A 132,138-nucleotide genomic window follows, 5' to 3' on the forward strand; every position below is an offset into this window, starting at 1 on the left:
TTCTTGAATATGTATTTGTAGCATTCGATAGATTAGTATCATCCCACGACCAAACCCGAGCAAAGCGATGGTTTGGGAGATTTATGATAAGTGCATATGTGCACACAACTCACGAAAATTATTCATCAACGGCCGTCGCAAACCCTTGTACCGAAATCTCATCAACAAATTTAACCATTTTTCAATGGAGTCATTTAAAGGTTGACTTGCAACAAAATTCAGATTACAGTTATTTGATATGAAAAGATTCATCACGTCTTACTCTGTTGTGTGGTAGGTGCAAAATATGTGAAAATGTGATTACAAGCTATCAAAAGCTCAAAAACGAACAGCTAATCGCAGCCACACGAAACCGCCGTAGTTTGGATTCTCTTTCCAAAATGGCTCAAATGTGACGTAGTTGTGGTGGATGGTTTCTGTTTACACTTTCATGCAACCTTATTCGTCGAGATATTTTCACAAATATACTTCATGGTTCAATAAAACCATGTCTATTGTTCTTACATGTCTGTTTTATCGTCATTGTTAGGCTGTCACTTTTAGCACTGATATCTTATAACTTACCATAAAAATTCGTTTAATTTTTTAGCCTTAACTTGAAGGAGTACATATCATTGTCTGATAATCATGACGAGCCTGTTGGTCACTTGTGATAATCGAAAAGTGATGCAGAAATTATTTGCGAAATATTGGGTCACATGATCAGATTACGACTTGCCGATTAGACCAAACCGAAACAAAACTGTAAAGTAGCGAGCATCTATATTTGATACGGGGTCTTCGGTAAAACCCGAAGTATTTGTCATAAACTAGTGCTACAATAAGTTTTATATTGAGTTTTTTATTGGCCTTTCAATTCATGTGAGAACATCACCTGACAAGACAATAACCAAATTTCATGACTACGTCAGAGAAATAAAGAGATTCCAATCTACGGCGGCTTTTCGTTTTTGAGCTTTTAAGAGCTTGTAATCACATTTCCACATATTTGGCACCTACAACACAACAGAGTAAGACATGGTGAATCTTTTGATACCAAATAACTGTAATGTGAATTTTGTTGCAAGTCATCCTTTAAGTATAATAACGATACAAAACACATACAAACCTATTTAAATATGTTACCAAGTCTTTATTATTTGTAGAAAAATTCCTAAACCTTACCCAACTGATCAGATTATACATAAATAGACAGATTAATTCGGCTTAAAATCGTTATTAAAACTTGACAATCCTTATTTTTATTAAAATTATGACCGGCAAACGAATAGCGACAGAGAATAGAACCATTAAGTCGTCTGTATTTGAAGAAAAAAAATGTGCACATTTCACCAGTCTATGGTATTGTCCAATTGCCGAAGGTTTCGGTAATTAGCGTAGAAGTATTAAAAAGTAATCCTTTTCTTTTTTTCCCGATTTCAAAGTAACTGACATTTTGGACACTTAGGAGTACTTTGGTATTCCAACTGATGTCCAAAGCAGTGAAAGTAAAGGAAATGACGATGATATTTTTTCTAACGATTCTTATGAGATTATTACAATATTTAATTATAAGAATAATTATTCGATTTTATAATTATAAGAATAGTTATTCGATTTTATAAGATTTAATTATAAGAATAAGCATTCGAAATTACAAGATCGAAGTATATAGTGACTGATGTTGGGCAATATGTTACTGTTATTATTTTTTCTAAATAATTTTGTTAAATAGATTTTCTAAAAATCTATATAAATATCACAACTTCTTGATATTGTTAGCTATGACGTGTTGAAATGTAAACAAAATTGTGCATTGGTTTTTTATTATTACAGTATTATTATATTAATAATATTGGTTATTCTAATAACATCAGTGCATTTTACTTCTAATATTGCATTTCTCCTATTGCAGGGAAGAGATATAAACATGTAATCTTTTCCTTTCATTATTGCTGTTTGTTGTACATAATAACACCCAGTACATTACAGCTACCATTGCAGTTATCCTATTGCACTGCAGTGCCATTTGACTGCTAATATTGCATTTCTCAACCATCGGTACCCTTTCTTTTTTCCAATATCACTTTGGTTGTGGACTGTATGACAGTGGAATTTGTAGTGTTAACTTATAAATTTGCAAGTATATAGCATATTGTTTGATAGCATTGTAGCGGCTATCTAAACTCTGCTTACAAGAATCGAAGCTTGCGCCTCCTTTTCTATTGCAAATAAGAAGTCAGGCTGCAAACTTTAGCAAACATATCAATGTGTGCAATGAGCTTTATTACTACATATACCTAATTATAAAATAAAACTAGGCTTCAAATTTAGAATGAAATAAAAAATCGAAAGCTCCAACAAATTTAGATGCAGGCTATAAGATGATCGTAAATTAATTGCAAGCAATAGATATCAACTGGTAGAGATCGTTCTCGGCTTCCCAATACATGTTTATTTCAAAATTTTCAACAAGTTGGATGTAAGTTATATATTATTTATTGCATCTAGATGCTTTAATGTCGCTCTGGTCAAAGGAGAGTGCAAATTACAGGCGACATTCGCTTCGCCCATAAATGGGTTAAATTTGGCTTCCCAAAAGTTTGACGAGCTGTTTGAAAACACAAAGACACCTATTTGAACGTTACCTCGGGTAAAGCATGGGGAAAGGGTTTGCAAAATAGAGCACTATGGCGCTCAAACAGAGGTTTTATGGTATATAAATCTTAATGCTTGTGTGTCTGTCTGTCATCTGTGTATCAAACTATAGCCCTTAAAATCTAAAAACGAAAAGCCTGTTTCGCACTGGAATCGAATTCGAAAACACCTGTTCTGCAGACAGTCGTGATATCCAATATGCTATGCTGTCCTTGCCATACTATTGTATAATTGTTCACATACTTGTTAAAACTGCCAGTCTTTGATGCCAATTGGTTGAATTGCATGCTTCAGTAAGCACGCTTGAAGATCATGATAGCGTGAGAGATCATGATGCAGCCTTTTTTCCTAACACTAGCTTAAGTAACAGTTCTTATTATTATAAAGATTAAGACTACTATTATATTATTATATTATCAGCTTTAGTTCCTCAAATTCATTGGATAAAGAATCTTAGTCAATGACAACTACACTATCTGCCACTGTTTATAAGCTGTTTTAAATCTTCAACAAATGTGTAATAAAAGAAGCAAGAAATGTTGTTTAACAATCTGTTTTAGCTATGCCTATGGTTTTGAATATTTATGCATTGGCTTATAAATACTATATGCATTGGCTTATAAATACTATGCATTGGCTTATAAATACTATGCATTGGCTTATAAATACTATGCATTGGCTTATAAATACTATGCATTGGCTTATAAATACTATGCATTGGCTTATAAACATTATGCATTGGCTTATAAATACTATGCATTGGCTTATAAATACTATGAATTGGCTGAACACACACAGAAATACACAAACACCTTTATTTAAAATTTAGAATGGCAAATGTTGTATGTTGATAAAAAATACATTTTTTGAGAAAAAATCTTTTTTTACCATTTTTCTTATTTAAAAAAATTAATATGTACACGCTACCCGAATAATGCCGTCTATGCTCATTAAATAATTGTGTGGAGGTTGTAATTAAAGTTCGTGAACCTACGCACTCGCTCAACTTCCAACTTTAAGTGGTTGATCATTACACTGGCTACATAAAATACGGTGAAATTAGTAAGCACTATGTCAGATATAACTATCAATCAACTCAAAAACATGTTTGCTAATGATGGTGTACACACTGAACTGGAGAGTGATAATACTCTGTACAATATGTGGCGGCAGTTATGAGTTTTTAGTGATACATGTTTCTGACGTACTTACAGTTCCCGTTACCCACTTCTAACATACTTACAGTTCCCATTACCCACAGGCACGCTGCACGACTGAGAATGTAGAGAAGACTCTTATGGGGCTACAGACTGTGCTTTAGGATCCATACTTTGCATTCCATTACTATCGCGTCACCGGCTAAGCTTACACTGGGGCCCGAACACAATGCCCTACTTCCAACTCATCTAGAGATTATAAAACAGCAACAAAAAGAGCGTTTTGATCGATCAGCAAAAAGTTTGAGGCTGCGGCACATTGATCAGTTGGTCTGATTGTTTGAGGTAAATATCTTATGCAGTGTGTGGCAAATCTGGTAAGATGGATAGGCGAGTGCAGTTATCAAGTTGTTAATGGTCGGAGAAAAATATTTCAATAATATAAAACGATCTTCGCTCAAATTGCATTGCTGAGCATGACAATCGTTCATTGGCCAATGCACTTCCTTCTGTTTTGCAATCTGCCGATGTTATTATGACAGCCCTTTGAACGAACCAGCGGGTATTTGAGCTTGAATATATCATACAAGTTCCATTTTAATTTTAAGAAAAAGAGATGCGTTGCTTGAATAGTATTGTGTGCCTTTACATATCTCACGAATAATATTATACTCAACTGTAAGTGTATACTTTAAAGTAGACAGCTTTTGACCCTTGTTTGCCTGATTGTCTCTACTGTAGATCTACGATTTCATGTCTAGTAGCATGACAGCAAAAAATTTGATAATAACAAATTATACCTAATTTGACAAAATTCACGGCAGATAAAAAGAGATTTGCATCATAGCAGAGTGATTGGCCTTTAGGCACCCACATGGAATGTGGATTCCTGATATCAATTAGATTGCAAAGCTGGAAAAGAATGGAGTGAGATGATGGTCTTGTGATGTGTGCATTGAGAGAAGTCACACCCCTCAAGATATGCTTCAAACCACAGATCAATCATCATGACACAAAATTGCAATGAACAAGCTTTATGATATGAAGAGGGAAAAAGAGAATCAGCTCACTTATTCAAAAACACCAAATAAAAATTGGGGAGAACGAAACATGTCTGGATGAGCAATACTCGGAGATGATGCTCTAAAACAACTAGAACAAGCAATGGAGATAAACATGAATGCCGAAAAGTTGATAAGTAAAAGTACAATGATTAGCGAAGCAGAGGCTAGAAAATATAATGCAATACTCAAATGGTATCGTGGAAAAAGATGATGAGACCACAGATATGGAGCAAGAAGAGCAGTTTATGAAAAACAAACTTCACAAAATTTTTGATAAACCTCATGCTGCTATCAGATTTGAAAATACTGCACGGAAGCAACAAATACGACCGATGATGAAAACCTTTGAAGCCAGCAGGTTCAAATGCAGCAACCTTTGCTGGAATGGAAAAACTTGACTCCTGCCCGGAACAAATTTACAACCTTCTAAGCATGTTTATAGCTCCATGAGATCCCTGAAAGAGAAAACTACTGAGATCTAGTCTCTAACAATTGACCATGACCTAATATACTAAGTAAAAACACGAAAGAAGAATGTCAATCAAGTAGGACTTGCAACATCTGCGGAAATGGGCGTATTGTTAACAATGGTTGAATACATAAATGCCCCAGAAGGATATAATCCCACGACCACACGAGCGGAGTGGAAGTGTGGGAGTTTTATGATAAATGCATGTGCACACAACTTACGAAAATTATTCATCAACAATGAGACGGACCCTCGTCAAGAAATTTCATCAAAAAATTTAAGCATCGGAATTTAAAGTCGTTAAAGTATAAAAACGATACAAAACACATTTAAACCTATTTAAATATGTTACCAAGTCTCTGTAAACCTACGATAATATCTTAAAACTTACCCATTTGGTCGGATTATACACAAATAGACAGATTAATTTGAACAAAAATTGCCACAAAAAGCTTGAAAAGCTTGGTTTAATAAAAGTTAAGACCGAAAATTGAAACGCCAATAAAGCCGTGCGACCGATTGTAGAACTATTTAGCAGTGCGCATTTCACGAGAAAACCGTGCTCATTTCATCAGTCTATGGCATTTTTTACTTGTAATCGAATTTGTTCGAAAGTTTCTGTAATAAACGTAGTCCGTTTGAGGCGTAGATCGATTTACAGGTACGAAATTGTGGTACACAGTTTATCAGCCTGTGTTTTTTGTCAAATCACCGAAGGTTTCATTATTTGAAACATTAGCCGAAATTCTTTACAACTTATGTACAAGCTAGGGCCGAACTACAACGCCCCTTCATGACGAGAACATTTTTTATTTTGCTACAGTTTAATACGCGTGAATGCTCTTACTCGCTTTCTGTTAAAGATCGCTTATCAAAACCATTCTACATTCAACGCAACCAATTTTCAAACTGTGTATAGTACACAGTAGCTTGCCATTTTACTTCCAATTTTGCATTTCAGAGTTATAATAAACATATTTCTTTATTGTTGTTGAATTACATACATTACAGTAAATTAGGCCTACAGCTTTATAACACTTTTATAACAGCTTTTATTTTGCTGCAGTTTGCAGAAATCTTCGAGACGCATGAACGCTCATAGATTTTCTATTATTGCTGTACTACTATATTAACAATATTGGTTATTTTAATAATATCAGTGCATTTTACTTATAATATTGGCCAACATTGCATTTCTCCTATTGCAAGGGAGATATATAAACGTGTAAAATTTTCCTTTCATTGTTGTTGTTTGTCATGACCAAACACTTTTTAAATAAATTTTCTAAAAACCTATATAAATACCACAACTTCTCGATATTGCTACCTATGACGTTTTGAAATGTAAACAAAATTGTGTATTGTTTTTCTATTATTACTATATTAATAAAATTGATTATTCTAAGAATATCAGTGCATTTTACTTCTAATATTGGCCAATATTGCATTTCTCCTATTGCAGGGGGAAAATATAAACATCTTTTCCATTCATTATTGCTTATTGTTGTATATAATAACACCCACACCCAGTACATTACAGCTACCATTGCAGTTATCCTATTGCACTGCAGAGCCATTTGATTGCTAATATTGCATTTCTCAACCATCAGTACCCTTTATTTTTTTGCCAATATCTCTGTCCATCTCTTTGGTCGTGGGCTGTATGACAGTGGAATTTCTAGTATTATTCCCTATACTTGATTATGCCTAGAGTTAATTCAAAAGAATCAATGTTGAATGGGACACCATTTGAATGTTCTGGTGCTGCGCCGCTCTTTTGATGCTCAGAACTAGTTAGATATATTTCATTAATATATAACTAAGCAGTTAGATATTAATGAAGACATATTTTTTCAAGGGTTGCAGCATTTGAAAACTATGCAAAATGTTTGAAAGAACATCCAGTCTTGCTGCTGTTGGATAACCATTCCAGCCATATTTCCCTTCCTGCTATTGACTATGCCAAAGAATATGGAATTAAACTACTAGAATTCCCCCACATAATAGCTACAAACTTCAACCACTAGACAGCGCAAAACATGAGCCACAAATGAAATATTATGGACGCATGCATAAGGGGGATACTAAACAATCCCGGTAGAGCAATATCTATTCATGAGATTGCACCACTACTTGGAAAAAGCTTTTACACCCACTAACGTACTGTAAGGCTTTTGGATATTAGGAGTTGCGCCATACCATCCAAATATTTTTGGTGATAACGAGTTGTCACCATGTGCTGTCACTGACTGAGCTGCTCCTGCATTAATGATGCCACTTTCTCAGTCAATAAAAATTTGGAGCCAATTCCTCCAACTTTATTTTCAACACCATCTGCTAGATCAGGTCTAGAAGACACAACCTCCAAGCAGAGTAACACCAAATATCATTCCTTTACAAATTCAATTATTTCTGAGAAAAACAATAACAACAAATCGAAAAACAAACACACCATGAAAAGACTAACTGGCAAAAGAGATGACAAAGAAAAAGAATTCAAAGAGAACGCGGACAGCGAGACAGGCCAGACTTGACAAGTGATGACGATGGAAAAGATGAGAAAGAATTGGCCAAGCAGTTAGAAAGGGAAGATATCTCAGATAAAGAACATGATAGTAAGATGTTATTGATCCATGAAAATATTACTGATAACCAACGCACAACTATAGGTGATTATGCACTAGTGAAAACCACTTGCAAGAAAAAACTGGTAAAGCATAATGTACGAGTTGTGGTGAAGGATGGAGTTGGTTTACTCTACATGGTTTCATTCTTTAGAACTGTCTAATAAACACTCGAGATTTGTTAAGTGTGAAGCAGAAGATATATGAGAAGTAGCTGAAAGTAACATTGTGCTTAGTTTACCACCTCTGCGTCAAACTTAAGGGACTAGTCGATTAGCTGAAAAAATAACATTTCCTGTAGACATGTCAGAAAACTTGCGATGAGCGACGCTAGAAGTTTGTTGCAAATAATATGTTGTAATGTATTTTAACATATGTGTAGCAAACTTATTTATGCCATGGCGTTATAATTGTGCTATATACTACAATTTCCAAGAGACCTTTTGGTTGTAAGTTCGCTGTTGTTTATTGATGTGACGCTAAACACAGTGAAATCTGAAATGCATGCATATACAACAATAATAGCGTGCAATTGTAAGTCTATGTACGTATCACATAGTGAGCTATAATATGGTGTTTGATAAACGACAACAAATAGCAAAATGAGCAGCAAATGTGATAACAGCAAATGTGATAGCAGCATAAACAACTGTTGTAGGTAATAATATAATGTAATTTATCTTTGCTTACTTTTTGGATAAATTGCAGTAGTGAAAATAGTAAGTATTTATTACTGACTGGAAAGAGACAGACATATGACCCTTTTTATTATGAACTCTAAAAACCTACCGTGTAATGCCGAGAGAACACATGAGACCGGCCAAAAAGAGGAAATCAGTCAAATCCATTGGTCAACAAATGGTGGCAGCATTCTCGCGTCCAACCATCCATAGACGGCGCAACAACCGCTAGCAAGCAAGCCCCCGAATGCAGCTAAAACACTTGTTTCATACCCATAAACAGTCTGCCACTGCCTCTCCATGGCAGTGGCAGATCAGTCATTTTATTATAGTGAAATACATATGGTATATACGGTATATATGGTATAAGTTTATGGATGAAGTGACAGAATTTCGCTATATAGAAGCTTCATAATTCTTACAATATATAATAAGTTCCTTTTATCTGTAGAAGCTGGTGTTGTCTAATAAACATTCTGAAACTATATGGGCGTGTTCATAAACAATGATGGGACATTTAAAGCTATTTGATGCCATCTACACATGCACATCTGTTCTCTCTATAAAATTCTTTGAACTAATTGGTGCAGTATTTTTTTGGCTTTCAGATAATATAAAATCAACTGCTTTCAAAATAGTAGTTCCGGAGCTATGAAGTGCAACATGCGTAAATGATGGGGCATCACAAATGTCCTAATACATTAGAGGACCAGCAATAAAGACAATCATCATATACTCATCTACAACCAGCTTAGAAATCTCCTGTGGAAGTAGCCCATGAAGAAAGAGACATCAATTAATGTGCCAGAAAAGCATTAAAAAGCAATTAGAACTCTACTAGACAAGACAAAAAAAATTGGAGTTCGTCATTTCCAATCATTAACCTCCCATGACTTACTTAAGACAAGTCCAATCATGTGTTTTCGGTAAAAGCCGAAGTGTTTGTCATAAACTAGTGCTACGAGAAGTTTTATATTGAGCTTTTTATTGGCCTTTTAATTCACATGAGGACATCACGTGACAAAACAATAACCAAATGTAATGACTACGTCAGAGAAATAAACTGATTTCAATCCACGGCTTTTCGTTTTTGAGCTTTTAAGAGCTTGTAATCACATTTCCACATATTTGGCACCTCCAACACAGCAGAGTAAGACATGGTGAATCTTTTGATACCAAATAACTGTAATGTGAATTTTGTTGCAAGTCAACCTTCAAAACAAGTCCACTCATTGCTAACCCTCTACCACATGAAGGATAGAACCTGAGTGCCTAAACACCTCACAGATTAACAGAGACATCTATAACCAACGACTCAAGAAACTTATCTATCTCTCTTTCTGAAAGAACCTGCTGAGGTTCCCTCTGTCTGCTAAGGTGCATTTCTGTGTCTCTTAAGCCTTCCTCTCTCTTTGCTCTGCCTGCGAAGCCTCTATCTTTCCCCTACCTATAGAGCCTCCTCCTCCATCATCAGCTGATTCTCTTCTACTTCACTATCTCAACTACCGAGCCTCTATATATAAGGACTGCCATGGCTATTGTTTAAATGTAGAAACTCACAGCCATACGAGATGGAGCAATCAAACATGGACAACCATTCTAGAAAGGGGGGGGGGTGGTGAGGGTGGGAACTTTAATTGGCTGTTTCAACCTTTCGTCATAAATTTGTTTAGAAATTTATTAGTTATGTATTTTAATTGTTTGACTTTATAGAATACAAACGTAAAATTTACTGGTAGATATCAGTATTGCTTACAATAGCTTAACACCTTCACTAGTGCCTGAACCAGTAATAATCAAATTAATTTCCACAAGTTAGGCAAAGTGCACAAACTGAACATAGTCAATGTAGAATAAAATGACAAAACAATTTCAACACTGATGTTGTCTGTAAATTCGTATTAGTTACGCATAACATACTTTCTCCGTAACCAGTCATAACATGTCCAAATTGACTTCCGATATGAGGCACTGTAAGACAGCGAACAAAGCTATAAAATATACCTATAAAATTTTAGTATCGCTTGTTCAACAAATGTTTGCCTTAGATATAAATTGGCAAAATATATCAGTATGAGTCAATCATAAGTTTTACACAATAAATCTAAAAACATGCCAAGGAGAGATACCAGAATGAACTTTGTCCAAGCTAACCTTCATCTTCCCCTTCATTTTTTAAACCCTAAATTTTTTTACCCTAAATTTAATAAAATAAAACGTACATTTATCATAAGGTGTAAACTAGTTCTAGTGACATCAACAGGGCACCTGTTAGATGTCAAAGGTTACCTATGAGGTTATTGAGGTATAACACAGTTGCCGTATATGTACCTGGTAGTAAGATGTATTTGCCTGATGCACTGTTTAGGGGGCCTAGTGATACTGCTACAGCAAATGAAATAGATATTTTCTGAAGAGATTGAACTTCATGCTAGTTCTAAAGTTGGCCATCTTCCAGCTTCTGTGAGTAGGCTAGATAAGATGAGGATTGCATCTAAGATTGATAATGTAATTGCTAGAGCTCTGCAGTATGCTATATATGGCTGGCCAAAGCATATCGAAAATGTAGAACCTGACCTGCACAAGCTGTTTTCGGTGAGGGGATCACCTTCAGCAGCTGAGGGATTGTTGCTTTACGATACTCGCATCGTAGTACATGTAGCTATGAGACAAGATATACTGTCGTCTGTCCATAAAGGGCACTGGGGTATTGGTAAGTGTAGAGAAAGAGCTGGTCAATTGATTTGGTGGCCAGGCATGTCAAAAGATATAGACACTTTCTCTAAACTATGCGATCATTGCAATAAACATGCTAGTGCTAACCAACGAGAGCCAATGATCATAAGTGACCCTCCAACTTCTAAATGGTATCACGCATCTACTGATTTGTGTTATCATGAAGCTAAAAACTATCTGGCTGTGCAAGATCAGCATAGCAAGTATATGTACATTGAGATAGCTAGCTTGCCTAGCATACAGACACATATAGTAATCTAGAAGCTGATGAGCATGTTTACTCGCTGGGGGGCTCAACCAGTTGAGCTAGTTTTTGACAATGGGCCACAGTATGCTAGTGACAAATTTGAAAACTTTCTGAGGATGAAATTGCCCATATCATGAGCAGCCCATACTATCCACAAACCAATGGCTCTACAGAGAAGGCAGTGCAGACTGCTAAGAAAATATTTTGGTCTGAAAATCCAATGCTGGCTTTAATAGTGTACAGGTCATTGAAAACTAATACTGCATACAGCCCTAATGAAATCATGCTAGGTCGTCAAGTGCGAACCAATCTTCCATGCCGTGATTCTGCGCTGAGCGATGTTTTGGTAGACAACAAAGATGTACAAATAGCTAGCAACAAACGAAAGATAACAAATGAGATGAAGCAAATAGCTAAACAAGCTTATGATCGCACTGCTTTATCAAAACCTCTGAATAGATTAGCTCTGAGTGTGTTAGTTCGGATTCGTAGAGATGCCGAATGGTCTGACCAGAAATATGTGGTGATCGATAAAGCCAACACACTGAGATCTTATATAGTGAGAGATCCAGGAACAGGCCAAAGCTTTTGCAGAAATCATAGACAGCTACTCGAATATAATCATTGTGACTCGTCGGGTAGCAATATCATGAGTCCCAATGATAGTGAGTCATGTGTTCTACAGCAATCAGGTCAACATAGTTCATATCTCAACACTAGTTTTATGGACTGTGAAGACCCTGAGTCATCAGTACATGATAATGGCCCAGAATGGCGGCCCAGAATGGTGGTTGAATGAAACCTCAACTTGGACGTAACATACAGCCACCTAAACGGTTTGCTGATTTCGACATGAGCCGTAGATAGGTATTTTCAGTGAATAATGTTACATGCTAGCAATAGAATGATACATAGGCTGGTGTGTTGATTGTAGCAGACCTGAAATACTTTCATGTTGCATGTTACTATTGTCAGGGTTAGACTCAGTGCTCATATGGCAATCGCTCCAAAGGTCATGATTTGACCTACTGCCTCTGTGACAATCGATGTAGAATCTGATATTACATTGCATTTAAGTGTGATTATATTGTATTATACTATGCATACTATATCAAGTATTATATTCTTGTTTGTGTTTTGTCTTGCATAGTTGAGTGTTTCTTACTAGTCACAATTTTAGAATATTTATAAAGTTGCTCATTTTTTTTAAAACAGGGATATGTTGCCTGTGCCTATGCAATTATACTCATTGTGTTGTATTGGAGTTGTCAAGCCATTATATGCATCTACGTTTTGATTAAAATAAAAGATTGCATGGCAACACACTAGCATACATATTAACATAGCTATGTGGAAGCATGAAATGGATTTTGCCCTGGTTAGGGGGGGGGACAATTCACACTTCGGTAATTGTTGTAGTTCTAATTAGACTCCTTAAGCCTGGTTCCCATATACGTCGCAAAGCACCGGCGGTAATATCGCGCAGCAAAACACTTGTGGTGCTCGGCGCAGTTTAATGTTCACATAAAAGCCACATCGTTAATAATATCGTAAACAGAATTGCGTAATCAAATAAACTGTTCGCTCGCCATGCCGTTCCTATAATGGTGACCTTTACCCGTACAATGCATTTCGGGAAGGTTTTGCCTGCGGTCGTTTGCGAAATTTGAACAGCACTAAACTATTGCGATGCCGCCGGCAACTATCGGCGGTCCTCGGCGATCCTTGGCGCATACGTTCCCATTTCATCGCTAATAGCCTGCGGTGTGTCGCCAGGGCTTTGCGAGGTATATGGGAACCGGGCTTTAGCTATTAGCTGGGATGAGGGATAAGGAGCTTAGTCGTGAGCTTCAAATAAATGCTAATATAACTTTGGACCAAATCAAGCAGCAGTTGAGGATGAAGGAAGTCATTGCTCAAAACCAGAAAGCCGAACTAGATGGTGAGAAACAAGTGTTTGCAGTCCAACAATCTAGGCAACTGGCAAACCGCAGCCAACGAGGTTCAGACAGAAAATCACAACCTGCATCATTAATCAAAAACTGTAACTTCTGTGGTATGGATCATGTAAAGGGACGATGCCCTGCTTACAACAAGCCGTGCAACAAATATAAAATGACAGGCCCTTTTGCTAGAGTTTGCATAAAGACTGTAGACACCAAGCAGGTGAATCAAGTTGAGATTCCCCACATGCCTAATGACAGTTCGGATGAAGGCGAACAATTTCATGTTAATGTAGTGAAGGGGGGTAATAGTAATAGCAATAGAGTAGGGGTAATTAATGATAATAAATGGTTGTTAGATATTGTCATTGAAGGAGAGACACTTCAGGCCAAGGTAGACACTGGGGCGGAGGTTAGCACTATGAGTAAGGAACAGTACAAAAGGTTGGGTTTGAGTGTGCTCAAAAATACAAAAGTCAAGCTCTCAGGCTATGGTAATAGGCCGATCCCTGTTTTAAGCTATGTACAGCTCACAGTTGTAGTTTCTATTGGTCAAACAGACATGGTTAAGTTTTATGTAACCAACAACAACAATCAAACTTTATTAGGAATGCCTGCAATAGTTGGGCTAGAACTGTTGCGAAAGAAAATAAACCAAGTTACGGGGTCAGCAGAATTACATGACTCAAATCAGAACTTTCTTGACAAATATCCAGATGTGTTTCAGGGTTTGGGTAGGTTTGGTTCTCCTGTCACCTTGGAATTGAAGTCAGGAGCAGAGCCTAGGTCTCTGCCACCCAGACTTGTTCCACACAAAAAGCGTAATAGGCTTAAGAATGAACTAGACAACTTGGTCAATTCTGGGGTGATCATAAAAGACACCACCCCAGCTCAGTGGCTTTCGCCACTGGTGCTTGTAAACAAGCCTAATGGGGGTCTTAGACTCTGTCTAGATCCGCAACACCTGAATAGTCAGCTCGTTCGAGCTTAATGTGCCATTTCCACTACACCCGAGATATTCTCACGTATTTCAGGATCCTCATTCTACACTACGCTAGATGCTAATATGGGTTTCCACCAGATCCCACTTGATGAGAAATCTTCTAGGCTAACAAGCTATATGACACCTTTCGGCAAATACAGATATCTGAGAATGCCTATGGGTATTTGTTATGCCCCTGAGATTTATCATCAAAGGATGTTGGATGCCATGGTAGGTCTGGATGGAGTAGAGGTGTATATAGACGATCTCTTGGTTCATGCCCCTACAAGACAAGAGCATGACAGGAGGTTAGAGAAAGTACTTGATAGATGCAAGCAGTGGGTTCTCACGCTAAACCCTAACAAGGTTGTAATGGCTAAAGAGACTGCCTCCTACTTAGGCCCTGAACTTACTGAAGAAGGAGTTCGAGCTAGTCATACAAAAGTTGAAGCTGTCCAACTCATGACTGTCCCAGAGGATAAGAAAGCTGTACAGCGCTTCCTTGGGTTTGTCAACTACGTGGCTAAGTTTATTCCCAATCTATCAGAGCACACGTATCCGTTACGGATGGCTAGCAAAAAGAACACACAGTTTATGTGGGGTTCTGAGCAACAGCTAGCTTTTGATAAGATCAAGGAACCGATGTCAGTAGCACCCACACTGGCATATTATGACTCACTGGTTGAGGTAACATTGTCCGCTGATAGCTCGTCCCACAGAATTGGCGCTGTATGTTTGCAGGACGGCAAGCCGATAGAGTTTGTAGCCAAATCACTCACTCCTTGTCAGCAAACATACAGCCAGATTGAGAAGGAGCTGTTAGCCATTTTATTTGCATTCAAAAGGTTCAAGTACTACTGTTTTGGCCAGGCTCAGATCAAGGTGGAAACTGACCACCTTCCACTTTTAGGCCTCATGAAGAAATATATAAATGATCTTTCTCCCAGAATAGCTGCCATGAGACTGGAGTTGCTCACATATCCAGTAGAGCTGGAATTTAAGCTTGGCACCCAAATGGTGCTGGCTGACACTTAGTCACGGGCTTGCCTTGAAGGCACTAATATGGTGGAGGACTTGGAGATTGATCCTTTGATATCTGTATGTTCTGTTGTGATTAGAAGTGATAGGGTAATGGACAAATATCAGAGGGCCACCTCTGCTGATGAGGAGCTATTTGTGGTATTGAAATATATCCAGGATGGATGGCCAACTCATAAGAAAAGCTGTGCATGTCGAGCCAGGGCTTAATGGAATCTGAGAAATTCTCTGAGTGTCATCGATGGTGTGGTATTCTATGGCACTCGTCTAGTTATACCAGTATCATTAAGACAGGAGGTGATGAAGTCACTTCACAGTGCATATTAAGGTGTGACTAAGACTATGCAGCAAGCCACTGTATCGGTCTATTGGTCAGGTCTCAAATGTAGATTAGAGGAACACTGTCTCTCTTGTGAGTATTGTGCCAAAGAGGAGGGGAATCAGGCGAAAGAGCCACTGATTCCTTTTCCTATTTCAGACTACCCTTTTCAGGTGATAGGCACAGACTTATTTCACTTGGAAAGTGTGGACTATCTGTTGGTTGTGGACTATTTTTTGAAATGGCCAATAATAAAACCTCTTCTTACAAGTACCACAAGCAAAACTGTCACTCAATCTATGAAAGAAATTATGACTGATTATGGGCAGCCTGACACCATCGTGACGGACAATGGGCCGCAGTTTTCAGGAAAGGACTTCAGGATTTTTTGTCAAAACTACAATATAAATTACAGTACCAGCTCTCCCTACATCCATCAGGCAATGGACAGGTGGAGAGTACGGTGGGTATAGTGAAAAACATGATGAGGAAACGCATTCAGGAGTTTGGTGACTGGCTGCAGGGACTTTTGACTCTGAGAAACACGCCTTTGGGAATGGGTTTGGCCTCACCAAGGGAGCTGTTGCAAGGGCGTCTCTTGCTAGATAGTCACCCATTGCCCATACAACGATACCAGATTGCTGGTTATGACACAGCTAAGGTTCGTCAGGTGCTTGGAGACCAAAAGAGTACCGATCCCTGGGAAAGGGAGATGTTGTAGTTTTAATTAGCCTGGTTATATGCGCACATGCGCAGCAGGGCTTCTTGTTCATGCCTGTTTGAAGATAACTAGTAAATATATGTTATCTTGCAACTAATTCAATGTACCAACTTATTAATGACTTGTTAAGTCATGACAGTAATTAAGTCCTTTTCTCAGTGATTATATAATCTTATTGTCTTATGAGTCTAATTTGAAGATTCCCTAGAAATAACCAAATAATAAGACCAATTAGCATCAAGACAACTTTAATTATAATTAAACACCACATGGAAATAAAGGTGATCTTATCACCGTTGTCGTAATTACCAAATATCATAAAAAAAATTTGTTAATGCAAATAAAAAATACCCAGGGCACCAAGTTACAGTATAAAGTGAATGCGCATGTCTTGTTGACAAGAAAACGGTTACTCGACTACTAAGCTCTTCACAAATATAATCCAACCCTAATAACAACAGATCGGTATTAGTTTTTGCTAGACTTCAAGGAAGCTAGCCTTAGTGCAAAAGATGACTACTGCGGAGACAGAGTAGCCAACTGGTGGGTGTGGGTTCACGGCAAGCAAGCTACAAAACCAAATTTCAATGAGTCGCTAAATCCGGAAATGTTAAAAGCAAAGCGATTCATTAACCGGCACTGCCACCCATAGAGGTAGACATTTCTCTATGCTGCAACGAGCTAGTTGGTATCGCTTTTAAAACTTCGTTTGTTCTATTCAGAAACACCAGCTATCTAATCGGTATCGCGAAACTGCGGGGATTTCCACGATCACCCAACAAACGAATTATTATATCGAACCTGAATATCTGAATTTTGAAGAAAGAATCGAGCGAACAACAACAAAAATAACTGTTTTAATTATGTTTGCGAAAATATCAACTTGTGTATGATCATGAGAGCATTTTAAGAACACTGAAACTCAAAATACAGCAGTAAAATATTTTGATTTGCTCAAAATGCTTCAGGTTGATGAGAAATTCATTAACTCCTGCAGTACATTATTTCATCGTAGACTTGATCATGTGATTTTATTTAGTACATTGACATTGTTTAAAACAAATTGCATTATTCAGATCTAAGACACAACAGATGAGATTTGTCTTTTTGCGACTGAATACCTTTTTTCCTATTTGTGCGATATTTTCAACATCGATCGTGTTGTTATGGGTGGAAATGGAGAAATTATGTTATGCATAACTAATCCTAATTCACGCACAACATCAGTGGTAAATTTATTTTGTCATTTTATTCTGACTATGTTCAGTTTATGTACGTTTGCTTTGTATGTGTGGGAACTAATTTGATTATTACTGGTTCAGGTACAAGCGAAGGTGTTAAGCTATTGTAGGCAATACTGATATTTACCAGTAAAAGGTGTTGTGCCAGTTACTAATTACTTTTATTAGAGACTATAAATAGAACGGCGTGCAAGTACCGTTTTAGAAGAGGAGCAATTAATTAGCAAGCTTATCCTTTAGGCCTGGCCAGGCAAACACTTTACAACGATATTCCGAAGCTACAACTAGTATTAAACTATGTACCTATAAAACCAACATCGCACAGGTGAGCTACCAAATCAAAAGGTACCTCTTTGTCCTATAAGTCCAATAATTAAAATACACAACTAACAAAATTTTAAACAATAATCTCAATGACAAAAAAGTTATAATAGCCATTAAAAGTTACACCCTTTTTCGAATAGTCGTCCATGTCTGTTTGCTCGGTCTCGTACGGCTGCGAGTTTTGACAGTCAAACGTGAGTCATGGCAGTCCTTATATATTGAGGCTTGGTAGTTGAGATAGTGAAGTAGAAGAAGATCAGTTGATGATGGAGAAGGAGGCGCCATAGTTAGGGAAAAGATAGAAGCTTGAGAGGCAGAGGGAGGAGAGAGGCTTCCGAGGCAGAGTAACGCGCCTCAGCAGGCAGAGGGAACCTCAGCGGATCCTTGAGAAAAGGAGATATAGATAGATTGAGATCGTTGGAGCTGTTCTCTTTTATAGATGTCTTTTTTATAGCCTGTGAGAAAATGTTTAGGCCCTCAGGTTCTGTTCTTTATGTTGCAGAGGATTAGCAATTGACTGAACTTGTCCTAAGTACGTCATGGGACTGTAATGATTGGAAACGATGACGAACTCCAATTGTCTTGGTCGTGTCTGGCACATGTCTAATATCTTTTAATGATTTTCTGGCATGTCAATTGATGTCTCTTTCCTAATGAGTTACTTCCACAGGAGGTTTCTAAACTAGTTGTGGAAGAGTATATGATGACTGTCTTTATTGCTGGTCCTCTAATGTATTGTGTGTCATACTCATTGTTATATTGCGTATGTCTCCGGTGTTTAGGCGTTTCTCCATTATGCTATCTGTTTTTGCTAATACCAGGAAGATGACCAGCAAATATTTCTCTTTCTGGTGACGTAAGTCTTTTATCAGTACTTTGAATCTTACATGAAATAACAAAAAAGCAGCACCATTAGAATATCAATTACAAAATTTAGTTTAGATGTTCGCACTTGAAGTAAGAGTCGCAATATGCTAAGGATTACTAAGCCAAAACGTAATTATTACTAAAACAAAGAACTTTACACAAATGTTTGCAATATGTATTCAAACAAAACGGAAAAGTACATATTTATGATCTTAGCTCATAGCATACATGTGTAAGATGATTTGATATTAGTTAGATGTTCACACTGCAGTGAGGTACGACCAAAGCCGTCCTTTGTGTGCTGGTAGCTGTTGTGTGGCTTGCATTTGAATTTTAGTCAAAATTGCTGCTCAGGAGGTCTGCATACTTGGCAGTTTCTGTGGTCTTCAGATTAGATGATGAGGTGCTGCCGACTTAATCGCTTAATTAACTTAAGCGTTCATCGACTGGGTTCAGAAGTGGCCTTCCACATGTCATTCTTGGCTTGTTGGGTTCACAACTAGTGACGTCTTCTGAGCAAAGTTTGTCTATCAGAATACATCAGAACTTTAAAAGTTGCATCTTTTCTGGGTGGCTCAGCACATACTTGATGTGTGCACTAACTTGTACAACTTTCAAAATTTACGGAAACACCCTCTTTCACCATTTCACAGTCTTTCATGAAAACTGATAATATTAACTGATGGGTTGATAATGAATTTTATTCACTAATTAATTGATTAATAAGTGGTCACATCCATTCATTGGTTTGTGATATGAATTACGTGAAATATTACTAAAATACTAAAAAGACTGGCTTCAAGCTTTTCAGAGATGTTACTTGGCCTTCCTTTGTCAACCATTTTGTATTTCAATGATAGCTGGGATCATGTTCATAAATAATACTTCAGCTAATGCTTAAAAACATAATTTACAATCAGATTTACATTAACGCCAGCTAAAGTAATCTCCTCACTATGCATTGGTGCACAAAATCTGAATCCATTCAAAGAGGCTACAACAAAGAGAACACACCCACACAATATAAAAAGCCCTTATAAGGGGCTTCCTAGATACAGCATATGCGTTAGTGCATATGTGCTACGCGTTTTTAGTTCTTTTTTGCTCTTATAAATGGTGAGTAGCTTTTGTGCAATTTGAAAACGCCCAAAGTTTTTTCTTATTGTTGTTCGTCGTAACAAAAAAATTAATATTTTTATTAAATAATATTTAATAAAAATTTTAATAATAATTAAAATACATAATAAATAAATCCTAACTTTCTAGTTAGGATTGCACAACAGGAACGCAAACTCCTGAACTGCAAATCCTTTCATTAGTATTAAGTTAAAATGCATGCATTTTGGACTCCCATGACTGAATTGTCTTTTAAATCCATTTTAGGTTACAGGAATCCTTATTGTGAAAGGTAGCTCAACGCTTCTGCAAGTTTTGATGTGCTAGTGTTGTAGTGTTGTGCTAGTGTTGTAGTGTTGTGCTAGTGTTGTAGTGTTGTAGTGTTGTGCTAGTGTTTGTGCTGGTGTGGTGCTAGTGTTGTAGAATTCCATCTATATGTCCAAGTTTGTTGCATTAATTATAGCCAAATATCCATCATGAATGTAGTTGAAATCTTTAGCTGAATAACTCTTTCAATCCATTAGAGGTGTATGTTAGTGTCCTTTAACCTTAGGTTACATGGAGTTTATTACTGAATTAGTTTGATTACAAAAAATAAAATGAGCCTTATCCGCTCTGAGAATAACAAATAAAAAAGAGTATTAACGTCTTAAAACAACAAGGACAATGCTAAGGAAACAAAATAGCATGATTAAGAAGTAAAGTATATATACAATATATGACAAAGTAGGCAAATATGGTCACAAAAACCCTACTACTGATGGTGTTATTTAGTATATACTATGATCAGAGGCAGACGATGTCCTTTATCTATTCGGTTATTTTGGTCAGCGAGTCTAACTTGATATACTGTTAGAATATGTCTTGCTATAGTTCCATAACACTAGCATCAACCAGTAAATAGTAGCAATAATTTTGTTGCTTTTTAAACCTGCATAATTATTAGTAGTAAAAATTTTGTTTGAATAGAGAACACCACTTTGCTATGATGACAGCTGTAGGCAGAGTAAAACGGCAGGTTACCATTGCAGGTTACTCACAACTAGCAATGACAAAGTCGTATGACATGTTGAAAGCTATACTTCATGAATAGATGCAGATTGTTTTATCCAATTGGTATCAGAAAGAGATCGCTATGTCCTCATGCAATGAATGCCTTGCTTAATTCTTTAAACGCATTTTGCTTAACCCTTTCATGGGCGAATTTTCAAAACTAAATCAGACTCCCATGGGCGAATTAATTTTCCAAAAAATCAATTTTTTCCAAAAGGTTCATACACTTTTCTGTGTGTTATTATGTGCATATCTCTATGTTTAAAGGTGCATATGTATACATGTATATGTCCATAGGCATATATATATATTATAAACAAATAAAAATGTATAACATAAAATATATGCTTTTCATAATAATTGTCTATTTACGAATGATATTTTCGAAAGCATTCTCTTTTACAAAGGCCCACATCACAGTCTTTGCACCATGAACTTATTCGTGTAACAAAGAGCTACCACAAAAATGTACTTCCTGGATTGACAGGCTCAAAAAACTTTTCAAAATACTCTACTGGTTGAGCATCTACTGGAGTAAATACTGGGCCTGTCACTGCTATAAACTGCTGAATTGTAGGAGATTTATCTCTGTTTATGTTGGTTATATTCTTCCAGGCACTGGCATCACTCCTACTCACATCCTCATCATTACTGCTACCAGCCTTTTCATCACTGTCACTTCCAGATGTAAAGTCATTACAATCACAATTCAAACCTGATTCACTGTCATCTCTTGCTACTAAATCTAAAAAGTCACTGTCATCTCTGAATCTCTTAGTAATTTCGGTACTAGTATTTGCTTTATGAAAATAATCTCGGGAGGTTCTTTTAGAAGTCGCCATGACGGTAAACTAAAGTCAAACTCTCAAAAAATTCGGTAAATAAAAGCTAAAACCGAAGCAAGAAAAATAAAAGTTGATAAATTATTTAGAACAATTTTCTAATTTTTTTCGAAAGTTTATTTATTAATCACTGCTAAAAACGATCGTTTTTTTTCAACCTTGAAGTCAATTTTTGAGGCTAACTGAAACTACTATATCGTAGCTTGCTATTGGTAAAAAAAGTAAACAAAAAACGGCATTTAGCTAACCAGAAACGGCAATAATAAAATACGATACCGAAACGACAAAAACGTCGCACTGCCCATTAGCAGCCGTATCGCAAAGCGACAAAAACGTCGCACTGCCCACGAAAGGGTTAAGGCTAGAAACTTCACCACAAAACTACGTGCAATGTTCAATAAATTGTGATCTTGTGTCCCAGGATAACAATCATCTTTTTTTGTCTCAATAAGGATGGCCTTCTCCTTTAATTATTAAATGAATTTTAATGTTCAGAGTGCGTATTTTGAACCTGATTAGTCTTATTTTGATTAGCTTATTTGAGACCAATCAGCAGACAGAGTTCAACTCCCACAAAAGGTGGTTGGGGATTTTTTAAGAGTATCTGTACCTGTTGTCAAATGTTTTTTGCTTCACTAAAAAGTAGGCTCTTATGATGCCAGTTTCGTGGGTGGTACTTTTCCACTTTTGCTGAGCTTGTTGATAAAAAGGGATTCTGAAATGGATGGTACGAGTGAATGTTTACTAAAATACATGCAATTATTCCAATATTGTAAAATAAATATCTGTTGGTTTAATATTTTGATGTTTTCTAGAGCTTTATTACCATTCAGTCCAAATCTGGTGCATCAACAGTTATTTTAGATTTATGATCGAAATAAAGTTTTGTCCATACCAGCTAAATGTGACAATGAAAATTAAAGTACCATTACTGGTTGTAGAGCTCAACAAGATTGGCCATTACTGTTAATATCTCTCGGGGTACCACAATTGTAATTGAATCCTGAAATTTGCTAATAAAGTTTTGATTGTTATGGTTTATGATTTGTGTGTTTGGAAAGTATTGTTATGGCAGATATATGACTTTGTTGATTAATCTCACCTCGTTCTTCCCTGAGAGGGTTTTGTTGACTATATTTCAGATTTCAAGTGCCTTCCCATCACCTACCTTGCCAAAGCCTAGCATAGTGTTTACATCACTCATGTCTGTCTTAATTTGCAAAGCACAAACTGACAGAATAAAATGTAGAAATAACTGTAAAATGACTTACTTGAAATATAATATGGTGTTGAAATAAGAGAACATCCGTGACTCATATTTGTCAGTGTTGATCCCATCTATCATTACATGTCATCTTCTCATTCTTCTAGCCTTTTCTTATAACGTTGAAGGTGTGTGTCAGCATTCATTTTGCAACCATTCGTTTTCAGGTGACAACAAGTGGTGGGATTTAAAAACTGACAACTTGTAGCCAGAACATGAGTGATCAGAATTCTAATGAAGAGGTAGTTGGCCATAGCAGCCCAGGAGTTTCACCTCCACCAGCTGATGTTGAGACAGGTGGATTTACTCAACACTCAACTTCATCTCTTCCTCCTTCGGAACAGAGTTTCTCTCCTTCATCCGAGGTTGCTCAACCAGCCTCACTACTGTCAGATGATGCCGTCACATTAGAAAAATCATTTGACGATACTGAAATAGTTGTTCAAAGCAAAGCATCTGGCCGTGACGAGGAAACACTTGCTAAACTTGGGAAGCAAGATATTCAACCTGAGTTGGAACAGCAAAGAGGTACATGGAATGTGTTGCAATAGTTTATAGCTATTGTGTCTGCATTTATTGATTGCGACCAGATATTCTTTGACTTGAGGCAATATTCAATGCCCTAATAATGCCTTTGTCTGGGTAATAAAAAAGGTCTTTGCACAAGAATTTATTTTTTGCTGCATCTACAACATCTACCATTCTAACTTTTAAACTTCATATCTTGAAAAAAGTGTTTTTGTTCAGTTCAAATAAGTGAAGAGAAAAAATGAAACAACTGTAAAGGGTTTCAAACTTTTTCAAACATCTGTAACTCTTAAATTTCAAATCATGAAAAAGTGCTTTGTTGAAATAAATTAAGAGAAAAATAAAATAACTGTAAAGATTAAATGTAAATGTGAAATAATTAGCAAGTAATGGTTAAATAATGTCTGTTTTGCTATGGTTACAAGGACAAATTATTTGATATACAATTATATGATTTTAATCCGTTTCAGTTTTGGCATCGTAAGGCTCAAATGTTGTATAGAGTGGCATAGAATCCCATAGTAATTATCTAATGCAAACACCTCCTGGTAAAAATCACTAAAATTGGATATACGTATTGTCCAAATTAAAAATCTGTAACAAAATATTATGTTAATCTTAGTAACTATAGCTACTTATAGTAACTTTAGTGCATGTAGTGGTTATGATCTGCAAGAAAATATAACATTCGAATTCACTATGTGCAGTACATACCGTACAGAGTTCTTACCTTTGAGATGGTTGTATAACATAAATGTTGAATTTAAGTTAAATGAATTCAGCTCACTGATCACGTACTTACTGACCGCGTACTTACTGATCGCGTACTTACTGATCGCGTACTTACTGATCGCGTACTTACTGATCGCGTACTTACTGACCGCGTACTTACTGACCGCGTACTTACTGACCGCGTACTTACTGACCGCGTACTTACTGACCGCGTACTTACTGACCGCGTACTTACTGACCGCGTACTTACTGACCGCGTACTTACTGACCGCGTACTTACTGACCGCGTACTTACTGACCGCGTACTTACTGACCGCGTACTTACTGACCGCGTACTTACTGACCGCGTACTTACTGACCGCGTACTTACTGACCGCGTACTTACTGACCGCGTACTTACTGATCGCGTACTTACTGACCGCGTACTTACTGACCGCGTACTTACTGACCGCGTACTTACTGACCGCGTACTTACTGACCGCGTACTTACTGACCGCGTACTTACTGACCGCGTACTTACTGATCGCGTACTTACTGACCGCGTACTTACTGACCGCGTACTTACTGACCGCGTACTTACTGACCGCGTACTTACTGACCGCGTACTTACTGACCGCGTACTTACTGACCGCGTACTTACTGACCGCGTACTTACTGACCACGTACTTAAAGCTAAGTTTTACTATGCATTTTACTAAACTTAAATTTTGTCATATGCCAAAGTTTTATCACTTATCTGTTTTCGATTTCGTTTTCACTATAACTTGTAACAAATAGCGCTGAACTGAGATAGCAAGCATCGTATCTTTTTCAGGCTTTGTGGGAGGGATGTCACCGAATAGCATATTGGGATTCATCAGTTCACCGACTGCCCATTTTTAATATTGAGAAAATTTTTGTTGATATCATAAGGAGGAAAAAATTACATACTCACTTGGCAAGAACGGAAAAACATCGTATTCTGTATACTTGAGCGAAAAAAATTTATAACAGGGGCATCGTAATCTGCGAACACACTGTATTAATTGATAATTTATAGTGTGCAATCACGAAAGGACATTCAGTATATGGTAAGAGCAATGGGTGTGACAAGAACTGCTTAGCCTTGCGGTTATGTGCTTTTGTTGGTAGGCTTGCGATTTGAATTGAATTACGAATGAAGGGGATTTTTCATTGCTAAAACTTTATCACTATAACAACAGACGAATGACAGATGACAGACGGACAATCTTAGAGATTTATATACATGTATATAGATATGTCTGTGTCAGTCTGTCCAGTCCAAATCCAGTTTACTTTGCACTCTGGATTTAAATTCAGCGTCCAGTTCTTCAGACAGGCATTTATTCAATTCAATATGCTGTCCAACTAGCTATACCATGGAATAAATTGTGCACATGCTTATTACATGTGTCAAACTTTCATGTCTTAACGCTTACCGCTTCTGCTGGCAGAACGCGTGAAACCTTAACAGAAAAAAATGTACCCATACATGAAAAAAATGCTGAGACCCACATGACCAACAAGACTATTGCAATCAATATAGAGCTATAGCAGGCACTCCAGCCAGTACAGTATGAATTACGCAGAAATTAAGGCAGTCCACAAAAATAAACAAATACCTTAATTTAAAAGTTCTATTCGGAAATGTTGCATATTTTGATCAGAAGTAAATTTCTTTTGCAAAAACTTTTTTATTACTCGTGCAACTTTGGGCATTCACCTAGTAGATACATAAATCTGTGGAAATACCATCATAACGATTTTTATAGCGGTGCATTCTTTTGATGATATATTGCTAAACCTAATCAGAAGAAATCCAATTTATTAAAACCTAACACTTGCATTGATAAATGCTGCAGAGCAAGATATGGTCATTAGATGTCAATCATAGCCTGCACTTCATTTCTGGGGTGTCAACTGAGTTTGGAGGAATGGAATTCAGTTGATTTTTATAACCACGAAGTCGTGCTTTCCAGTGTTGATGTCTAGGCAAATGCTTTTGCTACCTCTAGTTGCTGTCCTTCCGGAACAATCCGAGACCAGTGTTCCCTTTCAATCATCTGCGTTTACTCCATCACTCTCAGGACCTCAACCCGAGTTGTCTTTAGATGATGAGCAACTTGTCCAACCAGAGTCTTCTGCTCACACTGAAATGGCTGTTTCAACAGAGCCGGGTTCTCGCAACACCAAAACTTCTGTACAGCACATTGAAACAGACAGTCGACCCCAGTGGGAAGTCCAAAAAGGTATTAATGGGTTAGTGGGGAATGCCACTAACCAATTAGTTATTTACCCATTGCACATTTTCATTGGTTCATGTTAATTTGGTATTTATTCAATGGTTTTATCTAAAGAGCTATACATATAATGTATTCATTGAATATATTATTCATTGAATACATATTTTACAAGTATTTATTTTAAATCGACTTGTTTAGGAAAATTAAATTTAAGCTAGGTTAACCAAAATTCTCCTAGATGTGTTTTTTCCTGAGCATAAACTTTCGTTTATCAGAAACTGCTGGAGGTCTTCTCAATGCAAGATTATTAATGGTTTGGTTTGTGGGAAAAAACCAGTGAAGACTGAACTATACATGCAGACTTTATATTTACCCATGCGAGTCCAATTATAAAAATACATTTTTGCCCAAGTTTGGCTATACACATAAAATACATGGTGTAAGGCTTTGCAGTTAATGTAATTGTATTTTAAAGATAAAATGAGAAAATCTATGATCCTATTTCAGCCTTTTTATCTTGTGGAGATTATATATGAATCCTGCATTACGCTTTTGTTCATTTATTTAAACCATATCTTTGGTTGTAGAGAGATTCATGAAAATGCCATTGGATAAGAAGAGGGAGCAGTACGCGTGTGGGAAGAATTACATCGCGTATAATGAATACAACTTCCCTAAGCCTAATCATATTGGTAATTTGATACATATGGAGACAAAGAAGTTTACTACCACTCGTTTGTCTTCCCTTCATACATAGTCAGAAATAGTTAAGGTTATGTTATAGGCATTCCACTATCTTCTGCACTAATACTTGTATTATTTACAAATTCTCATCAATGATTGACTGACTATCACTCCTGCTAGAGGTACTGCTAGAGGTACTGCTAGAGGCACTGCTAGAGGTACTGCTAGAGGTACTGCTAGAGGTACTGCTAGAGGTACTGCTAGAGGTACTGCTAGAGGTACTGCTAGAGGTACTGCTAGAGGTACTGCTAGAGGTACTGCTAGAGGTACTGCTAGAGGCACTGCTAGAGGTACTGCTAGAGGTACTGCTAGAGGTACTGCTAGAGGTACTGCTAGAGGTACTGCTAGAGGTACTGCTAGAGGTACTGCTAGAGGTACTGCTAGAGGTACTGCAGTATAACTCTCTGAATATGGTAGGATTTCTTTGTTGTTCATTTTGAAGCTGCTTTTACTGTACAATTTTTACTAGAAGAGATATTAGCCAGTGAACTTCTTTTTTTGATTTAGAGCGGCCCAATCTTAACAAGGTATGTGTCTGGAGAGGTGATATCACAACCCTTGAATTTGATGCCATAGTCAATGCTGCCAATGAACGCATGAGAGGTGGGGGAGGAGGTTAGTGAAAAATCGAATCTTTAAAACTCACATGTTTTCTCAGTTCGTCAGACTAGGAACTTTCCTGTAACGGATGATGTCAGCCATACTCTGGTTTGCAACAAACCTTCAACATGTGATCACCTCAACATTCAAATATTTCGGTGGTTTACCTAAAATCTATTCATCTTGACATCCAGTGCTTTTTGGCTCAGGACTTTTTAGCTGTACTGTTTTGCACCGAACAAATTATTTACGTCGAATACAGTAAATAAATAACACTTTGATAATACCAAGAAAATACAGTGAAAAAAAAAATTCATTCACAAAACCTCACACAAGAATATACATGCACATAAGAGAAAATAAACTGAAATTTTTCACCAGTGTTCTGCTTGTCGTTTTATTGCACATTTAGCGTGAGCAGCTTCAATTGATGCAGCTGATGATCCGGGGCCATTCTGATGTTATTACCGTTTTTGCTTTTGATCACTATTTCTTAATTACATGAATGCGTACATTCACATTACCAAATCTAATTAAAGGGTTTTGTGAACTAAATTTGTCAAATACGTAATTGTATCCGTTATGTAATTTTTTTCTTTTTCCCTTTGCTAAAAATTTGCTGAGTCGTAATAACTCACACCGAAAGATGGATATAATTCAGAACTCTCACTCAACCTGCATCCAAATGTCAACATAAAAATGTTCTGCACCAGAAATCGTCACGCCAAGAAGTCCTTTCCGACCTGTGTTGTTTTTGAAACCTTACAGTTGTGTAAGTACAAATATCCTAGCTTATAATTGATACATGATTGACAGGCAGCAGTCTGTTTTAACGTATGAAGCCTAACCTTGCATACACAAGCGAGTCTCCTCATCCCGGTTCATATAAACAACTTTCAGTCTGCTGTGAAAGTACTTAGGATGGCTCAATTCATTTTGAACTGAGTATTATTTTATAGCTGCAAGCTTGCTGAACTCACTGAAACAAAACAGAAGTCATATATAGTAAATGGACTTTTTACACTCTTTCAAAAATATGATGTTTTAGAGATAACTAAAGAAACATAATGGTTGATGTAAACCGAGTCTGAAAAACAAAGCAAATTTGCGATGCCTGGATGATCAGGGGAAAGTATTTTCCCATATTTTTTTTGGGTCCAAGCTTCAAGTGTTTATTTCATGATTTAGCCTCAGAACCAGATTTCAGTTTAACTTCTCAATCTGCAGGCATGAGCTCCCTTTTTGAGCAATGCAGCAAATATAAACAATAACTATAATCCTATTATTTGTTCAGTTGGAATATTTGTATTCACACTAAGAAGTTGAACTGCTTCAATGAATACTTGTTGAGGCAGAACTGTATTTAAATCTCTCCACATCATGTGACAGACAACAATTTCATTTATGAGTGACTAGATGTTACATATTTCTAGTGTTATAAAGTAAAACAACTGAAGTTTGGATTTTATGTAGTTGATGGCGCAATACACAAAGCGGCTGGACTTAGTCTCCTACAAGAAAGTATTGACCTTTACAAGGACGGCTGCAAGACTGGCGAGGCTAAGATAACGGGTGGCTACAAACTACCTGCTAAATGTAAGGAAATCAGCTACAACTGTTTTAAGTTACTCTGCTGCCGCTGTTCTTCAGTATCTTATGATTTGTGTCAGTTTGGAACTTCAGCTAGTAGGTAATAAGTTGATTACATTTACATGAACCCTTTTGGGTGTTTTAAAATATAGGTGACATATTTGCCACAAATATATCTTCCAAAACAAGTAATTTAAACAAACCATAATTATAATACATGCAGAAACAAAAATTGACAATTTTGAAACAAAAATATGTGCATCCTTTGCTCGGCAGGTCAGGTTCTGATTGTTGCTTTTGTATGGAATTAAATAATCTCCTTTTGGCTGCTCAATAACTTCCACCGGTTCTGCTGACCTCAACTTTTCTTCTGCACTGCTGAACTAGTCGATATTAGCCTCCAAACAAAAATTTTTAGCAGAGTAAAACTTTTGCTTGTTGCTATTTGAAAAACCTTTCGCGAAAATAATGATAAACTTTTAGCTGCATGCGCGCTAGGCATGAGCTATAGTCTGAAAATAGTAGTACAGCTTCCATCGTAATTGTAAGCTGTTTTTACATATTTCGACTGCGCTTATCTGATCTCGTATGGCGGAAAACAAATTTGCCCTAGTATGGCAAGGATGATAAAGCGTCGTGTTTCATAGAGTAAGGTGAAAAAATTTTATAACAGGACATCGTAACCCGTGGGCTCACAGTAATAATTATTAATATGGCGTGTGCAATTGCAAAAAAGGTATACAGTACTTATATGGTAAGAGCAATGGAAATAGTAAGAATGGCCTAGTCTTGTGGTTAGCCGCTTTTATATGCAAACTTGTGACTGCAATCTTCGTGAGTTCAAATCTAGTATGAAGCGGATTTTTCATTCCTAGATTTTGATCGCTATAGCTGGACAGGTGTTGAACAACGTCGACAGAAAACTTTGACACATATATTATATTTGCTGAATGCCCTGCGTTGCCCGGGTAATAAATCTTTGCGCTGTAATTTTATTTTTATTTACCATCTACAACATTTACCATTCTACGTTCAAACTTCATATAATGAGAAAAGTGTTTTGTGCAGTTTAAATAAATTAGGAGAAAAAATAAAACAACCGTAAAGATTTTCAAACAGTGTCAAACAACTCTAACATTTAAAGTTCATAGAATGAAAGAAGTGTTTTGTTAAAATAAATTAAGAAAAAAAAACTGTAATGGTGTTCAAATGTAAACGTGAAATGAGTAGCAAATAATGGCTGAATATAGTCTGTTTTTCTACGATTATAATAAAAAATTATTTGGTATACAATTATATGATTTTAGTTCTTTCTAGTGTTGGTATCATAAGGCGAAAATATCGTAGAGAGTGGTATAGAAATCCATAGTAATTATCTAATGCAAACACCGAGTAAAACTTATCAAAATCATCATCATTAAAAAATAGTAACAAAACAATATGTCAGCCTTAGTAACTATAGTTACCTACAATAACTTTAGTACATTTTGTGGTTACAATCTGCAAGAAAATGTAACATTACAATGTACTACGCGCAGAACGTACTGTAGAGAGTTTTTACCTTCGAGACGATTGTGTAACATAAACGCTGAATCTAACTTAAATGAATTTAGCTTACTAAACACATACATGAAGGATGTTTTAGTATCCATTTTAGTAAACTTCAAAATGTTTAATTAAAATTTTATCACTTATCTGTTTGTGAATCCGTTTTTACCATAACAGATAACGCTGAACTCATCATGGCGAGCAATGTATATCTCTTAATAGCGTATATAATCACTACACAAATCGTCAAATTTTAATTTCGAGAGAAATTTTTGTTGATATCGTATGACGGTAAAACAAATTGGCTCTAGCATGGCGAGTACGAATAAGCATTGTGTTTTATAGTCGGGCAAAAAATATTTTATAACCACCATCGTAAACCATAGGCGCATAATGCGCCTATGGTGATACAATCATTGTATCAATTAATACTTCATTTAGCTCGTGAAATCGGGAAGAGGTATATAGTAAGAGCGATAGAACAGCAAAAATCTTTGTAGACTTGTGATTAGATATTTGGTTTACAAACATGCGGGTACAATCTTCATTAGTTCAAATCCAGTATGATGCGAGCTTTTCATTCCAAGACTTTAATAGCTATAGCTGGACACACCGAAGTACAGAATAAAAGACACATGAACACTGAGACTTATAGATATAGATATAAGTAGTAACGGTGGTGAAAAAAGGCAATGCTTTTTCTAGAATTAGGGCAAGAAACTATTGGTGAACATGAGCAGACAACTTTGAAAATCCTATGAAGCTGTTTAGTTGATTTTAAGAAGAAAATAAAGGTAAATTGAATGAAAGAAGGAAGAAAAGAAGGACGAATGAAATTGAATGAAAGAAGGAGAGATGCTGTAGTTGATAATTCAAAATAAGATGGCAAAAGTTTAAAATATAAAAATGAACTAATTTGAATAAACTACCTGTATGTTATTTTAAAGCTCTCATAGTCTGAGTTACACTTACTCTTTATCTCTATCAATGCTTCAACCTGTGCGCTGTTCATCTCTTGTATCACCAAGGCTATATCTCTATTCATCTGTTTCTAATATAAAGTGAAATAACCATAGACACTTTTTTAATGTTTATTACTTCATTAATTGACTTCCTTGCATATGATTTAGTTGTTTATATTAAGTTTTTTTACATAGTTTTATATATTGTATTTGCTTTATTTCTATACATAATCATCTGAAGTATTTATTACTCAGTTTTGGAAATGTGCTGAAAAAAATACCTCGATCTACGCCCTTGATCTATGCTCAATTTTAACTCTCACTATCTGCTACTTTTGGATCAACTTTAGACATCATCCACACTGTTGGTCCTCGTGACAGATCAGAGGCAAAGCTAAGAAGCTGTTATGAGTCGGTCCTCCGCCTTGTAGAGGATTATGACCTGCAGACTGTAGCATTTCCCTGTATTGCTACCGGAGTATTTGGTAAGTGAATAACTTACAATTTTTTTAATTTTGACGGCGGTGTGCGAATATGATTTCAGGGCAAATTTCTTGTAATCTGGGATAGTTTACTAGTAGAATAATTGATATAGCGCTATCTTTGTAATTGCATTTATAATGGTTATTTATTGCATAACTGGAGAGCTTCATGCTATGGGCTATGCATTGTGGTGACTACATCATTTTCTTCTATTCAAGGCTTTTAAAACACTTTGTTTAAAATATTCCAATACATTAAATAAAGTCTACTTGGTTATTGTGTGTTTGTGTGTGCATGCATGTGTGCGTGGGTGTGGTGTAGTGGGTGTGGTGTGTCTGGTGTGTGTGTATGTTTATTAGTCTGCGTAAACCTTATGCATTTTCACACTTTCTGGCCAATTTCACAAGCATATACTCCGTGCCTTTCATTGGGTTGCTAAAAATATTTGGTCTCTAAGCTTTGTCTGAATCCTGAGAAACAGCTTTTTAAACACCCACCCGGGGGAGTTTAAACTCCTACTCGTGGGCTGGTTAAAAATGAAAGAATTCCCTGGCATCACCAGGCTTGATGCTGTAAAAGCAAATTCTGTTGCTAATATAGCTATAGACACTTCATTATCAAACTATTATTTCATGTAATAATTGCTAATGAGTTTAACGTGTCTACCGTCTGAAATCATAGTTTTTCAAATTGAGTTGTACTAAAGAGATTTGAGTACTCACCATACTATGATTCTTTGCTGATCTTCCAAGCAAGCCTTTGTGTTTGAGCTTTGCTGCCCTTCTCACACCTGCCAATTTCTTTTTAGACTGGACCAATTGTTTATAGTCATTATTAGTATTATTAGTATTATTATTGACATGGTACTACTGTCTTATATGGGTTGCAGGCTATCCAAATGAGGCAGCAGCAAATGTGGCCCTCACGACTGTTTTGAATTGGCTCGGCGCCCACCCACAGTTTGTAAGTTTCATTAGAGAGAGTCCTTAGTGAATCTACCTTCTAGTATTACATGTTTACTAATAAGACTAGTCGCTGTGTGTTGGAAATTATCTCATTCTCATTCTTGCTCTATAATATAAACTTGTCTCTCAGTTCTCATAGGAAACATCAAGTAGTGTATTAAGGAGACTGGTTAGTGATAGTAGACAGCTAGATAGGACCTAAGTCTAAGAATGTTGCTATACTGTAGCATCGTGACAAGCCGTTATAATTCAACTCATGCGCGTGTCTGTCGATAACTGGTAATATCTAATAAGCATTGCACCGATACGTGTAAACTTGGTCTAATCATCTACACGGTGCTTTCAATGGCCAGAAGTTGGTTTGACTTTTGGTTTCTGGAGGTAGAAATAGACGAGTAGATGAGACCAATAATAACATTGAAATTTATTGAATGAGTTCAAATCCCACACGATGTAATTTTTTTCTCCAACCTCTAACTGTGGAGGACAATGTACAAATAGGCAGATGGACAAATGAACAGATGGACATGCCTCTTATTATAGAAAAATTATAACTCAACGTTAATTTTCAGTATCATCAACTTAATATAATTCAGTCTGTTTTTAGTATGAGCCGTCTGTTTCCATCTCAGTTTCTTATTCTTGATATCAGGTAAAGGTATCTGAAACACTCTAAAATTTGAAAATTACCTTGCTTCATTATGAAAAAATACTAAAGTCCTAAATTGAATGGTTGGTGCGTATGGCTGAATTATTATGATAAATACCTGTGACCTTTTTTCATTGTCCTTGCAATGTTCCAGTAATAAGAATAATAATCTGACAGCATTGATGCTGTTCTAAAATTTAATTTTGAAGCATTACTTTGTACTTTTTTGACTCACAGTGTAGTTATTTATCAAATTAGAATGTTGATGGACATATTTGTTAACTGGCATCAGCATGCTCTTTGTTAGTAATGCCATAACTGTGTTGGTCGCCATTTGGCTCTTTCTGACGAAGAACACTAAAACTAATCAGCAGTGACAACTGGCTGGTTGTTTATTACAGACAGGGAGAATTGTCTTCTGCGTGTTTTTGCCTCAAGATGAGAACATCTACCATCAACTCATTCAAAAGAGACTTCCATCTCAATCTTCTGAACTTCTATGTGAACAACCACTTACAGACGGAGGGAGCACTGAACATCTTCTCGGTTAGTGATACAAATGTTAAGGTTTTAAAAAAATAACTCGGTTCTCATCAAGAAATTCACAATTCTCATGCATCATAGATTGTGTAGGAATTGATTCAATTCAGTATTTATGCATGAAACACCACAACTCAATTCAGTATTTATGCATGAAACACCACAACTCAATTCAGTATTTATGCATGAAACACCACAACTCAATTCAGTATTTATGCATGAAACACCACAACTCAATTCAGTATTTATGCATGAAACACCACAACTCAATTCAGTATTTATGCATGAAACACCACAACTCAATTCAGTATTTATGCATGAAACACCACAACTCAATTCAGTATTTATGCATGAAACACCACAACTCAATTCAGTATTTATGCATGAAACACCACAACTTAATTCAGTATTTATGCATGAAACACCACAACTCAATTCAGTATTTATGCATGAAACACCACAACTTAATTCAGTATTTATGCATGAAACACCACAACTCAATTCAGTATTTATGCATGAAACACCACAACTCAATTCAGTATTTATGCATGAAACACCACAACTCAATTCAGTATTTATGCATGAAACACCACAACTCAATTCAGTATTTATGCATGAAACACCACAACTCAATTCAGTATTTATGCATGAAACACCACAACTCAATTCAGTATTTATGCATGAAACACCACAACTCAATTCAGTATTTATGCATGAAACACCACAACTCAATTCAGTATTTATGCATGAAACACCACAACCCAATTCAGTATTTATGCATGAAACACCACAACTCAATTCAGTATTTATGCATGAAACACCACAACTCAATTCAGTATTTATGCATAAAACACCACAACTCAATTCAGTATTTAATTGTGAAACATCACAACTCAATTCTCAATTCTTTAACCATCCTAACTTCAATGAACTGGTTCAATTCAATTTACACTAATAGGCAAAATCAATTCTTTAGCAATTTTTACTAAAAATCTTTTTTATGGCAGTTTATCAAAATAACAACAGACCAAAAGCACTGACTTAGCTAGACACATCAGCTCAGCCCCTTTACTGATTCTTTAGCAAATATTAACCCATTCACCATGGACTTTTTTGTTCGCTCAGAATTAAGTCATGCCAAAAATTAACTTGAAGCTTTTTTGAAATTAACAGAAAATTTTGCACCAGAATCAATTCATTTGGCAAAAAAAGCTGTTTAATATTTTTTTTAGTTTAGTGAAACGAAAAAGCAAAAGAAAAATGTTATTATTTTTACAGTTTGACCAAAACATGAACCTAAATTCTCTAATATAAAAATATAGTCATCAGAAATGTCTCGGGCTACAATATATTCATCAGAAATGTCTCGGGCCCACAATATATTCATCAGAAATGTCTCGGGCCTACAATATATTCATCAGAAATGTCTCGGGCCTAATGTTGAAAAATTTCACTAGCAGATTTTTAACTACAATTTTTATTTTTATTCATCCTGAACCAGAAATAAGCAAATTTGGAAACTGATTTTATGCTGTGATTTCTGAGTAAAGAAAAACTAACTCGTTCATTTTTGGGCTTTTGGCAAAATGATAGCCTGATATTCCAAATTTATTGTGGTGAAGTTTCGGGCGTATCTGTATCTGAAGCCTAACCTTGTATATAAAACCGGGCCCACAAGTCCTAGAGAGTATTAACAACTTTCAATTGAATGTAAAACCACTTAACATAGCACAATTATGTTGAACTGAATTTCATTTTGAAGCTCGAAGCCTGTAGAACTTAAAATAACAACATAAATAGAATATAACAAATATTTTTTTACACTCTTTCGAAGATGTGATGTTTTTGAGGTGAATGAAGAAACATAATAGTTGATGTAAAAACTGAACCTAATAGAGTGTGTATATTTGTTATAAATAGAAAAACAAATAGTGTAGTTTAAAGCTCTTGTTGCTAAGGAGACAAAGCTTTTTAGTTTGCTTTTTTAGTTAGCTCGCCTGTTTGTTATCTTCATTACTAAAAACTCCAATCAGTATATCATTAGAAACTACTGTTCTGACAGCAGCAATTCATCTGAAAATTTACACTGAAAACATATCCTGCCATTAAAGTTTCGTAATTCTATGTAAACCAGAAGTCTTAAATCGCAAACGAAGTTTGTGTTCTGTCGGCAGCAATTTTTAATTTATTGCTCAGATAAAAGTGTCATCAGTACTTCTGCTATATCTGAGAAACTAAAAATCCAAACACACTAGGCGATTTTATCGTGAGCGTCATGCGGAGGGCAGAGATATCGCTGGTGTGTGCATAAACACACTTGAGCGATTCACTAGCAAACGATATAATGGGCACGCCCACAAACTGCCAATAAAATTCCGTATCATTAGTTTCTTCGGAGTTGTTAATAAACTTAAGTCAATATGGCGCCGTCTAGGCGACAACGTAAACAACTTACGCATTTGTTATTAAACCTATCTCACTTTCACGGATTGTACACTGCCTACACTACAAATTAGACGTAAGAAAAAACGATTAGTGTATTTTTAACTGTAATATTTTTTACTATTTTTATACATATTTTATTTTGTAGTTGTTTTTATACTTAATATATTAAATATTTACCGTTCTCAAGATGGTCAACCTGTGCAACGATTGACTCCAAATGTTGGTTTTCAACTCGGACTTTTTGTAATTTTTGTTTGTTATGGTACACAGGACTAGGAATGCTATTATTAAATTTATGAACAATTCAGTGTTCGTTCTGAAGATGTTTCCATTGTAACAAAATAGCCAATTGTCGCTGCTGTACGTTGGTGAACATCGATAAGAAATAATTACCTGCCATAAAATTGCATTCTGGTAAAAACCAACTAATCGAAATGCATCTCGCTAGCAATAAAGTTGTGTAGAGAAAGTCTAGCGTTATCGCTCTGCATGAGCATGCTGAGTGAATTCTAGCGTAGATTAGCGTCACGCAGCGCGATATCGCTCTAAATATCGCCTAGTGTGTTTTCACCTTTTTAGTTCAATTGATCTTAAAGTACATTGAACTTTAGAGTTATGCTAAAGTCCTATACCACACAAAGCCACCAGATTTTCATAATCTCTTGTAAACTGAAAGTATGTAAAAACAAAGCGAAACTACAAATCAGAGTTTACTCCTGCGTAGGATCTGGTGGAAAACACATTTCCAAGTTATCTCGGGTAAAGGCTTCAAAGGGTTAAATTTGTGATCCGCAATCAACGCTTTGTATAGATGCTCAGTCGAGTCGTTATGAAGGCTTTTTGTAGCGAAGAAGTCAAGGCTAGTATTCATAAAATATAAAACAATAAATATAAGCCTGATAATAACAACATAAAACATACATACCTTTTCTGTATGACTGGCACGTATATGGGTAAAATAATTACATTTGTACCGCAATAAAACGCCATAACTAAGTTTATTGCCGACGTGCATGCAAACCATAGAACTAAGAGTACATATTATTGACCAATAAAATATTCACAGTGATATCGAGGTCTTGCGGAAACATTTCCCGGCTGGCAACATTGGACTGCACTGGCAGCTTCGCTTTGGCCCACATGAAATAACTATCGAAGACCGGTGCGCCATTTGCGATTTGCCAATGGCAGGGGAGATGATGAGGAATAGAAGAGTATAGTTCGTATTGGAAAAATCTCATTTCGTGTTACAACGGTTTCTTAGTTGACTCACTGGTCATCTTAGTTGTTATAGATACCTGTAAACGCTATCACTGCATTAACGCGAACTGAATTGAAATTCACTGTTACTAATATTGTCTTATGGTGTTAATTGCTTGTTGTTTTTCTTATAGCGGACACTATTTTTGTTATGACTTCTAATTTAAAAAAAAGTTGTTTGAAAATTAAACCAAAAATGTTTGCCTGGCTCCATGTACTGGGCTAAACAATAAGTTTAACAGGTTTCTGAAAGTAAAGGAGCTCCCTTTATTTTGTAACACAAAACTACTATGTATGTTGTACTTACTGCAGTAGTTGGTAACTTATTACTAAACAGTAGTAGGTGCCAAAACAATACAAAGTATGTAATAACTATTCACAATTTTGTTTCAACACACAAAAGCAACATTTTGTAACGCAAAAAGACCGTGATACTCATTAATAACAGTAAGCGTACAACAACACAGAGTATGTGATATATGTTCATTGTCCGTATACAATGCAAAGTAACACTGTATGTGTAACGCAAAATAATACTTGTAGTAATTGACAGTATGTCTACAACACAGAGTATCTGATAACTGTTCACAATAGGTGTGCATGCACAACACAGAGTATGTCATCACCATTTACAGTCGACATTGCACACAATGGAAACTTATTATCAGTGGGTTTATAAGACTGAGTATATGAAATCTGTTTCAACAAGAAGACAGGCATAAATGTATAGATTAGAAATAACGACAAGAAATCTGACAAATGAAATGAAAACAACTACTGCAAGCACTTGTCCTTGTCAATATGGGGCTACCGAAATAATCATCAGTTAATTTGTTATTGAAAAGGTGATGATATCTGTTGGCTTGAGAGTTATACATCTCCTGCGGTATCACTTATCGCAAGTACTGAACTGAACCATAGATATGCTATTCTATGATAGTCATTCTCAAGCTGATGCTTGTTGTATGGCCAGTGATACACAGTAAATCTACAACAAACCAGGCATAAAATCTATGAACCACAATCAATAATCTCGTCATCCAGGTGTTTTCAAATGGGTGTCATTGTGAGCTATACGACATGCACACAATGGAAAAAAACTGAGCAAAGGCAAACTTGTTAACAGAAATCTAGCCTTTTACATTAAAGAAGTAGTAATGAAAAATCTTGCAAAATAGATTGTCTTTTCAGTCTCCAGTTGTGTTTTATGAAATGTGTCACCTTGACCGAGGGCTGTGCTTATGTCATCAAAAGCATGCTGTGATTATTTACTATGATTTATACAATTACATCTTACCTTGTCACTGATAGTGTGGGCTCTAATCTGTCCGACCTTTAGTCTATGAACTCCTGAAAGCAAATTCAAAGCGGATAACTATAAATTATATCCTCAAGAGAAGGCTGAATTTTCTTTTACCTCACAACAAACTACTCTCTCAAACTGTTTGAGAATGTCTCTGAACATTTACAAATGTGCTCAAATAGTATAATAGGAAAGAATGACTTTACTTAGTTTATAAACAATACTGTTCAGGAATTAAATGCCACCCCTTTTGACCTTCAAAGACACTTCCTCTCCAGCTAAGTGAACTGCTTATTTGGTATTTGCTTGCCTGTAATGGATACGCGTCAGAAGTATGGTACCCTGATCTAAAATACTTTGTTAATTAGATTTTTAGAGAAAATTAATAAGGCTTTTATATGAACATATATGGCTTTAGTAGACTTGATTATATTTCCTTTAAAACGATAAGTAGCAACTGGCAATCCCTTGAACACAGACAAAAGCTAAAAGAATTGCACACCTTCAGTAAAATCCAATTTCAAGATCTTAAAGTTACTATTCATCGGCTCACACAAACCAACTCGCAATATGCTAGACGCAACAACATATGACATACTATAAATACTAACACAATAAAAAATTTATCTTTAATCGAAGCATTTAAGTTTCAAAATTTATTTAACTTTTTTCCTTTCTTTTTCTAAAATTAAACCATTTTATCTACAAAAGCTAACCACGCCACCGTAGATGCCCTACAGAGCTAAACAAACTTTTAGTATCTACAACACTATTTGCTCACCATCCCTTCTTATCGCGTTCTCCTTTGCCTGCCAGACTTTCTTCATCATCACTCATTTTGATTCTGTTGAAAGATTACACCAGGTTCTTATTGTATAGTTTCCAGATACTCCAACGGTAACTTACATGTAGGTATACTACTCAGGCGAATATCTTATATTTCGTGGCAATCAGCGAGTCAACTAAGGATCCGTTGTAGCAGGAAACGAGTTTTTTTAATATGAACTATACTCTTCTATTCCTCATTATCTCCCCTGCCATTGGCAAATCGCAAATGGCAAATAGTGCACCGGTCTTCGATAAACAACAGATTGGTTTACTTAAGATATCTCTGTCCGTGATGGATTTTCCGTCAACACAGTAATAATCATAGAGGTAGTAATAATCATAGAGGTAGTAATAATCATAGAGGTAGTAATAATAAAGGGAAGCAAGCATTAGTGCATTTTGACTCGAGTCATTTTGCTTATTGAAACTAGAGAATTGAGTTAACTCGTCTATGGTAACAGTAAAGAGTCGATTTATTTCAGTATTTACCTGTAGGATGTGTCAATTCATTTCTACAGTAAGTAGATGATACCAGAGAATCAGTTCAATTCACCACTAAATTAACACTTGTGAGTTGAACCTTGATGGTGAACTTACACAGTATTTTAGTAGAGTATCAGAAAGTGTCAGTAATTTTCTATTATTTGCAATTTATTGTTTGTGGTGATCTGACTTCCAGGATGTTCCAAGATTAAAATCAACCAAACTTGATTGCAGTTGAGATGTTCAGAAAAAAGCTTCCTTCACAATGACATCACTAGTTTCTATCGTCACTAGTTTCTATCGTTGCTATAATTGACATCAGCTATTATGTTCGAGTTGCAGTGTTACGCGTCTCCATTCTGTTGGTCTATTTGCAACTGTAGACATCATAATCACAATTTCGCTTGATCTGAGGATTTTAACCGCAAACAGGTTTTTTTCGATTTTAGTCTATAAAATTAGTCAGATCACTTCAAACATCAAAAACAGTCGCAAATGATGAAATAATTCAGACAATTTCTGATAAAATCAACTAAGACTCTGTGCAAGTTCAACTTTACGGCATGCTCGAGCATAGTGAATACTTTTAATGGGCTGTGATTGGTTAGTGAATACTTGTAATGGGCTGTGATTGGTTAGTGAATACTTGTAATGGGCTGTGATTGGTTAGTGAATACTTGTAATGGGCTGTGATTGGTTAGTGAATACTTGTAATGGGCTGTGATTGGTTAGTGAATACTTGTAATGGGCTGTGATTGGTTAGTGAATACTTGTAATGGGCTGTGATTGGTTAGTGAATACTTGTAATGGGCTGTGATTGGTTAATGAGTACTTGTAATAGGCTGTGATTGATTAGTGAATACTTGTAATGGGCTGTGATTGGTTAATGAGTACTTGTAATGGGCTGTGATTGATTAGTGAATACTTGTAATGGGCTGTGATTGGTTAATGAGTACTTGTAATAGGCTGTGATTGATTAGTGAATACTTGTAATGGGCTGTGATTGGTTAGTGAATACTTGTAATGGGCTGTGATTGGTTAGTGAATACTTGTAATGGGCTGTGATTGGTTAGTGAATACTTGTAATGGGCTGTGATTGGTTAGTGAATACTTGTAATGGGCTGTGATTGGTTAATGAGTACTTGTAATAGGCTGTGATTGATTAGTGAATACTTGTAATGGGCTGTGATTGGTTAATGAGTACTTGTAATAGGCTGTGATTGATTAGTGAATACTTGTAATGGGCTGTGATTGGTTAATGAGTACTTGTAATAGGCTGTGATTGATTAGTGAATACTTGTAATGGGCTGTGATTGGTTAATGAGTACTTGTAATAGGCTGTGATTGATTAGTGAATACTTGTAATGGGCTGTGATTGGTTAATGAGTACTTGTAATAGGCTGTGATTGATTAGTGAATACTTGTAATAAGCACTGGCTGGCTTTTGAATGCTAATAATGCGCTCTGATTGGTTAGTGATAGTTTGCTGCAAGCTTGTTCACTTGTCTGTCACACCATCCCTTTTAATGCTTGTTTGGCACATGGCTGCTTTTCATCTTGCAATCTTTATCTTATTTTAGGAAGGGTTGATATTGTGTTTTATCAGGGTATACTATAGCAAAAGTCTATTTTTGATACTTGACAGTATTTACAGAGCTAATGTCGTAACTTCCTGTTCTAATATTTACACCTTGGTTAGTGATTTTATTAGTGAATTTGCAACTGTATGATATTTTCAAGCATTAATTTCTCGGGACCAGGTGTCTGCTGTTCTTGTCTTTGATGATAATTTGTGGTATTGCGAACCAAGACTGAGCCACATTGTTGCATTTCAAAGCTTGTGGAACGACACAATCATCTAGTGTTTTATCATGGTAGTTTCTACTAAGGGTGTAGTCCTTCAGTAACAGTGGTAATTTCTTTAACCAGCAAAAAGGAGCGCCATATTTAAATATCTTGTCGCCAGATGTGGGCATAAGTTATTCAGGTCGAGAACTCACTCTGCCACAGTATGCAACCACACATCACATTGACTTTCCAACTTTTGGTTTTCACCACGTTGAACTGAGTGTTGATAAAATATCTCTCTAAACATGGGTACCCTGTTACCCCACTAGTCTAAGATTAGTCATTCAAATGTTAAGCTAGCATTTTGCTTGAAACAACCCTAGAACCTTATCAAGCGAGCTTGATGAAGTTTTGGACGTATCTATATGATGAGATCCTTTAGCTCAATCATATTTTATCACCCATAAATGTGTAGAAAACTGAAGCTTTGACTCTGATGTCTATTACTTGGGTTAGTATAAACATCAAGCCTGGAAACAGCTGGAATCTTATATCCACATGCATGTATACAGACGGTTCCCTACTTACGAACATTCGAGTTACGAACAACGGTACATACGAACGTTGTTTGAACTTTACATACATATTGTAAAGAGATTTGCCGGCCTTTACTTGGCAAGATCTCTACTAATAAATAAAGATAAGAGAGTGCATGTAGTTTCATTCAGCTTTTAATTAGCGAAGGAAATTTCACCAGCCGAGGAGCATACGACTATTTGCTCTGCTCAACTAAATGCGCGCACTCATTTATATACAATAATATCAACCGTTCCGGCTAACGGCAAACGGTAAGAACACCGGCTAACAAGGTGAATGAATAGGACCGCTAGTACGTTGGTATGACAACAATCTAAGTGACGATAAGTGATGGTGTTATGACGGTATATCAGATATAACAATAGCATAACGAGTGAAACAACGATATAATAAACGGACAACACATACAAAAAATAAGACAACAACGATAAGTGATAGCATAACGATTAAAACAACAATATAATAAAAAGGACAAGACATACAATAAATAAGAAATGCAGTGTCATGGCCCGGCGTCCACCAAAGTATTATTTCCATTTTATTAAATATTTTTTTCAGTACAAACCAATACAGGTTAATTATACAAGCCTTAAACATACTTATATAAACCTTCAAAATACTTATATAGGCCTTAAACATAAATTATAATACAAAATATAGCACTGAAGCAACTTACGAACAAATTCACCTTACGAACAATCGTTCGGAACGTAACGCGTTCGTAGGTTGGGAACCGTCTGTATAGTGAATGTTATTGATTTTTATTGAGTCGATATCTTTGCACTTTCATCAACCATTACTGTGAGAAGGGGAGTTGCCCTCTTGTCAAATAATATTACGCCTTTTTCCTAAAACACCAATTTGGTGAGGTGGTGACAACTGTTACTAGTGCAGTCACATGGTTAAACATTAGAAAAATTATTTATGGTGAATTTTAATCGCTTTTGGATTGTTACCACTAGTAGAACACTTTTTGTGTAGAGGTCATGTGTGTTCTCATAAGTTAATCACTGAAGTTAAATCTGCTCTTTTACATCGGCTTTGCACTATTTCAATCACTATATTTCCATGGCGCGCATGTTATGCAAATTTGAGCCAATCCACAAGTGAACCGCATCATGGAAACATCATAAATCCTCAAGCTAAGTGAGTTTGCGACTCGCAAAACTTTATCGAATCCATCATGCTTGCGAAACAGCACTTGCGGATGATGTGCATTAAAATACTGCGCCAACTGTTCAGTTTTAATCATTTTCAATACTTGTCATCTTTTCTAGATTGAGTTTCACATGTTTGCGTCGCTAACACGTGCGTTGCTACGTATTAGCTTATAGCATACAATTCTTTACCTTTTTTCAACAAGGCGCTGGATGGAGTCAATCCGCATCATGTGAATTTTTATAGAAACACTTAATTCACGCGGTAGTGCAACTTGCGCACTCACCAAATCCACTATGCGCAACTCTGAATCCACATGATGTGCGTTATGGAAAGATAGTGCATTTTGCTCTGCAAATTGGCATTTTATAAGGTTAATAAATATCTTAGAAAAGTGAAACAATAACTTTCATAATGTAGTTTGAAGAAGGAATTCATTTGAAATTCACTTAAACAACTCCATGCTTCTTAAAGCACTGAGAACTGACCGACTGACTCTCTGCTAGTTATCAAGATGGTTAGTCAATATTTTTATTAGTTACAGCTACTTTATCGGTTGCATACATTATTGTCAAGACTACCATAGATTTTTCTTTGAAAATGATATAGCAAAGAGTAGATGATAGTGAAAGCAGCCAAGGAGAAAAGCAGTGTGAGATTTATTCTCTCTGTATTGCTCATGCTGTAGCATTTTTAGAGTTTCGTAAATTCTTTTTAATTACGTAGAATGTGAGGAGCGGAAGAGATAGTTGTTTTGGCCAAGGGTTGATCAAATCGATAAGGCAAGCATGCTAGCATATTTGTCATATCTTGTAGTAGGAATGTGAAACAAGAGTTTGAAATTTTCCGAACACTTTTATTGTTGCTGTCATGCTGACACTAATCTGGTTGTAAAACAAGGCATATTTATGGTTTGGACGCTAGTAGACAGGGATTGTTATGTATGACTTATGTTTCTGGAGTGTGCACACGCCTCACATTTCCTGCTTTCACATGATACTATAACACTGTTATATATGCAAAAGTGGTAAAGGAGCTAGTCTTATGTGGCCGTGGAATAGGAGCACACTGTTGTAAGTAGCCACAGATTAGGAGCATGTAATCTAATATGGTCACACAATAGTAGCGAGTGGTCTCAGGTGGCCACAGAATAGGAGCGTGTGGTCTCATGTGGCTCCAAAATAGTAGCATATGGTCTCATGGGGCTACAGAATAGGAGCGTGTGGTCTCATGTGGCCACAGAATAAGAGCGTGTTGTCTCATGTGGCCACAGAATAGAAGCGTGTCGTTTCTTGTGGCCACAGAATAGGAGCGTGTGGTTTCATATGGCCACAGAAGGGGAGCGTGTCGTCTCTTGTGGCCACAGAATAGGAGCGTGTCGTCTCATCTGATCAAATGATTGGCTAAATAAAAACAATGGAAGAGCTGATTGCTTGCTAGCATCGGCTATGTGGCTTCTATATTGGTACATTCAACTAAAATATGGAGTTGATTGCGGTTAGCATTGATGTCTAGCTGTCGTATTATTCATCGTTGTGTCTTGTGCTAGACAACAAAACAAATGAGTTACCTTTGTGTGTAAATAATTCTGGTTTTCCTTGTAGGCAAACCCATGAGCTATTTAACTAGTAGGTACAAGAAAGTTTCCCAACCGGTTTTATGGCTTTTATTTGGCTTCATCCAATGTCTTTTCTACTCCATTTACTTCCCATTCGTTCGGCTTCCTTGTTACCTTCTCACAAGTTCACTAACAGCAGCACGCTCCATGACAAATGGTGTAATGCTGAAAATAGCGAACACTCGTAGACCCGCATCAAGTACCATTACAGAGGTACGTCTACAAATAATCACTACGGTTATAGGTTCTTGAGTTACACGAGTGCATTTGTTTAAATTGTTACCAACTTCATATATATATATATATATATATATATATATATATATATATATATATATATATATATATATATATATATATATATATATATATATATACAGAGGCTCTGATTTAGTTGTCAGGCCTGATTGGCAGTAGAGACAAGAGATTCATCATTTATTTATGGATCGACTACTGACTTATGTTCTGAGCATGTAGAGCGGTTTGGCATCAGGTGTCTTTGACTGCTTGTGTGCTAGTTGTGGTTGTTAGCTTACTCGGCTGTCAGTTGTAGCGGCTTTGACATCATGCATGCTTCACTGTCAGTTGTTACACATGCCACAATTACTCGCCTGTCTAGTTGTAGCATGTGCCACTCATACTTGGCTGTCATTTATCTCAGGGCCTCCCATACTTGGCTGTCAAATGTAGAGGGCTCATGCATGACCCTCAGTTGTAGCAAGTTCACCCATCTATGACTGTCACTTGTAGCACGTGACATACATACTTGACAGTGAGTTGTAGCAGGCACCGTATACATACTTCACTGTCAGTTGTAGTAGATGTCAGTTGTAGAAAGTGTGGATTTACTTATACCATAATGAAGTATTCAAACAAGCTTTTTGCAAAAGTTTAAGATGAAGAATTGTAACAATGCGTCGCTTTTGTTTTCCGGTTAGCCAAGGAGACTGTGATAATAATAAGTCATATCTGTCATTTACCTGTGCAGATAGAATTAATGCGTAAACAGTATTTAAGCAGTAGTCTCCTCCCACCGACCATAAACGGATGGATTGAAAAAGTTTGTAGCACTCACTTGAGCAATAGAAAGTGAAATACTGTCAAAACTCTTATGATATACAGTCAAACCTTTCCTATGGTATACAGTCAAACATCTACTATTACATACCGTACTTTTCGGACTATTAGCCGCTACTATTTTCAGATGTTTTGAGCCATGCGGCTTATATTAGGGTGAGGCTATTCTGTGTTTTTTTTTCACCGCTAGGGCTCATTAACCAGAATCTCTGGTTAGTGCGCCTCTAGCGGTGAAAGAAAAAACGAAACAATGCCTAACCGGTACTGTTCCGTTAGGCACTGGGTTAAAAAAATGTCGATTAGTACAGAACAGTGCCTAATGGCACTGTTCTGTATTAACCAGCAAAATTGCTGTCGTGTTAAAAAGCATTGTTCTGAGTTCTGCGGCCTATACAAAGGTGCGGCCTATATATTGTTTTATTATTGTTGGTTTGAAAAAAAAGCAGATGCGGCATATATAGGGTGCGGTTAATAGTCCGAAAAGTATGGTACATCCAAACCTCTACTATGATATACAGTCAGGCCTCTATTATGATATACAGTCAAACCTCCACTATGACATACAGTCAGGCCTATATTATGATATACAGTCAAACCTCTATGATATACAGTCAAACCTCTACTATGACATACAGTCAAACCTCTACTATGGTACACAGTCAAACCTCTATGATATACAGTCAAACCTCTACTATGACATACAGTCAAACCTCTACTATGGTACACAGTCAAACCTCTATGATATACAGTCAAACCTCTACTATGACATACAGTCAAACCTCTACTATGATACACAGTCAAACCTCTATGATATACAGTCAAACCTCTACTATGACATACAGTCAAACCTCTATGATATACAGTCAAACCTCTACTATGGTATACAGTCAAATCTCTGCTATTTTAAACAGTCAAACAACTTTATATAATTGACATTCTTACAAATTTTGTTGCCTAAATCTGAATGGTAATTACATTCGTAGTGGCATTGCGAGTTGGACAATCAGGTGCCTCGTAATAAAATTAACAAATATACTAACTGCCAGTTTTACTTAAAAACTCAACTTAAGTTTCATTAAGTGCACTCGAGGCGATTTTGGCTGGGATTTTTTGTAACAAATTATTCAGCATGTTGGCTATTTTTATAAATTTTAAATGTTATTTTTAACTTTTATCAGTTTTTTCATATTTTCCTCGATGGTATGTATGTCACCTAGACCCTTAAGATGTAGCGTCCACTATCTGCCTGAATCATACAAATATTGTCTGATAGAAAATAGAAAATTTGTATGAATGTCCATTATAAAAAGGTATTTGACTGTATATAATAGTAGAGATTTGGCTGTAAATCATAGTAGAGTTTTGACTGTATTTTACCTGCTAATGCTCAATAATCACTACCAACTTTTTTCAATCCACGTACTCTGTTAGTCAGAGAAGACTACTCCTTATATACTGATTTAAGATTGTGTTCTATTAGCAGGTGATTTGACATAGCAAGCTCATTGCATCACCACATGCATACCGTTACACAAATACCAGATGCACTAATGTAATTATTAATTATGAGCTTGATGTGTGAATTGATATGCGAATAATGTATAGTTTTTCAGCTGCAATGGCTGACAACTTATGAAAATTGTATTTTCCATGCGCATTGACGTAAGTTTTTGGATATTTCGGTTTCTAATGCAGAATGTTGTTTTCTTTTTAAAAGACCCCAACCAAAGGAAAAAAGAAACGACAGCGAAAGAGGTATTAGGTGGCCGTTCTGGAGATCGTGAATCCGCACCAGAGCCTGAAAACTCAGAACAAGGTTTATGCTGTCGGATGTGCAAATGCTGGAATCTGCTTACTGATTGCTTTGGTGGCAGCGTGTAAATATCAGGTTGTTTAACTCAACCTAGAGGCCTGTGTGTACTCTTGACACTTAGATTATATATCGTATCTTGTAGTGTTTTACTTGAAGCCCTAAGCAGATTTTTAATCCCTGAAATGTGATTTTGGTGGGAAAATAAATATTAACATTTATAGCGTATCTGGTTTAGCTTCTTTTAATATCAATTTTACTCATAATTTTCCTGATAAGCAGCTTAGCAGTAATGGCTAATTCATACCTTCTGACTACAAAGATCATTACAAAGCAGTGTTTGGATAATCAGTCATATTCTATGTCTCTATGTCTAAGCATTGCGAAGCTTCAAATGGTGCCACCAACAAAAACCTCTACCAACAATAATATTGCTGCTAAAGGTGTTTGTTGTTTTTACTATTTTAGACAGTTTCCATTTTAATTTACTATGCTAATCTTTTAGTTGCTAGAGGCACAATCTCCAGATTCCTTAGATTAGACACAAATAAAGTTCAATGTATTACCATCTATTCTGATTCTGAGGGTTCTATTCTGATTCTGAGGGTTCTATTCTGATTCTGAGGGTTCTATTCTGATTCTGAGGGTTTCTATTCTGATTCTGAGGGTTCTATTCTAATTCTCTCTTTAAAGATGTGGTTGCGTCAAAAAATTCAATTTAATGAAATTAAGACCCATAAAAGGCTAAAACATCAGCTACTATTTGATGCCATTTTTGTTTTTATAGACCAACCCTGTCCAGAGATATATGCGTTTGAATGAGGCCCTCTTTTAAAAAGCTCACGTTTCAGCGGGTGCTTCTTTCGTGACGTCACAAGCAATATATCTGAAAAGAAACCACGAGCGATAAATATGAGGTCGCTTCCTTAGCCAATCATCAGCGCGAAATTTTTATATAGGTCGTAATAAATGTTATCACTCGTAAAACGCGTTGTCTGTGATCTCAAATTTAGGGATTTTACTCTATTATTAAATCGCATGGACATCAATATTTACTAAATTAATTAACATCGTTACTTTAATGAATTACTCGATCGACACGTTTTATTGGCGAACAACATATGTAATTGTAAAAATTGCTGCGACGGTGACTCTAAGTTTTCTTGGCATCAGGTAGTTAAAGTTCTACGGAGGAAGATCGGAGAATGGAGGTAAATTTATCTTTTACTTTGCATCTCCTATAGAGGTTCCTGTTGAGTTTACATTCAGATTATATTTCCCTGTTTGAGGCTAAAATGTAATTTCCTGCGCATGCGAGATACGTATGTACAGTGACCCTAGCAATACAAGGGCTTAGATTGATGAATATACTAAAGGTAATATTTTATTACTCATTAATACATGTACTAATTAATAAATTATAACTTTTTGCTATCACTAATCATTGTTTTATATTTTTTTATTTGTTCACCGAGCTACATTTGCTTCAAATTTTCTGTGGCAGTTTTATCTAGTAAATTAGATTTATGATTTGACTTTAGATGTTCACTTTTCACTTGTAGAAAGTGAAGAAAATCGATTGATCAATGCAAGTCTTTAACTTCCAGAACCAAAGCTTCGAATCGTTGGCTTGGCGTACTTGTGCCTTTGTTAAACATTTATTCATTTTTAAAATTACACTCGCAATCTATCAAACTCCCAATTTGAAAGCTTTCAGTAGATACGCTTTAGAATGACATATCTATGAATGACATATATTTATTGCATTTGTTTTACTGATTACAGGATGTTTATGTCGTCCCACCCGCCGAAGCAGCTTTGTCAATGTGGAAACTGCCATAAATGGGAAAGAGAGACTTGAATGTGTGCTGCATAAACCATGATGTTTTGTTTGAGTTTGCTGCAGTAGGTGAATTTGTCTTATTGTATCAGCTAAAACTATGTGAGTGGCCATGACTTGATGAATATTTTTAATAAAAGCTTTATGCCAAGATGAAAATCTTTTTGCTTGTAAAAATTATATAATAAACTTATATTGTTGAAAATAATGCAAAACATGATTTGCAGAATATCGTAGTGAATTGGATACAATATATGGATGTCCGCAGAACTGGAGAGTGTGAGTTCAACTCCAGTTTGCAGCAGACTTCTCATCCCAGACTTCTCTATCCCTATGTATATTCTTTTCAAAGACGCAAATTGCGTATTTTACTTAGAGTAGTAAAACTAGTTTTCAGTGCGGGCAATAGTCGGTATAGGCAACGATATACAGCCCCGCCCCAAGGATAGGCGACGAACATAATGTGGGCGGGGCTTTTGGGAGGCTGTATATCGTTGGTGTGGGTAGCGGCAAAACTGTGCTGATACAAAGACCTTATACTACATAGTTTGCTTGACAGAAAAACCGTAGACCGTTAGAATTGGTAGTCGGTACTCAAATGTTTACACAGCATTTGGAGAAAGTGAGTAAGACAAATTTTCAATTTTCGTTATTTGAGGCCTTTGAAACATTCATAATAATGCATCTGTAGCTGGATTAAAAATTTTATTTTAGCCAACATGAGCAAATACAAAATAAGATATATGCCAATAGAGCTGCGTAGGACTAGACTTTTATCGCAAATAGCCGATGTGAATACGAGATATATTGACAGATAAATACCGCGTGACATCATTTTGGGCAAGTCTGGGCATGTTTTTTTGGCCTGAGCGTTTTTACGGTGATCAGATTTTTTCAATTTTAATCTTCAAATATCTTGGCAATGAGATTGCCCAACACAACAAACAACATATCAACTGATAGAGAAAAAAAATGTTTTCTTTTAAGATCAACTCAAATTTGACGCAACCACATCTTTAACAAGCTGGCCGCATACATACTTGAGAAAAGCTGAACCATGTCTTTGAATGAGGGTATGCGATGAGTACACAACTCCTCACTTGCTTTTCCTTTATATCCAATGAACTGACTCTGTAGTCTGCGGATGTCAGAGGTCATGAACTATAATAATTAAGCCTACACTGTAATATTTGTTACACACTTTAAACAGCTGATAATGTATATTCGATGTTGGATAAGAGAAACTCAGCAGTAGCCTAGTGAATAACAAAGATTATCACATAACCGAAGAATATAGTTTTTTATGTTAATTGACTGACCAGCAAAATAAAAAATTTAAACCAGAAAATGTCTTGTCAACTCCCATGTGGTCGTGAGCTGTGAAATGATGAAGCTTTGATCATTTTCATCAATATTCTGCCATCAATGTTCTGTTGAACATATCAATGATAATAGGTACAATGAGTAAAAGTGTTGCTTTTAATCTTTTCATGGAAGGTTTGTCTGAGGCTGCCTTTCGAACAGGTATGTAACTTTCATATTGTACAATATTATGCGAATGGTAAATTTTGGAAACTCATTCAAATTGATTTTTAGTATCACTTATGTATCACATCACTTACTGTTACATCTGTATAACATATGTTATTATCACATCTGTATAACATATGTTATTATCACACCTGTATAACATATGTTATTATCACATCCGTATCACATCACTTATTATCACATCTGTATCACATCTCCTATTATCACATCTGTATCACATCTCCTATTATCACATGTGTATCACATCTATTATCACATGTGTATCACATCTCCTATTATCACATGTGTATCACATCTCCTATTATCACATGTGTATCACATCTCCTATTATCACATGTGTATCACATCACATTATCACATCTCTTATTATTACATCTCTTATTATCACATAAGTATCACATCTCCTATTATCACATCTGTATCACATCTCCTATTATCACATCTGTATCACATCTCCTACATATTATCACATCTGTATCATGTCACTTATTATCACATCTGTATCACATCACTTATTATCACATCTGTTTCACATCACTTATTATCACACAATTTATTATCACATCTGTTATCAAACTTGTAAAACAACTCTGATGCTAGCAACTATATGTGGCCCATAAGTGTATAGCTTTTGTTTTAATCAATCTGATAGATGTCTTAGAACCTTAAGCCTGGTTGCCATATATGTCGCAAAGCACCGGCGACAGCCCCGCAGGCTATTGCTGTGAAACGTGAAGTTACACGCCGGGCACCGCCGGTCGTTGCCGGCGGTCAATGCAAGAGTTTAGCGCTGTTCAAATTTGGCGAAAAGCCGCAGGCAAAACCTTCTCAAAATGCACTGTGCAGGTGAATGTCACCATTATCGAAAAGGCATGGCGAGCGACCATTTTATGGGATTATGCGATTAAGTTTAGTGATGCAGCTTTATATGTGAGTAGAAGCCGCCGAGCCTAGCGTTTTGCTGCGCAACTTACCGGCGGAGTCTCGCAATCGATGTGGGTACCAGGCTTTATTGCAGCTGGTTGGTAATTTGAATTAGACTGCCAGATGCAATTCACCAATAAGTCGTATATGTTCCAGCCATCGTGTAAAATTAGTCAATTGGTAAAGTGCCTAAAACTTTTAACCAATTTACAAATTAAATAAAAAATCAGTCCATTCATTTGACAGATTGCCCTAAAAATTGATATGAAGCATAACAGTGATTTCTAGTCAATATCCCACGCATGCATTTTAATATTGTTTAATTTTCTCCCACTTTGTATTTTGAAAAATAATTTTTTCACCAAGTACAACATGACATGTAATTTTGATCAAAGATACAAAGATTATCTACGGTTAAATAGATGTTGCTTAGATAACTTGTGAGGAGTAGCTGTTTACCATAATCACAGGTGTATTAGTTTTCATGAGGCTAATTTGTGCATTTATTAGAGCGAAACAGCAGTGTCTGGTAGAGTACTATCATTAAAAGAGGCAGCCATCCACCAATCTCAATTTTATTAATTACCAACAATTGATCTTTAATATTCTGCAATCAAGTGTTGCACCAAATCCAAACTACTTGTCTCTAAACTAGCTACTACAGTTGGCTGGACCAAGAATTTAAATTATACATTCATTTGAAATGATTAAAGCAGCTTCTACCAAACACAGCGTTCATTTGAATAACAATCATACGATCACTGATTAGGATAATTTACAAATTACGAGTTTGAGTTTCTTTAACATTCGATACATTAGGGTTCGTACAGCCCCGGTGAGTGGTGTGTCATGTTCGTATACTTATTTATAGCCTTGGTCATCTTGTTACCGGCACCATGTTCAATTGAAACATACGCGCATTTAATGATATAAAGCATTTCATCATTGTGAGCAAATGAGATGAGGTCTCGAGAGTCACTCTTGCGCTTACGAATCAAATTCTGTATATCACCACATTGAAGGGTTTCCTCTCTACCCAGGATATAGCACTGATGGTTAGTCTTTGAGGATGCAGATGCTCTTTCAATCTTCAGCGACAAGAAGTACTTTGTCATGAGATCAGATCATTTTTCATATCTAACAGTTCCTTATGGAATGTTGACTCCATAGTTTCTGGCATCATTGGCGGTCAGCAGGGGATGAGTACCAAGTTCCAACACTGACACCTACTTATTGAGTAAGAGACCACACAGGCCGGAGAAAGAGGCTCTTCAGCAGGCAGAGGGGAAACCGTCTAATCAGATCCTGGGTAAAGATAGACTCCACTGGAAGGAGGGAGAGGTTCTTCAACAGATAGAGGGGAAACCGCCTAATCAAATCCTGGGTAAAGATAGGCTCCACTGGAAGGAGAGAGAGGTTCTTTAGCAGGCAGAGGTGAGATCGCCTAAGCAGACCCTCGGGAAAGTGAGGTTGAGTCAATGGAGCTGCTCTCTTTTATAGTTGTCTAACATGTGGGATCGTTAGCATGTGGGAAGTAGGATGAGTGTTAAGGTTCCATGCGTTATGTCAGGGGTGCAAAGTATCTTGTTTGCATAAGTTTTCAGCTGGTGTACGTGATGTAGATACATGTATGTAGGGTGAAGCTCGTGATTAAATCTTGGTAATTTTGGTACTAACTCTAACTGACAGATCTGTATACGCGTAATTATCTGATTCATCTCTAATAGTTCTTTGTTTGTTTTCTGGCACAGCGATTGACTCATTTTTGGTGATAGATTCCTTCAACCCTGAAGTTTCGAATTTGCTTTAGCCTACTTTTCCAATTATTGATCTTCTGAAGTTTTGAATGTCATGCTGCTGGTGCATATTGGGTGTTTATTTTGTAGTCTAGCTTCACTCCCCGTTTGTTTCTGGTTTTGGTGATATTTCCATACAACAATCTAGCCATGATATCTATCATAGTTGTTCTCTCTTTGTACTTTTTTTCTTGTATGTTTGGTTTGCAACATAGCTATTGATAATTGCTAAAGTATATCGTTCCATTTCTATATAATGTTGATGATTGCTAGTGATTCACAAGTCTTTAGCCTTTTGTTTTATTTTCTTTTATTTATCTTCATATATTTCTATTGCATTAGTCAGACAGCTCCATTGTTAAGTTGATGTCCCAGTGGTTCACGTTCTGGTATCATCGCTGCTTGAACAACCCCGGTTTTGGCTTTTTTAATGCCACAACAGTAATGGATTCTACCTGATATCTAGCCTGGCCGCCTTTCAGACAAAGAAGTTGTGATCAGAAGTGGTCTGATAGATTTACCTGATGTTGATGACATGGTCATAGCTGATAGGGGTTTCCTGATAGATGAATTACTAAAAGAAAACAAAGTATTGAACATTCCCTCATTCCACAATTTGATAAAGAAGAGGTGGATGAGACCAGGAGCATTGCCAGTTTCAGAATCCATGTTGAACGTGTCATAGGTCGTGTCAGACGCTACTCTATTTTAAATGCTGTTCATACACACAACTCCCTAGTACAGTTGAGCGAGATATGGGTTATATGTTGTTACCTTGCCTACCCCAAACTCGAATGACTTTGTTACCTCTTGCCATTACTCAGCCTCCTATTAGTAAGTGTTAATTTTTAGGCAGGGTGAGGGAAACGTCACCCTAATCAACACTTTACTGATATACATCGAAAATTTGTGTCTTAATAAAACTTGATACATCGCAGGGATTACGTGTTTGTCACAATTTCCATTTCCATAACATTTCCATAATTCATTTCCATATTATTTCCATTTCTATAACATTTCCATAATTTATTTCCATATTATTTCCATTTCCATAACATTTCCATAATTTATTTCCATATTATTTCCATTTCCATAACATTTCCATAATTTATTTCCATATTATTTCCATTTCCATAACATATCCATAATTCATTTCCATATTATTTCCATTTCCATAACATTTCCATATTTCTAAAATAAAATTTCCATATCCATTTCCATAAAATTATGGAAATATTTATGTTTATGGAAATGGATATGGAAAAGTAAACATTTCCATAATATGTTTAGCGATCCCTGCAGCAATAGCTTAGCCAGGCATGCATAATGCCTAGTCTTCTTTGTTCTAGTCTCTCCTCACTAATCTACTTGCTGGCCTTGTCAACATTCCTTTATATTTATTAGCTCTACTGAGGTTATTGTTACTCGTTGGAGCATTGAGATACGGCAGTCCTGGTTCTGCTCAGCATTTACCTCTCCGTCGCTCGCTTGACTGTCAGCGTTGAGCAGCGGCTTATGCTCGTTTTGGTTGCTGCCTGGGTGGAGCGCTGAGTCAGCGATTGACCTGGCTCGCCACAGGAAGTTGCCTTCTGTCATGACTAGTGCAAACACTATGTTTCCATTGATTGTCTTCACTCCGTTCTGTCATGAGTCAGGATTTTCACTTTGTGGCTTTTGGCTCCTTTGAAGTAATATTATCTCAAAACAGTTATTTGTTGTGTTTGCATGAGTCCATGATAATGTATCCTGGGTATCACACATGACTGCCAAAGCCTAAGAACGAACACCCTAGCCTAAGGACTAACACCCTAGCCTAAGGACTAACACCCTAGCAGTCACGTGTACAGTGTGAGATCGTCAGGTTTAATAACCATACCGTGAGCCGAGATGCCGTGAGTGGTTGATCTACCAGCAAACCGTGGTTTACCGAAATGAATATCGCAAGTTTGAATCTTGTTAGAAGTAATCTCTTTCCTAACTCGTAAGGATGGCTTTGGACACACAGACAGACACAGCTTTTATAGTAGCTAAGATTATGGGTGCTTTTAATTTATTTACTGGGACTGGGATGTGTGTGAGTTATTATAGTTGTGTCCCCCTTGAAGTAATCCGTTACTTGCCTAGAATTTCACAACTAAACTATTTTCATAAAAACAAGTCAATTGTGCAGAATTTGGCTGTGTATGTATTATTATATTGCCTTAAATTGGGTAGAACAGCGATACTAAACCATGTAAATACTTGTTGTGAAAAAACATAGAGATTCTTTTATAGAAGCCCTGGCCAATACTGACATTTTAATTGAAAACACGCTCTGTCAGTATGACCACATCAGTAGACAGGGTGGCACACTCATGATTATAGAAAACCATGTCAAAGCCTGGATTTGATAAACCTCAAGTAATGATCAGTAAAAACAATGGCAGCTGCTAGGCTGTGTACGTATGTGTGCGCACTTGCGTGTCAAATGTGTGTGTGCAATCGTCAACTCTTTCCGAACATGTGATTAATTTATACATAATATGAATATGATATTTGCTTGCTAATATACTTTATTTAGGGTCCAGGCAACATCAAAGCTGTATGCTACCATTGCCTATAACTAAGCCAGAGACGATTTGAGATAGTTTCTTTCAGACTCCCTTAATAGTTTCTGTAATACCACTGATGTTAGCCGGATTTGTGTGTTACCATTGTCCATAATACATGTAGCCGAGCAAGAGACAATTTGAGTTAGTTTCTTCCAGACCCCTTTAATAGTTTCTGTAATACCACTGATGTTAGCTGTTTGTGTATTACCATTGTCTATTCATGTAGCCTAGTCTATACAATATAACTCCCCTCTGTTTATATCTTGGATTACGTGTATGTTACAATTTCCATAATTCATTTCTATATTATTTCCATTTCTATAAAATTTCCATAATTTCCATATTGTTTCCATTTCCATAATATTTCCATTTCCATAATTCATTTCCATATATTTTTCCATTTCCATAACATTTCCATAATTTATTTCCATTTCCATAACATTTCCATAATTTATTTCCATTTCCATAACATTTCCATAATTTATTTCCATTTTCATAATTTATTTCCATATTATTTTCATTTCCATAATTCATTTCCATATTTTTTCCATTTCCATAACATTTCCATAATTCATTTCCATTTCCATATTTCTAAAATAAAATTTCCATATCCATTTCCATAAAATTATGGAAATATTTATGTTTATGGAAAAGTAAACATTTCCATAATATGTTTAGCAATCCCTGATACATCGTGGTTTTAAGGAATGAATAGAAACGTCTTGAGTTGTAGAGTTTTTTTGTAAACTATATTTTGTATATTAAACTTATTATTATAATATATTATTATACATCTATATATAAATACTCAGTTTTTTTCTTTTGGCACAATGATTGATTGTGAAAAACTAGAATTACTCTTTAGGCAAATTTTTTGTTCTGCAGTTAGTATTAACTATGGAGTCCATCTGGTCACAGTATTAAACATGTTATGCTATTTAAATGTGTTTTGTGGTTTATTTTCATCAACAAAATTAGTTAAACAAAAGAAAAAAGCTGGAAAAGTGATGAAGCCCATAATACGCCATGGCATAGCTAGTCGAAATGAGAAATATAAAATGGCAACATGGATTAGATTGTCTACAACAACTCAGTAATGTAGCTGTCATAGAAAGCTTTGCATTGAGCCACAAGTTTATTAATAAGGTTGAAGTCAAAGCTAATAGATTCCACATGACTGTCTATAAAGCTACTATCACTGGAACACAAATAAACAAGGAAGTCACTTTTTCACTTCCCAACAAGCCACCTGAATTTGTGTCTGATAAAAGTACTTGTGATTTTGCCTTAGCTTGATGTTGTTTTTCGCATCCAAAGCTAAAACCATGATTTTCTTGGTTTTACTAGATCTATTATTTTAGCCACTGGCTGTGAAATAAAATCATCAACACTAGCACCTAACCACTTGTGAACACCGTGTTTCATCAAACCACGCTCCTCAACCTTAAAGCCTGTCAATGATTCATAGTATGATATTGCTGACTTCTCATGTTCTACCATGTTTTATAACTGGTATGTGCTGTAAATCTTCTATGTTCTGTTGCATTATGGTGTCTATAGTGGGTTGTCTTGATGCTGTCTCTCGTAATGCAAAGATTTGTCCAACCAAACTTGCTGTAATCATGCCTCTTTTTGCCTCCATCCACAACTTGTCTCCCTGTCTTCTGGTTTGTCTCTCCAATTCAAATCTGTCTCTACAACAATAACTCTACCCCGAACACACAAGGATGACACTACAGCAAAACAGAAAGCAAATATTATTTGGTGGATCTGATCTTTTCTATCAGTAACTTTGTATGTAGGTAAATTTAAAACCTACTGTTCAATCATCACTTTCTCAGTAAAAGACTGCTTTCTCTGTCTTTATATTGTGCGGGATGTGTATCACACTGCTAGGAGTTGGTGTCATCTATCTGTGGAACTTCCACCATAATGTTCTGATCTAAATGGTATAAAAAATGTATGGTCATCTTGAAGCTCTTGTTTGACACATTCCATGGAGCATCTACATCATATGTTTGGAGGTATCGAGTGCGGGGGCGGAGTTGTGGAATGTTGAGTACATATAGGAGATAGTTGAAGAACATCATAGGCAAGCTGGTATCATTAAAGTAACTGGTGCCAAGTGGGGATGACACCCAATTTCATCATCAGAAAACACCATACCTGGGTGGCAAACACATGTAATCTAATGTAAACACAGATAATATGGACTGACATGGATACTTACACCTCACTATTTTCGTATCCATAGTGTCTCATTCTTGAACATTCCACAATCTTAGTCCAGAATCGATGGCCACCAGTCAGTCCCTTTAGTCTTGTACCAGTCATCGGCTCAGCATCCTCGTGTAAGCATGAATACTGCAGCCTTTTCTTAGCACGCTGCACCTGTCGTGTTGCTGCAGCGGGATCGTCTGGATCATAGTCCACCGTCAGAGGTGCTAAGTCAGAAAAAGGGGCAACAGCTGAAACTGGTGTTGAATTACCTCGACCCCACTGCCTAGGCTGGAAAGTACAAGCAAGACCCTCAATTATTACCTTTAGGCCAGACATTAGATGATCAACAAGAGCATCTATAATAAAGCCGTTGCATGTTTACATTTCCCTTTGCCGGCAGCACAAGTACAATTACTGACTAACACCTGAGCTTTGTCAAGTTTCACGAAAGCCGTTTATAAATAAATAAATATCGCTGTTTTTCCATGCTTGGTGATACCCTCCCTTTACAATAAAAGAAATCGGCATCTTTAGCGAGAAGCATATTTTCTACTTGGTCATGCTTAAAAATATTGTAGCCTTGTTTAAGGTGTTCATCGCAGGCTTTGTATTTGAGCAAAATATTGTGAGTATACGATGGCCATTCACTGAGAGAGTCAGTCTAAGTAAGTGATGACAATGAATCGTTTGAAAAACTTGATAAATGTGGAAGTGTAGCAGCATCATCTTCTTAACTGCCAGTCACAGCACTGGTACAGTGACATTTGAGAGAATGTCTGTGACACCTGTCTACCAGTTGGTTCTTTTTTCCAGTGGTAGCCAGCTTGTAGACAGAACAATATCTCTTCAAGTTTCCCAACCATCAAATCTCTTCAACTTCAACAACTGTCCACTTCTTATCACTAAACGGGTTACTCCCAGTGTTGCTGTCATCTAATAAAATAATCATGATGAAAACATCCTGTGAAGACTCTTTATACAATTAACTGATGTTATTACTTGCTGTAGTAATGACTCTTAATAATTTTATTATTTTTATGATCTATTAAATATTAATTAATTAATATTTAATATGAATATATTATATATATATAATATTAATAGTAAATAATTGTGAGGATAAATGAACCAAGTATGATAAAAAAGGCTTCGATACTTTGTCATGATTTAACAAAAGATCAATAAGATAGGTTTATATCAAAGGGGTAACTAAACTAACTTAGTTGGCTAAGCTAGCCAGTTCAGTTACTTTTTCTTTAATGTGATTATCACCCATTATTTCGATATAAATCACTCACCTGCCATCATAGAGCTAAATAAAAGCTGTTTCATCATGATCTTAGCATACACAAAACCTGCCTAACTACTTGTCATAGACAGAGAGATAAGGTTTATATCTATGGTCTTAGATTACTGATGTTTCATCATAACCATGCCTGTGTCATTGGCTTGTCAAGTCTGGGGAAAATATTAATCCCCGAATGCTAATTGGTCAATCTTGTATTTCATCATCCTTATTAATTAGTGTCTCATTACTGTAATGGTTAGATCACTTGTTACTCAAATAAACTACGAGATGCATGTAAAACTCGGACACTACTTATTTACGAGAATAACAAAACATAAAACTAGCATAAAATACACCGTACACTAGAGGTGGAACGAGACACGAGACGTCTCGAGTATCGACCTGTCTCGTCTCGTATCGGTCTCGTCTCGAGTTAACTATTGCCAAACTCGAGACAGGAAGTAGAACTAAAGCGCCTGCGCACGGTTGTTAAAACATGGCTTCTTGCGATAGCAACAACTCCATATATTGTAATGGATTGCGGGCAACTGCCTTTAAAGTTATACCCGGTCCGTTACTACCTGTTGCTACTGATTATGTTGGCCACTGAGTCTAATCATGTAGTCCGGACAACGGCCCTGTTATTTTTTAGTTCGGTTCTGTGTCGTTAAAACAGATTCTGGTCGTATCTAATTACTCTTCGGATAATCCAATTTAATAAATAAGACTTTTGCGGGTAAAATGTCTGTATTTTATCGTATCGTGTCTAAACACCAACTGCCCTTCATAAAATTCGGGCCTCTTTTACGTATATACTACCAATCGCGGGTAAAACTTGCCCGGACACGGAGAAACGAACGAAAGGCTGTGTCGACCATAGTCCGTGCTCGGTTAACAATGACGTTTTGTTAGCTCAATGTAAGAATATACATGTATACAGTAATTAATATAATTTCATGAGTACAATTTAAATATAATTCACATACTACAGCTAATACACAAAGCAAACTTTAATGAAACGATAAGAATGAAAGTGTTATCGTGTGTTCTTTTAGTTGCGGTATTTCTTTGTAGAGTGACGGCTATCGGTTTCATTACACATTACATTAAAAAGTAAGAACTATTCAATAGATGGTAAAAATATACATGTACAAAGCAATATGTTTATAATAATTATGATCAATCAAGCTCAAAATTCTTAGAATATATAACTTCGGTATTTTAGAGCTGTTTGTGTCACTTTTGTTTACAAAAACTACATGCATATCACTATTAAAATGTTGTATTTAAATCGTTTACACCAGGTGAAAATTCAATTTAAAAAGAGTTTTATTACTTTTATATATACCAAGTAGCTAGTACTTGTGTAGTAAAATCATCACCAAATGCTCATTATTTTACTGTCTCGTGTCTCGAGTCTCGAATTTTTACAAGACAGTGTCTCGAGTCTCGTCTCGAGCTTAAAAAACCTGTCTCGTTCCACCTCTACCGTACACCTACATTATCGTGCTCGCCACACGTGATTACTCACAGCCCCGGAAGCGCTCTTGCGATAATTTAGTAAACAAAAGACTAACTGTTACTACCATAGATATATATATACCTATGGTATATATATCTATGGTTGCTACCGTATATAAGATACGTGATTGCCTTAGTTTGCGGGTGTCTTACGTGTATACTATGTGACATAAGATGTTGTAATAATGGCCTATCTTGCTAAATCTACCACATTTGCATATCTCCTCTAGTAGAATAAGGTCATTATAAACTTTCAAAGCTGGCCAAAGCTAGTCGCGTGGCTAATGCCGATACGAGGGGTAATCTAAAAGCGCTCACATTTGATAGTCTAGTCGTAGTCTCGCAGCATCTCGCTCCCGCAGCATAACTGTGTATTCGTCACCGGGTAACCCCTTTGTATCCCTATTGAATCAATATCGCGATAGCGGGTTGAAAAAGTTTATTTAGTAGCTTGAGTTTGCGATAGCTATTGCGGCGCTGTTTAGGACAAGCTTGAAACGTGTGATGAATATGAGGATTTCAGGCTTGAAAAACGGAAAAGTCCCAGCAGTTTCAATTTGTTTAAACCGGTACATAGGCGTTTTACAGCTGGGATCTGGAATCTACAGTTGGGATCAAGGAAATTCAAACGTTATCGAAGAGCTGCAAACCAAACACGTATTTAAGGTTAAATTTTATTAGTATATACTGAAATAGTTTACTAGCTATATTTGATTAACAGTTTCTGATTGTGCTGCTTCGAGACGCACGAGAAGCTTGTGCGTCTCTTGAGTCGTTAGGGGGATACAAATGAGATTTATTCGCGCCGAAAAACTTTGATTGAATTCCTGGTGAAAGGAGCCGTGGCCAGTATTGTTTAACTTTGAATGCAATAATGTATCTTAATAACTGGCGATAAAAATATTTTACAAATAAAATTCAATGCAGCAAAAATTTTATCTCAGTGTTTAATTTTACATTGTATCTGGCTTTTGAGCTGAATGGCATAGTCTGGTGACGTTTTAATAGATTCAAAGTACATGTATCATACTAGTGTAATGAAATTTGCTGGCCTTCACTCGGGCACGATCTAGAGTGCAATGAGTGCTGCATAAAATGCAAGAGAAGTGAGAATGTTTTCTTTCGTTTTATTCAAAGAAATTCCCATTAGTGGTGTGATACTATGTAGTAGTGTTTGAACAACTCTCACCTCTAGTTGTGAGTCGTTGAGCAGTCTAGGATAAACACTTGCTGATTTGCCATCCGTTCAGTTGCTCTCCCCTCTATTCAATGGCATTTGGGTCTATCCATAAATAACTGGATTTTTTGGCAAAATTTCAAAACAGTTATTTCATTAAAATAATGCTTCACATATGAAGTATGCATACTAAACCCTAAAATAGAAAATAATTGTGGGGGTAGTGCTCCTCTATCATGTTTTAATAGTTTGCTAAATTTAGTGTATACGCACAAAATACTTTATAGCCATAATGGTAAGATAGAGATGCTTGTACATGGTATGCATATTAATCTGAACACAAATATCTATTTGTAATGGATTTCACAATGGCTTTGCTGCCCGTTAATGCATAAATTGGCATTGTGTGCACTGATCTATTGCTGTGGGGTTCTTTTATAAGTTGCCATGTTTTGAGTAACAATGGTGACAGGAAACATCAATATAAGTTTCTGCTACGCTTGTATTATTTGTTCAAAATTAGTAGTAATTTGTTTTCAACGCTAACTTTATACGCTGTACCTTCAACTAATTTCAGTTTTGCTCAAAGTTGCACATATTTTGGAAATTTGCGTCACCGCTGTTACACTGTCACCGTTGTTACACCCCTCAACTCATATGATTATAGAATTAATTTGGGTGAATTTCACATTTAACAGTAATTTGTGGTGTTGTTGATGTTCTCATGTATGAGTTACTCATTATATTGTAAATTTAAGCCATTGCGGAAAGTTAACAAGCTTCTTCTAGCAAGTTAGCAAAAGGTTGCTACCTTGCAAATGTATTACTAAGACTTGCGACTCCGATACTGAGAATGGTTCAACATTTAATCAAATCTACTCATGGGAGTAACTTGTAACAAGTGCTTTAAACAGAATACTATTAGGTGGAAAGTCTGCTGGTCATTTCTGCTTTCAACATGGGTAAGACAACATCAGCAGAGCAGATGCGTAAATATCGTAACAAAATACGCCAATGTTCAAAACAATAGACTCGATATTTGACTGCCCAAGCTAGTCAGAATCAAAAGAGTAGAACAAAAAGAAAAGCTCAACTTACAGAAGATCAATTGAAGGAAACTCGAGAAAAAGCAAGAATTAGAGTTTAGCAATACAGAGATCGGGAACACACTTTTGAAAGTAAAATTACCAGGTATGTACATTCATTTTTTTTCTCAAAAAACTTAATGCTTTACTACATCTGCGTACATTATGGATGTTTTAAGTTATATTTCAAGTATTTTGTAAAAAAAATGTTATTAAAGTTTAAATTCATTTTTTGTAGCCACCACTTCCCAATTTGGCAACCCAAAATCTGAAGATAAGGCTGTAAAAAGATTGATTGAGCACTTCTAAACAGCTCAAGCAAAGGTCGCCAGACTGTCCATAAACTAGCGATGACAGTTGGACTATCATTGTCGGAAGATGGCATTAGAGATGAGAAAAGATAAAATAAAACAAAGAAATAGAAAAATAAAAGTATGCCATTGAAAAGTTTTAACTTTTACTTTGGATCCTGATGACCATGCAATTAGGGATCCAGAAAGTGAGTGCAATTCCGAACCCATCAAACAACTAGCAAGCACATTGAAAGAAGGTGATTTTGTGCTAACATTGCTGCCTGGAAACAAAACTTTTAGGCATTATGTAGGAGTGGTAAAAAGTGTAGATGCCCTCGAAGCTGAAGTGCTTTTTTTTTAAAGAGTTAAGCCAAAAAACACTTTTGTTGTTAATACAAAAATATAGCATGAGTAGAAGTTCATCACAAGTCACTGACTTGTTCTACTCTCTTTAAAAGTACTGTTTTACAGAAGATTTTGAGCATGCAGAATTATCTAAAACATTTTGTTAGTACATTCTCGCAATTACATGATCAATATTCATTTTTTCATCTTACATTATTTAAGCTTAATCATGTTTGTCAAGTATTATTACTATTATATTATTATACTTTATACTTTGAAACCAATAAAAAACATTTCAAGTTAAGGCTTGTCTATTTATATTGTAATCATTAGCTTTAATACCATTATTGATCTCATTGCAGTGAACTTAAATACTGTTAAGTTTACAGAATATAAGAAGCGTAACAATGGTGACAATTGGATGTAACAGCGGTGACATGTTTACAAGCAGGTAGTTCACCACCATCTAATATCTGTATAAATTTTAGTCCATATGTCAGCTTCTTTCAAATAAGACAAATAAGTTTTTATAATTGTGCTTCCCACCAAATCAGAGAGTTTTAAGGATAAGCAACTAGCTCTTCAAAATGCATATTTTTCTGATGTAACGCGGAGTGACACACTAACTAAAATATTTCTCAGTGAAAATTAACTTTAGAGTAACATATTATACATCATTCGAAAGAGCTTGTTGAGCTCTATAAGAATATCTGATTTAAAATCATCTTAAATGCTATACCAATATTTCATAAATAAATTTCTGCTCTAATTGTAACAATGGTGATAATGGATAGACCCATTTACACTATGATCTCTTTCTGACGATGACCTTGCCATACTATTACACCTCTCTTCCAAACACATATACTCCCGACAGGCACTATCAAACCATCAAACTAAAAGCACTAAGGAAATTCCATATAGAAAATGTAGCCTACTTATCTCTAAAATAAAAATTGTCGGTGAAACATAAGAAAATGGGAAAGCGAGACACGAACAACAAAAGGTGTAAAGTGAGGACATAAAATGCATTACTGAAGAGGTGCTCGGACCGTACAATATTTTTTTATGTGAGGCGCAAAGCCCTCAAAATTGGTTTGAAATACCTACCGCAGCCACCCTCCAGAAATAAAAACCCTTGGTTTTTATTTCTGGAGTGTGGTTGCGATAGGGTGTAGACTGTCTGTAAGCGTTCAGTCCTTAAAGGTTGACTTGCGACGAAATTCGCATTACAGATATTTGGTATCAAAAGGGCCACCAAGTCTTACTCTGCTGTGTTGTAGGTGCAAAATATGTGTAAATGTGATTACAAGCTTTTAAAAGCTCAAAAATGAACAGTTAATCACAGCCATCACGAAAATGCCGTAGGTTGGAATCCCTTTTCAAAATGGCCCAAATGGGACGTAGTTGAATACGATGTGCTTCTGTTTTCACTTTCATGCTACCTCATTAGACAAAATATTTTTACAAATATACTTCACGCATTCAATAAAGCCATGTCTATTGTCCTTACGCGTCTTTTTTATCTTCATTGTAATTCTGTCACTTTGAGCACTGATATCTCAAAACTTAGCTTGAAAATTAGTTTAATTTTTGTAACTTTATCTAGAAGGAGTGCATATCATCCTTGGATAAACATAAGGAGCCTGTTGGTCACCTAGTGATAGTCAAAAATGCCGCATAAATTGTTTGCACCATTCGGCAAGATATATGGGTCACATAATCAGATTACGACTAGATGATTAGACCAAGCTGAAACGAAACATTAAAGTAGCGAGAATCTATATTTGATACAGGCTTTCCAGTAGAACCTGAAGTGTTTTTCATATACTAGTGCTACGGGGCGTTTTATATTGAGCCTTTTATTGCCTTTTCAATTCACGTGAGAATATCACGTATCGAAACAATAACCACATCAAGTTGATTACATCATCGAAATAAAGAGATTGTTAACCTCCGGCGTTTTTGTGATGGCTGCGAATAGCTGTTTGTTTTTTTAGCTTTTAGGAGATTTTAATCACATTTCCACAGATTTTGCACCTACAACACAGCGGATTAAGACATGGTGAACCTTTTGATACCAAATAACTCTGATGTGAATTTTATTGCAATTCAACTTTTAAAGACATTGACTTTTGCATCACCAGAAGATGGCCTCTACAATGTTTGGTGCCGGCAATATATGGGCATTATTAAATTCAAACATTCTGCGGTTTTCTATCACTACATGTTCTTTAATCTTCTCATTCCACTCGGGGTAGAAAGCTGACATAATAAGACGACTAGCTGTCAGGTTGTTGTATTTTTTAAACTCCATGGAGAATATTGTACATGGTATTGGCTTAAGGTTCAGGAAGTTTACTACATTATAGAAAGGTTAAAAGATTTGCTCGACAGATAGCATATTGATAGCTTTAAAAGCCACTTCCTTTCTAGACTGGTGTTTAGGGGGGAACTTCAATGGCCCAATTATGATGAATATGTGTTTCCCCCTCCCCGCAGACTTTTTCGATAGAAGACTATTTATTTAGATGCCTGCCACCAATTAAGCTCTTTCATGGATACACTGTTAATATTAGGGATGTTATTAATAGAAATACCCAAAACCACAGCCATCTCTAACAGAAATTTTAAATGCACAGAAATAAATATTCCTACTGATTAGTAAAAGTATCAAAAATGACTGCTACCGTTACAAATCTGGTCTATGGGAAAGGTTTACTTGTTCACCCAGCTCTAGTTTAATAGGAAATTGTTGTCATTTTTGTCTTCCCATTTTCTGTCGCAACCGATGATGTAGGAGGAGGTGCTGAAACACCTCTGGTTGCTGTCAATGCTGATGGTTTATGTGGGTGATGCTAACACACCGACCCTTGATGACGGTGCTAGCACACCTCTGGTTGCTGTCGCAACCGACAATGAAGTTGGTGCTGACACACCACTTGATAAAGATGCTGTCGCATCTTTATCAAGTGATGTGATCAACAACCAAAGATGCTGTCGCATCTTTAGTTGCTGTCGCATCTTTGGTTGCTGTCGCAAACACTGAGGAGGATGGTGCTGACACACCAGTAGATGATAGTGCTGACGCATTCCTGATTACTGTCGCAACTGACGATGAGGCTGGAGTTGGTGCTGACCCACCGGTGAACATTGGAACTGACACATGCTTGGCTGCTGTCCCAACTGATGAGTGAAATAGGAGCGTAAACCCACTACTCATTGCAGGTGCTGACACACCTGGCTCTGGCCCCGTAGTGCCACTACGATCATTGTAACGACCACTTACTTTGAGTATTTGAGGTTTCTTTGAAGAATGATCCCATCTTTCCCTACTAGAAGTTCTCTTCCATTTGTCTCCACAATTGTGGCCATTTATGGCTTCCTTTTTCTTCTTCAACAATCTTTACTGGTTGAAGCGAATGCAGTGAACTCCTGTCATGAGCGCGATGGCTACTATCATAGTTGTGTGCCTAGCGAGCATTGAAAACTGTCTCTCTTTGTAAAACTTCTACTTGTCAACAGATTGGTTGTTGACCATCGGAAAACATGAGTTGAGCCAGAGAATACCCGGATGTTATAGGACTGTCCCGGTAATTACACAATGCTGTTTGTAAATTTAGGTTCTTGTCTGATAAACCCTTGGCAGTCTAGACAGTCTATTCCGCCTCTCCATTACTTTGTGGGTACATTGGTGCGGAGGTGACATGTTCAATATCCCAAAGTCTAAGAAATCTCTAGAATTCCTCTCCTTTGAAGTAAGCTGCGGTATCAGTTACCCATGTGCGTGGAATTCCTTGCAAGCATATAACATAATGCAGAGCTGTGAAAAGATGTTTTGCTTCACATGTTTCCACTTTCTTTGCGACTATATATCGGCTGTAGTAGTCAAATACCACCAGATATCTTTGACTGTCTTTTTTGCACACACCTGCTGCTATCCTCCACCAAGGGTTTCCTGGTAGCGAAATATTTTTCCCAAACAGGTTGACCAATTGCAGTAAATTCTTGGCTCCTTATTGGTTTACAGGTACACGTCTAATGAATATTCATGTTATGAGCTCTGAAGGTAGTATTGCTCACGCGTGGACCTCTATTATGTTGTGTGAGTACTGTACATATATGTATTGTACAGCGCGCCAAGCATAGCAGCGCTGACTATTGGTTTAATTTTTCCTTGTATTGTTGTTGGACAATGCGTCAACAACAACAAGTTCAACTCAGGGCAATTTATCTAAAGAAGAAAATATCAACGTTTTGAAGAATTACCAACACCTTTGTGTAAGTACATTATTTCATGTAATAATACGTCAGCCTATTCCTTAGGGGAACCTTTTCAATACTATCTTTATAAAATTGTAAGTGATGTAGCATTATGGTTAAAAAGTGTTTTCAGTGGTCATTAATCGACATCGTGTGTACTAAATCACACTCGAATGGTAATTCGACAATTTGTCCTTGATCGACGGCACAAAACAAACATTAATATATTGTATAAAAAGTGGCAATTCATGGTACCTGTCATCATACATAACACATTTTATGTAACAATCTTCAAGAATTTACCAATTAACAAATCTTACTTGTCGAGATAAGTTTAATGTATTCCTGTGTGCGAATATGCTTGCATACAATTGATACTATTGTATAAATTATCATGTCTACAATAGCTCCAATACGTACATAAAGTGCAATACATGCGATCTTTAGTGTACGTCTGTATAACTGTACTCTTTTTTTAACACTAGACCAATACCACCAGTGAATCAATCAGGAGCCAAGATTTTACTGCCATAGGTAAACTGTTGAGAAAAAAGAATTTTTTGTCCTTGTAGGGGTTTCTGATACAGCGGCTCCTTTGGAATTTGTCTGAACTCAAAACATTTTGGGCAGCTTTTTACTAGTTCTCGAATACATGTAGCTGTCATCATTCCTAGCCATCATACGACCTTTTTAGATTGGCTTAAGCATTTGATCTCTTTTGGTGGCCGCGATGTATGTCTTCTAAAAGCCTTTTCCTATCTGATGATGGTATGAACACTATCATCTTTGTCTACAATTCCTTCAAAGACTGTTAAAGGTTGACTTGCAACACAATTCACATTACAGTTATTTGGTATCAAAAGATTCACCATGTTTTACTCTGTTGTGTTGTAGGTGCCACATATGTGGAATTGGTATTACAAGCTCTTAAAAGCTCAAATACGAAAAGCCGCCGTAGATTGGAATCTCTTTATTTCTCTGCCGAGCCATGTAATATATTTATTGTCTTGTCATGTGATGTTGTCACATGAATAGAAAGGCCAATCAAAAGCTCAATATAAAACTTATCGTAACACTAGTTTATAACAAACACTTTGGAATTTACCAAAGACCTCGTATCAAATATAGATGCTCACTACTTTACAGTTTTTTTCGATTTGGTCTAATTGGCAGGTCATAATCTGATCATGTGACCCAATACTTTGCAAATAATGTTCGCAGCACTTTTTGATTATCACAGGTGACCAACAGGCTCGTCATGATTATCAGACAATGATATGTACTCCATCGAGCTAAGGTTAAAAAATTAAACGAATTTTTGCGGTAAGTTATAAGATATCAGTGCTAAAAGTGACAGCATTACAGTAATGATAAAATAGACGCGTAAGAACAATAGACATGGTTTTTATTGAATGCGTGAAGTATATTTGTGAAAATATTTTGACGAATAGGGTTGTATGAAAGTGTAAACAGAAACCATCTCCAACAACTACGTCACGCTTGAGCCATTTTGGAAAGAGAATCCAAGCTACGGCGGTCTCGTGAGGCTGCGATTAACTGTTCGTTTTTGAGCTTTTAAGAGCTTTTAATCACATTTCCACATATTTGGCACCTACAACATAACAGAGTAAGACATGGTGAATCTTTTCATATCAAATAACTGTAATGTGAATTTTGTTGCAAGTCAACCTCTAAGTTTTCTTTGTAGCTATTGAATTTTTGCAAGTCTGAACACATTCTGTGAAAGGCTGGCTAACAATTGGTGATGTACTGAAGCAGCTCTCTACTCTCCTTGTCATCTAACGTCGACGCCTGTTATCTGGCTAATCTTGCATGAGAAATTGGAAGTGCCTCTACCAACTCATTTAAAATGGCATTCTTTCCATCTATTGTAGAACCTGGCAGGGGTGAGGACGACAGGGCATTTGCCCAAACCAGTTTTTGATCAGGTGTGTATGAAATATTGTAATCATATGCCGTTAGTTCTAGACGGAAATGCCGAACTCAAATCGATAATCTGGCTAGGTCCTTCCCCAGAATTGAAATGAGCCGTTTGTGGTCAGTACCAATGTAAAACTTTTTACCTGCTAAATAAAAGTCAATTTTTTCACATGCCCAAGCGATTGCAAGCGCTTCTCTCTCTATCTGGGCATATTTGGTCTCAGCGAGAAACATGGTTTTAGGCGCTTAAGCTACAGGTCTTCAGGAATCTTCACCCTCTGTATTATAACAGCACCAAGGCCATAGAACGAGGCATCAGTGCTTACCATCGTTTCTGTCTCCAGCTTATAGGGTGTGAGGGTGACTGGTGACACCAGTCAATCCTTCAGTCCTGCAAACTGCTTGGCCTGATCTGAGTCCCAGATCCACTCCTTATATCCTTCACAAGCAATTCTCTCAGGGCAGACGTGTCATTTGCTAACGAAGGAGAGAACTTCCCAATATAATTGATAATGCCTAAGAATTGCCTTAGTTCTTCTCTATTCCTTGGCACCGGGTAATTTTGTAAAGCTGCTGTTTTTTCAGGGTCTACATGCATCCCATGATCATCAATGACGTGTCCAAAAAACTTAACACTTCGCTTGCTGAATTCACATTTGTCTGGGTTCAGCATATTTTTAGCAGCCTGGAACTTCACCAATACCTTTTTCAGTATCATGCCATGTTCCTCTTGGGTTGGAGCATGCACTAGAATGTCTTCCATTTGGCAGATGACGCCTTAAAACCCGCAAGAGGTTTTTTGCATCTCCCTTTCAAAGATTTGAGGGTTGATGAGATTCCGAAAGGCATGCACTCACAAAAGTATTTACTAAATGGCGTGATGAATGTGGATACCTTCTGAGACGTAGTATTTAGCTTCATCTGCCAGTACCCGCTGTTTGCATTCATCTTGCTGAAGTATTTTGTATTCTCAAAGTTGCTGAGTGTCTCTTCCATGGTGGGAAATGGATGGAATTCCTGAAGTGCAGATTCCTTCAGTTTGGTGTAATCAATACAGGCTCGGGTTTTTCCATTTTTCTTTAGGACCACAATACTAGGTGTGCACCTTTCCGTGGTGGTTTCAACTTGTTCGATAACTCCGAGGGCCTGCATTCACTGTAGTTCTTGAGGCAGCGGCTCTTTTCTTGCTAGAGCTATTCTTTGCGGTACAGCTTGATCAAATGGTTCAGCATCTTTTTCAATGTAATGTTCACTGCGTTTCCATAGTACCCAGTCCACTAAACAACCTTGGATATCTCTTAAATCATTCATCAGTGGGAATCCTATCAATGAACTCTATCATCTGTAATCCTATACAGCCGGTTTGCCAAGCAAAGGTGTCAGTAACTCTTTGATAAAGTAGACGTTTTCTACAGTTTCTCTGGATTTATACCTTAATTGTATTTGGACAGATCCGCATACATTAAAGGTTGACTTGCAATAAAATTCACATTGCAGTTATTTGGTATCAAAAGATTCCCCATGTCTTACTCTGTTATGTTGTATGTGTCAAATACGTGGAAATGTGAGCACAAGCTCCTAAAAGCTCAAAAACGAAAAGCCGCCGTAGATTGGAAAAGCCGCCGTATCTCACAACTACGTCACATTTGAGCCGTTTTGGAAAGAGAATCCAAACTATGGTGGCCTCGTGTTGCCTGCCACTTAGCTGGCATCATTAGTTTACATTCGTTACTGTTAGTATTTTTATTAGCATAAATTTCAAGGCTGTATTGTTTTTGTATATTGTAAGCGTTGGTTGGCTCTGGCAGTGTGATGATGTTATGGTGTCTTAGGTACATGAATTACAATGCTTTTTTCTTAATCTGTTTCTTGAGCAATTTTCATTTCAGTTTTCACTGTTTAGCTAATGGTAAGCCGGCATGATGGTGATTGCCACTCTTTTCTGTTTGTTCTTGATAAACCCACAATCATATAGTATGGTAGTTGGCTACTTTGGTGACATCATCTTTATGTAGTGCACAGTTGATTTTAAGGATTTTTTATACAACAGTACCATGGCCACACGAGGGTAGTTGTGAGGAAATCTACTAGTGATTTACTGTAACCTGTATTAACCTGTATTTTACTAAATACAGGTTAGCAAAGACTGTAGTTTGATTTGTTAAAATATTAAACCCTCAAAAAAGGACAACATGCATCTTTGCCAAACTGTATTATTTCTCAAGAACTAAGAGTTAAGTTTGTCAGTCACCTGCTAAGTGACACGCACTCCAGAAACCTTGGAGTTCAGTTTCATTTGATGAGGTGACTTTTCATTTGAGAACCGACGTGTTTATTGCTTTCAATGTTCTACATGTTTCGCATGTTGCAGCTTTTTTATCAGCTTGATTGATTTCTGATTGCTCTTTAACATATAATTGTTCTAGTTTTGTGAGAATGATGTACAAACAGCTCACACTGTCTAATTGTCATGCTTCTAGTCTAACACTAACCTGTGAGTACTTTGTTAGGTACAGATTATCAACAAGATGGCTGATTTTCAATTGACTGAGGACTACAGATGTGGATATTGTTATGAACAGTTCAACTCTATGACTGACCCTAAAGAACTCCCGTGTCACCATGTCTTCTGTATAACATGTTTAGAAGAGGACTATTCAGACCATAGCAACATCATATGCAGATCATGTCTGTAAGTAAAATATTTCCTCATATTCATAAATCTAGGTTACTAATAGACCTGGTTATTTTGTACGTATTTTATAATTGCAAAGTATGGTACAAATTAATCTGATAATATTTTAAAGCATAGTAATGCTGATGCGCAGCTGTGAAAATTAAACACTTGCTGTATATATGTAGTGACTTCTGCTGAAGAGACTTTGGCTATGTACCCTAATCTGACTAGAGTCTCTACAATAATATTACACTCACATCAACTGCTGCAATAAATACTACACTTGAACTTTCATTTTTTATAAAATCCAATTTTCTCTCATAAATGACCATGTTTATAAGCATTAAGTAGTGGTCCTTTAATTAATGCAATCAGCTCAGAAGTTGAACATGTCTACCATTTTGATGAGTTTAGTGAAAAGTAGTTTACTTTACTACTAATTACTTCACAATATAAATTACCGCAATACAATAGTAGATTATCAACTCAAATTAAATACACAGTAGAGGTTGACTGAAAAAAAAGACGATAAGACAACTGAGTGACGTGATGGGAATCAAGTTATATGAGGAGATCACAGATAAAAACATTATGCGGGATACAAGCGTGCCCTTAATGACCAACACCCTCATTGAGAAAAACTTCAGATGGTTAGGCCATGTGCAAAAGGTGGAGCACGGATGGTGAAGCAGCCGAGCCAGCACCAAGGTCAGCAAGCTACATAAAACACCTTCTCCAAATATGTCACTAGCCTGACGTCTTCCAGCCGAGCAGAAGGAATGGAAGGAGCCTATCGCCGGCACACAGTAAGAAAGACAGCGTTTGTACATGAACGATCAGAGTAGCGATTCTTGTGTCTAATACTTGTGCTATGTTAGAATATATTGGTACAAATGGATGTATCATATTACTGTTATGACTACTTATTGTTGCGAGCATGCTTAGAGTTGGTGGCAATAAGTAAAGTGTGTAGACTTGCAACTTGTGTGCATCGCAGATTAGCTGGAATATAGGTTCCTTTACATTGGTGGCATCAGTGGGGTATCAGATTCTGGTTCACACACCAACTCAAATGGCCCTCTGTATGAACCTTCTCATTCTGCTTTAAAAGTAGCAGCAGAGAGAGGACTCAGAGCGACAAATATAAAGACTCTCTAAAAGACAACAGCACTTGGAAGAATCAAAGAAAAGGATGAGTGCTTGGCTTAGTGTCAAATCGAACCTTGGTCTTTTTGGAGGAACCTAGCACTTGAGGAACTCTAAGAAAACAGCGAGAGCCTGGCTTAGCTAGTCTACCGTTAACCTTTTTAAAAAACGCAGAGTCGACAGATGGCGACACTTTTAAAGTTTTAAAGAAACATTCGTAAAGCTTTAGAAATAGAAACTGGACTTCGATATGCCATAACAATGGCTGCTATTACATTATACGTGTTTCTGAAAGATATTATGATTGTTCATCAAAAAGCTCTAAATCTTTATATCAGGTGGTAAACAAACTTATTGATGCATCTGAAAACAACAAATCGGATTTAGACCTTAGAAACTTTAAATCAGAATGTAGTTTTGATTATGGTGTTCTCAGATACGCTGTCTCTGAAACCATGGCAACCACTGCAGCAACACCGAATAACTTAAATGTTACTGATAAACATTCATATTGCTATAATTATTGTACATATTAATATAATTATTATAATGACATCAGTAACGTTTTGTGGACACTTTTCTACTGATCACTTTCTATTGTCGGGTCGTATAAATCAAAGAATGTCACAGTGATGGTCAAATAGAGGTGGCATTTAATGGAAGGGTGGCAATGTATTTTTCAATCCTTTACTTATAGTGGCGGTCTATTAAGGGTAACGTTTAAATAAAGGAGGCATTCAAAAAGAGGGTTTACGGTATCTTGCCAAAAAGGCTAGAGCAATCCTCAATACCGAGCGAATTCGGGCAGAAACCATGCCTGTCTACAGGAGTTTGGCCGAGCCTTATCATGGTGTTTGGCACCAAAGGGCCAAACATGAATGAAGCTAGGTCATCTTGGAGTGAGAATGCCCAGCCTGGGCTGAAGCTACCCAAAATGCTCTGGCTATCACTGGCCCCTACGAAGGAAACATATTGTAAAAAATTCCCATGACATGGCGTTGGAGGCAACAGGTAAAATAACTCCATCACCGGGGCCACAAAACCAAAAGGTCACGCGAACACACATGAAATCAGCCGGTGTGCTTCTCCAGACTTGGCCATAATGCCAAGTTTTGCTCTGGAATATGTTTGACACAATCACAGACCATCTCAGACTACCAGGAAGCCAAATAATTGAGTTTGTCAAGAATCCACATACGCGAGACAACAGTGGAGTAACCCAATGGATTTAATTTACAATGCACGATAAGAGAGGTGTAGCCAAACCCTGTCTTTAAGAAGAGAAGTGTTCATGCCTCGAGTATCAAATAACCCACACCTACACGATGATTTTAAACTGGATCGAGTCAGGAACCGGCCAGAATATAGGTGCCTTTACTCACTACTGACTCCCCAGACAGTTGCTATACACAAAGAACTGTGACGACAAATGTAACCAAGGGCGACTTAGACAAACTTTTAAAGATGTACTCAAACAAACAATAAAATGAATAAACATCTATTTTAGTTTCTGGCATATGACAGCTAACAACACCACGGCCAGTTGCTTTACTGTCAGAACCATAGTACAGTCTTAGTCAAATTGACTGACTGCAAAAGGAAAAAGATTCGGTCATTATAAAGGCATCAGCACAAAGTTGACCACATGGCTGAGCAATGAACTTTCGCATAAATTAATGTTTAAAGCTGTAGAAATTATCGATGTTTTTCTATCATTTGAGATGTTGTTTGTTGTTTTAGGCAATCTCACTGTCAAGATACTTGAAGATTAAAATTAATCGGTGTAAAAATGCTAAGGAAAAAAGATGTGCCCAGACTTGCCCAAAATGATGTATATAGTGAGACCGCCTGTCACTATCTCTCATATTCACATCGGCTATTGCGATAAAAGTCTAGTCCTACGCGGCTCTATTGGCATATATTTTATTTTGTATTTGCTCATGATTGCTAAAATAACATTTTAAATGTAACTACAGATATACTATTATAAATGTCTCAAACGCCTCAAAAAAGATACTTAAAAATTTGTCTTATTAGTTTCCTCTAAATGCTGTATAAACATTTGAGTACCGACTATGATTCTACCAGTCAACAGTAATTAGGTTGTCGAGTTACCTTATATCATCGTCATCTTTGTATCAGTGAAGTTCTCAGTTGCTACCCACACTGAAAACTAGTTATGAGATAGAATAAGCAAGTCGCATCTTTGAAAAGTACATGTTCAAATATAGGCAAAACCAACTGCATCTCTAAAAAAGTCATGTATAGTCAACATTATCTAGTCATTATTAGCATCAATTTGTAGAAAAAAGATTTACTGGTCACATTTGATTAGTTGATTCACGTACAAAACAATTTGGTCTTTGAGTTGACCAATATAGTGAATGGAAAACAACGTCAATTTTTAAGAAAGCCATTCTTGCACTTGGTTGGCAGTTTGTGGCCTGGACTCACCTGTTTTCAATTAGCAGCGTGGGGCATAATATATTTTGAGCTGTTAATATTTGGTCCATTGGAATTGAGTCGAGCTATGTAAAAGTATCTGTCAATACAGCTCTGATTACACTTCATAAACCCATCTATCAGACAAGATTTTGGCACAGGTGGCAACAGGGTTATGACGTATTCAATATGTTCAGCAAGCCATGATTTGCAATATCTTCAACTATATTATTTTATTATATAATTTTACAAGCCAAAAAAATTTCATTTCAGTAAAAAGTTTTTGTTAAAAACATCCATCCAAGCCGTGGCCACTCACATAGTTTCAGCTCATATAATAGGGCAAATTACTCTACTGCAGTAAACTCAAACTCTGTATGTATCATATCTGGATATTCCTTTTCATATTTAGTCCTAAGATGTGTAGCTCTTAGTATGTCGTATACACAGGTTAGTAGTGGTCACAACTCTGATCTTATAAGTCTTTCTAGGTATGTCCCAAATCCCAATGATCTGTACTGCATGATTTTTCCTGTAGAGGCTAGTTTTCTGATGCTCAGAAAACTGAGTCACATTCACTCGAACTTGAAGCCATTTTTAAATTATGTAGTTCATCAATAAAACGCATTGAATCAGTAAATTTGATTTCGAAGATTCACAGACAATGTGTTTACTTGTTTTACTAGCGATTACATTTATTATGACCTACATGTATATAAACATTTCGTGTTGTGCATTGGCTAAAGAAGAGATTGTGTAATTATCGCTCACGGCATTTTCATATTCGTTCACTATACACGTCACGAATAAAGCGCTCGCTCAAATCTGAGTGTTTCATAAAATGATCTCATTCAAACGCTTATATCTCTGGACAGGGTTAGTCTACAAAGACAAAAATGACATCAAATTGTAGCTGATGTTTTAGCCTTATATTGGTCTAATTTCATTGGAGCGACTTCAATGGTTCAATCACATCTTTAAGTACAGGAGCACATGCTTGCGAAAGAATGCTGTTTATTTTTTCAATTTAAAAGAAAATAATCATACAGAGGATCAATAAAATGACAAACTTGAGTTTATAATTACAAACAAGATAATTACCTCCTTACTTCATTTATTTATAACATATGTCTGACTATTACATGTTGTTACAACATAAAATATTCACTTATAAAAACATTCTATTCTGTACTGCTTCTTTTTGATTGAGCGCATCAACCAGAATTGAAATAACGTGAGGCTGTCGGCTCACCTATCAACAACTTTGATCTGTCTTTGTAGAATAATCCAGTAACTCTCTTACATAATCCTCACTATTCACTTGATTATAGTCAAATACATTACATATAAGTTAGTTACATTGCATACACCATACAAATACCGAATTCTACAAATGACATCAAATAGAAAAAATGTGCGCAATATTTAATCCATATGAAACCTGCGTTTGGAGAAAGATCTATGCTGCCATCAAATAAACATAAGTTGCGACTAAGGCTATGAACATCTGCCTGTAATGCCTTCTTGATTCTAGTGATAATATTGCCTGTACGGTGAGATGATCCAGTCAAGAGAAGTTTTATCTTTCTATTCTCTTTTAGAACTGAATATGATATGGATGCATTTGATGAGCTACCCTCAGCACAACTGACTACTCAAGATGATACATCACCTGCATTACTTGTCTGTGGCTGTCACAACTGTGATGGCCAAATTGCTGTTTGTTACTGTATTGAATGCGCTCTGAAGATGTGTGACACCCATGAGCAGGTGGGTGGGCCTGTTTAAGGTAGACATTAAATAGTGGTTGATGAACTGCTTAATTTGTCTACTTTTGAAATTCTTTATACACTTTGTCAGACCTTCTACTTCACATGCACATATATAAACAGTTTGCTGAAGTTTTAAGTCTTACTGTAACATATTTAAGACAATTGCCCTTTTATTAAAAGTTTAATTGTTCTGGTTAATCTGTTGTTGTATATTGACTAATAATAGTATATTAACTTTAGATCTCTAATGCTGCATACACAGATATGGTTATTGCTAATTTAGTCCAACACACCAGCTATCTCATCATTCACAGCTTTACCTGTTTTTTCTTTTAGGTTCACAAGTGTTTGGTCGGTAGCCAGCATCAAACCATACCAATCTCTACATATCAGTTGCATCCTGGGATATACAAAAGGGTCTTGTGTCAGCAACATGGTCAAGATGTATTAGAAGTTTGTAATAAATGCAACCGCACAGCCTGTATAAGATGTGACAGAAATGATGAGAGATGTCAAAGTAAGCATATTATAGAGCATACAAGTACACATCTATACAGATGGATGTCTACCAAGCTTGAGTCCTTTTTCTTGCAAGTTTAAAAGAAAGCTAATTTCCTAAAACTTTCATTTTTTAAATCAACGAAAAATACATAGCAGCTGCTTAATGCTTGACAATTTATCTCACATTTATCTCTCTTTTATGGCAGATGTCATAGGTTTTATTGTTATCACAAAAATTTGAATAAGAAACTAAAAGAACTCTCCTAGAATTGCCTGCGCTTCACAAACAATAGTTCATCGAATTGGTGACTTGTCCATAAAAAAGTTGTAAAATGTTTCAAATCATAGTTGGATGGTGTTTCGGAAACAAAGCCTGTAGTTCGAAATAGTTGCTAAGTAGTGTAAACATGCTTGATGCCCAAAGTCATATATATGGCACACCAATTATTGTATTATACTGGGTGTTAAGCTTTCCAGAACAGGTACCTCTAAGAAGCTAGTCTATAGTCTCCCAAAATCACCTAAGAATAGGTCGTGTTTTTTACAACATATTCTTGTTTATGAATCGTTTGTCATTATAAGTGCATCACACAGAGGAATTATCTGAATCTATGCATAATTGTGATACTTTCAAGTTACGGGTGATCCCTAAAACATACTGTAGAATGTGAATGTTCTAGAGGTATTGTAATCTAGAGGCTTTTGATTGTTTCACGACCAAACACGAACGAAGCGATTGGTTTGGGAAATTTATGATAAATGCACATGTGCACACAATTCCCGAAAAATTATCCGTTAACGGCCATCACCAAACCCTTGTAACGAAATCTTATCAAAAAATTTAACTATTTTTCAGTAAAGTCGTTTAAGTATAATAATGCTACAAAACGCATATAAACCTATTTAAATATGTTACCAAGCCTTTGAAAGGTTACCGCAAATTCCTAAAACTAACCCATCTGATCGGATTATACATAAATAGACAAATTTATTTGGCCGAAAATCGTTATTAAAACTTGCTAAGCCTCACTTTTATCAAAGTTAAGACTGGAAATTAAAACGCCGAGTGACAGAGAATAGAACGATTAAGTCGTGTGCATTTCACGAAAAAAATAATGTGCATGTTTAACCAGTCTATAACACTGTCGAATTGCCGAAGGTTTCTGTAATTAAGTTAGGAGTACTGAAATCATTTCATTTTTGCCGACTTCAAAGTAACTGACATTTTAGACAATTTTGAGTACTTTGGAATTCTAACTAATGTCCAACGCAGTGTAAGTAAAGAAAATGCCGATGATATTTTAACGGTTCTTATGAGATTATTACAATAATTAATTATAAGTTTGGATGACTACAGAACAAGGACTACGTAGTACAGATTTTCTAAAAATCTATATAAATATCGCAACTTCGTGATATTGTTAGCTATGACATTTTGAAATGTAAACAAAATTGTGCATTGGTTTTTATATTATTGCTATATTAATAATATCGGTTATTCTAATAATATCAATGCATTTTACTTCTAATATTGGCCAATATCGCATTTCTCCTATTGCAGGGGAGAGATATAAACATATAATCTTTTCCTTTCATTATTGCTGTTTGTTGTATATAATAACACACACACCCAGTACATCACAGCTACCATTGCAGTTATCCTATTGCACTGCAGTGCCATTTGACTGCTAATATTGCATTTCTCAAACATCAGTACCCTTTCTTTTTTTCCAATATCACTTTGGTTGTGGGCTGTATGACAGGGGAATTTCTAGTTATAAAATATTAGGCAATTTTTTCAAGTGCACTCAGATGACTCTGAGATTTTTAGCCATCGCCGTATGTTTAATAAAAGCAATAAAACGTACTAATAACACAATTTAATATTTAATTGTTATGTGTTAACAAAACACTGTTAGGTCATGCAACGTTTCCAACAATTAATTTCATTTTGAAGTCAGATCGTGGAATCCGTGCTAATTTTTCCAGGGAAAGATTGAGGGTAATTAATACAATCATTCATATGCAAATGTCGAGTGACGATATTCAGGCTTATGTATTGCTTCTTAAAATTAATGCAGGCAAAATCACCCTTAAAGACAAGGGCAAAACAGATGTGCATTTGATTTTACTTCTGCCACTAAAACATATGTTGAAACGGCTGGGCTGGACCATGTAGTCAGTGTGACATGATGAGTAAAATTGTAACGATTTTAATGATTTTTAGCAAAAACAAGGCTTGTCAAGGTATAAAGTGTGATTAAACATCCTATGCAGGTGTAGTGTCCAAGCTTTTTAATGAATAAAAATGATCCGGTGATTTTTTTGAATTTGTAGGCTTTATGAAATAAGACTGTTACACAACATTGTCTAGAACCAACCAAAGTATTTTTTAATGTTTGAACACCCACATAAAAATCAGTTTCTGTTGGTTTTTTCTGTAGAAAATGTATTTTTCAAATCTCACAGGAGCATGTCATACAGGGGAAGACTGAACATTATATTGTCATTTGAGTATGTTCCTTGTAAATAAAGTACTCTAATGTATGTTATATTGTTTCATTCCAATTTTGAAATTAAAATAAATCATATCATATGCGGAATAATTTTAATTTATAAGTTTGCTTCTCTTTAGTGTGAAGGTCAATTTGGTGAGTTGTTTTTAGAGAAGTCACGGAAGAGAAGAGAAGTTAGAAAAAATTGTGATGAATATTGTGCAGAACCGATGAAAAAGATCAAGTACGCTAGCAAGATGATGGAGGGTAATTATTAACATGGAAACTCTGGTCATAAATAATAGCCTATTTTTTCATATTATCTGGGATCATCCTATTTTTATGAGTTTTTAAACTTATTCAACTACATAATTAACTCAAGTTTATTGTGTTTGTATTACTTGCTCACTAAAATTTGTGAGGAAAAAATATAAATTCTTTTCTGAGGAAGCGAGCTAGCTATTCTTGATTGCAGTTAACTGCAGGACTCTTTATGTAAGATGCTTGTTTGCTCCTGTCACACCTCATTTCATGAATAGTTAGAGAGACTCCTACTAAGTCCATCGTCTAAACTGTAAGAACTTTGGCTATCAACTTCTTGTAGATCTATATAGTTTATCTTCCTGTAGTCTTTCTACGGTACTCTCCCCCATTTGATTCACTCTCTGTCTTCACATCCGTATGTACACAGCACCAACCTGAGTATTAGTAACACCTTGTATGGCTGTTATAATCATAGCTTGTATTTATCAGTATGTATGCTATGATGTTGCTATTGTTACAGAAGCTGTACCATGTACATCAAATCAACCAGATTCACCAATTTCATCTACAACAAGTTTGTCAGCAAGATCACCAAACAATGCTGACTTGTCCAACATGTCTCCAACCAACTCTGCTGATGAAGGTTTCTGTAGCACTTTCTTAGAGATGATGAAAAAATGTCATTCTTCTATTCATTTACTTTAACCAAGCCACCTTTATTCAAATCTGCTATCTCCAATTGTCGTCACACGCACGCGTTGGCTGACATGCTGACAACGGACTGCTGAGTGTTGTCACATTTGCGGGAAAAACGTTATCCCTTCATCAAACTACAGGAAACAATTACCAGATCATTGAGGACATTATATGAGCCAAGTTTTGGAAAGGGCAAAATACGACGCAGCCTTTTAATTAAAATGAATAGTTAGAGAGACTCCTACTAGTTCCATCGTCTAAATTGTAAGAGCTTTGGCTATCAATTTCTTGTAGATCTATAGAGTTTATCTTCCTGTAGTCTTTCTACAGTACTCTCACCTATTTTATTCATTCTCTGCCTTCACTCATCTGTATGTACACATCACCAAACTGAGTATTAGTAACATCTCTTATGTCTGTTATAATCATAGCTCGTTTTCATTAGTGTATATGCTATGATGTTGTTATTGTTACAGAAGCTGTACCATGTACATCAAATCAGCCAGATTCACCAATTTCATCTACATCAAGTTTGTCAGCAGGATCACCGAGCAATGCTGACTTGTCCAACATGTCCCCAGCCAACTCTGCTGATGAAGGTTTTTGTAGCGCTTTCTTAGGGATGATGAGAAAATGCCATTTTTCCATTCATTTACTTTATTCAAGCCACATTGGGTCATTTGCCAAATCTACTGTCTCTGTCTGTCGTCACACGCATACGTCGGCTGACGAGGCCACAGTCAAATTATGAGTGTTTTCAGATTTGCTAAAAAATCATTATTCCTTCGTCAGACCATAGGAAACAAGTACCAAATTAGCGAGCACATTTTATTAGCACACCCACGGCTTTGAAAAGAACAAAATACGACGCAGCCTTTTAATTAAAAGTTGTGAATGTAGCTTTGGAAACTACCAACCGAAATACTGCTGTAGTTGTTGGCATCAACAAAAAACAACCCGATGAGAAGTATCGAGTGCTGGTCGCATGACAATGATTGTTTCTTATGACCTCATTACGCGCGTACAAGCACTGAATGTTTCCTAGCGTCTTATTGTTGAATATTTTATTTTTAGCATTTGCAAATTTCTACAGTTAAATCAAATTGTATTAATAACTGCTCTCATAAAAATTCCTATTTAAATTTGGTAATCTTTGATGTAACTCTTTTACATAGTTACATGTATATTTATATCTTTTCATTATACAATACCCTAACTTATATGACATCAAGTTTCTCATCTGAGTGACAATATCCTAACTTTGAACATAGTGAGAAGTTTACAGGTATAATTTTTAGAATGCTTGTATAAGCCGTACACCAAACTTTCAAACAAAACTTTATGTTCACAGGCACAACTTATACACAAGGATTTATGAGTATAGATTGATAGTATATTTATGATATCACAAGTATAGATTGACTTAAAATACAATCTATGTTGAGCACTTTGTGCAATAATAAGAAGCTAAAAAATTTTAATATAAAATCTCTTAAAAGATAACTCTGTAATTGGCTTCATTCTTAGATACCAATTATTAGCTAATTTTGATTATGTTTTGGTTAGTAAAGGATCCGTCGTGAACCCTTTACTGCTTCACAATGAACCACCCACTCGATCTTCTAGATAGGTATAAATATATTTACATAAATGAATGTATGTAAATGTAGTCAGTGTTTGTGCATACGATAGACTGCATATAATGAGGCTTTACCGGGCTCAGCCTTGCTTTTTCCTCTTTTATATTGTTTGGGAAGGTTTGAGCTCCGCCTTCATCTCTAAAGAACTGAATATTGGAGTCAGTCATTGATGGTGTAGAACATTGTCCGTAGCTTTAGTCACTTTGGTCCAGTGCTGACTGTCAGCTAATACTTGCCTGGCCATCCTCACCTGCTGGTCGCGTAATAACTAACTGGCCTGGTGGCATCAGAGGATCTGTGTGAGGGGGTCCGCAGCGGCACCTGGCTCAGATGACGGGCTGGCTAGAGCTTTCGGCTTTGCTAGAGCTCTTCTTAGTTGAAGCTTCAGAGGCTAGGCCGGTGCCTTCTTTGGCAATGCTGGCAAGTCTTTCTGTAGGCTGTTCTTGTCCCTTCTTTCTATGGCCTTGTGCCTGCTTTCCATGACTGGCTGTGCCAGCTGATCATATTGAATTCAACAGGATATGGCCAGGGAGAGAATCATGGCCAGTCATGTACCTTGAAGAACTGAAGCCACTTGAGGTGGTAAACGTGGTACATCACAGATTCTCGTTATGCAGCATTACATGGTCTCTTGATACATGCTGCCCTGTGCAGGGACACACAAAGTTAGCAAAATGCTGCAGTACGTGGTGCCAGCCTACTGTCTCATCTGAGTTTGCCGTGACCACAAGCTACCACACTACCACAGGCTCCTCATCTGAGTCTAGTAGACCGTCCAAGCAGGTCAGGTATAATTGCAGTGGCTCAAAACCTGGTCAGTTTCTGGGTCGTTTTGTAGAGGTGGAGCTTAATCCGGAAATGCAAATGTTTTGCCGGCACTAAGCGACGAGGTTTTAAGCAAGTGCCAATGTTTAGTCGGTTAGAAATTGAGTCTGTAATCTTTTTATTTTTTTTGTAACAAAATAAAGCATAAACATCGTTTTAGACAAATCTTTAATCAAAAATATGAGATCTTTCATCAAACTAGCATAACGTATTCACATAGTTGTTTATCGTAGTTTTGTCGTGTTAAGACGAAATAGTAACATGCTCACGAAACGGAAAAAAATCTTCTCAAAAATACATCATTAATTATTCTGTATTCGTCTATACAGTGTGTATGAAAAATATCTTACATACGTTGTAATATGATTGCACTTACATGTATGTAACGCGGTATTATATAAGTTATTGAATATTTGTGATTATGTTCTAACCAAATAAAATGCACATTGAAACAATTGTCTACTTTGCTACCATTCTGAGAGCTAAAGAAGATTCTATTTCATTTTAGTGTAACTATTTATGTTAGCGTATCGTAAGACAAAGATCGTGAAAAGGCAACAGAAGACATTAGTCTATCTTATCTTTACTACAAACACCGACTTCTCCAACAACTAACTTTGTTTAGATTTTGAACATGACCGCACTCTGTAGGTATTCATTTGTCAATTTGCTTATATATTTATTATTTATGTACAGCATTGTGTGACCAAAAATTTTTTCTTGATTTGTTGGGCAAAAAATATTTTCTTTTTGTTGGCATGATGATGTATTTTCTTGCTCCAATATAAATAATGCATGTGGCAATTGTTGTGCATCATTGTTAGCAGCTTTCTCGTTACCTCCACAAGCACAATGTAGCCAATTCTGGAAAATCAGAGGGCAGCACACACAAAACCTTCAGCATGATGTATGTCTATTGGCATTGCTGACGCTTTACAACATACATTGTTTGAAAAGTCGATGCGCAATGACAAAATGTCTGGTGATGGACCACTGGAACAATGATGGGAAGTAGGTTGTTTTAGTTATCGGACGAATCTATCATGATAAATTGTAAAGTTAAATAATTTTACTTTATTTGATATAAAAAGAAAATGCTGCACATAACTTAATTACTACCACATCAGCACCAAAGCCATAAAAGGCCTTTAACAAGCACAAATGAGAACAGAATAACACAGTAGAAAAGGGCTACATATACTACATGTGGATATGTGAAAATAAGTGAATATAAGTCTGGTTTATTTGAAAAAAAATCAGTGTTGAAAATCCTGAATGTTTTATGTATGTAGGTATGTTTTAATTTGATCAATATATTCACTCAAAATTGAGCACAGTACAAGCTGAAACAGTTCGAGTTTTTGCATATAAAAGTATTCCTATCTAGAACAAGTTTGTTCTCTATGGCTGCAGATGAATTGGCAATGAGGTAGAGGGCACGCCAGATGCCGTCTGGCGTGACTTCCCTTCATTGCGAGTTCACCCACAGCTATGAGGAACAAACTTGTTCTATGCCTATCTAGATATTGCTTGTATTAGAAAGCCTCAGGAAGCATTTTTGCTCTGTGATTTCTTACTCCCTGCAAACTCCTCTTGGAGATCCTTGATCTAAAATAAAAACAATCATAGCATGTGTATTTACATCTCCTTGAACTTGTAAAGTACTGTGAATGCAGTATTCAAGTAGCATTATTTGCGACATTTTTTGACTTTGACAGGAATATTATTTGTTAATTTAATGAAGTAGATTGGAAAGTTACATTGGACATTGTGATTAGCTGGAAGTTAATTTGGCGATCTCAAAGAACCGGACAAATCTGCTTTTGCTAGTTCCTGACTTTATTACTGTTTTTACAGTAGTTTTATTTCACAATTATTCTCTGGCTTCATATATCTTCTCAGATCCTACATTGCTCAACCGACTTAGCCTATAGAGTTGACTTGTACAAGACAACAGCGAAATTAGTCCAAGTACTCAGTCTATGAATCGGATGGTGTTGTGGCACCTTGTTATCAATTTCTCAAAGAGTTGATAACAACTCCAGAGATGCTCCCAAATCCTGATTAGAGATTTGCACATTACATCAAATCACCAATCATGAGATTGGCATCAAAGCACCATAAAAATGGATTACCCAGTTTGTAAATTAATTCAAATTAAAACCATCAATTACGTAGTGGATGATGGTTTTAATTTCATTTTATTTGAAACCTGAGCAGTCACCCTTCTAAGTGATTTGATTTGGAGCAAAACGCATGCCAGCGATTTGATATGCTTTACAAATCTGGAATCAAAGATTTGGGAGCATCGCTGCACAACTCTCTCCAATTCAGACACTGAGCACTTACACTAAAGTGACACGAAAGCATCATGCAACAAGGTTCTAATTTTAAAACTGAGTTACTGAATATTACCACTCACCGGACTGTTAGGTATGAAAGTAACATCAGGTGTCTGAGTTACATCTATAATGCTGTCGTTTGTGGCGTTTCGTAGATGCTCCCCACATCTATGGAAGCTCGCATAGCCTCTGCTCTTACTCCTACCCGTCCTGAGCAAGCACTGCGTTTCCTCCTTATCTTGAGCTATAAATCAGAATGCTCGAGGCATTGAACGTTTGGCTGGGTGTGAACAGGCAACTTAACAAATATCGCAGTTGGCAGCAAAGAATTTGTTTCTAAAACCTAATCCTGCCTACACAAGGGGTTCTTCTGCATTATCCTACTATAACTTCACGTTTTTCTAGCTACTAATCTAGGGCTATAAATGGCTTGAAGATCTGCCTACCAATGAAATTCCACATTTAACCATAATTAATATTGCACGATTTGCCTAAAATTTTATTGCTGGTTATGTGAGTGAGTACCTCCGTGTTACTATCAGATGTATTGTCTTGAGGATACAGTCTCTTTGTTGGATTCTGTGACTAAAAATATAAACAATACGTAAATTATGTATATCGACACCATGTGACAACATATATGAATTTATGCACATGTATAGCATATTTATATTTGTGGGCACAATCTAACTAAATTCAAATTGGCAAAAGAGTCCAAACAAAGGCCTTGTTGCCAGGGCTCCAAAATAAGCATTCATTTTATCTTGCTTTTAATGATTGTTTTTGCAAATTTTAGGTGTGAAATATTCAATGTAAAATAAAATATTACGTCCAAGTTTAACCAAAGGTGTGAACTGCGATATAATACTATCTGGCGCATGTGTGAGGCCTCGGGATGAGAAATTCTCAAGAAAAATGAGACAGATTGCCGTAAACTTCACTGGCTATTGGGTCAAGGATATGGTATCTGAGCATTCCAATCAAGTCCTTGTTTCTTTGCAATTCTACCAAATTTCTATGAGAGTGTAGATGAATTAAAATAAAAGAAAATGTTTTTGAACTTTGATGTACCGTGAGACCGAAAGCAAAGTATCGAATACAGCTTAGACATGTCGCAACCCTCACAGTAGTGTAGACTTAGATTTACTGCATTCTCTGATTTCGGCTTACAAGAACATAAATGTGCACGCATGCTTTTGTTACAAAATAGCTATTTCAGAAATAAGACAAATTAAAATCCATAAAAGTAATAAATATTATTCATCATCTCTATGTAAAATCCATACTATACTATCTGTGCATTTGCAAAGACATGGAAGGATAGCCCTGTCTAAATATATTGGACATACAATGACCGAGTTTTGCTGTCCAAAAATATCCCTTATAATAGGCTGAGTAAAATATGCTTGGTGTACCGGTAACTTACCCTCCGCTGTTCTTTGTACTTTTCCTTCTGGGTTTGCTGTCTTTTAGGGCCGTACATGCAGCCATACTCTTTTTCTTCGCCATACTCTTTTTCTTCGCCATACATACATAAATAGCCTTGACTGTCATGAATGACGTTCTTACCTCTCCAAATATCTTCACCTTGCTAAATTAGAGCAGATAAAATTTTAAAATTAAGAAACATGGTACAGATTTTTTAGATTCATCGGCTGAAGACGTTGTAGGTTTTTAGCCTTACTTGATTGCTAACACTCAATTGGGAACTAACTGCTGCATGTGTATGATGCTTGATACATTTATTGCTTGCTTGATTGTAGTTATTAATATATACAATGATTTTTAATGTCATTTTAATTGCATGCCAATGCTTGTACACTGAAGCCCATGTATATCTTCTAATAAAAGCTGTACTATAAGCTTGATTGTAATCCACTGCATGTCTGTATATACACGAATATCCACTTCGTCAAATTAAGCTTAAGAGTTGAGTGTCTATAGAGAGTAATCCTTTATTGCTGAGAGGTAGATGGTGTGTATCCAGTGTGAGTTGCTAGTGAACTGATGAAAATTGTGTCAACTCTGCTTCAAGTAGGGCCTGTGACGTCATAGATCACATGGTACAAAAACAAACCAAAAAGGGCTTCATAAAACTGCAGCATAAAAACATAAGCTACTATTGACATGTACTTCTATTGCACAACAACCAAGCATAGGCCTACATTTTACAATCAAGGTTACACTTCACAATCAAGGTTACACTAAAATATCCGAGGTATAAAATGTTCATTTTCAACACAAGATCACAAATTACGCAGTGGAAAAAAAGTGCTTTAAGGATATGAGATTACCTTCAAAAAGTCTTTCATGCTTGTTGAATATGCCGTCCTCATGGTTTGTGTAAAACTTGTTGCCATATTCGATTTCATGGGCTTTGATGGCTTGCTCAGCCTCGTCTAACAATGAGGCAAGAAAGAGCGGCATAATGCTTAAATGCACTGCAATTAAAAAATATATTTGGTAGGCCCTCAGGCTCCTCGTAGAAGTTGACTGTCGTCAGCGATCATGTCATTCAGCTATCGAGGCTTCGATAACCTACCGACATGATTGCAGACTACAGGCACGGGAGGCCTGTAGGTAGGCCTATATAAAAGATGAAATGATGAATACAAAAAGTCAGTTATAAATACATGATGACCCACTGAGGTCTTCTTTTAGGATTGAAGCAATATGAATATGCAGTGCATTTCAATTAATTTTTTAAGACAAATTGCAAGCAGTAAGCGACTCTGACTACTGAGGACTACTGATCACAGGCAGGCTGTCTAGTCCGAAAATATAACTGCCCTGCATTGCAGAAGACTACAAAAACTTGCTTTACCTTGCCTCCTCTCCTACACTTTTTGTGAACCAAACAGATGAGATACAGCCTAGGCCTGGCGGTGCTACTGACAGCGCACCATTGTAGTAACAAGTTCAAATAAAATTTGAAATACACAATTAAATGGTTGTTCCTTAGGTAGCTACATACTGTCGTTGTTTCAAAATGTGCTACAGTTGAGACTTGGTAGTAATATAAAGTTAGTTGTTAAAAAAGTGTGTGCTTGCAGCAAATACAGTAAAGATAAGAAACTGATGTCTTCTGTTGCCTTCATTTTTACAATCAATGCCTAACGAGATGCTAATACTAATATTTACAGTGAAATAAAATAGAATCATTTTAGGCTCTCAGAATGGTAACAAAGTGGACAACCGTTTTAATGTGCATTTTATTTGTTCAGAACATAATCGTAACTTTTCAATATTTTATGTAATACTGCTTTACAAAAGTGTATTCATATTAAAAAATATAAAACTATTTTTCAAATATAAACGAATACAGAATAATTAATGGTGTATTTTTGAGAAGATTTTTTCCGTTTTGTGAGCGTGTTACCATTTATTCTTAACAAGAAAAAACTACGATAAACAGCTATGTAAATACTCTATGTTATTTTGCTAAAAGAACTCATATTTGTAATTAAAAATTTGCTTGGACAAGATGCTTCCGTGATATTTTGTTAAACAAAAAGATAACTACTCGATTTCTCAACAACTAAACGTTTGCAGTGGTTCGCTAACTTTAAAGCATTTGTATTTCCGGATTAAGCTCCACCCCTACAAAACGACCCAGAAACTGACCAGGTTTTGAGCCACTGCAATTATACCTGACCGTCCAAGCACTCTTCTCTTGCCTCCAAGGGTCTCAGTTGGCTAATCACCTCTTCTACAGACCTTTGAGCGTACCCTTTTAATAAGAGACCATATCAACACGGTTGACACAGACACAACCTTTTATGGCTCTGACTGGCAATATCCCTCAGCTGTCAATCCAGTTAAAGGCTTGACTGGTGAGCGATATCATGAAAGCTCTATGTGCAACTTGCTCTATATTGCTGCCGATTGTTGTGCTCTATTACTCTGTTGGTCTGGGGGTGACATGGGGTGGTGTGTGATTTCTCCGTATGCCACAATTGACACTGCTCTGTCATCAGATGACTCTCGAACTGTTCTTCATGGTTTGTGTGGATCTGTTTTGGCAAACCTATGTAGCAGCAGACTTGTTTGTCCAGGGTGCTGGCTACCTCTGGCGCCATGGCTTTTGAGAAAGTCAAAGCATCCTGCCATTGGGTGAAGTAAGTCGGTTAATACCAGTATTTACTTGTTTCTTTCCGTTGTCATTGACAGTGGCCCCATCAATTCCACTACTACCTTTTGATAAGGGCATTCAGTGCACAGCCTCTGTTTTTCTCTGGCTGTCTTTGTCCAACCATGTTTCGCGGCTCTTAACCAGTCTTCTCACAGTTTTAGCTCGTACCAAATTAGACAGAGGCGACAGGTCATCTTACTTACTACAGGATGGGCCTATATATGTGTTTGCCACATGATGGTCTCTCTGACAGTTGACAGGAAAACTGCACACTATCTGAACTGGTCATGGGGTAAAATTTGGGCTTCTAACACTCCATCCAGGCATATTCTGAAAATAATTGCCAGATTTTGTGTATTTGTCAGAACTGCTGACTCTCCATCCTTAGCTCTAATTTCTCGCAAGTCACCTCCAAGTCAGCTCCTTTCCTCTGAAAGTGCTTGGTGCATGGTGGCCACAAGCCCTGGGCCGGTGGCCAGCAAATGTACCAGATTTTTGCCAATGTCAACTCAAACTTTTACCTAAGCATTGTCGCAAGGTGTTAAGGTGGTTTCGGCCAGTCTTAAGTCAACTTCTCTGGCTACAACATTGAAGGTAGCGGGTTAACCCAAATGGCCAACCTCCTGACACAGGGGCAACTCCTGACACAGGTGCCCTATGGCGAGCTCCTTTTGAGAGGGTTCGACATGTCTCAGCTCGATGAGCTCACACTGCTGGCAGTCTACATATCCGCCAGCGCAACTCTGAGGCATTACTGGATCTGCCAGCGAGGATCCACTGCAACCCCTTTACTGCAACACAATAAACCAACAATTTCTATACTTTTCAACTTGATTGAGTCGAAAGGCATAAGTATATCGCAAAATCTCTAATTGAACACCATTTATTATAACGCCACCTCTATATGACCACCACTAGAGAAGAGAGTTTAAAAAATAGAACGCCATGTCATTCAAATAGAGGTTTTACGCTATTTATAAAAATGAATATTTGATAATACATACAATGTTTGTGCATAAAGGGAACTGCGTATGGTGAAGATTTTCACCATTGAGGATTTACCCATCTTCAATATAGTATGATAGCCAATCTACACATAATACGCAGTTGTATGTTAATGCTACGTAAAGATGCTGAAGGTGAAATTGACATGACAGGAACATTGACGAAGTACAAAATCTAATAATAAACCAATAATGTGGTTAACTTACCAAAAGCTAAGCCTTCATTCGCCACCCATCACTTTGTCTAGATCAGGAATAAATATCATTTCACCAATACCCATATTTAAATCGTCTAGATCCCGCAATGCAAGAAAAAATATATGTGTGCACAGACTCATTTCAGTTAGGAGGTCTCAACCTTGCTCTGCTTAGAATTGGTCCCACTTTGGCAGCTTCATCAGGGAGACATCCAACTCATATTCCCTGATTTAGTGCTTGCTCATGCTGCTGCATCTGATCTCAAGAGACGTATTGTCAGCCGCACAGACAAACAAACAGAGCAAAATGCTGCATCAAATGGTGCATGCTTTTTCTGTTGTTTGTGGTGAAGTGACCAAAGCATTGGTTGTTCCTGTTGTTTAATACGGTGGCTACTTTCTCCATCTCCGGTTAGTTAACTGACTGAAAGCTACATGTTCATTCACTACCCTTTACTTTGTCTAGATCAGGAATAAATATGATTTTACTAATACCAATAATCTAGGCAAACTTTCAATTTGTCAAGATCCAGCGACACAAAAAAGATATACTTTTTTTTACAAAATACAAATATATTCTTGTCTATGTGTTATCTATAGTTTATGGATTATGAAAGTGTTTTACCTTTTATGTATTCTGTTTACAGATGCTGGGATTAATCACACATTCAGTTCATTGAATGCTTTGAAGGAGGAGATAACTACTCATTTTAACAACCTACTTCAGTCTGCTTGTGAAAAGTTAACAGAGATTTGTAAGGTTGATAAACAGATATGGAAAGTTCTAGATGAGGAGGAGGTGGAGTGTGCTAAGAGAATACAGATAATAGAAAAAGTCCGAGATGAGCAGGTAGTTTGATATGATGCATTTTCAACTAGTCTTACAGAATATATTTTCTTCACCAGAGTAAAAATTTAGTTTTGGTCATCTTGCTTATTACAAACTTGCAGAGTGAATTGAAATCAAATTGCTGTTGAACAATACTAGCTCAACAGTCCAGTTTGCTATGTAATATTTATATTGAAAGCTTAAGTTCACCATCCCAAATATATTGGTTGTGATAAACAGCATCTATCAAAAAGCTTCAAATGTATGTACAACATAGTCCTAAGCCTTCTAGGTTATGTTTTGGTTTCAGATTGAAATGATCAGAGAGGCAAGTGAGAAACTAAAAGAGCAGATCCATGAGTACCAGAGAGAGCTGATAGATCAAGTAGAGTCATATAACACAGAGTTGATGGCTAAGAAGGAGAGACTAGAGGAGTCATGTACAGAAGTACGGAAGTGGTTGAGAGAGAGTCATGTGATTGAGAAGGTGGAGCAGAGGCAGCAGATGACAGATGAGCTGGTGAATAACACAGATCTAATGATTGACTGCCCACTTACAAGGACTCCAGCCTTTATACAGACTAGTGAGTACATTTAGTTCTTTTCTGATGTGGAAGATAAACTCGAATCATCTTTAACAACTTTAATATAGTTACAGTGATGTTAGAGGTTGTATAATTGATTAACCAATAAGGTGCTTATCATTGAATAATCAGTATCATTATTGGTCATTATCTTAATTACACAGTAAACATGGTCAGGTGTTACATGGTATCCTAGACAGACTAACAGTTTTAATATTGCTACTATGTTGTTCAGCTATTGTTTAAATGTATTACAACAATAAAGTTATATCATAAATTTTAAATTTATATTTACATGAGGCATCAGTTTGTAAGCAAAAAACTTGTAACCAAAAAAATGGCTTATGGCAATCTATCATAATAACAACTAGAAATTCCAGTCATACAGCCCACGACCAAAGTGATATTGGAAAAAAGAAAGGGTACTGATGGTTGTGAAATGCAATATTAGCAGTCAAATAGCACTGCATTGCAATAGGATAACTGCAATGGTAGCTGTAATGTACTGGGTGTGGGTGTTATTATGTACAACAAACAGCAATAATGAAAGGAAAAGATTATATGTTTATATCTCTCCCCTGCAATAGAAGAAATGCAATATTAGAAGTAAAATGCACTGATATTATTAGAATAACCAATATTATTAATATAGTAATACAGTAATAATAGAAAACCAATGCACAATTTTGTTTACATTTCAAAACGTCATAGCTAACAATATCAAGAAGTTGTAATACTTATATAGATTTAAAAAAAATCTATTTAACAAAACTATTTAGAAAAAATAATAAAAGTAACATATCACCCATCATCGATGTTGTTAGTGTGACTATAACACTTCAATAGTCATCCAAACTTATAATTAAATATTGTAATAATCTCTTAAGAATTGTTAGAAAAAAATATCATCGTCATTTCCTTACTTTCACTGCATTGGACATCAGTTAGAATACCAAAGTACTCAAAAGTGTCTAAAATGTCAGTTACTTTTAAATCGGCAAAAAAGAAACGATTATATTTCAGTACTTCTACGTTAATTACAGAAACCTTCGGCAATTCGACAATGCTATAGACCGATGAAATGTGCACAGTAAGGCTTAGCAAGTTTTAATAACGATTTTCGGTCAAATTAATCTGTCTATTTGTGTATAATCCGATCAGCTGGGTAAGGTTTAGGAATATGTCGACAATTTTCAAAGACTTGGTAACATATTTAAATATGTTGTTATGTGTTTTGTATCGTTATTATACTTAAACAACTCTACACAAAAATGGTTAAATTTGTTGATGAGATTTTGGTACAAGGGTTCGCGACGTTGTTGATGAATAATTTTCGCGAGTTGTGTGCACATGCATTTATCATAAAACTCTCAAACATTCGCTCCGCTCGTTTGGTCGTGGGATAAACCGAGATTACTGGCTTAGCTACACACATCAGCTCAGCCCCCTGACCGTTTCTTAGTAAATATTAACTCTTACACCATGGAGTGTTTTACTCGTTCAGATTGAATTAAGTTATGCTGAAAAACATTTAGGTTGCCGTTTACAATTTTTCTTTTTAACCATCCTAGACCGGAAATAAGGTACAACCATTGACAGTCTTAGTAACGTTGATTGACTGTGAGAGAAAAACCAGAAATTATAAAATATGGAAGCCATGATTTTATGCTGTGATTTCTGAGTAAAAGAAAAACAAGCTGGTCAATCTTTTCTCCAAAATATTAACCCGCTATCCTAAATTTATTGTGTCAAAGTTTTGGGTGGATCTGCTAACTCTGAGACCTGCAATCATTGTTTTGTATAAGTATTAAGGTAAGCCGTTATAAATGCTTTTGATAGCAAAGGAGTTAAGATGAGTATTCATAAAATACAAAACAAAAAGTATAAGCATAACAATATAAGCATAATAACAAACATACCTTTCTGAATGACTAATATGCATATTACAAAATTTAACAAAATTATATTTGTTGTACCGCAATAAAATGGCATAACTAAGCTTATTATCAGTGCGCAGGCAAACCATGAAAATTATTATTTTAGTTCTTAGGACATATTTTTTATCCTCGACCAATGAAATATACACAGTCATATTGCGGTCTTGTGAAAACGTGTGTGGCTGGCAACATTAGACAGCACTGATATCATGGAGTCGGCGTGCATCGAATAATATATTAATTTCCTTAGATATCCCTGTCGGTAATAGATTTTCCCTTAAATCACATCAGCTATATCAGTACTTTCATTATATATTTCAGTACCTAAGAGTCTTGGCTTTTGAATGAGCCTAAATTCAATACACAAAGAATAATAGAACTATGAAAAATGGGGTGTCAAAAGTATGTCCTGCAACAAAAAACACTGGATTGTGTTTCCCATAATGTGATGTCATAATTATCATTTAGCCTTTATCGATTCCTGTCGCTGCCATCGAGGCTGCGCTTTTCTGTGACAATCGGTGCTCTTAAACCCCTAAAGCGCTAATAATAAACTAGCATTCTAAATAATCAACAATGCCCGGGGATCGTGCTAACGCCCGACCAATACAAACACATGTTCTTGGTTAATAAGTTTCGGGTGATTGTAAGTGATTGGAAGTAGTTGCTTCTGTAGTAGTATTATAATCTGAAGACTTTGTATCGCTTTCCATGTTGCTTTTTAAATATGATTATGCTTCAATAAGTATACTGTCGTTTATAAAGGTAATGAAATCACATCGATTAAATTTGGACCTGCAATGGCGTGCCTTAGGACTATATGCAAATTGCACCTTCGCGAGATCACGCAATGCTTTAAATTAATTAGCCTGAAAAACTAACAGTTTTATTACACATGTTATGTGTTTAGAAGCATTACAACAATAAAGTGATATGGTAAATATTTAGATCTAAGATGACACAAAACATCAGGCTATAAGCTTTATTAACAACAGAGTTCTACGTTATTCTATCTGCATGTCTTCAGTTATTTAAACATCATGATGTTGAACAAACTGTTAGCAGCATCTGAGAGCAGCTGACTTTCATACATATAATCAGATCATTTCTCACTCTATTAGTCTCTTTGTAGCTGTATGAATTGTAGCTTCATGTTTCTCAATCAACTTGAGAATATATACAAACTCAGAGAGTCAGTTGATGATATCTGCACATCACTATGTATTATTGTATAGCCTACTGCAACGTAAGCCTTACATGTTAGCTGGGTTTCTTAGTTGTGTTATTAAATGATGCTCAATAATTATGGAAGTAGATACAGAACCACTCCACTTTCATCTCTTCTGATGAAGTTTATTAGTACCACTATTGCAATAAGATTATTGATTCTAAAGACTAGCATGTCCTGATTTGAGTGAACCTGTTTTTTAAAGTCAGATCTTACACCTTTTCCGCTACATCATCATATTATAAATTATAACTGCCTTCTAAAGCAGTTATAATTTATTAGAGCATTTTGTATACAGCAAAGTTAATGACAAAAACCTATATTCACTATTGACCTCTTCAACTACTCATAGGTCTATCTGTAACAGAATTACAGTGTATTCTGTGAAGAGCTACTCATGGTTAGTAGATGTAGTTTTACTGTTTGTAGCTTCTATATCTTTGAAGTTTTATATTTTTCTACCAGTTATATTAAAAAATCATTGAAAACTAGCAACAAACTGTTAAATCCTTTGTTTTGCTTTGGAATTTTTAAAGCAAATCTATTGAGCACTCAAGTTTAAAAATGAGTAATACTATAGCTCCAACTTTAACTTTTATGAATTAAATACATTTTCAGATGTGCAGCTGTGTGAACTTGATAAATCTTTTGTTCAGAGAATCAACTTATGTTACATTGCATTCTATATCTTTCGCTTTACTCGAAATTGTCTTAGATATGTTACTGTGTGATCTGGATAAAATTTTTGACTTGTTACAACATATTATTATTTACTTTATAGGTAAACCACCTTTCCAGCTACCTAAGTTAGCTCCAACCCCCACATCGCTAACTTTCCTGTCTGAACACAGCACTAGTAATGGGTGTTACTCAGCTGCTTATAATGGAAGTAATGAACTTTATTTAGGATGCTTTGATGGGATTAGAGTTCTGAATAAAGATTCTACCAGGAATATTTTGTCGACCATTTTGAGAGTTACATCTGTTCAGGTCTGTAACAACAGCACTTATGTTTTGGGTCGCAATGGAGATGAGAGAACAGTTTACCAGTGTTTGTCTGATATGAGCCAGAGAGAAAAGCTGTTTTCTTTCAACTATTTAGGTAATACTGCTTCATTCATTGCTGTTAGTAAATACTATATTGTTGCCTCTGAACCAGTTAAAGATAAGTTAGTACTCTACAACTTCTCCACCAGGAATACAACACTTCTGACTTCTGCAGTGTCACCAACTAATATGCACTTTCTACCAGATGGACAGCTACTAGTAGTGAGTAAAGATACACTTATTAGATGTAAAATAGAGATTGACAAGCTGATTATCATCTGGACTTGTGAAGGACTGGAGGCAGCCCATGCAGTCACCTCAGATGTAGATGGGTTTATTTATGTCTCTTCTTATAAAAGTAAAGTCATCTACATCATCTCTCCTCAAGGTTAGTTTCTTATAGAATATACAGATTATATACAGCCTTTATATACTAGTACACATCATGATAGACTATTATTAAATTTCTTACATGTATAACTTACTATAACACTAAAGTATCTTGTCTACACCATATTCTTATCAGCTGAGTATCTGTTTACAGGTGAGATACTGAAGGAGATTAGTAATAATAATCTACCAGGTAATTCAGGACAAATAAGTATTAGAGGAAGAGATGAGCTGGCAGTACCTACATGGGAAGGCAACTCCGTACGCCTGTTTAAGATTGACCATTGATAACTCAACATAATGCTGAGAGATTATAACAAGACTTTATTAATATATTGATCGAAGGATGTTAATATGAGTGATGAGTATGGAGTGTGGATAATCAATTTAGGTTCTGTTTATTCATTTAGTTCAAATATGGCTGTTTGATATCTAGTTAGTTCATTAACAAGGTAATTGAATTTTTTGCACCGGTGTGTTATTAAATGAATCTACCATGTAATGCGATAAAGATCTGCACACTTGTACTACATAGTTATACTATATTATCTTGGCTAAAACTTTTGGTTTTTATGTAAGAAAGGCACACGTTACTCCTGTATCAATGATTGATAGAGTTTTTGGTAACGCAAGGTTTAGCCCAAATGCTCAGAGATGTTAGTTGAATTGATATAACTTATGTGACCAACTTTAAAAGCAAACTCTTACAAGTTACTGATGTTCAAAGAAGGAAGTGTAACATCGGCAAGCTATGGATAGTGATTGTTTGTGACTGAAATTGCCCAGCGTTTGACGCAGAGTGTAGTGGAATGATTTTACATGTTTTTCAATTATGCATTTTATATTATACATTACAATTATATATATATATATATATATATATATCTATATAATTCAAATATATATTTTAGAACATATTTTGAAAATATTTGATATAATCCTGTTTCATACTGCCAATAAAGATTCAGTTCTGCATTAGAAAACGATCAATTTTAGTGAGAGCACAATCGGAGGTAATATGGCACATCCACGCTGTGTACTGAGTGTAGACATGCCATATCAATATGTTGTGTAAATGAAAAAATTTGAAACATTCCTTTTAATTTTAAAATGCCGTAATGTCATGCTGTTATAATAACTGTCATGATAGTAAGGAATATCCAATAATGATATACCCAAGTCTTATAACTTATGTAAAACGGTATAAATTACCTGATTTTTGAATTACATGAAAAAAAAGGAATGTGTCTAAAAGATCGTAGAACTTCAACTAGTTTCACATATTGCACTAAGTGGTAATTGCAGGTAAAGGTCTATCAAAACAAAGTATTAATACAAAAAAATTCTTGAAATTAAAATGAGCTTTTGATGTAGTCTGCCAGAAAATTGTTTTGCAAATGGCCACCACACGTACTTGTGAGAAGCTCAGAATAAGCTTTTGAGAGTTCAACTAAAATCTGCGTTCAATTAGAGGTTTTATAATATATATGTATATATACAATGTATAGACACATGTACATTCAAAGTATATACATTATATATTTATATATATCTGTACGATATACCTAAAGCACATAAATTACATAATTTTTTTATTGTATATTTCGATACATCAGAGGCTTTCGAATGAGCTTATATTCAATACACAAAGAATAATAGAGCTATGAAAAACTGGGTGTCAAAAGTACGTCCTGCAAAAAAAACCACTTGGTTCAGGTACTCAAAATGTGACGTCATAATTCTTATTTAGCCTTAGGTCGTGGATCCCTTTCGCTGCCAGTGAAGCTGCGTTTTTCTGTGACAATCGTTGCTTTAAAACCAAAGAGCGCTATTAATAAACTAGCATTTTAAATAATCAACAATGTACGGGATCGTGGTCACGCTTGACCAATGCAAACGCATGTTCTGGGTTAATTATGGCGCCTTACAGTGCCTCGCGTTGTACAACTCGAGTTGGGACCACGCAACGCGACTCTGTAAATGTAACGTGCAATCATAGATATATAAACCTAGATTGGCCAATAATAGCTATTCCCATCCGTTGCCTTGTCAGACTTAAATAGCACGACGTAACGTCATTGTATTGTACCTCATGCTTGACTGCACTGTGGAGCTAATGAGGAGAAGGTGACAAAATTACAGTGCCTCGAGTTGTGCAACTCGAGTTGCACAAATCGAGTTGTGACCACACAACGCGACTCTGTAAATGTAATGTGCAATCATAGATATATAAACCTAGATTGGCCAAAAATAGCTATTCCCATCCGTTGCCTTCTCAGACTTAAATAGCACGACGTAACGTCATTGTATTGTACCTCATGCTTGACTGCATTGTGGAGCTAATGAGGAGAAGGTGACAAAATTACATTTATTTTCACATAAAAACCTTCTTGGATACATAATCCAGTAAACTAAAGCAATTATGTGATAATATCTAATAACCACCATAGATTAATACTATAAAAGCTATGAATTGTTGTACACAAATCATGAGCCATCAGGGCTTTACTTGCCACCCTCTCCTATCCCTATTCTCTCTTTTCCCTTCTCCAAAGAAAAAGTGAGAAAGGAAAAAGAGAGAAGGGGGAAAAGAGAGGGGGGGGGGGCAAATAGCCAACCCACCCAAAGAGCCAGACCCTGGCTAGGTAAATAGACTAATATCATGCTGAACTAAACATGACTAAATATGATGAGGATGCAAGTATGTCTTAAGTCAAAAATGAGACAGAATGATTATTTTACAGCTGGCTAGGTTACCAAAGCTGAAGTGTAATGATTGAATCACTAGCATCGTGGATGTTACCAACTTTAATGTAAACCAAGCAACGAATTCCCTAATCACAGTTAAGAATCGTGGTGGCTTGACTTTGTCTTCGCCTGTGGTGATTGAGGTTTGCAACCATAGTGAGAAAGCGACGAGAGGGTTGCGTAGTAGTGCTGCATTGGTGAAAAACTTTCCTAGGCTAGCACTAATTGTCATCATGGAGCATTTGCTGAGGTTCAACATCATGCTATTGTTTAAGTGTAATCATCAAGCTAGTAGCCTAGCTCGTAAGATAGCAAAGAGATATATTTTGACTAGGGCGCATTATGAAGCTAAGAATAGAGCTGGCACGGGTAGCTCGTCTGGTCTTGACCCACCGGGTCAGAGGTGCCCGGGTCGGGCCACCCGACCCTCGGGTTTTCCTATACAAAGACACGGGTAGGTTTATGGCTAAACAACAGCGGTTGTAAATCGCTTTTTAAGTGCGATTGAAATGGAGTCGCATATAGTCCTAGCGCGGAAGGACCAGGCGAAATAAAACAAGGTGAGTCCAGACTATATTCTTCCGTCTGCGACAATAGTCTTTGGACTATAGGTTTCACAAGGTTTTTCGGCAAAAAATAATCAAAATGTCGGGGGTCTGGGAGTTCAGGAAGAAGCCAGTCACGAAAGGAAAATACCAAGTTATTTGTACAATATGCAAAAGCAAGTTAAAAGTTGACTTGCAACAAAATTCACATTACAGTTATTTGGTATCATAAGATTCACCAAGTCTTACTCTGTTGTGTTGTAGGTGTGAAATATATGGGAATGTGATTACGAGCTCTTAAAAGCTAAAAAACGAACAGCTAATTGCAGCCACACGAGACCGCCGTAGTTTGGATTCGCTTTCCAAAACGGCTCAAATGGGACGTAGTTGTTACAGGATGGTTTCTGTTTACACTTTCATGCAACCTCATTCGTCAAAATATTTTCACAAATATACTTCACGCATTCACTAAAACCATGTCTATTGTTCTTACGTGTCTGTTTTATCGTCATTGTAATGCTGTCACTTTTAGCAGTGATATCTTATAACTTACCGTAAAAAATCGTTAAACTTTTTAACCTTAGCTCGAAGGAGTGCATATCATTGTGTGATAATCATGACGAGCCTGTTGGTCACCTGTGATAATCGAAAAGTGCTGCAAAAATTATTTTCGAAGTATTGGGTCACGTGATCAGATTACGATTTGACGATTGAATAATGCCGAAACAAAACTGTAAACTAGCGAGCATCTATATTTGATACGGTGTATTCGGTAAAACCCAAAGTGTTTGTCATAAACTATAGTGCTACAATAAGTTTTATATTGAGTTTTTTAATGGCTTTTCAGTTCACATGAAAACATCACGTGACAAAATGATAACCAAACTGTAATGACTACGTCAGAGAAATAAACAGATTCCAATCTACGGCGGATTTTCGTTTTTGAGCTTTTAAGAGCTTGTAATCACATTTCCATGTATTTGGCACCTACAACACAGCAGAGTAAGACATGGTGAATCTTTTGATACCAAATAACTGTAATGTGAATTTTGTTGCAAGTCAACCTTTAAGCTACAAAGAAGGGTCTACCTCAATACTATTGAGGCATTTACAACGAGGTCATCCTGAGGAACTTAAAAGCGTGTCTAAGAACCTTCAATCCAGCAAACTTATTTTATTTTTAGTTTCTTTCACTAATACCAGAAGCTTTAGGAGAAGTGATGGATTTTTGCTTTCCACTATGCTGGGTTATCTGTTTCTATATTTGTAAAGTATTTCTTAACTAATTTCTTGTTGATTATAATAGCAGTTGAAAATAAAATCTGTAATAAAAACATTAGCCAAATCATGCCATTAATCTATCACCCATTGAATAGCATTGATCCACCATTGTTTAGCCATAAATTGTAGAATGCATCTATAAACCAAGCTACAGAATATAGTGATTGGTGTGATAATGGTTTCTTTTATCTTAGTTTAATGATGTCACAAAATTAGGCTGTGATAGAACTATCTCTTAAACTTAAATTAATAAAAAATCGCGCGTGCTGACCCGGTCCGACCCGATCTTGGCCCTCATTGCTGACTCTGAGTCTGGTTCGACTCTGCATTCCTTGGTCTTGTTCCAGCTCTAGCTAAGAAAGCCATTTATTCCATTTCCCTGATCAGATCAAAACTTCACAAGCTCATCATACTTAGTCATGTTTAGTTCAACATGATAGTCTTTTACCTAGCCAAGATCTGGCTATTCGGGTGGGTTGGCTATTTGCCCCCCTCTACTTTCCCCCTTCTCTCTTTTTCCCTTCTCACTTTTTCTTTGGAGAAGGGGAAGAGAGAGAATGGAGATAAGAGAGGGTGGCAAATAAAGCCCTGATGGCTCATGATTTGTGCGCAACATTTCATAGCTTTTATACTTTTTATCTATGGTGGTTATCAGATATTATCACAGAATTGCTTTAGTTTACTGGATTATGTATACAAGAAGGTTTTTATGTGAAAATAAATGTGATTTTGTCACCTTCTCCTCATTAGCTCCATAGTGCAGTCAAGCATGAGGTACAATACAATGACGTTACGTCGTGCTATTTAAGTCTGACAGGCTTTTCCCTATTGGCCAATCTAGGTTTATATATCTATGGGTGCAATATATTGGTATTACGGTAGCATAACTGTAGACCTGGTTATATTAACAATGGTACATCAATAGGCACCCGTTAGCTAATATAAATTAAACTATGTGTGTATGTACTGTAAAACTAAAGCTAATGGCAAATTATAGTGTGCCGAGTTTGCAACTCGAGTTGTACAACTCGAGTTGCAAACTCGAGTTGTGTAAATATAACTCGAGTTTGTAAGTACAACTCGAGTTGTACAACTTGAGTTCATCAAAACCCAAGCCGAGTTCTTTCAACAGCAACTCGAGTTCAACAACTCGGCTTGAGAACATCTCATCTCATTGTTTCATTTTCTCTAGCTATATGGAAATTTTTTTGTGCATCATTAAACGCTGTTGAAATAATTTCTATGTTCATTTTCGGTGTTCATTCAGTTTCTTGTCAGGTTCTAGAGACATAACTCTGTTTTCATTTGAAAAAGAAGTTGTCCGGCTCCCACATAGATTGTTTTTTAGTTTGCTTTTTACATTCTACAATTGTTTTTGTCCCGTTATATTTATAGAAATAAATAAGCGCAAATATCGCCAATATATAAAATTTAAATATGTATATATATTTAAATTATTAATATTAAATTTATGTAAATGTTCTGTAAATGAGACACCCCAATTACTCACTTTGCTTTCTTTACAAACCCGTGTTAGTTTTGCATAACACAACTCGAGTTCATCAAAAACCCAGGCTGAGTTGTACAACACGGCAACTCGAGTTGTACAACTCGAGTTGCAAACACGCAATGCGAGGCACTGTAAGGCGCCTTAGTTAATAGATTTCTGGTGATTGCTAGAGTGGTTTTTTTCATCCTTTCGTTCATTTTAAACATTTATAGTAATTATTATCACATCGTTTTATATGATGGCATTGTTTGTCTCATACAGAAATGCAGAGGAAATCGACCTCGAGCTGCTTGCGATGCAAGAGGAGGCTGAAGAGAGACAAAGAGTAAGTGAACTTGATTAATAACTAATTAGTAATTAAATATCAAAAATACAACAATTAAAATACTTGTATTATTATATATTCCAATAAATTATATGATAAATAGAAAACAGGTGTATTGGACAGTTAAATTAATCACTTTGTGTATGATACTAGCTTATAGGCAGATTAAGTTATTTACAGTTGGCTTCTCTATTTTAAACAATCTCGGAGTGCAGTGAGTCAACCCCAACAATTGATTTAATTCAATTGACTTCTACAACAAAATGAAACAAAAACAGAAATGGCTACCAACAACATACCTGGTTGTTAACCACTCATGGTTGTTCAACCTCTAATCAATAGAAATACTAACCATAATTTATTGATCTTAGGTAATTGAGGAATATCGAGATGTAAGAAGATGGTGTCACTGTGGACGTTGTGCCTTGATGCCCACTAGAGCCCAGAATGTATGCTGTCAAGAACATGCTGCAGCATCGGATAAGATTTTGACTGGATACAGGTTAGTGCCAATTCAATGGTTATCACTAGGATTGGAACAGAATGGTTGCTTTTAGCTATACCCTGGCAGCACTGTGGCTCTTGTATGCGGGGATTGACATGTTTTGTTGTTTTCTCACTTTAGTTGCATATCAACGAACCTGGGGTGGAACAACTATTACAGGAGGCACCTCTAGAAATGTCTAGAAACCAATACCTGGTATATCATGGTAAGCAGTTATTATACTTGTTGCCTCTCGTCTCCAATGTTTTAATGTCATAGCAGTGATTTTATTAACAGTTTATAAACACATTTATTACTAATTATTTTTTATTTCTAGATGACAAATATGTTCTTACTGGCGAACCAGTGGCACAAGAAGTAAGAGAGAGGTTCTTTGGCTATCGAAACCTGGTGTTCTGGCTTTATCCTGGACTTCGAAGAAATGAGAGAGATCCGCTTCCAGCATGCATGTACCGCTACGTACATATAAAATTTCCTAACACTGATAATAATTTACCTTATAGTGAATATCATGAATGAATAGAGTGACACTGTTGGGCATATATTGTCCTAATAAATACCTGATACCTAATACTAATACCTAATAAATCTATCACATAGCTGTTTTTATCTTCTAACTTTTAACTTTTTCTTTGTTGGCGCTGGGGTTTGACCCCAGAAAACAGTAACACTACTTAACAACTGTGTGCTACACGCTTGCCAAACCATCACAAGTACAACCTATCAAGTAGGCATCCTTTCAACATGCTGTTTGTGCTTTTGTTAGCATCAGTTTATATTATTTCTTGTCTTTGGAGAGAAGATGACAAAACTAAGGTCGATATTCAAATTATGAAGCCATTGATAGGATTGCTTTATATATGACAGAAATTTCTACCCACCTTTTATCAACTTCAGGTGTGGGCTCTTCTACATATTGCCTCTTTGATACAATTCTAGGTCTTGATCTCTGCCTCTCCACCAGCTCTGATATACTCATCTGCAATCCTTGGGAGGCTCTTGTATGAGGCTGCTCAGGTAGAATGCCTGGCTTGGTCTTCTTGGCTATGTGGGTCTCCAGTCTCTCAAATAGCCGGTCCCTATAGTCTAAATCACATTGCAGCAGAGTTAGCATATAATATTATTAACATCAGTCACCTGGGCTGTGTTTGTGGGCACCAGGCAAAACGACACACAAGATTAGACTTAGCTTGGATTTTGGGGCATTGGCAAAAGCTTTATCAATGCTTTCTTGATCATAAAATGAATGCACTCAGGTTAGATTTTACTCTGCTATTACAGCATTTAAATGAGCGTCGTTTTTTCCAATGGGTGCTGGCAGTGTGGCTGGATGCAGAAGGTGGCACATGTAAAAATTCAAGTTCAAACTAGTGGATCATTCTGGACATACTAAGAACTCACAGCATGTTGCTGAAGCACGCTTGCTCTGGATTGTTGGTGCCATCTTGAACTGCTTCTTCCTCGAAACATGGTACATCAATTCACCATCTCTCCTCAATGCTCCCTCCCTCATACAGTTCTCATTGTGGTATAGAATGGTGAGTCTTGATCTGAAATGCAAATTTTGACAATATAACAAATTTTTTAGAGTTGTATATTAGTAAAAAAAATGGCAGGTGGATAAACCCAAGTCCAAAACTTAAACTACGCAAGCAGAACCAACCATGTCATGTTAGCTACAATGTTAGTCTACCTTGCCAACTGTCCATAGTAATGAAAAAGGTACATCTTTGGTGCATTCCTATTCAGGTCTGAGTGGAAGCTTTCTAGCTGTGGCGTATCCCATGACGATGCCCTTTGAATTGCTTCCAGCAGGTCCGGCTTGGTGAGTATTTCCTCTACCTCTGTGTATACAACACCACCTAAACAATTAAAAGATACAATAGCCTATGTTGAAACATACAGGTTAATCTCAGTTATGTTCATTGTTTGCTGATGAATATTAAAACATAGGATACTTATATACTCTTTGCTGAGGTTTAACACTGTCAATGGTAGGGGTATGCTAGCTAATGTCATCTATTATAGTCATGGCTTCTCTTCAAATTAAACAAATACCTGAAATGAGCCAGTCAGCAGTCTTCTCCACTCCTTCGATCACTTTTTTCTCGGGTATATCCTCATGGTCACACTCAGTTACAAACTGATTTTCTGGATGGCTGTGCACATTTGTCAAGTAAGGCATCACCGTCAGCCACATCTCTCATCTCGCTGCTGAATCATGGGACGTATGGTGGGTCACGTGATGGAAATGGGCTACAATCGCTTTAATCCAGTTATTGAGCTTCCTCAAGGCTACAATCTTAGCTGCTTCTGCTAATTTCGTCTTGATTCCTTTTAATTATATAAGGCTATCAAGCTGCTGTCATAAGGGAAATGCTATCACTTAGGCCAAAGCATGTCAATGAACCAAGGTAAAATGCAGCGGTGGCAGGAGTTTACTGCTTCAAAAGCTGACTATATAATACACAGACGGCGATCATAGCTTATGCAAAGCATAATTTCCAAAAGAAAAACATGCTTTGCGATCATGGTGAAAAGTATAGAGTAACTCACCTTTAGCAATATGCCATGGGTCAAACATATGTATTGTGTTAGGGTAGTCTTTCTTCAGCATGGTATTAACTTGCTTGTGACGGTCTGTTGTTAGTGTCGTCACTTTCACCCCTTTGCTAGTTAATTCATTCAGGCATCTCCTCACCCCCTCCAACTCCATTGCATTACCGCTTGTTGTCTCTGTAGCCTGACAAAATAAATCAAGTGTATGATACACGTTTATAGTATAGTAATAATAGCTTACGGCTCACAGTCACACACACGCACACACGCACACACGCAGGACTGGTGTGTAAATGAGCTGATATGTAAGATGTCATCGTAATGTGGAACTCACCTTTACCAAGCTAACAGACACAATCTTCTTCGACAGCGTATCCATGAGCGAATACAACCCGTAGGTGGCTGAGTGGCCCATGGAGTCACACCTCCCATCTTCAGCTAAGTGGATATCACATCTAGTTCTTAGCTCATTAATCACAACCTCTGCCTGCTTCTCGTACTCATCATTGATAGTCTGCAATTAGCAAAAAATATGATGAAGGATTGATGCTAAAAATTATTTTGCTTACAAATGATCAATTGTCAAACCCACTAGCAGTAGCAATTAAAATTGGTGATACTTATACCAAACAGATAATCATTCTGGTATTTTATAAATGTTGAGTAGGATGGTATTCTAATAGATAGACTCTGCAACACTCTAAAGGTCTTCGTTGGCATCGCGCCATTGAAGAGAATAGCACCACAGAGTAGAGGATTAATGAGATGAACACGGCCTTCTTTGGGCGAGCTGCACCATGTTCTACAAATTCCATATAGGTTCAACAATAAGAGAGTATAAGCATAATAGGTGATAACTGCAGTGTAGGAATAGAGGTATTGTGAAAGCTATCTAGAGTTGAATGGTTTACAATTCGCTGATTAACAATTGGTGATTGATAAGAGTAGCCCATTTGCATTGAACATTGGGCAGGCTTGCTTAGCCATATTTTGAGCTTAGAGGATGGTCATGTATTACAAACCTGGTGTGGTGACATGACAGGCAAATGATGTCTTCTACTGCAGCACCACCTAACTTTCCATTAACTGAACATGCTGAGGCACACAAACTACAGAACTTGAGGGCTTCTAGTAGTTGATCGTAGAAAACCATGACTTTAGTCTGTTTGTAAGAGCTATCAGATCTAAAATAAAATGTTAAATGAGGTAGGCTGACGTAATGAGAGAGAGAGGTAGACTCGGCTTCGGACATGGAATTAATAAATCATCAACAGTCAATCCGCTATAGTGCTTTCAATGAATATCAAAAGGTTACGGTTTTATCAATGGCTTAAGCTATAAGATAGCTAAACTGCAAATAAAATGTACCTTTCTTGTTCATCTCTTTCCTTCATAATACAAAGATCTTCATCATCATTATCAGGTAAGTATTCCTCATCAGAATCATTTTGTAGAGCCTCTCCTGTGCCACTTGAAATGCTCTAGAAACAGCAATCATTCATATGAACAAATGCAATATACACAAATTTGATGAAATAGAGTAAATAGAGATAAAAAGAGAGGTGCTGTACAGATAACACATGCATGCTAGGTCAAAAATTAGCGGTTTCATGCCAACAGAAAGGAGTCTCAGATTCATAGTAGGTAACAATGCACTCATTACAACCATCATGCTCATCATGTAGTTTACTGCCAGGTCATCAAGGTGACATAAACACTGACAATTGATATAGTATGATAGATAAGATAGGAGGATAATAGAGCATTGAACATTCTTTACCTGCGGGTCAGTTGAGTAATCTGATTCATACTCAGATTCTGACAACTCTGGGCCTGAGGCTATGCCACAGCTCAGAGGTGGAGCATTGCTAATTATCAAAGAATTGATATGGTGAAATAACAACACTTGACAATATAAAAGCATGCTATCTATACAAAACTAAAAGGGATGCTGCACAACACATAATAATATCTTCAATATGTAAATCTTTAGTCTACCATAATGACAACGGCATCTGATCGGACAGTGTTATATAAATGTAGCATTGTTTGAAGTCAATGAAGGAATGAGCTCCAAAATAAAATGAAAACTCACAGTAGATCGCACTGGATAGCTTTACTTCTGCGACGAGGCTTCCATATTAGGTTTCCTGTTTGTAAACCTACACTGGGTCCACAGTTGACTATGAAACTCTTACTTGGCATTTTATTCTCTCTTGGCTTAGGGGGCAAGTATATAGTCTTCTCTACAGCTGAAATGCTACAAAATGATTTGTAAATATGATTGACTTGAGATATGGAGAATGACAAGGAAAAGTGAACCCTGCTTTACAAAAGAGGGGAAGCAACTATGTTTCTTACATGCTGGAATTATATTATCAACAAAATCTTTATCTAAGCAAATACTTTCATCAACCCCACCCCATTGTCAGTCTGAGGATCATCGTTTCATTTTCATGAAAGCAGATGTTTCAGTAGTGAATGTTTCCTATTTAACACATTTAGAGTATTACCTCGGAGCCAAAAGAGACCTGACTACACCACGTCTTTCACGCTCAGATAAGGGAGGATCTGCTTTCATTTTCTTTGGAGTGGGCTGTTTCATTTCAGCATCTATCTGCACTAATGGTATAGCACCCTTTTTAAGAACTAACCTGTAAAAATATACTGGCTCTGATCAAAAACACACCTAAATCACTGGTGGTTGCTCTTATGGCAATCTAACTACTCACAACTTGCAAATTTGTTACAATACGATGAATGCAATGAGCTTTGAAACCAAAACAAGTGTGAGATGTGTTTGTTTACAATTTCCATTTGAGTTGTCTTTAAGAATTGATTGTACTTTCTGCTTTTAATACCTTGAAGCAAATCCATTCTTATATTTAATGTAGTTTGAGAAAGCCTCTGGTTTGAAATGTCGATAACATAACACAGAGCTCTTTTCAAGAATGAAGTTAGATACCTACAACAGTACATCCCGAATATAAATACATATACCATATAACCATAATACATGTTATCATAAACACATATCCATACATACGGAGTATGACATGTTTTACGGTACATATTATTATATAAATATATGAAGCGTTTGACGTCACACAATCGCTTGAATTTGTAGTGCATACACTTACTCGATCCGTTACAAAGGTAACCCATTTACATTTCACCGTGTCTGTAGGAAATGAAAACAGATGATCTAAAGCTTCACAATTTGCAGCACAGCATGGCTGTCTCCGCCTGCTGCCTTTAGAACCATAAGTTGTGGAAGTAGTTGCTGTTGTAGTAGCATTATTATCTGAAGAATGCGTATCGATTTCCATGTTGATTTATAAAGGTCAAGTATATAATGCCTATAAATACAGTAAAGATAAGAGACTCATGTCTTCTGTTGCCTTCATTTTAACAATCAATGCCTAATGAGACGCTAACATAAATATTTACAGTGAAATGAAATAGAATCTTTTTAAGCTCTCAGATGGTAATAAAGTGGACAACCGTTTAAATGTGCATTTTATTTGTTCTGAACATAATCGTAACTGTTCAATATTTCATGTAATACCGCTTTACAAAAGTGTATACATATTACAACAAATAAAAAACATTTTTGCAAATATAAACAAATACGGAATAATTAATTAAGTATTTTGGAGAAAACTTTTCCGTTTCGCGAGCATGTTACCATTTATTCTTGACACGAAAGAAAATGATAAACAGCTATGTAAATACGTTATGTTTTTTGGATAAATGATCTCATATTTGTAATTAAATATTTTCCTGAAAAAGATGCTTACGTTATATTTTGTAAAACAAAACAAAAATATTACTAGTATACCAGAACCTTCAAATAAATATGATTATGCTTGAATAAATATACTGTCGTTGACAAAGGTTATGAAATCACATCGATTAAATTGTGACCTGCAGTTTTGTGGCCCTAGGACTGTATGTCAATTGCACTCCCGCGAGATCACGCAATACTTGAAATTAATTAGCCTCAGTCATGCCCCTCAATATCACAATAAAAATAAAAAGCTAGTGCATAATATCATCGGGAAAATATAGTATGGTTCTTGGAGTCTGAAGTACTTATCATAGAAATAATATGTACATGGAGAACAAATGAAACTGATTCCTTTGTCATCTTCATTCGTTCTCCGGAGTTGTCCTACCTTTGCCCGCCACTAGCGTCATTATCGTCATTGATAAATAAGCGGTAAGAGCACACAATACTGAATATGAAAATTGTGACGTCACAATTTTCAAGACTATGCCGGTAAACTTTTTCGCGGAAGAGCTCCGGGGAAATCATATAAACACCAACCAATGTCTGTCTCACCATGGCAAACAATAGCTCATTCGAAAGCCAAGACTCTGATGTATCGAAATATACAATAAAAAAATTATGTAATTAATGTGCTTTAAAGCTTCCAAATTTCTCTTCAGAACCAACAAGTACTGTAAAACCTTTATTTGAACGCCATGACACTTTATGTTTCATGTTGCCTTTAAAGTTGCACTTTATTAGAGGTGATGTTCAAATAAAAGGTGGCACCGTATTTTTCCAACATCTGGTCAGGATGTTGAGAAGATAAATTTAACTTTTTCAAGGGTAAATTAAATGTCATCTATATTTTGCACTCTCCTTTGGATGGTGCTACATTAACCCTTTTGGAAGCAAGAAGTTTGCTAACTCACCTCCAACTTGTCATATATTTTGTAAATAAATATACACGAGAAAGCTGATACATGTCTCTACCATTTGATATCTATTGCTTGCAATTAGTCAAAGATGATCTTATAGCCTGCATTGCAATTTGTTGCAGTTTTTAGTTTTTTGTTTAGTTTTAAAATTGAAAGTATACTTTTAGTTTATACCCATATTAAACAAGGTCACATAAAAGCTCATTGCACTCACTGATATCTTTGCTACAGTTCGCAGCCAAAACTAGCTTTTTATATGCAATAGAACAGGAGTTACGAGCGCTAATCTATTGTAAGCCGTGTTTATATAACCGCAAGGATGCTATCAAATAATATATTTTAAATTTACATATTCATAAGTTATATAAATAATAATAACAATCTATCAAATGTTACAAATATAGATTCAACAAGAGCAACTGACATAAACCAACCATAATTATAATACATGCAGCAACAAAGTTTAATATTTTAAAACAAGATAAACACTTTTAAAATAAAAATATTGGCAACGTTTGCTCCGCTAGTTGCATTTTAATTGTAGCCTTCCGTTGAAACCATTTCAAATTCTTCTAGCTGTTCATTACCTTCAACAGTGTCTTTTGACCTCAACTCTTCTTCTGCTTATCTGAGCTAGTCGATATTAGCGCTAACAACTTTTTGGCGATATTGAGATACAGTGAGCTGTCGTTTTTCAATCCAGTTAGCATCTGACAAACTTTGAGTGGTCTGGTGTGTTGTGTTTAAGATGAATACATATAGGTACAAAAATCTTCCTTCTGCAAGCATTGTTGTCATCATAGGGCATAGTAGTTTTTGATTTCCTTGGAAAAATAGGTTCTCATACTTTTTTATAGAGCTGATATTTGACAATAAGCCAATTTTAAAATTTTTTCAAGATTTAGATAGATAAGATGTTATATTATACATATTGAAATTTAATAAAATTTGAAAAATTCACTAACTGTTATGCAAGGCTCGTATAATAAAAAAATCTTACCCCTATACATGTATATACTGCAAACCCTCTATTTGAATGCCTCATTCATACGAACGCCACCTCTACTTGATTCCCACTATAGAGGAAGGGTGGAAAAATAGAGGGCCAGACTTTATTTGAATGCTACCTCTGTTTGACTGCCACTTTAACATTCTTTGATCTTTATGAACACATAAAAGCAAGTGATCAGTAGAAAGTGTCTATAAAATCATACTAATAACGACTCGGCTACATCTATAATAATTAATTCTTTGATTGTTAATGTTTGTATCAAATTCCATTTTCTAACTCCAAATCTTTAAAGTTTTTATGTTAAAATTTTGAAAGCAACATAATGATATGGTTTAAATTAATCTGATAATATTCTAAGACCTAGTAATCCCAATGTGCATCAGTGAGGATTAAACAGTCGCTGTATATATGTAGTGACTTCTGCTGGAGAGACTTTGGCTATGTACTCTAATCTGACTAGAGTCCCTACAATAGGATCACCTTCCCATCAACTGCTATAATAAACACTGTGCTTAAACTTTCATTTTTATAAAATTCAGTTTGCTCTAATCAACGACTGTTTATGAGCATCGAGTAGTAGTCCTTCTATTGATGCAATCAGCGTAGAAGTTGAACTTGTTTATCATTTTATGAGGTTAGTGAAAGGTAACTGCTCACTTTACTGCTAATTACTTAACAGTACTCAATACTGCAATACGCTCGTAGATTATCAACTCAAATTAAGTATGCACTAGAAATTGAATAAAAAGAAATGATAATACAGCTAAGGGACATGATGGAAATTAAGTTATATAACAAGATCACAAATGAAGACATTATGCGAAATGCAAATGTGCCCTCAAGGACCAACACCCTCATTGAAAAAACTTCAGATAACTAGGCCATGGTCATAAGATGGAATACGTGTAGTGGAAGCAGTTGAGCCAGCAACAAGGTCAGTCAGCTACATAAAACACCCTCCACGAATACACCACTAGCGTGAACTTTTTTAGCCGAGCAGAAGGACGGGAAGGACCCTAGCGCAAACACACATAATGGAAGGCAGCGTTTGCATATGAACAATCAGTGCAGCGATGCTTGTGTCTGACACTTGTACTATGTTATAATATATTGGTACAAATACATATATCATATTACTGCTATGACCACATATTGTTGCGAGCATGCTTAGAGTTGGTGGCAATATGTAAAGGTCTAGCCTTGCAACTGGTCCAAGTCGCAAATTGGCAGGAATATAGGTTTCTTTACACTGGTGGCAGAGGTGGGTATCAGAATCTGGTTCACACACACCAACTCAAATGGCACTCTGCATGAACATTCTCATTCTACTTTAAAAAGAGCAGCTGAAAGCAGACTCAGAGCGACAAATACAGACTGTATTTGTCGCTGTGAGTCTGTATAAAGACTCTCTAAAAGATGACAGCACTTGGGAGATTCAAAAAAAAGGATGAGGGCCTGGCTTAGTGTCAAGTTGAACCTGGGTCTTTTTGGAGGAACCTAGCATTTGAAGAACTCTGAGTAAATGGCGAGAGTCTGGCTTAGCTGGTCTACCCTTAACCTCTATAAAAAACCCAGAGTCAACAGATGGCGACACTTTTAAAGTTTTAAAGAAACAATCGTAAAGCTTTAGAGTTAGAAAATGGACTTTGATATTCTATAACAATGGCTGCTATTACATCATACAGTGTTCCTAAAAGATATTATAATTGTTCATCAAAAAGCTTTAAAATCTTTATATCAGGTTGTAAACCCCCTTATTAATGAATCTAAAAACAACAAATCGAATTTAGACCTTGGAAATTTTGAATCAGAGTGTAGCTTTGTTGATTGTGTTCTCAGATACACTGTCTCTAAAACCTTGGCAGCTACTGCAGCAACACCAAATAGATTAATTGTTACTGATAAACATTAATATTGCTGTAATTATTGTAAGTATTGCTATAATTATTATAACATTATTAGTAACGTTTTGTGGACACTTTTCTACTGATCACTTTCTATTATGGGTTCGTATAGATCAGGGAATGTCAAAGAGATGGTCAAATAGAAGTGGCATTCAATTAAAGGGTTGGGATGTATTTTTCAACCCTTTTTTATAGTGGCGGTCTATTAGGGGTGATGTTTAAATAAAGGAGGCATTTTAAAAGAGGTTCACGATACATGTATCTCGCAAAAGACAGGGGCAATCCTCAATACAGAGCAAGTTTTGGCGGAACCCATACAATGCCTGTCCACAGAAATTGGGCCTAGCCATCATTATTCTGCTTGACACCAAAAGGTCAAACATGAAGGGAGCTAGGCCAACTTGGAGCGAAAAGGCACAGCTCGGGCTGAAACTACCCAAGATGATCTGGCTACCACTGGCACCTAAGAAGGAAACACACTGTAAAAATATTTCCATGAACTGGCGTAAGAGGCAACAGGTAAAACAACTCTAGCACCGGTGTCACAACCCAAAGGTTGACACGGACACACCTGAAACCGGCCGGCATGCTTCTTCAGACTTGGCCATGATGCCGAGTTTTGCTCCGTAATATGTTTGACACAACTCCAGCCCAGCCCAGACTACCAGGAGGCCAGATGATTGACTTTGTCAAGACACCAGGAGTAAGGAAAAAACAGCAGTGGAGTAATCAGTTAGAATTAATTTGCAACGCAAAGAAAGAGAGGTGTAGCCAAATTCTGCCTTTAAGAAGGGAAGTGTTCATGCCTCGAGTATCGAATAACCCACACCTACACCATGATTTGGAACTGGACCGAGTCAAAAACTGGCGAGAATATAAGTAGGTTCCTTTACTCACTACTGACTCCCCAGACAGTTACTATACACAAAGAGATGTGATGGGAAATGCAATCAAGGGAGACTTTAACAAACTTTTAAAAATCAACAAAACGTTTGTTTTAACAAACAAACAATAAAATGAAGAAACATCTATCTCAGTTCCGGGCAGATGACAGATAACAACATCATGGAAAACTGCCTTACTGTCAGAACCATGGTACAGTCTTAGTCAAATTGACTGACTGCGAAAGGGAGAGACATTCGGTCATTATAAAAGCATCAGCACAAGTGTACCCTGTGGTTGAGCAATGAACCTTTTCCTAGACTAATGTTTAAACCATAACTGTCACGAACAGCTTTCATTGTTTTTTCAGCTTTCAGTTTTGTAAATCAGACAAGCTGATTCCGATTTTGTACTCAAAATAAAGATTGGTCTACTAATTTTCAAAGCCATTTTTTTTGAAGGGTTTTTTACAGCGATTCAATATCGGTTTTGCAATCGACACAACAAGCCCCGCCCATAAATATGTGACGTAACCTAGCTTTTTAGGAATGAAAGTTAGGATGTTTAGTCCGATCTAGAATTACGTATATATCTATGCAACCTGACCAATGAAAATCAACGTTGCAAATGTCAAATCACCGAAGGTCAAGGTAATTTCTCATAATTTCTTTTTGATTCGCTCATAAAACGCTTTATTTCTTAGACAGAGAACCTTACTAGACAACAGATACAGATAACGCTTTTAATAGCAGGAATCAAATGAGTGATGACATGTATTGACACTGGCAGCATATGGGTATGCCTTCAATGGAAATTTTACCGAGACATAATTGTGTTCCAGGACTAGATGAAAGGCTGTTAACCAATCACATGGCAGATAAGAGTATGCAACGAAATGACTCTATCGAGATGGATGTCTTAAAACCCATTATTCTCTAAACTCAGCCTTCAAAATAATCTCAGTATTTTCTGAAAGGTAGATAAGCTATATAATATCGCTTATAGTTTGTTACAGGATGTTAAATAGACTGAACGCCGAGAAAAATGAGCTAAAAAAAGCACGATTTTATCAAAAGCTAGCGTTGTTATCAGGGTCAATTGTAAGCTAGGTTATACCACAAAATTAACGATATGCGCTATATAGCCAATGCCTTCAAAATAGCACCAGTTTGCAGAAAAAATGCAAATTATTCTCGAAACTGTTTGCAATTTTTTTATTGAGGCAATAAATATGAAAAATAGTGTAACCATAATGATCAGCATAGTGATTGTTATTTGAAAAAACTTCTACTGAGGGGATTGTGGCAGTTATGGTTTAAGAACAGGAGCACATGCTTGTGTAGGAATGCTATTTATTTTTTTCAAGTTGAAAGTAAGTAACCATACAGAAGATAAGTAAAATGACAAACTTGATTTTATAATTACAAACAAGATAATTACTTCTTTACTTTACTTATAACACATGTCTGACTATTACATGTTGTTACAATATAAAATATTCACTTATAAATGCATTCTATTTTGTATTACTTTTTTCTGATTGAGCCCATAAACTAGAATTGAAATAACTTGAAGATATTGGCTCATCTATCAATAACTTTAATCTGTCTCTTTAGAATAATCCAGTAACTCTCTTACATAATCTTCACTATTCACTTGATTAGTCAAATCACTATAGTCAAATAAATTACGTATCGGTTTATTACATTGCATATACCTTACAAATACAAAATCCTACAAATGACATTAAATAGGAAAGATGGGCGCAATATTTAAGCTATATAAAATTTGCGTTTTGAGAAAAATCTATGCTGTCATCAAATAAACATGAGTTATGTCTAAACCTCTGAACATCTGTCTTTAATGCCTTCTTGATGATAGGCGACTATTGTTTGTGTGGCAAAATAAGCCAGTCAAAAGAACTTTTGTCTTCATATTTTGACTTAGAACTGTGTACAATATGGCCACATTTGGTAAGATATACCCTCATCACAACTGACTACTAAAGATGATACATCACCTGCATCACTGGTCTGTTACTGTCTCAACTGTTATGGACAAGTTTCTGTTATTTACTGTATTGAATGTGCCCTGAAGATGTGTGACACCTATGAGCAGGTACAGTAGTTGTGCCTCCTTGATACATACTCTAAAGCCAACTTCAACATATAGGCAGTTAGCTGGTATTTCAAGTCATACTGTAACAAGTAACAAGACAACTGCACTCCTATTAATATTTTAACTGTTATGGTTGATCAGTTGAAATAGTAGTAATAGTTATGTAATAGTAGATATGGTTATTGCTGATTGAGTCAAACACACCAGCTGTCTCACTTGTCAGCCTCACCAAATCTTGCTTTTAGGCTCACATGTCTTTGGTTGGTAGCCAGCACCAAATCATACAAATCATATCAATACATATCAATTGCATCCTGGGACAAACAAGAGAGTCTTGTGTCAGCAACATGGTGGAGATGTGTTAGAGGTCTGTGATAATTGCAACCGAACAGCCTGCAAAAGATGGGAGAGAATAGAGGGGAGATGTCAGGGTAGGCTTATTTTAGCGCATACATGTACACATCTGTACAAATATATGTATATGTTTACTAACCTGAGTTGTCACTTTCTCCTTCAGGTTTAAAGGAAGGCCGATTTCGTAAAAATTTATTTATTAAATCAACAGCAAGTGTTTAATAGCTGCTTAATGCTTGACAATTTATCTCACTTTATTATGTTACAGTGACTTTTTATTGTTATTCGTTTTATTACTTAATCCATTAAAAAAACATTCCAGAAATATATTCAGGCTGTATACTATATTTATTTGTTCTTGTTGATAACTTATTGTAAACCATACTAAACAGACAAGCATGATGGTAATTTTGTATTAAAAAGGAAACCGCTGTACATTGTTTGCAAACGTACACTTAGTCTATAAGAAAGCAGTATTAACACTGATGCAGCTGTTGTTCTATGATTAATGTTGCTCTGTATTTGTATGATCACTAGCCATCAGTTAAAAGGAATTAGAGAGCAAAAATTCTCTACACAGACTCTGGGTAATTAGGTAGACAATCAGGTCAGACATATCAGACTGCTTGACTCATCAGAGTATCAAGTAGAGTATCGCTTAATCAACACTTATTTAGGAGAAATCTGGAAGTGTTTGAACATAAAAATTGGGCCCAAAAGAAATTGCTTTTATTTACTGAAGAAACTAATATTTTACAGTCAACTTTTTTGGTATTGACTTAAAGGCGTGTCTGAATAAAATGTTTTCAATGTTGCAAAGAAATATGTAGACTTGAAAGATTTAAACATAACAGTGGACATAACATAGAATTTTTATTTTTATTTATTGATGCCTGAAGAAATCAAAATGTTGCCGTAATTTTTAAGAAATCACTAAATGACTAGCCTTGTTTTACTTTTTGCAACTCCTACCTTTTACCTAACCAGTGTTTTATACAACATACACGTATTCTTGTTTAGAATTGTCTGTCACTAGGATTGTAAAAATGTTTTACTTTTCATGTCTTCTGTTTACAGATGCTGGTACTAATCACACATTCATTTCTTTGAACACTTTAAAAGAGGAGATAACTGCTCATTTCAACAACCTACTCCCGTCTGCTAGTAAGAAGTTGACAGAGATTTGTAAGGCCGATAAACAGATGTAAAAAGTTCTAGATGAGGAGGAGGCTGAGTGTTCTAAAAGAATACGAATGATAGAAAAAAGTTCGAGATTAACAGGTAGTTTGATATAGTGCATCTTCAACTAGTCTTACAGAATTCATTTTCATCACTTATGTGAAACCTTAGTTTTTGGTCATCCTGTTTGCATCCAACCTAGCATAGAGTGAATAAGAATCAAATGGCTGTTGAAAAATACTGGCTCAACAGTCTAATTTGCTATGTAATATCTATATTGAAAGCTTAAGTTTACCATCTCAAATATATTGGTTGTGATAAACAGCATCCATCAAAAAGCTTCATATGTATGTACAACATAGTCTTGAGCCTTTTAGGTTATGTTTTGGTTTCAGATTGAAATGATCAGAGAGGAAAGTGAGAAACTAAAGGAGCAGATCTATGAGTACCAGAGAGAGCTGACAGATCAAGTAGAGTCATATAACACAGAGTTGATGGCTAAGAAGGAGAGACTAGAGGAGTCATGTACAGAAGTACGGAAGTGGTTGAGAGAGAGTCATGTGACTGAGAAGGTAGAGCAGAGGTGGCAGATAACAGATGAGTTAATGAATAACGCAGATGTAAATATTGACTGCTCACTTACAACGACTCCAGCCTTAATGCACACTAGTGAGTACATTTAGTTACTTTCTGATAAAAAGATAAACTCAAATCATCTTGGATGAATGTTAAAGAGTTACATTGATGTTAGAGGTTGTATAATTGATTAACCAATGAGGTTCGGATCATTGAATAATCAGTATCACTATTGGTTACTATTCTAATCACAAACAGTAAAACATGGTCAGGTGTTACGTGATGCTATAAAGAACTAACAGTCTTATTATTGCTGCTATGTAGTTCAGCTATTGTTTAGAAGTATTACAACAATCTATATGCATAAATCTCCAAGTTTGTCTGTATGTGTGTCTGTGTGTGTACTTCAGTATGTCCGGTTATGGCTAATAAAATCTTTTAAATAAAAGTTCGCATTCTGCTAGATTTGAACTCACGCAAGTTCAAACACAAGTTTCAAACCGGCATTTAGCCACCAAACTATGCTGTTTTTTTACAATTCTATTGCTTTTATCACACTGTATACCCTTTTCTTGGCTTCACACTCTAGATGACGTATTAATTGAAACTGAATGAACTCTATTAACTCTATGAAACATGATATAGCTTCATAAAGTTTTTTTGTTCTTGCCTTATAAGGGCTTCATCCTCGAGTTTCATAAAGGCCTTTTCATCTTCGTCGTACTATAGCTAATTTTTTTTCGCAAAACGATATCAATAATAATTTTTTTCAAAATTAATTTTTGGCGATTGTATCTCAGTTCAGCGTCATCCATTATGGTAAAAACGGGTTTGCAGACAAATAAGTGATAAAAGTTTTTGGCTGAAAGTTGACTAAAATGTATACTAAAACTTCCTTCAAGTATGTTTTTAGTAAACTAAATTCATATCCAGTAAGTTACTGTAAGTTATACTGTAAGTTAGATTCAGTGTTTATGTTACACGTCTCTCTTGAAAGTAAAAACTCTGCACGTAGTACATTTTAATGTTAGATATTTTCGCCTGCATGTAGTACACTGTAATGTTACACTTGCTCGTAGACCATAACCACAAATTGTACTATAGTTACTAGTATTAGGATATATTTAAAAAGAATCAACGGCAGGTAGTTAAACTTCTTGCTTTTTTTGGAATGTTTTTAGATATTTTTTTATATTATGGTCTTCATCAAGCTTGACTTATGTTACACAAAATATTATTATTATTGACTTTTACAGATAATCAAAGTTAGCTCCAACCCCCACATCACTAACTTTCCTGTCTGAACACAGCACTAGTAATGTGTGTTACTCAGCTGCTTATAAGTAAAACAATGACCTTTATTTAGGATGCTGTGATGGTATCAAAGTTCTGAACAAAAAATCTACAGAGATTATTAAGTCTTCGATCTCATTTATTGTTACATCTGTTCAGGTCTGTAATAACAGCAGTAATGTCTTGAGTCGACATGGAGATGAGAGAACAGTTTACCAGTGTCTGTCTGATATGAATCAGAAAAAAAACCTGTTGTTTTTTTTAAATATTCAAGTAATCTAGCTTTATTCATTGCTGTTAGTGAAAACTAAATTGCTGTCTTTGAACCAGTTAAAGAGAAGTTAGTAGTCTACTACTTCTCCACCAGGAGTACAACATTTCTGACTTCTGCCATGTCACCATCTGATATGCACTTTCTACCAGATGGACAGCTACTAGTAGTGAGTAGAAATCAACCTACTCTTGTTAGATGTAAAATAGAGAATGACCAGCTGATCACCATCTGGACTTGCGGGGGACTTGAGGCAGCCTATAGAGTCACCTCAGATGCTGATGGGTTTATTTATGTCACTACTAAAAAAAGAAAAATCATCTACATCAACTCTCCTCAAGGTTAGCTTCTTATAGAACAGGGGTTCCCAACCAGGGAGGAATTATTCCCTAGAGGGCAATTTTAAATATACAAGGGGGAACAGAGAGGTGTCTGATTTGATCAATTTTGGATTTATGTCTTGCAGTGTCGTGTGAGTTTGGGTTTCATCATTTAACATTTTGGTTTTATCTATAACACTAGCTGCTAATAATAATCTACTAGTCAGAATCCAGATATATGTGAACACATCTATCCAGATTTTGATTGGATAGTAAGTTAATCTAGTCATAAACCAATTCACCGCAATGCCGAAAGTCATGTATTGTTGTGTGTTGTATGCATGCGGTAAAAAAATTTATGCTCTTATATGTTTAGATATGTACAATAAAATGGGATTATAATTAGTATCGGTTGTTTTTAGTCATGTGAGTTAAATGTGTCGGGGGTGGGAGAAGTCAAATTTATGAAAAAGCATAAGGGGCAACTGAATGAACAAGGCTGGGAGCCCCTGTTATAGAATATACAGACTAAATACTACATGTATGTCTACATACCAGTACACATCATTGTACACTATGATAGCGTTTCAAACATGTATAACTTACTATGACTCTAAGGTATCCTGTTTACACCTTATTCTTACCAGCTGAGTATCTGTTTACAGGTGACTTTTAAGAACTAAATACATTTTCACATGTGCAATTGTTTGAACTTGATGAATCTTTTGTTCAGAGCATCAACTTATGTTACATTACATACGAAATGTTTCGCTTTACTTGAGATTGTCTCAAATATGTTGCTGTGTGATCTGGATAAAACTTTTGACTTGTTACACAATATATTACAATTATTATTATTTACTTTATAGGTAAACCCCCTTTCCAGCTACCAAAGTTGACTCCAACTTCCACATCACTAACTTTTATGTCTGAACACAGCATCAGTAATGGGTGTTACTCAGCTGCTTATAAGGGAAGTAATAAACTTTATATAGAATGCAATGATGGGATCAGATTTCTGAATAAGGAATCTACAGAAATTATTAGGTCTTCAATTACTTTTCCAGTTACATCTGTTCAGTTCTGTAATAACAGCGATTATGTCGTGGGTCACAATCAGGATACGAAAGCTGTTTACCAGTGTCTGTCTGATATGAGCCAGAAAGAGAAGTTGTTTTCTTTCAAATATTTAGGTGGTACTGCTTCTGTCATTGCTGTTAGTAAAGACTACAGTGTTGCCTCTGAACCAGTTAAAGATAAGTTAGTACTCTACTACTTCTCCACCAGGAGTACAACACTTCTGACTCCTGCAATGTCATTATTTGATATGCACTTTCTACCGGATGGACAGCTACTAGTAGTGAGCATGAAGCAAGATGCTCTTATTAGATGTAAAATAGAGAATGACCAGCTGATTACCATTTGGACATGTGAAGGACTGAAGGCAGCCAATAAAGTCACCTCAGATGTTGATGGATTTATTTATGTCTCTACTAAGAAAAGAAAAACCGTCTACATAATCTCTCCTCAAGGTTAGCTTCTTATAGAATATACAGATTACATACAGTGCCTATACACTAGTACATATCATTGTAAACCATGATAAGGTCTTTCACATTCATCACTTACTATAACTCTAAGATATCTTGTCTACACCATATTCTTATCAACTGAATATCTGTTTACAGGTGAGAGACTGAAGGATATTAGAACTGATAATCTACCAGGTAATTCAGGGCAAATAAGTATTAGAGGAAGAGAAGAGCTGGCAGTACCTACATGGGAAGGCAACTCCGTACGCCTGTTCAAGATTAACCATTGATACCTCATCACAATGCTGGAAGATGATAAAAAGACTGTAGTATTATATTAATCCGAGTATATTAATATGATTGATGAGTATAAAGTGTGACTAATCAATTTTTTTCACAGATTTGTTTCACACATGCAAGTTTCATTAATTGCAATAATTGGTATCTATAAGTTAAATTCTATGAACACATCATATACAAAATACAGTCAAACATGGATAACTCGAACTTCAAGGGACCGAGCAAAAGTGTTCGAATTATCAGAGCATTCAAGTTATCAGAGCACTGTCACAAGTCCATATATTTACTTATTTATTAGTAGATACATGTACATATACAAACTATAATATAAATCAAAAGCACAAATGGCTTGTTTCAAATTAAATGCTTCTAATGTAAAGTTTAAAACGTTTTCATGAAAAAGTATAGAGATTTTTCTATCACTTGAGATTGGTTTGTTGTTTGAGGTGATGTTATTGCCAGGACGTTTTTCAGATTGACATTGGCAAAACTTGATCGTTGTTGAAATGCTCAAAAGAAAAGACATTTTTTTCTTTTGGGGTTTTACCCACCATCAATTTTGCCGTTTTTTCTTGAAGTTTATGCAGATTACTTTACTTTACCTGGGATTCGTTAAGAGCAACACTCCGAGGCAGTTCAATTAGAAGTTTTACGAGGTTTTACGGTACATTCTATATCACTCACGCTTTTTGAATGGATACTTATTGAATGTACACACGTATTCTGTGTTTAGGTCAAACGATGAATAGTTTTTTGTAGCTCAGACAACGTATACGTTTAATTACAACATTTTTTAAGACGTTTTAAACATTCAACATTCCGACGTTGATTCAACACGGAATCAACGTCGGAAAACTATTCATCACGGGTTAGCCGAGTCACGCACTCAAGGATTTTCGCCACGCACATACAACACAACATGCGATTTTTGTTTTGTATGTGCGTGGCGAAAATTCTTGCGCGCGTGACCCGGCTAGCCCGTGCTATTCATCGTATCGCTGTATAAATCAAATTTCACCAAACTTTTAGAAAAGTCGTTGACAAAAATATTTTGCCGATGGTGGTAATAACGACGCTTATGAATTACGAAAAGATGAAGTTTACCTCTATGGCTTTGAATAAAGTGATTTTCTAAAGCGAAAACAACCGTTTCGGTAGCTGTTGGGCAAAAAAACAGTTCGAATTAACAGTGTTGAATTCGAGTTATCTATAGCAATTTATCATTACGTGGGAACGGACCAAAGGAAATGTTCGAATTAACCATTTTTTCGAGCTATCCGTGGACGAGTTATCCATGTTTGACTGTATTGATATGGAAGTATTCTCAGATAACTAGATGAAGTTGTCTGCTAGAACATTGTGTAACCAATGGCCACTTCACTCACTAAAGCCTGTGAGAAACCATGGAGTGACTGACCGGAATATCTGAAGTTACCTCTTTGCAGTTTTCTTGTTTGTCTTTGTTCAGCAGGCTTGTCCTGTCAATATGGGCACCAATGAATTATGAAATTGAACTGAGCATGGTTACATATAAATATGCTTTGTGTTATGTTCCTGTATGAATAATAACTCAAGATGTGGTTTATTCACTCTCATAGTATGTATTGCACTGTTGCTGGCTGCAGAGGGCAGTGAATATGTATCCTAGTTGAAAGCGCACATAGTACCAGCTGTTTGGGTGCATTTGGCAATTTTTATTCCATTGTCAGTTCTGAATATGTTGGTTGCTTACTAATGTCGAATGATGTTCACTCATTACTTAACTTAGCCTTTGGACCTCAGTAATATACAATCCATAATTATTATCAACTATTTAGAACATTAGCCTAATTTTACTAGCAGTTCCAATTACCATATTTAAATTAGACGATACATGAAAACTTATGAAACAGTTCTTATTTCTTGGGGTGAGTAGAGGGCCAAACACGTGCGTCTATTTGCGTTTTCACCTGGCAAATAACTACGTAATAGAAATATTTAAAAAATAATAGTGACTTATTAATCTCTAGTTAAAGGATGATGGTGAGTGTAAAATATAGAAGCTTTCTTTAATTTTACTACCTAACAAACAGACTTTAATGTCTGCATAATGTTACATTTTACTCTGTAATACTTTTTGATTTATATTTGAAATCAAAGCGGTATCTTTTTTCTATTACCAAGTGTTAGTATGCCTATCCTACTAGCAGTGTACATACAATGTGTGGCTTGCATTTTTACTTGAATTTTATGGGCTCGTTCGATAAGTTTGTTTCCCCTTTTTATTGGCAAAGTTTACTATACTGCAGTCCTTCTTTTAAACATATCATAAACCTTCATAAAAACTTTTAGCTGTTACAGCTGTGCCATTCCAGAAATGATTTTCAGTAGAAGGCAATTGCTGCAGCTGGATGAGCTGTAATGTATACCACTGTAGTCGTTATCTGTACCACTAATAACCTGCTACCTGTACCACTAATAACCTGTTACCTGTACCACTAATAACCTGTTACTTGTACCACTAATAACCTGTTACCTGTAGCAGTCGTATGTAAAAAATAAGATAGCAGCTGCTGTGCTAAAGATTAGCAAATACAGCAATAACTGAGTTTGATACAAAACATAAAAACATCACAATGGACATCGGTTAGTTAACAAAAATAGCTTTGTCTAGTGAAACCTTTTAAAAATTTGCTGGTAACATTTTGTGAAACAGTCCGCTGGATGACTCCCTACAACCATTTTGAAAAAACTTGTTTATAGTGAAAGCTTTAATAAAACTGAACCACTCACTGGCCTGCGTTATTCGTGTGATGTATAAGAAATTCTTAACAGGGTAATCAAATGTTTGGGCTAGACAAAACAGGTGAACATGGTGTAATTACCCTAACTACCTTATAATATGTATTAGTGACCATGGAGCTATGATGAACACTTGATAAGTGCTGAGATAAATAGTCTTACTGGATTAAACAACTTATTGGTGTATGACATGTTCTGAATGTTATACGATAGCATATAACGTTCTCATCATAAAGACAATATCATAAGACATACCTTTCTTCTCCCAACATTGATAAGTACCAAGATACTGATACAATTAACACTAGAGGAGAGGAAAGCTCAGAGTGCTACGTCTAAACCGATACTTATCTATCTGACATTAGATGATCATCTAGCTCTGACTGCCAGAATATATCAAATAACCAGAAGAAGGATAGCAGACCCTCAATCACTGACATATGTTCACTTTCTAAATGACATTTAAATAAAAATGAACCGATGAAGTGATAGATTTTCTCATTTCTAAATTAAAAGAAGGTAAAAGTTACCAAAAACTTTGCAAAGTGCAAAAAGAGAAAATAAAGAGAAACCCAAAACAACAGTCAGTAGTGTCGTAATTATAATTACAATATGACTGAGGAGCAGATACAAGCTAAAAGAGTTGAAGTATGAAGGAGGAAACCGGCAAAACACTAAAACAGTGTACTATATTCCTGCAAGTCAGTAAACAGTGTGTCACGTCAATCTGTGCTACCGAGTTAATCAGTGTCTTATGACTATCATGTTGTCCTTTTGTCACATGCATTTGCATTCCTCCGAGACGTCACAAATTAAGTGTACTCAAATAGTACAAAGCTAAGGCTTTGTTAGTGTACTATGATTATTACTTGTGAGTGTACTGTGTATTATACTTGTATATTTTTTCACTTAACAAAGCTAAAGCTTTGTCACGTGAGAATAATATAAGCATAATTTATATAATTATATAAAAGAATAGCTTAAATTATAAACAGGTTTCAAGATTTATTAAATTGAAACTTGTAAAATATAGTTATATTTCGAACTGGCAAAGTGGCTCCTTCTGCCAGGCAAAGTGGCTTCTTCTGCCAGGTGAAGTGGCTCCTTCTGACAAACCAAGAAAACATTTCCTAAGATAATCAACTGTCAATTCAATTCTGCGAATTTGTGTATGATCAGTTGAATACTTGTAATGCTAACATCAGTTGTCTGCTCCTGAATATTTGTATACTTAACTCTCAGTTCAGCAGTTGTCATGCCTCGCTCGGCACCAATGCTCACTCCTCAGTAGTATGAATGTTAGCTACTTTTATATTACTAGTGTACTAGTGTACTAGTGTACTAGTGTACTAGTGTACTAGTGTACTAGTGTACTAGTGTACTAGTGTACTAGTGTACTAGTGAACAGTCTCTCTTGGGCGTCAATTAAGAATTCTGTATGCAATCTTGAATGTCGTAATGGTTGTCGCATCTTTAATAGTTCTATTAATGAAGTATATCTCAGGCTATGATATAAGATATATTTAGCAATAATAATAACCCTGACTTGGGCATAAGATAAAATAAGAAAATCATCCAAATAATTCATAATATAATATATTTATGTATATATATCTCATCAAAATGTTGGTAAACAAAATGGTCTGTATTAGTGTAGTAGTAAGACTCAACCAAATAGCCTTCTCTCCTCGATAAATAGCAGTAAAACAGTTGTAATATTTTATTTGTTTGGTCTCTCTTGGCCGGTCTCTGTTTTTAATCACTTTTTAGGGGAGCGCATGATGTTTGAAAAACTTAGTCATTTTACGGATTGTAATACTTGAGATATAATATATCTATAATATAAATATAGTTATCTATATTATATATATAATCTCTCTACATGACGAGATTATATATATAATATATATATACATGTATATATAATCTCATCAAACTGATAGCGAACAAAATTGTCTTCGAAATGTATTAGTGTAGTAGTAAGACTCAACCAAATAGCCTTGATAAATAGCAAAAAGTCAGTTTTAATATTTCATTTGTTTGACCTCTCTTGACCGCTCTCTGATTCAATCACTTTCAGAGGCTCCTTTTATACATACTTTTTAGGAATAATACATTTTAATTGGTTTCTTGTCAGCATTTTGCAAGCTATGCGCAAATGCTTATTAGGCATAGCACAACCCATCTGCTGTGGTTGAGCCCATTACCTCACTTTTTGGGGAAGCCCATGATGTTTGAAAAACTTAGTCATTTGAGTGTAAAATTTATAAAATTGTCTCTATTTCTATTGTTTTCAGTCATAAAACTGTAGAAAATTTCTGAAGTACAATGTATGTATTTTGCTCCTTTCTTTCTGTTTTTCTAAATGTCATATTTTAAAAAAATTCCTTTTAGCTGTGAAAAATTATTAAAGCTTATATTTCAGAGGCTCCGATTACTGCTAGAAGCCAACTTCTTGGGAAATTCCATGATTGGAAAGAGACATAGTTAAAAAGACTGTTTTTAAGAGTTGGATAGTTTCTGAGAACCACTTTGACATTGCTAGTGTACAATTAAATAAAGTTAGCATTACACACCAAAATTAAAATTAACATAAAGTAAAAAGCATAAAATACAAAGATTAAAATGTAAGCTCAAGCCATGCATTTCTTGTTTATGTGACGTACTCAATCTTTCAATGTAGCTCAAGGATGTATGCATGGAAGCTCTCTTCTGCTCCGTATAAGCTCTCTACAGGACTGAATAGCGTTCCATTCTCACGTCTCTCCTCCGGATGTTTTTGCACTATTTTGATGTACTGTGTTGAATTTAACTAAGTGTATAAATAAATGTATTATCAACATGTCAATTAGTAGAGATATTTTGTAGCTTTGCAATGCATATATTTTTAGAGTTCTATGACAAGTTAGAGGCAAGTTAGCAGATTTCTTACATCCAAAATGGTTAATGTTGCTCCTCCCAAAGGAGATTGCAAATACACGTGACATTCGCTTCGCCAGTAGAAGAGATATATTTATTTTCCTGAAATTCTGATGAGCTATTTGAAAAATGCAACGCCACCCTTTATTTGAATGTCACCTCTACTAAAGCAACACTATAGGAAAAAGGTTGACAATTAGAGCACCATGACATTCAAATAGAGATTTTAGAGGATATAATATAATATAAAATTAAG

At 36.1% G+C, this 132,138-nt stretch overlaps 4 protein-coding genes across 6 annotated transcripts; 2 read left to right on the plus strand and 2 right to left on the minus strand.

Moving 5' to 3' along the window:
• Positions 1-23,496: 23,496 nt before the first annotated feature.
• LOC137399901 (ADP-ribose glycohydrolase MACROD2-like) lies at positions 23,497-49,843 on the plus strand. Of its 2 annotated transcripts, XM_068086161.1 has the most exons (10): positions 23,497-23,852; positions 26,600-26,833; positions 27,415-27,519; positions 28,079-28,186; positions 29,645-29,767; positions 32,622-32,756; positions 33,644-33,717; positions 34,770-34,914; positions 46,375-46,601; positions 49,183-49,843. In XM_068086161.1, exons 1-10 carry the CDS (start codon positions 23,540-23,542, stop codon positions 49,225-49,227), a joined length of 1,509 nt encoding a protein of 502 aa, XP_067942262.1. In that variant the 5' UTR covers positions 23,497-23,539; the 3' UTR covers positions 49,228-49,843. The 2 variants fall into 2 exon arrangements, with proteins under 2 accessions (XP_067942262.1, XP_067942263.1); XM_068086162.1 differs by lacking the exon at positions 46,375-46,601.
• Positions 49,844-58,710: 8,867 nt separating this feature from the next.
• On the minus strand, positions 58,711-63,007 carry LOC137399744 (uncharacterized). 2 transcript variants are annotated; one of them, XM_068085961.1, is made up of 5 exons: positions 62,986-63,007; positions 60,991-61,130; positions 60,208-60,421; positions 59,797-59,919; positions 58,711-59,671 (listed from the first exon to the last, which is right to left on the minus strand). In XM_068085961.1, exons 2-4 carry the CDS (start codon positions 61,058-61,060, stop codon positions 59,883-59,885), a joined length of 321 nt encoding a protein of 106 aa, XP_067942062.1. In that variant the 5' UTR covers positions 61,061-61,130; positions 62,986-63,007; the 3' UTR covers positions 58,711-59,671; positions 59,797-59,882. The 2 variants fall into 2 exon arrangements, with proteins under 2 accessions (XP_067942062.1, XP_067942061.1); XM_068085960.1 differs by lacking the exon at positions 62,986-63,007 and adding an exon at positions 61,496-61,570.
• A 24,666-nt stretch (positions 63,008-87,673) lies between these two features.
• On the minus strand, positions 87,674-91,426 carry LOC137399743 (uncharacterized). Its single transcript, XM_068085959.1, has 5 exons — positions 91,205-91,426; positions 90,337-90,501; positions 89,436-89,495; positions 88,991-89,154; positions 87,674-88,176 (listed from the first exon to the last, which is right to left on the minus strand). The coding sequence occupies exons 1-4, from the start codon at positions 91,280-91,282 to the stop codon at positions 89,035-89,037; spliced, it is 423 nt and encodes a 140-aa protein (XP_067942060.1). The 5' UTR covers positions 91,283-91,426; the 3' UTR covers positions 87,674-88,176; positions 88,991-89,034.
• Positions 91,427-94,172: 2,746 nt separating this feature from the next.
• Positions 94,173-100,546, plus strand: LOC137400754 (uncharacterized). The gene is made up of 6 exons (XM_068087091.1): positions 94,173-94,181; positions 94,439-94,565; positions 94,891-95,093; positions 95,383-95,656; positions 99,603-100,256; positions 100,413-100,546. Exons 1-6 carry the CDS (start codon positions 94,173-94,175, stop codon positions 100,544-100,546), a joined length of 1,401 nt encoding a protein of 466 aa, XP_067943192.1.
• The last annotated feature ends 31,592 nt before the right edge of the window (positions 100,547-132,138 follow it).

This window comes from Watersipora subatra, chromosome 7 (genome assembly GCF_963576615.1).
Source record: "Watersipora subatra chromosome 7, tzWatSuba1.1, whole genome shotgun sequence".
Lineage (NCBI taxonomy): Eukaryota > Metazoa > Bryozoa > Gymnolaemata > Cheilostomatida > Watersiporidae > Watersipora > Watersipora subatra.

Bases quoted from the DNA above. Each gene is read 5' to 3' on its own strand.
- LOC137399901 (XM_068086161.1), top strand. From the start codon at position 23,540: ATGAGTGATCAGAATTCTAATGAAGAGGTAGTTGGCCATAGCAGCCCA. The intron at 23,853-26,599 runs GTACATGGAATG...TGCTACCTCTAG, and splicing joins TGAGTTGGAACAGCAAAGAG to TTGCTGTCCTTCCGGAACAA. The intron at 27,520-28,078 runs GTAATTTGATAC...TTTTTGATTTAG, and splicing joins CCCTAAGCCTAATCATATTG to AGCGGCCCAATCTTAACAAG.
- LOC137399744 (XM_068085961.1), bottom strand. From the start codon at position 61,060: ATGGTTGGGAAACTTGAAGAGATATTGTTCTGTCTACAAGCTGGCTAC. The intron at 60,422-60,990 runs GTAGACAGGTGT...TTTCTGACTTAG, and splicing joins CTGGAAAAAAGAACCAACTG to CACCTCTGACGGTGGACTAT. The intron at 59,920-60,207 runs GTAAGTATCCAT...TATACCATTTAG, and splicing joins GGATACGAAAATAGTGAGGT to ATCAGAACATTATGGTGGAA.
- LOC137399743 (XM_068085959.1), bottom strand. From the start codon at position 91,282: ATGAAATCGAATATGGCAACAAGTTTTACACAAACCATGAGGACGGCA. The intron at 89,496-90,336 runs GTAAGTTACCGG...TTATATTTTTAG, and splicing joins AGTACAAAGAACAGCGGAGG to TCACAGAATCCAACAAAGAG. The intron at 89,155-89,435 runs GTACTCACTCAC...TCTGATTTATAG, and splicing joins CATCTGATAGTAACACGGAG to CTCAAGATAAGGAGGAAACG.
- LOC137400754 (XM_068087091.1), top strand. The intron at 95,094-95,382 runs GTAGTTTGATAT...TTTTGGTTTCAG, and splicing joins AAAAAGTCCGAGATGAGCAG to ATTGAAATGATCAGAGAGGC. The intron at 95,657-99,602 runs GTGAGTACATTT...TTTACTTTATAG, and splicing joins TCCAGCCTTTATACAGACTA to GTAAACCACCTTTCCAGCTA.